The sequence below is a fragment of the Sinohyriopsis cumingii genome, chromosome 15 (assembly GCF_028554795.1).
Source record: "Sinohyriopsis cumingii isolate HCF-2022 chromosome 15, ASM2855479v2, whole genome shotgun sequence".
In the NCBI taxonomy this organism is placed as follows: domain Eukaryota; kingdom Metazoa; phylum Mollusca; class Bivalvia; order Unionida; family Unionidae; genus Sinohyriopsis; species Sinohyriopsis cumingii.
Genome location: NC_142975.1, coordinates 70119141 through 70253477, shown reverse-complemented (window position 1 = coordinate 70253477; position 134337 = coordinate 70119141). Strand labels below are relative to the sequence as shown.

At 35.6% G+C, this 134337-nt stretch overlaps 1 protein-coding gene and 1 long non-coding RNA gene across 2 annotated transcripts; one reads left to right on the top strand and one right to left on the bottom strand.

The window, feature by feature from the left end:
* The first annotated feature begins 72193 nt into the window (after window positions 1-72193).
* LOC149782034 (E3 ubiquitin-protein ligase MIB2-like) lies at window positions 72194-123078 on the top strand. The gene is made up of 19 exons (XM_089933443.1): window positions 72194-72350; window positions 75088-75310; window positions 76666-76837; window positions 78769-78875; window positions 80302-80505; window positions 83342-83469; window positions 91787-91897; window positions 93679-93783; window positions 94636-94852; window positions 95391-95536; window positions 97007-97155; window positions 97454-97610; window positions 98579-98739; window positions 99271-99397; window positions 100163-100265; window positions 100800-100882; window positions 119556-119713; window positions 120140-120382; window positions 121977-123078. Exons 1-19 carry the CDS (start codon window positions 72342-72344, stop codon window positions 122395-122397), a joined length of 3024 nt encoding a protein of 1007 aa, XP_089789569.1. The 5' UTR covers window positions 72194-72341; the 3' UTR covers window positions 122398-123078.
* Window positions 104682-106599, bottom strand: LOC149782035 (uncharacterized). Its single transcript, XR_016414204.1, has 3 exons — window positions 106388-106599; window positions 105419-105530; window positions 104682-104901 (listed from the first exon to the last, which is right to left on the bottom strand). It is a non-coding gene; the product is annotated as an uncharacterized LOC149782035 (long non-coding RNA).
* Window positions 123079-134337: the final 11259 nt, after the last annotated feature.

Sequence of the window (134337 nt, the reverse complement as noted above, 5' to 3'; positions counted from 1 at the left end):
TAACATAATTTATGAAATGAAATAAAAAAGTCAATTGTCTTATATTCATTACCCACCAATAAGAATCATTTTGATTGTTCATTCAGTGTCTAATATAACTACTTTTAATTTCCATGGTAGCAGCTTTCTGTATCTCTGATTACTCCTCACTCAGAAAATTACATCTGGAAAAATTTATACCTTGCCATGGTTTCACTGAATTTCTTAAAATTTCACCTCAAATCCATATTTTGCCTTACCTTTCTTATGTCACTTGTGAAAATAGTTAAGGTTTTGGCAGATGTAAAGATAGCAGAAACCGTTGAAACTAATATCTGAAGTTTATAACTTGTATCCCCAGCAAATATTTTATTTTTATTTAAAAGAAGGATTTTGGGGGCTCTATGTAATATTGACCCCAGGTGGCAGAGTGGTCTAAGACGATTGTCTTTACAGATCATTTGATATTTCTCTGCTTGAGTTGAAGTCTCTGTCTCAGCAGCAGATGAGGCGAACAGACCACTTTTGTAGAAGCTTCCAAATGCCGAAATAAGCCTTCCTAGAAAAAAAACAGACTGCTTTTTTTAATTATAATTCGCCTAAATTATTATATTTCAAAATTGAACCAACTTGAGGTCGCGCCTCTTCTGCTGCTATTGTTAAATCATTATGTTATAATAAAATAATGGTATATCCGGAATCATACACTGCAAGAATAGCTCGAGAACGATTAAAAGCAATCGAAAATTTTCTTCCTGTTAGAGATTCATTCAGAAAAAACCTACAAGCACAACAACAAGCACAAATTGAATACGAAGAAGACACTAAAAATTTATTTAAACCCGTTACAACAGCTATGGAAAAAGTTGCAACTGTCATCAAAGACGATCTTCCGGTATCAAAACAAACTGCGGAACAAACTAAAAAAATAGCAAGAAGAACTAAACAAACAAAAAAGAATTTACGAGATCTTCCAACTGAAATAGTTGCCGCACAGCTCCAACCCCGACAACAAGATGTTGTCGTTGACCCTGTCACGGATAAGGATGAGGGTGAAGAAATACCCGAGGGTGTTGTTGGTGAAAAACAAAACGAAAAATGTAAGAAAGTTGTTTTACGGAAAAATTTACTGATGATGGTATAAAGGCAATAAAAAAGTATATATTAACAACTAATAATGATGTAGTGGAGTTTGGTTTCTTTGCTGCTTCAAGTTTTCCATACAGACATAATTATTTGAAATCCGAATATGTTAAAGGTATTAGTAGTAAAACATGGGTTGATTGGGTATATAAAATAAACCGGGGTATTAATTGAACACTCGAATGAGACCGTATTTATGATGTTTGTTTGAGGGGAGTAATGTTGTATGATGAGATGCAATGAAAACAGCAAGGACAGAGACAAAAAGAACAAGAAGAGCAAACACAACAGAGGCAAAAAGAACAAGAAGAGAAAAAGCAACAGATGCAAAAAATTAAACAAAAAAGGGAAAAAATGGCACAGGAAGAGGAGGAAATGATACAAGGAATAAGTAGATCAATACAAGAAAGTAAGGAGGGACTGAAAAGCAAGCAAGATCCTTCCTATCAACTTCCTCCACCTCTGCAAAGAACAGAAGAAGAAATGTATTATCCTCCAGATGAGGAAGAATTTTATGATGATGCACCAGGTGCTACTGGTAGTGGTTTGGGAAATAATCATGTTTGTCCTGATAGTATTCTTAATGACGTGTCATGGTTAGAAGTTCTTATAGGAGGAAAACGTGCCAGAAATAACTCACCAGAAATAATTAATGAAGCAGCTGATATTTGTCGGCGATTATTCCAAGGGTGGTATTATGAATATCGGTGTTTACCGAGAACTTATTGATGAACTTGTTGATAGTGACTCCAGTAAATAAAATAAGATGGTCATACACAATAATCATTATAGACCCGTACAGCTCAGAGCAGTAGACTCACGATTACCAATCTACAGAGCAACTTACGGAGATGGACTTGGTGATGTTGTTCAGGGATTATTTAGAAGGTTAGCTCCAAGGGTAGCTCCTGTTGCAAAATAATTATCGATGAAGGCCATTGATGTTGTTCGTGAAAAAGCTCCTGGTGCAATTGTCAATGTTGCTGGTAAGACGTTCTTGGCAATCGAAGATAGAATAGCACGATTAATGTGACAAAAATCACAATAACCATTAAAACTACCGAGTACTGAAATTATGTCAGTAAAATAATAAATCAAGCTGCAAATCAAAAATTGGCGGCGTTAGCAGATGAAGGACTCGGTGAATCGGGAAATAATATTTCAAGTTTAATATCAGGAAGTGGATTTCCCGAACGTGGTAATCCTAGTGTTAGACGAACATTTATAATAAAATGTTCCGGACACAGCATTTGACATGGAAGCACCTGTCCTTAAAGATGAGTCTGTACGTGATATCAGTTTTATTCTTATGATGCACGATTACCAGATCAGCGTGGAAGAATTGAACTACAAGTTCATGATACAAGTAGATACTTTCTGAGGCTTTTATCGAGGTAGAAGGTGAAATTATAAAGACGGATAATACAGAATACGCAGATGAAGTACGAGTTGGTTTTGTCAACAACGGCATAATGGCACTGTTTGATAGCGCCACCTATATGATCGATGGAAAAAATATCGAGACAATTCAGAAAGATGTCGACGTTGCTACAACAATAATAGGGTTGGCAAGATACTCTGATGATTACACAAGATCATCAAGTCCCACAATGATGTTTGTTAAAGATAATTCTGAATACCCTGATGACAATCAGTATGAAAAAAGACGACCAAGAAACAATGCCAATAACGCTGACGCTGATGTGTGGCCAGTGGTTCATGGCGCTAACCCAAATTTCAGCTTGGGATTTGCAACACGCCGATCAATGTTGAATACAGGAAGAAGAAATTTTTCGTGTGCTATTCCACTATCACACATCTTCGGATTTTGTAGAAATGTTAGAAAAGTTATCTTTGGACCTGGACAAATGGTTGCTCTTATGAGAAAGGTTACCGACGACGACACTCTCTGGAGACCTCTTGGTGATGCTGGTAAAGTAGTACTAAAAAAACTATCGTTGTGGATGCCAGTAATGACTCAAATGATCGCAGAAGAACAAAAATTGCTTTCTTTTACGGATACTGGTGGTAAGTCTCTGTTGTCGTGGTTAACAACAAGCACGGATAGTATACAAACTGATACTAACGGTCAGTTTACATGGCATATAGCATCACAGCAAAGTGTTTCTGCACTGCGACATATTTTTATTGCGCTGCAAAATTATAATCGATTAAACTCATAAACTCGCTCTCATATGATATTTGACCAACTAAATGTCACCGAGGTTTCTTTACGGACAAAGAGACAACAAGATCTCCAACAGCAAATATACTACTAAATTATGAACAAAATAGTATAGCACGTGTATATCATTGTTTGATGACATTCATGGGGCGTGATCAAAATGTGGATACTGGGTTGCAAATATCACAACTTGATTTTAGAACTCGGTATCCGATCTATTACTTTTCACTGGAGCATCTTGATTTATCAAAACAATCTGTCGTTGATATACACTTTAAAGCCAATGTGATTACAGGTGATGGTGTTAATTACAGAGTAATCGCAGTTATACTCAGTGACAAAGCGATGTTACTTGAAGGTGGTAGCGGTCGAATGAGAGTCGTTGATGCACCAGTGGAAAATCTTTAATCACCATTTGGAGCGTGGCAAGTATTAATCATAAAAATGTCATACAGCCATGTTAACTTAACTCTGACTCCCGGTCAGTTCAAGAAACTTCAATCAAAATTAAAAAAATACTGTGGAACAAAAATAACATTAAAACAAGATCAGATTTCTAGTGGTGGTCCAAATAAACTGTCACTAACCAAGAATCAAGTAAAACATTTTAATAAAGCACTGAAATCAAAAACTGGAGTTAAGCTTGTTCTTTCTCCGAGCGCCATTAAAGATATGATAAAAACGGGTGGTATTTTTCCACTTCTCTCGACTATACCAGCGTTAATAGCTGCTGCTGCTGGAACAGCTGCTGGAATGGCATTAAAGAAAGCAACAGGAAAAGGATATAAAAAAGGGAAAGGGTCTAAGATTACCAGGAACCTATCTAGGAAGAGGTCTGGTGCTCCCAGGAACTTATCACAACAGGGTTTTACACCAGCATCAAATTTTGATTTACTTGATGCTGCTAAACAACTAAAAATAAAAAAAAATTTAGAGGTGTTTTCATGCGAGATCAATTACCGAAACAACCAAACGAACTCGAAACGGGTATTATTAATCTCGACTCAAATTCAGGACCCAGTACTCATTGGGTATCTTACGCAATTGATCCACGTGGAATCGTTTATTTCGATTCGTATGGGTTAGCTCCACCGCGTGAGTTTATCAGGATTGTTGCGCCACTTGCGCGAGTTTGGTTTTCAACGCTACACACACACACAATGACAGATCCACCGATATGTGACTGTGAAGTAATTAATGTACTTAACGCTATATCGAAGTCTTCCGCGGCACCTCATAAAGTCATGCATGATTAAACGCGTAACCGCTTCGTTGCGCGCAAAGCGTTTTAAACATATCTTAGATCAAGGATCTTATATAATGGTTTACATTTACGGAAGAAGATCTTCTACCGGTGTTAAAAAATGAAAGATGATATTGATGTGTTGAAGTACGCGACTTACACACAGTGGCAACATCATATTCCAAGTTATCTTTGCTGTTATCAGCAAGCCTCAGTGATGGAATAATTTCTGATTTTTATTTTCAGAAATGAATAAAATATACAACTGCACTGGTATTAAAGGTTCAAGTATTAATAATGACATCGCGAGAGCTACTCCAGCAGATTGTGATAAACACAACTCCACCAAAAACAACGATGATCTCAGTAAGTTCGACTAATCCTGAATTTAACATCAATTTTTCAACTGCAATTCCAGTAAAAGAAATCGCACTGGCACAATTACGTGTATATCATAGTTCGCCAAATATCAGATCGAAATCATTTGGTGGATTACTAGCAAATAATTCACTAGTATTTGCTAATAAGAACAAACCCGATGGAACTCCTGCTTGGTAGGTTGTTGGAATACCAACTGGTAGTTATCAGATTGAACAAATCAACCATGAATTTCAGCGCAGAATAAAATCAAAAATGGGAAAAGAATAAAAAATATCAATTAACATTCATGAACCAACATTATCTGCTACGGTTGAAATACACTCGCCTGATTACGTCGTTGATATTTATCAATCTTCGATCAGAAATGTTTTAGGTTGGCCTGAAATCCCGCCCGAGTATCATGGACCACCAGAACCAAAATTAATTGAATTTACTATGGATGAAGGAAAGTTTATAACAACTCCTAAATATCGAAGTGAATATTCATGGGTGCGGTTAAATCCTTATGTTTCTCCTGATGGAAGACTTTTCCTACCATTTGACCTAATTGTTTCTGATGAAAAAACTTCAATTATGACTGTTAATGTAGAAGGTTCCAGAAGAATAACTAATCAAATTAAAACTGAATACACGACTACATTAACGACATTAGCACAGTTGTTTAAAAATTATATCCTGGAGTATCCCAATATCGATCTGAAACATCAGATCATTGCAACGATACAACATCTAAATCAGATTATTTCAGACCTTAAATATGCCAATCAGAGTACTATTGAGACAATAAATGCCGGTACTTATACAGTTAAAGATAAAAAAATAAGTATCAAACAAATTTATATTGATCATTATAAAATAACTGAAGCTGAAATATTAAATTTTACTCTACCAGGATTTGAAACCGACGGACTAAAAAAAAATCAATGAGAGATCTTATCGACGAAAATTTTCCTTAAATCGTCTCTGAATGGAGAAAAATAGCTCCACCGCCGGTTATTCTCAAACACAATAACGATCCATACGGAGGCGGTAGACAGACCTCACCAAGAATCGTTAATATAACTTCAACAATCGCGGTTAATCTTGTTTTGTGACGTAGTCGATGGCAGCTATGAAATAGATCTTGGAAAATCGAATCAGGCTCAACAAGGATATATTTTATACACATTCACTCCACAAGTCCCCCTGGAAGTTTAATCATGCAAGAACCAAATAATCCTGTTTATCTACGGTGTCATAATAATATGTTAACACGAATCAATTTTAAACTCACAGACGACCTCGGACACTTAATTGACCTACAGGGAGAGGAATTGATTATAAATTTATATGTGAAATCCTAAGGATTTTTGTCATACATCTTTGATCTTCGATCTAAAATCGTAGATTTTTATTGCAATGATCTTTTATCAGAAATATTTTGTCAGAAATATTTTATTTTTTATGAAATTGATGGAGATGGTGGTACTCAGAATCGTGTAAATCGATCAGTTTGTTAATTCTGATGGAGGTGGTGGTACTCAAAATGGTGTAAATCGATCAGCTTTGCAAAAAATATTGTATTATTATTCTGAAATATTTTATTTTTTATGAAATTGATGGGTAGTTAGGTACTCAAAAAATTGTACAAATCAATCAATTTTGCAAAAAATACAACCCCAAAAAATTGTTGTGATAAAATATTTCAGAATAAATAAAATATTTCAAAATAATAAAAATATTTCAGAATAAATAAATTATTACACGTGCTCGGTAGTTTCATGATCTGACATAATTTTTCTTAATTGCCTTATAAGAACATTAATTGTTTTCTTTGCCTCGTATTTACGAGATAACTCTGATCTAGTTTTTTCTACTGCGGCAGAGAGAGGGACGAATTCCTTGACCTGATCATCTTTTACTGCAGATAGTGACTGGAACATCGCTGTCTGAATTCGTTTTATGAACTTGTATTCAGACGGCAGTGTGTATCCGTTTCATTTTTACGTTCTTCTAAAATTTGAAAATCAGAAATAATTTTTTTCAGGATTCAGTTCATCGGATATTTTAATTCCTTTTTTTCTAATTTTTTAATAGCAGAAATAATATCATTGATATTTTCATAGTTCACTATATAGTATACATATGCATTTAAAACAAAAAAATAATCCCCTTACAAATTCCTAGCCTACGCTATATGAACGTATTTCTGCTTGACAAGTCGGATTTAAAAAGTTAGTTATTTTCGGGATGATATATATATACCCGAAAATAATTCGAAAAACGTTCCGGCTACTTGCTGTTTGTTTTTATAATTAATATCGCAGAAAAAAAAGATGAAACGGGAAACCGAACAAATTTAATGAAATAAAAATATTGTTTCTTGAGGATATATTGTTTGTGCTTAATAAAAGCGATTACATACCATAATGACCGTCATCTATATAAAATAAAGGAAAATATGGGGGAGATAACTGGTACTCTCCCTGTAAGCCAACGGAAAGTATAAGGAAGATAACTGATAGAAAGAATTTAGTAAAGATGGTGAATATCATGTATGGTCAACGTTCAGGATTATACGCAACACCGAAGATGTCGACGCTACGATGAATGACGAACGAGCGGCAACTATCATTAACTACCTTGACATTCGAAAATGTCTGTTCAGAATAAAAATTTTCTTGCTAACAGAAACGGATAATTGGATTATCCGTGACAAATATGATCCTGTCCACCATAATGAAAAAATGCCTTACTGAGTAAAAATTCCAAACCAGGAATGTTAACTGGCATAGACAAACCGTATTATGAGCGAACGTATCCTGCGACCGCAGTTATTTATGGAATCTATCCAATAAATGAAAAACCCAGCGTTGATAATCTAAAGCCGATGAAAATTTCAAAAATAAATTGTGTAGCCGAACGAGTAACAGGGCATTTTACCATTTCGACTCGTGGCAACGGTCTGACGGACAAAAGACGTAAAATAATAAACGAGTGGGGAGAAATAGTTAAAGATAATGGGGCGTCTATCAAAGATGTCGCTGAGTTAGGAAAAAAAAACTAAAATTCCCAATAACCGTAAAAACGATAACTGGAGAGATTTTGTATGAATCAAAATATAAATCAAAAGGAGCTTCGATTGAAATTATTGATCATAATGCACACGCGTGGACTAGCGCAGTAACAGCGTTTCCCCGAAATCGAACTGTTAACTTTTACCGCGGAGACATGTTTGATTTTATTAACGAAATAAGTACAAACGATCCTGTGTCAGTATGGTTATTTCCTAGTTCTGAGAATGACGAATCAGATGGAAGTATTTGTATGGAAGAAAAAAGTAAATTTGATCAGTTTGTACGACCTAATGGCGTTATTTGTCGAACAGATCTTCTTCACACAAAAATGAAAAATCTTGCGATATACCGATGATACTGACGAATTACTGAGCAACTGTTTTACTGTTCCGTCAGTTGCGGCTCATTTTGCTAGAAAGAAAAATTCGTGGTAACCAACTAGATTTGATTTTCTTGATGAAATAATATCGAGTTGTGTCGAATACGGACACGGTGGATTGTGGAATACTAAATACGATCATAAAGATGTTATTTCAGTTGATATGGTTGCATGTTATCCGGGGAGTTTTCTCGGACGCGAAGATTGTTCTGTATATTTTAAAGATTTGGTCATCCGACACATGAAATGACGCGAGTATCGATAAATGGACCATTACCGGATTTTGACCTGACTGGATTTGCTTGTGTCATTCGAGTTTGCCAAAGATCTACATACGATTTGTTATGTTTGGTTAGGTAGGCATTTTTCAGAAAAACGCTGGGTACCAATAGTACTATTACGATATATGCTTGATTGTGCGATGTTAATATCGCTGACGATCAGTGAAGCAATTATATCATATCGGAAACGAACCGAAGTTTGGTTACCACAACAAAAGGAATATTCCGATGATGAAAATCCCGATAAAACAGATTACGAGAATAAAATTGCTAAAGATCTTTGTAGAAAAATAATCGGTAAATTAACCCAAGGAGGATCATATGATCATAAACGACATTGTACAAGACTGATTATGGACGATGCTGAGTTAGATTTTATAATCGCTGATACAACAAAAAGACATACGTTTATGAGTCGGGAAATAACTTTCTTGCCAAATGGAACTAAATTAGGTACAATTGTGAGCTATATGGACGGTGAGTCACCGCAGTTTACTCATTTAAGATCTTCAATGCTCGCATACGTTTCGATAAATCTATTATCCATGATAAATAAGGTTTCTGGTTTTGCTGTCAGAGACGCTACGGATTCGTTTTATATCAGTAAAAGATATTCAGGATTGTTAGAAAAATTAAATATCGACACTTGTACATCGTGGGGTTCGTGGAGAATAAAAAAAGAAAATATACTCGATTATTCCGAATCTGCTGATGTTGAAGTTAAAGATATTTATTGTAAAAATAATCAGATATCAAAATTATCATTTGCACCATCGGTGTACGATCCAATAACCAGACACAAGACAATTTATCTAAACTTATCGGAAGGTTCTGGTAAAACCACTCGAGCGATCGAACTATTTCAGAATTCAGATATGATCGTGCTAACACCTACACACAGACTCTCGCGAGAGATGAAACAACGAGGAGTGCAGTCGTGTACTTATCCCAGCTTTTTTAGGTACAAAGGTGATGCATGGACTCCAGATCGAATGGGAGAGAAATATATTCCAAGGATTATAATCTGGGATGAAATATGTACAGTATGATTGAAACATTAAAAACATTTCTTGATTGGTTACTAACAAGAAATACTGCCGTGATAATGTGCGGCGATCACGGTCAACCACCACACATAGCTGGACCATCTCCACATAATTGGTTGTAAGATTTTTTTGATCATCACGAAGAAGTAACTGATGGTCATAGAGCACTTAATGAAAAATTAAAACAATTTAAAAAATTAATCAGATTTCAACCGAATACAATTCAGTGTGAAGTAATGCGTAAAATAATTTCAGAACCTTCGATGAACGACTTTCTGCAAACGTGGAGACCAAACAATTTGATAGTTGCAAGTAGAAAGATAGCTTGTGATACACTTCAACAGCGGTTGTTTCAGTTACATAAAGAAAGTTTTCAACGTTGTCAGTTCCGTTATATTATCGACCAGCAGATACACGACGACAAAATATTGACGTTGATTTACCAGGATCCTCTGAGTAACAGAATCTAGTATTAAATGAGATTGTCACAGTTGACATCAACGCTGTTGAAGATGTTCTAAAAATGAACAAATCTCCATGGACGTTAGGATACGCTATGACGATTCACTCATCTCAAGGACTGACTATTGCTGATACAGTTGTTTGGATCGTTGATGATCGTATCGAATGGTCAAATTTAGTTTATCTCGCAGTGTTTCGAGTCAGAAGAATATCTCAGCTGCGAATAATTGTCATGGAAGCGTCAGTGATCAATGATGACCTTGACAACGATATAATAAGAAAAAATTAGCTAGTTATAAACAAAGTGACAAAAAAAAAATAAACGTGATTTTGATCTTGATGTTGAATTTATCAACGCGCTGAAACAAGAGCAGAATAATCATTGTGCGAGTTGTAATTGTATAATGTTATGTAGATATTCAAATAATAATCCAAGACAATTCACCGTAGACAGAGAAGATAGTAGTCGCGGTCATATACGTGAAAATATGATGTTGACTTGTCTTGAGTGTAATCGACGTCGGGGTGCTGAAACCCTTGGTGCTAATTAAGTGATCGGGGTGGTAATTGCGTATCCTCTGGAATTACTTGTAGTTCACGTGTAAACCCACGCTGAGGAGCAGTTGAATCTAATCCGTATATTGCGGGTCTACCAGTAGATCTTGTTATAATAGATATATTGTGCGTCGTAATACTCCAAATAGGATCAGTCGCTCTTATTTTTACCACCTTCAAGTTCACCGGGCTCATATAAATATCTTACAGTCACATTGCCCAGTATTGGCTGTGCTGAAAAATCACGTCGTTGTGTGGATATATTTTTTTGTGTGTGATTGCATTAACAGGTTTCATGTTGGTTGTTCGGGTAATCTCATTATTTAACGCAGTTATCATACTCGGTAATCTTGCAACCCATTCGCGACATCTTTTATCTTGAATGAATTCCTTCGCGTATTGATATCCAAATAACCGCTCAGCAAGTGTTCGATTAAATTGTTCAACAATTGCCTGATCACGATGAATTGCAGCGTGTCCTCGTCGTATTTTGAAATTATGTCGTTTCATCAACGATGATATTGGACCAAGAAATTCTTCACCAGGATCAACCTGTAATAGTTGTGACCATCGTAGACCACCTTCTGGTCCAGATCCTCGTTGATAAATTCGTTCAAACGCAGAAGCTACTTCAGATGCTGTTTTAGTTGATAATGGTTCTGCCTCTTTATATCCACTTGCAATATCAACGACAGAAGTAGACACACATACGTTGCGAAATATTCATCAAACTTGGTGTGGCGGTGACATGGATATAAATAAGTTTAAAAACTTCTTTTCACGAGCGTAAGCTACTCCACACGGATTTATAACAATAAATCTACATGATCTCAGAACAAGATATCGTGTAGGTCTCGATAAAATATTTGGATAAATTAATAGCAGCAGAAGAGGCGCTACCTCAAGTTTTTTAAATTTTTGAAATATAATAATTTAGGCAGATTATAATTCAAACAAGTAGTCTTTTTTTTTTCTTTCTAGGAAGGCTTATTTCGGCATTTGGATGCTTCTACAAACGTGGTCTGTTCGCCTCCTCTGCTGCTGTCTCAGCCAAGATGGTATTGTGAGAGAGCTTGCCAGTAGCTTCCTGTCAGTTGTTGATTCATCTGTGGGTTTTCCTGGGTTTGTGACCTCCACCAGATAACTGATTGTCATGTATCATGTGCTGCAGAAGATGTTAAGCCCATAACAACAACACTAGCTTTCCTCTAATCCAACTTATACAGTTAAACGTTCCTCAAATTGGATCCATTCCAAGTTTAAACTTGTTTAACCAAATCCAACTAAGTTATTGACAAACAATACGAACTTGATGTTTGAAGATCAAAATGTACGTGTATGAAAACTGGTGGCCAATAAATTACACCATTTTGGATCTTGAACTGCTTTCTCTTCTTCATATTTCTGTATCTGAGTGTCATTTAATTTTCTACTTGTATGTATTATATTTATAATTTGTCAGTGTTGAATATACACAATTTGAATACATACATCTCTGTCCTTTGTTTATATTTTATAGATTGTTTAATACACACAATCTCTGATATTTAATTTGACTAAAATATGGCCAATGCATCTTCATGTAAATGAATTTGTTTATTGCTATGGTGATTCACTCAACAGTTTTATGGATTATTCTATTGATTTTTTTATTAGCTAATATAGACAAGCCTGGATGTTTATTCATATGAGTAATCATCTGCCTCCTTTTCATTAAAAGTTTGTTTTTTTTATAAAAAAAATTTGCAAGTCACATTATGGCAAGAACCATAGCATGTTTCTCATTGTGTATTATTGAACTCGTGTTTCTAAAGATGGAAAATTTTTCACTTTCACACAGTTATTGATGAAGATAGATGCACATCAGTCTATGTAAGTCATCATTAGTTAAGACATGAATATCACAGTAAATATGGAGGGTATAATAATATATTCAGTTCTATATTTATCATCTCGTTTCATGACCTATATCAAGAGATGAATGTGAATATATATTAAAAATATGTTTATTGTATCTCTGTCCAATTTATGAATAAACTTCGGAGTGACCTGATTTTTGTATATCTCCAATGAAATCAAAAATGTGTAAGATCCATACACAATGTGAACTTGCATCTGATTGGATGAGTTTTTTACTATCTTGGAGAATTATTTCCAGTCCTGTTTGGATCTGGGAACAGTGAGAACTCAGATGGTAGTACTCTAGGCGTATAATCCAAATTTAACAATGAGCATGATCCACTAATTATAATATTACTGGTGTCAGCTACCAGCATAGAGAACAAATTTTTGATAAAACTTAATAAATGGGTTTACATTACAAAGACCTCGGATAATATAATTTTGAGGGAGATCCATTCATGTTAACAAAGTGACTTTACACCTGATTGGATGAACTTGTCCACTCTAATAATTACATCGTGTTTCAAAAGATGGAAAGTATGAACGTTTATACAATTATTGATGAAGATAGATACACATCAATCTATGTAATATAAGTCACCATTATTTAAGAAATGAATTATGAGAATATCATAGTAAATATGGAGGCTACAAGAATATATTCAATTCTATATTTATAATCTTGTTTCATGACCTATATAAAGAGATGAATGTGAATATTTATTCCAACATATTTTTATCGTATCTCTGTCCAGTTTATGAATATAATTCGGAGTGAGCTGATTTTTTGTATATCTCCAATGAAATCAAAAATGTGTAAGACCCATACACAATGTGAACTTGGATCAGATTGGATGAGCTTGTTACTATCTTGGAGCCATATTTCCAGTCCTGTTTTGATCTGGGAACAGTGAGAACTCCGATGGTAGTATGTTAGGCGTATAATACAATACCCAGATGAACTCCGGTCAGCTGTTTATGTGTGTCCTTAATAAAGGCATTTATCTCCAATTTCATTTGTTATAATGATATAGCAAATAATATTCTGAAAGTGCTATTGAAACCAACCAATCAAAACTGTTCATAATTAAAGTTGTCACAAGATCTAAGAGGAGTGTGATAATATGTTAGATAAATCAATATTAATGAGGTGATCGTGTGTCTGATTGAACTTGTGAGAACACAAACGAACACATTTTTGATCTGTTTATTAAGATCTTGGTTAATACTGAATGACCTTCACATATTAATGATGTAATTTTGCATCTGACTGTCTGATCTGGGTACCAGTCTAGGGACTATACTCCTGGTCATGCAATGATCCTGCTTGGAAGGTATTTATGTTATCAAGATTATGATTGAGATCCCTGTGACCTTGCATTTGATTGGCTAATCATGGTACCACTCAGAAGGCCTTATTTCTGATCCAGTTTTGATCCAACTTTGAATTTAAGCTTATATCAGCAGGATCTGGGAAACTTTAACAATGAGCATGATCAGCTAAAAATAATATTACTGGTGTCAGCTACCAATATAGAGAACGTATTTTTGATACAACTTAGAAAATGGGTTCACATACAAAGACCTCAGATAGTATAATTGTACTGAGGTCCATTCATGTTAACAAGGTGACTTTACACATGATTGGATAAACTTGTCTCCACTCTAGTAATTACATTTTTCATCAAAGTAAGAAACCCATAACAACATTAATCTGGATGCTGGTACAAGTGGTTAGATTTGTCTCTGTTAGTCTTGGTGATCTTTTCCATGCATCTTTCACACAGCCCACCTGTGCGTGATGGGAAATCTATTCCGGTATGCTCAAAACAATGGGCTGGAAGGTTAATAAGGGATTACTGTAAAGTTCCTTCTCCTGGGATCCACTTCTGACTGATATCAGAATAATAAACACAACATTGGTAATGTGGAGGCTGTTATTTCTTCAATATATCTCCATGGGCCTCTGAATGAAAACGGCTGATGTTTTTCAAGAAATTGATGATTCTGATTTTAAATGAACTAGGACGCAGACTGAATATGATGAAAAACCAAAGATGAAAATTATACTAAGTCAAAATTACAAAGATTATTACTATATTAACCCTACAAAAGCTTGTCGTATGCATTCCTGTCTAAATTGCAGACTGTGAGAAGAGAGAGGTTCACACTGCAATCAGAAACAAATCCAATTCTGAAAATGTCAACAGAATAATATGGGTACAGGGTGATCAATATGAAGATTTCAATTTCAATACAACACTTAAAACACTGCAGTGGAAAATATGAACAGTATGTGTTCAATTGGTAAAATAAAATTTATAATTCCATACCATATTCGTTACGCTTCCCTTTTTAGGAATCAAATGGGAAACTCTTCCCGTCCAGCCAATTCCTGGCATCACCAATTGCCAAGCAATAAATTTTCAGTTGTGTGAACGAAATGGGGTGTGTAAAATAAGATCTTTCAAATCTTAAAATTTTGGATAGGTTTTGCCATTTCTATTTGACCTCAGAAACAATACTTGTCCTTGGATATATTATTCAGTTATAAGTCATAATTAAAATGCTTAGCCTAGTATGTATGACCCGTGACATTCAATCACTAAGGTAATATTCGCAAGCTTTGCTTTTCTTGATTCAGCTAGGATTTGAAATCAGAAACTGAGTCAGAAAGATTATTTCTTTCTTCTGCAGATAACAAGGTTCATGTTCGAATCATGGAGGGCAAAATCAAATGTTTAAGTAAATCACGATATTCCGAGAATACTTACTCAATCACATTCACGTTAGGGGATATAAACCATCCAACAAATTCCGTTCTAAAAACACGAAAATTCGTCCTTCCTCTGTATCTTATAAACAATAGACAATGACTCTTGCTCATTACCTCCTCTTGCAACCAACAGGTGTCGCTAGATTTTAAGCTGAGCAATATACCAACGAGGATGCTTGATTGACGGTGTGTTTGGGAGGGTTTCTAATACTGTGATTGGGTAAATATTCTCGGGTAAACATAATTTAATTTAAAAGATTGCTTTATCCATCAAATACGTTCCCCGATCACATTAAGATTGGGAGAATAGGTAACGGGATGAGGGAATATTGATCATCCTGTCAATACCTCTGGTATCCTTCTAGGAAAAAGGGGTGTTTCCTTATGTTAACGATAACCCGCTCTCCTACTTAAATCAACACCGCTTATGGTCACGTGAACCACTCTCTCGGGTTAAGAAGTTGATTATTGAAATCTTCGTACCATCAAAATGTCCTGGCTTATACATCGAAGTTAATAGGCTGTGTTGGTTTAACTTGGTCTGATGGTCATCTAGGCTCTAGCCACGGGACCCACCATATTCAGATTTTGTCTGCCGAAGCTAAATATATCGGGAAACAGCTTAGGAATGAAAACAGCTTCAGCGAGATCCGATGAGATCCAAGACAGATTCCAGTTTGGAAACAAATGGAGGGATTTTAGCATATTCAAATCAAAATTTGCAAGTAGGTATGATACGACTTTATCATGACAGATATATCTTGCCATGATGCCTGAATGTATTAGATGCCATGGAGCGCTAGCCTTGATGGTAAATGATGCCCACTTTTTTCCCTCATATATCCAGAGAAAAAAGTCGGTTAGATTTAGACACTCAAAAGGATAATTATCCGTAAAGCCGGGGTGGGAAATGAATTGCATTTTTTTAATACTAAAGTGTTGATGATCTAAAACATGTCACGACGTATCAAATTAAGACTGGCAGAGGCAATTAACACATTCACCATTGAATAGTAGGGTAAAGGTTCAGATTGGTTTGAATTCGGACAAATTTAACCCAGAAAGATTCCACTTGGGAAACAGTGTCAGTGATTAAAACTTTTGAAAATCAGATTGATCAACAAGTCCTAGAGGTCTTTGTTAAGACCAAGATCCTCTCGGCTATAATGACTGAATTAATTTGATGTCATAGAACGATAGCCCTTAATAGTATTCGAAAAAACTTGTTCTACTCGATAGCCCAAAGAAAAAACCAACTTAATTCGTATAGAGGCAGTCAAAAGTGCTATCTTTTAGACTTTGCATCCGTCCATGAAGATGCGCCACTTCGCTTCGTAACGTGTAATGTGGAAGGCCTGGAACCTCGTGCAATTTTCTTGCACGATTGAAGGGTCGAATTGTTTATGTTGCAAAGCCCTCTGAACAAAAGCCAGGCACGATAGAGACAATGATCATGGCATGGATGGACCTCGTGAGCCTGCGGCTACTTGAGAAGTTTCGGCTTGGCCAAGATCTTAATGTTTAGATCTAACTCTGGATGGAGTAGATCGTTGATCCAGGATTTCTCCCGGCCGAGATGGTCAATCAAAATCATTGCACTTTTGGCCCCTCAAGTTACTTATATTCGTTTGGAACTAAGATCGTGGGTGGGGGGGAGAGGGGCGGACAAAGGTCCACAGACCAGGTTATAAAAAGAGTTTCGACGGACCAAGCCTCAGAATATAGTACCTGTGTAGCGAAGGTATGCAGTTTGCGATGCCACCGGGTTGCAAAATAATTGATACTGATTACATGTAATAAGTCAACGCATGCATAATACAAGGGTGTATGGGTGTGCGATTGTTCCCGCTTGACTTCTAATATCGGGGCGGGGTTGATTCAGGTAAATGATACGGTACAAAAACACATTTTGTATCCTTGTATGCACCAATTGTTCGGTTACAATTGAATTCTTCGTAATCATATTCTTGACGGAATGAATTTTATTCATGTAATCAAGATTTTCAGGATATATGATTATCATCCTTGACATAAATAATGTTATTCATGTAATCATGATATGCAGGCTATACATTTATCATTTTCGTTTAATTATTACCTAAGCAATTGTCTGTCAGTAGATGATGGTAATGTCATAAAGACATCAAAATAAAGTTTAAAAAATACAACAAAACAAAACAACATTGAGAGCTTTGATGTGACCATAATATATCTGAATTCATGTTAAAACAATGCTTGTTATATTTTGGTTTTCCACTACCTGACCGAATAATCTGCAACTTAATACACGCTTCACCTTTGGGTTCAAAACACTAGCATCCTTTGTGAGACAGGTGGTGTCATGCCCTGACCTGATTAATTATGCGTGTGATTCTGACCAAATCAGCTACAGCAGTCTGACCTAAAGGAGGCCAATATCACTTAATAAATTATTTATGGAAATTAAGTTCCTTTCAGTACAGTTTATAAAATTTTAGTACATAAACAGTTTTTAACAGTGTTTGAGTCTTCAATGCTGCAATTCAAACATTCCATTCCTGTTTTGGGTCAGTACCTCAATCATTTTATTGCCAGGAAATTAAAAGTAATGTTTCGAAATACTGTAGATATTTTCACCATTTTCACATGTTTGGAAACCCCAATCAGAAAATACGTGAAGCTCATCCGCAATCTATTCCTGCATTTGACGAACCATTCAGCAGAATCATGATAGGCTGTGGCAGTCCTTTACCAAAGACCCACTCAGGCACTACAAATAAGTGTTGACCACAATTTGTGTGTCGACAAAATTTACAGAGGCTTTTCCTTAAATGAATGTTAAGAATGAAACAATGGTAAAACATTGATAAGGGCTTCTTTTTACACTTCTTGGCTTTTCCAAATCTGTCGAATCCAATGAAAGGTCCGGTTTTATTTCTAAAACGTTTTTTTAACAAGTTATGTATGCGTTAGGCATCCGGCAATTTAAATATACTGCCTATCACCCTCATATAGGATGAGGGTGCTCTTTTGTTGATGTTTGCATTTAGGGAACCAGTTCCAGAATCAATAGTCCCTTTGAACTAGTTTTGGACAGGCTGTCCTTGGACCACTGAAGCTATTAAAAGATAAACTTATTTCAACCAAAAATGAAGAGATCAATCGTCTTGAGAATGTCTTTGATTTCAAGTAGAAGTTGACAAATGCCTCTCAAGTAACAACAAATAATTTTCACTCTACTCCATCAAAACGGAAATTAAAATGTCACAGAAATACAAAAGAAAGGAATTTTAAATTTATAAATAAATTTCTGTAACTCAAAATATTATTCAGGCTAGTATTATGGTTCTTATACAGTTAAAAAGACATTAGTGATTTAAATTATATCATTCATAGTCATGGGAAGAGAAAACAAACATTGTCATATAAAGATGTTAAAGGAGTATGTTGATAGAGATAGCCTTGTTAATCAAACAATTTAGTTGTGCCTGTCCGCCGTTGTGATGATTCAAACTACAGTAACTTTGCAGTCAGATTGCAGTAACTTTGGTTTAACTAATCTACTGATTTCATAAATATTGAACTATCTGGACCAGAAAAGTTTAACATCTGTAGCCAAAACTAAAAAGTGAATTAAAGCACCTATCATGTGAATATGAGCAATTGTTTCCAGACATTCCAACACGAACAAATAAAATCTACCATGATGCTGAAATTGTAGACTCGACACCTATGAAACAACATCCTTACAGGATGAATCTTCTCCATCAAGAATGTTTGAAAAATGAAATTCAGTATTTGTTGGAGAATAATATTGTTTAAGCGAGTAAAATAACCTAAGTTTGCCGTTTATTCTTGTGCCGAAACCAGATAATACTTTCCGTATGTGTACTAACTACAGAAAAGTGAAGTGTCACCAAAATAGATTTATTTCCAATTCTAAGAATCAATGACTTCATTGAGAAAGTTTGAAATGAAAAAAAAATCATCATGATCACCACCGCACCACCCCCTTTGAAAGGAGTTTGGCACATTCCACTCCCGGAAAAAGACAAAGGAACTTTCAGCATTTGCAACTCCAGATGGACTTTACCAATGTAAAGTGATGTCATTTAGTATGAAAAATTCTTCCACAAAGTTTCAGCGTTTAATGAACATGATAACATCTGGTATAGATGGCTATGATGCGTACATCGATAACGTCATTATATAAACTAAGGAACACACTTTGGCAATGGTGCAGACTTTGTTTTCGAAGGATCGATCCCTCCGTGCTCCATGAACAATTCTCGAAAATTTCCATAGCATCGCCGTAAAATGTCCACGTCGGAACGACAATACTTTAAAATTTCTTCCTCGAAGTCAAAGGGGTCCGAGGCGTGAGATTGTTACCAGGCGAAGAAAGCTTCTCGTTGTTCGGTGCGCATATTGTCGGGGTCGTAGTAATGAGCATCAGGCAATTGGGATAGAACGACGTGTTGATTGGCTTTGGTATTGAAAAAGTGCAGAAAATAACCTTAGACCATTTCTGTAATTCCAAATGTTTTGGACATTCGACTCAAAGTCATGGCCAAGTAACTAATCGAATCTTTAAACTGCACGTGCCCCACTTGCATGGAAATGAGTTTGGCTCCATCCAAGGTGACTGTAGTACGTTCGGTGCCTTGTTCGGTATAGTATTTCAGAAGAAATGGTCCATCGTATCCGGAGATATTGTGAGCCATTACCGTGGCATAGCGAAGGCAATCTCCGTAATGTTTTATGTCCTCTTGACTCCCCGTTTTGTCGATAGGGTTTAAGATCTATTGGGCAAAATCAGTCAACGTGTTCGGTCCCCGAAATATTTTTTTTACGTACTCCAGGAATCTGGCTGCAGTGAGGGCAATGACTAAAGATAGGTTCTTGGATGCACTTCTCGCACCTCGATGAGCCACGCAGAAATTAGGAATTCGAATGCCGGTCTCATGCATGCATTCGAAATCGTAAAAGATGAAACTTCGTTTCTTCTTGTGGTTATCATCTTCTTTCTCCTGTTGGGGTTGGTATTTTTGAATGTAGCATTCGTGTTCTGTTTCGTTTCTTTGTTTGGCTCGGTTCGATTTTGGAATAGTTTGCCATGTTTTTTTTCCATTTTACTGCATCGTTCTTGTCGGCATACGTTTGTCCCACCACGATGACACGTGCTAGAAAGATCTGGTCTTGAGGGTTGTTAATTCGGACAAGACTCATTTTGGCGCTACGAAGGTCATCCACCAAAAAAACCTTTGGAAAGAGAAACGTGGGCCATGTACAGTGTCGCTTTTCCATCGGTGATGTGAAACTTGTCTTTGGATTGCTGAACATGTTGAAACTTATCAATGACTTTGGAAGGTGTCAGCAGCAGGGAAGGCGAACAACCTTTAATTGGTTCACCCGTGGATCGTCAAAATAAGGCTTTAAAAAAATCTTTGGGAAATGCCATATCTCCGAAAATAATGCTTCCTTAATGATTTATTTGTGTTAGTCATGATAAGACCATCTCTTGTCTCGAGTTTGAAAGCGCGCCTTCCCTGCTGCTCTACATTTCATCAGAATATTTTATCTAGTCCGATTCTGTATCTTGTTCGAAGGTCATGTAAATTTATTTATGAATCCATACTGGTTTGATTGTGCTCGTGAAAAGAAACTTCTGAATTTAATTATATCCATATTACCACTGTACCAAGTTTGATGGATATTTCTCAGAGTGTGCGTATCAATTCCATTAAAAACAACTAAAATATTACAATTATCCCTGATTACCTTCGGAATCTGCGTGTATCGTTGAGTTACATAAATAACATCAGTATTTTTGTCTTCCTCGAGAAAATATTCTAGCAGGATTTGACTGTTTATCTAGTATTACATCATCGTACACAACTAAATTATTAATAAGTACATCAACAGAATCAAATGATGGCGCTTCATTAATATCGGTAATAAAATCGGTAACATCATCACCGTGATCACTCAACAAGTTTGCGTTTTCATTAAAATCTTTTAATACTTCATAACATTGTTGATCATCAACCGATGGTGCTACTAAATACAATTTATCCCATTTTAACCATCTCATTATCAAATTGAGTAGCAACTGCATCTTTCCACTACCAGATGGACCTATGATGATCATTCTAATAGAATTCGGTAGCGCGGCATGATGTTTAACTGGTTATCGTTCTTTTTGTCGCGGAAAGATCAATTACATTCATGATATAATTATACTCATGGATTTATATTGTGTAAAATGTAAGACTCGTACTCCAACAATTGATTTAACTACGGTTACAACGCGTAATAACAGATCAGCCGCTACTGGTAAATGTACGCAATGTGGTATAAAAAATTTAGATTTATTTCTGCAGGTCAAAAACTAAAGTCAGAAACAAAAAAAAAAGAAAAAAAAGGAGGTTGTATTACGGCACAATTAACAAAATTACCGGGAATAACCTGGGCTAAATATTCAGGAGAAAAACATCTTCCAGGATATACTTATTGTGGTTTCGGAACCCGACTTGATATTAGACTTGACAATTATGATCAACCAAAATCAAATGAAGAACCAATAAATGCTACTGATCAGGCATGTTATGTTCATGATATTGCCTATCGAAGTAATGATCTGCAACAAAGGCATCTTGCAGATGTAAATTTAATTCATGCATTATATTGTATTCCTGATAAATCCTTCAAGGAAAAATTAACTAGTTGGTTAATAAAATCCGCAATGAAAGGTAAATTAGCGCTAGGTGCTAGTTATATATAATAATGGAATCTATTTATTATTCCCAGTTGGATTCTGGAAAGGTAAAACAGCAATTAATAAACTTGCTAAGGCTGCGAAAGTTAAATATTCTACTGCTAAATTATGGTTATCTAAGCACGCAATATGGCAAATTTATCTACCACCACCTAAACGAATTCAATGCTTTGAAGTTAGTGTTCCTAATGATGTTCATCAAGCTGATATTATGTTTTTACCGCATGATATTATTAATCAAAAACATACAAATATGTATTAACGGTAGTTGATGTTGCAAGTAGATATAAAGAAGCAGAACCATTATCAACAAAAACTGCCGTTGACGATGCAGATGCCTTTAAGAAAATTTATCAACGAGGACCCTTACGATGGCCAAATTTACTGCAGGTTGATCCTGGTAGAGAATTTCTGGGTGCGGTATCATTTTTAATGAAACAAAATAGTGTTAAAATACGACGAGGACACACTGGAATTCATAATGATCAGGCAATTGTTGAACGATTTAATAGAACACTCGCTGAGCGGTTATTTGCATATCAATATGCGAGGGAATTTTATTCAGGATATGAGATCATACGAATGGGTTAAAAGATTACCAAATGTTATAGCCGCATTAAATAATGAAACAACCCGAGCAATAAATATGAGGCCGGCCATCGCGATTACAAAAGCGAATATACCAATACGACGACGTGATTTTTCAACAAAACCGGTATTAGGTAATATCATTGTGAGATATTTATATAAATTTGGTGAACTCGAAGGCGGCAGAAAAAGAGCAACTGATCCTATTTGGAGCATCACAAAACATAAAATATCTACTGTGACAAGATCAACTGGTAGACCAGCGATTTATATACTTGATTCAATTGCTCCTCAACGTGGATTCACACGCGAAGAACTACAGGTGATTCCCGAGGACACTCAGTTATCGCCCAAATCACTTAACTAGCACCTCTGCGTCGGTTACACTCAAGACAGGTCAACATAACATTTTCTCGTGTATGAACAAAATTGTTATTTTTTCTGTCCACGGTAAATTGTGTTGAATCATTTTTTTATATCTCCATAACATTATACAATTGCAACTTGCGCAGTGATTACTCTGTTGTTGTTTCAACGATATAATAAACTGAACATCAAGATCAAAATCGCGTTTATTTTTTTTATCATTTCGTTTATAACCAGCGAATTTGTTTCTTATTACATCATCGTTGAGATCATCATTGATCACTGATTTATCTAAAACGATTCTTTGCAGCTGATATATTTTTCTAACTCGGGATACTGCAAGATAAACTAAGTTCGACCATTCGATACGATCATCAACGATCCAAACAACTGTATCAGTAATAGTTAATCTCTGAGATGAATGAATTGTCATCGCGTATCCAAGCGTCCACGGAGATTTTTCTGCATTTTACGCGTCTTCAACGAAATCGATATCAACTGCAACAATATAATTCAACACAAGATTTTGTTTTCCTTGTCCTGGTACATCAACGTCAATGTTTTGCCGTCGCGTATCAGCTGGCCGATAACACAACGGCACCGGCAACATTGGAAACGTTCCTCGCTGCAACTGAAATAATTCTCGTTGAAGTGCGTCTCTAATTATCTTTCTACTTGCAACTATCAAATCATTTGGTTTCCATGATTTTAGAAAGTCTTTCACTGATGTTTCTGAAATTATTTTACGCATTACTTCACACTGAATCTTATTCGGTTGTAGTCTGAATATTTTTTAAAATTCACTTAATTCTGCATCAAGTGATCTGTGATCATCAGTTATTTCTTCATAATGATCAAGAAATTTTTTTAACCAGTCGTGTGGAGACGCTCCATCAACAGGTGATGGTTGACCGTGATCACTGCACATTATTACAGCAGTATTTTTTGTTAATAACCAATCGAGAAATGTTTTTAATACCTCCAGCAAAACAGTACAAATTTCATCCCAGATAATAACCTTAGGAATATATTTTTCTCCCATTCGATCAGTAGTCCATAAATCACCTTCCCATCGAAAAAAACTGTGGTAGGTACACGAATTAACCCCTCATTGCTTCATCTCTCGTGCTAGTCTATGAGTAGGTGTTAACACGATCATATCAGAATTCTGAAATAAATTTATTACTCGTGTTGTTTTACCTGAACTACCTAATCCATTTAAGTAAACTGTTTTATATCTTGATACTGGATCGTACACTGATGGTTCTAACGAAGGATCTAATATTTCATCTCGATAATAATTATACCTGACCGCAACATCAGCTGATTCACAATAATCAAGTATATTTTTGATTTTGATTCTCCATGAACCCCATGATTCATCGGTATTCACAAAACTATTTAAAAACGCTGAATGTTTTTTATCAATATAAAACGAATAAGTAGTAACTGTAACTACGTCATGAGGAAATTTATGTATTATCGATAGTAAATTTATAGAAACATAAGATAACATTGAAGATCTTAAATGAGTATATTGAGGAGATTCTCCATCATTGTACCTAACAACTATTCCTAATTTTTTCCGTCTGATATGTAAATATTTTCTCGATTACAGAATATATTTCTTGCTGCGGTATCAGCGATTATAAAATCTAGTTCAGCATCATCCATAATTAATCGTGAATGATGCCGTCGGTGATCATATGCTCCACCTTGAGTAAATTTACCGATTATTTTTCTACCGAGATCTTTTGCTGTTTTTTCGCTGTTGTTAAGTTTAATTTTGAGGATATTATGAGCATCATTCACAATTACATCAGCGGGAATATCAGGACGGTCTCGTGAATACTCCTCGATGACCTCATCAATGTTTAGATTTTCCTTCGTTGGTAACCAATCATCAGTTTGTTGTCGATACGATATAATCGCTTCACTAACCGTCAGCGATGTTAACATTAAACAATCGAGCATATACCTCAATGGCACTATTGGAACCCAACGTTTCTCAGAAAAATGACTACCAAACCAAACATAGCAGATCTTATGAAGATCTTTAGCAAATTCAAATGATACCACACGAGCGATTCCAGTCAGATCTAAATCTGGTAACGGACCATTAATTGATACTCGTGTGGTTTCATTTGTTGGATGTCCAAATTTTTTTGTATTTAGCACATTCGCCCATTCCCAAAAGTCTCCCTGGATAACACACGACCATATCAAAGGATATCATATTTTTATAATTATATTTAGTATTCCATAAACCACCGTGTCCGTATTCAATACAAGTCATTTGGATATCTTTGAGAAATTCATTTCTTGTCGGTTTCCAGAGGGTTTTTTCTCCAGCGGCGTGAGCAGCAACCGATGGAATAGTAAAACAATTAACTAACAACTGCTCAGAATTCATGAAATATTTTTCCGCGAGTTTTTTTCATCTCATTATGTAATGATTCTCTACGATATAAATCACCATTAGGTTTTAAGAATTGATCATACTCTTCTTCAGAGCTCTTAAATAACCACACTGATACAGGATCGTTTTTACCTTTTTCAAAAATAAAATCAAATAATTCTGACGAATAAAATTTTACATTTCGATTTCGCGGGAATATTATTACCGCAGATGTCCACGCGTGAGCATTATGATCGATAATTTCGATCGGCGTTCCTTTTCCTTTATTCGTTGATTCATATAAAATTTCTCCCGATAGAGTTTTTACTACCATCGGAAATTTTAATTTACTTGATAATTCAGCAATATCATTTATTGACGCTCCCTTGTCCGCGACCGATTCAGCCCACGCGGTTATTTTTTCGCGTCTTAAATTTGTTAAACCCGATCCACGTTTTATATTTGTAAAATGTTCTATTACTCGCTCTGCTACACAATTCAACGAAGAAAATTTCATCGGAGCAAGATCTCTAATATTAGGTTTATGATTAAGTTGATAAATCCCATAAACATCTGCTGTTACAGGGTAGGATCGTTCATAATATGGTTTATCAATACCAATCAACAGACCAGGTTTAGAATCACCACTTAGAACAACAGTTTCTTTTCCGCTAACCACAGGAACACGCTTATCACGAATGATCCATACATCATTATCAGTCGTTTGCGCAATAAATTTTATTCTAAAAATAAATTTCTTATAACAATGATGAACCCCAATATAATCAATGATTATTTTTGCTCGTGTATCATTCATTGTATTATCAACAACTTATTCGGGTGTTATGGGCAATTTTCCACGTGGACCATACGTGAGATGCTCCATCATCATCAAATTCATTTTTTCTTTATTAATTTCAATCAGATCGTTTTCAATATCATTCAAATTAAATATATTCATATTATATTTTAGACAAATATTTAATACATAATGAATCAGTGCAAATGGTTATTGACTGGTTCATCGAATAATTGCGGAAAACCCTGTAAAAGAGAATTCTGTGGACAGCATTCACAAGGTATTCGTAGAGGTGGTTTAGGACCGATCCCGTGTCTACGGTGTGGTGTCGGAATTCGAGGAAAAACGCAGTTATGCGCAAAACGCCCTGGAAAGCGATACAGAGAACTCAAAAGATACTATGACAAAAAATATATCCGATAGCAGCACTATTAAAACAGAGATGGATTATATAAATAAGTTCTCATACAAATTATAATTTAAACAAAAGTATTCTTATAATGAACGAGGTCTTTATGAGGTATCCAGTCATTGAAAACTACGAAGCATCTGACGATGGTACAGTTAGACATTGTAGATTGAAAAATCCGATCTCTCATATCAATAATACTGGTTATCTTAAATTTAACGCTGGAAAAAATTATTATTATTTCATCGTTTCGTATTTGAGTGTTTCTTTGGAACAATTAAGGACTGTCTTGTGATTGATCACATTGACGGAAATAAACTCAATAATAAATTATCTAATCTTCATGCAATTACACAAAAGGAAATTCCTTACGAGGAAACACTGATCTTAATAACAAAGATGCTAGAGCCGTTACATCTGTAAACGTGGACACCGGTGAAAAAAAAATATTTCAATCAATATATTCGGCTGGTAAATATTTTGATATTCAACGGGCTTCTGTACGAAGAGTCGCAGAAAACGTGTATAGATCGGCGTATTCAAAGAAATACAAACAAAAAGTCATTTTTAAATATTGTTAAAAAATCCAACTGAGTATTTATTTACTTCAATGATTTTTACTGAAGAAATATAATTATTAGTAATATAAATATTTAGTATAATGAACAAAGAAAATATCAATGAAATGATTAATGCTATTGAAAAATTGGAAAATGACGGAATAAAAATATCTGATGAATTAAATCCTGAAAAAATTCTTTCTGATTTTGAAACATTACAGGAAAATAAACATGAAGGACGGTATGTTTTACCATCCGAATACAGATTCATTAAAAAGATTTAGTCTGCGATGTATCATTTATTAGCTGTCGTAGACGAAACGCAGATAAAAGATTTTGTTGATTTATCTCGTGCAATCGAAAAAATTATATCAGAATTGTCTCACGAATACGAAGCAAAGAAGATAATTAATACTCGTGTGAGACAATTAAGAAAAATATTAGATATGGAATCAATATTTCACCGAAATTATTTATTTTTTCATTGAAATTATTTATTTTTTCACCGAAATTATTTATTGTTTACTTAAATTATTTATTTTTTCACCGAAATTATTTATTTTTTCACTGAAAAATCAGGTAAATACCCTATCAGAATTAATTTTGTTGACTGATTTTCATGATTTTGACTAGTAAATACCCTGATTTTTCAGTCAAAAAATAAATATTTCAGTAAAAAATAAATAATTTCAGTAAAAAATAAATAATTTCAGTGAAAAAAATAAATATTTCAGTAAAATTTAAGATTTCACGAGTAAGTTAATACTTAATGTTTGGATCTTAGATCTAATATATTTCCAGACTGATCTGTTAATTTGAAATTCATCCTTGATAACAAACGATTATGACATCGTAGATAAACTGGATTGATCGGCTCTTGTACAATCAGAAATCCAAATAGTGTTTCTGTCGGGGTGAATGAATAAAGAATAAATCCTTGCTGCGCCTGATTTGATATTGTCGTATCAATGCCGTAACTACCGTCGACGATATCGCACATAAGATTAACTGCGACCACGGTTGTTATATTTACGATTTCAGGAGATATATATCTGCCGCCTCCGAATGGATCATTATTATGTTTAAGAACAGTTGCCGATGGTAGTGATTTTCTCCATGCCGTTAGTATTTGAGAAAAGAATTAATCGATGACATCATTGACTGATTTTCTTAATTCGTCCGCGTTATATCCGGGAAATTTAAAATTTGGTAGCGATTCATTCGTCAGCGAATACGCGTCTAAAAATTTGTTTTTCGCATAAATTTTTAACATCAATTATTACCTGAATTACTTGCTGGTTAATGTATTCCATGTCGGATGCGAGTTGATTTAGTATTTCTATGTGCTTAAAGATTTCGTTACATGAAGTCGACATGTCAAAAACACATTCCTGAAAATACTGCCGTAGAAGTTGTAGCTGTCGTTTATACTCTTGATTAAGTTCTTTAAAATATTCATTAATTCTATTTAGTTCAATATATATACCTCTTCTTGTAGATGTTGATCCATATTGGCGAGTTATCTCACCAAAAAAATTCCATATTATATCGTTTTTACTACCGAAAATAAAATTACTATTCAAAGCTATATTTTTTATCTTAAATAAATGTTCTTTGTAATTTAGACGTACATCATGATATGATTGCCTATCCGTGGTATAATCAGATTTTTTTGGTTCTGGCGAATGCGGTTGTGTCGGCGGTTGAATTTCAGGCCATCCTAAGACAGTTATGATTGGACTCTGATAAATATCTACGGCATAATCAGGAGAATTTATTTTGATGACCGAAGATAATGTTGGTTCATGAACGGATATTTTTATTTTTGATTCTTCTCCGGTAATATCTTTTATTGTGCGTGATAATTAGTCATTAATTTCTTCGATTTGATAACTACCAGTTCGAATACCAATCAATCCGGGGTGCCATCTGGTTTATTTTTATTAGTAAACACAAGCGAGTTATTTATAGTAATCCACTAAATGATTTTGATCTAATATTTGGCCAACTGTAATACACTGGCAATTGTGACAACGCAATCTCATTTGCTAAAATCGCAGTTGGAAAATTAATACTAAATTCTGCTTTAGTCGAACTTACCGAGATCATCGTGGTTTTGTGCGGAATTGTGTTTGCTGCGATCTGCTGGAGTAATTCAGTCATTATTAATATCTGTATCTTTAATACCAGCGCTGTTGTATATGTTAATCATTAAGGAAAATTCAGAATCAGATATTATTCCATCGCTGAGACTTGCCGATAGCAGCGAAGATAATTTTGAATACGCGACCGTAGCAGTATGTAATTTTATTAAATAATCGGATAATTTTTCATTTGTACAGGAACATATTTTTTTTGCAAAGATATTAAGAACACCTGCAATCGTCATTGTCGCTGAAATACAAATTGTGACGACTACTGGTGCCATCATTGTCATCGCGGATAATATTACTCCGGTTCCGGGATCATCAGTTGATACTGAATAAACAATTATATCAGTGATAACTAATTGTCGTCGATATTGTTTTTATTTTTCCCGTGTATACGTCGATGATATTTTTTAATGATGCTTGCCATTCACGCGCCTGATTATATCTATATTGAGATGCATCGTCGATTGAGGTATTCATTATTTATTTTATATACTTAACCAATTGAGGTGTTTCAAATAAACATTTTATGCACCACAAGTATCCTATACCGGCTGGTATTGCCTTGTCATCAATATGTCTCAAAGTAAAGTCTTCTTCGGCTCCTTTATTTATTATAATAGACACAAGCCCGATAGCTCTATCTATGGCGTTTCGCCAGGTATAATTTTTCATAATTCTAAATTTTATAGAACTAAAAACAGATAACCTGTATGCACCAGTGACTGGTGCGGTAAATGTGATAGTATTGCTATCTTGTGACCATGTTGCAGATCCGTTTGATATCACAGGTACAATATTATTGATCTGTGATGAAATTCCATGTGGAATTTTAATAAGACCAGTTTTTTCAATAAGTCCAGGAATTAATACTCGAATTCCTTCAAATTTTTAGATATTATTTTTTATATCAGCGAGTTTTATACTAACATTATTTGGAGTACCGAAGACCTCATTATTGATTTCATTAATTTTTTTCATGTTTGCTTCGGATTCTCTGAAATCTGAAATATGAACATAGAATCGATCCCGGAGAACTATATCATGTATGCTGATATTACTCGTTTTTAATTTTCCGTGTTGATCCTGAAAAACAACAACCTCATCCGGATCTATTTCAGATAGCGCTAAAAGGTTATTAATTTCACTTTTGTTGAATATTTTGATAAATCTACGTCAGTAAGTTTTATTTTCAACATTCGTGATAAGAGAGATCTTCCGCAAATATCAACCATTATTTATTACTGACTGATTTAATTTATCTGCAGTGTATTCATGAACGACTTTATGGTATGGTTTAGTTGATTTTGATAATGCATTAAGAACATTAATTGCTTCCTAACCGCATATTGGCGGATCAGTTAATGTTTGTTATGGTAACGTTGAATACCAAATTGGAGCGTTTAATTGTTGTGCATAATTTAGGAATTCCCGTGGTGGCGCTAATCCGTATGAGTCAAAAAATAATATTTCCACGTGGATCAATCGCGTAAGCAACCCAGTGAGTTCCAGGACCATCACTATTATCGAGATTTATGATACTGGTTCCATTATGATTTGGTTGATCGATCTGGTAACTGATCCCGCATAAAAACAGCTCTGAAAATTTTTAGTTTTAATTTTTTTAGCAGCGTTTATTAAATCAAAATTTGACAAGGGTACGAAACGCATTGCGTCTGTCAACGGTGCTATGGATACCATGATGCTGGGGTTCCTGGTAGTCTTACACCCTTTCCGCACCATGCTGGAGGGGTTCCTGGTAGTCTTAATCCGGATCCCTTTTTTAAATTATATTTCCCTCCTGTTATTTTTCTGCTATTTTACTACCGACGTATCCAGCAGCGATAATGCAGCTGCCTTTCCTACGAGCGGAGCAGCAGCTGATATTTTTGCAACCAACGCTCTTAATAAACCGATAAGTGAAAAAAAAACACCTATTTTAATCATATCTTTGATGGCGCCCGGAGAAAGATCAATTTGAATTCCGGTCTTTGCTGATTTCGCTTTATTAAAATTTTTTATTTGAGTTTTAGTTAGCGATAATTTATTTGGACCACCGTTGGAAATTTGATTATATTTTAATTTTGTTTTTGCTCCACAGGTTTTTGTTGTTTTGGATTGAAGTTTTTTCACCTGACCTGGAGTCAGAGTCACACTAACATGATCGTGTGGCATTTTATAATAAAAACGATTGATTTAAATTAATCTCACATGTTTTCCACTGGAGCATCAATGACTCTCATTCGTCCACCAATACCCTCAAGTAACATTGTTCTATCGATAAGTATAACAGCAATTGCTTTATAGTCAACAGGATCCCGATTATGTAATTTAGCTTGGAAATGTATATCAACAACAGTTGTTTAACTAAGTAAATATGTTCTAGTGAAAAATAATAAATCGGATAATGTGACATGAAATCTAATTGTCATATTTGTGAACCGGTATCAACATTTTGATCTCGTCTCATAAAACCCATTAAACGATAATAGGCACGCGATACATAATTAATGGTTCTTGATGTCCATTTATTTTCAATGATACCTCGGTAACACCAAGTTTGCCAAATATCATTTGACTACGCGTCTGATTATTTGATCGATTGGAATTTTGAAGAGCGATAAAGATATGTATTGGTGCAGAAACCCCCTGGTGTGATAATATATGCCAAGTAAAAATATTATTTGCTTTAGAAGCAGTACTATCAACAACAGTTGTTAGCCACGACATTACTGATTTACCACCTTGATCCATGAAAGAAAGTATTTTTTGTTCTTCAATAAGCGATGGAGTCATTACTGGCATCCATAATGTGAGTTTAGACAATACTACGTTACCATTTTTACCATCATCAGCAGCACCCTCTCTTCAGATGGCATCATTACTATCGTTTTTTCGCTGAAGAACAACCATGTGTTTAGCTCCAAAAATAAGTTTTCTGACATTTCTGCAAAATCTAAATATGTGAGTTAATGGAATCGCACATTAAAATTTTCTGCGTCCGTCTTTTAACATCATCTTACGCGTAGCAAATCCTAAATTGTAATCATCATTAGCACTAATAACTACTTCTTCGACATCTGCGTCAGCGTTATTGTCGGAATGTTTTTTTTTTTTTGGTCTTCTTTCAACATACTGTCTGTGATCATGATTGTCAGAATTATCCTTGGCAAACATCATAGTTGGACCAGCTGAACTAGTAAAATCATCCGAGTATCTCGCAAAGCCTATAACTGTTGTAGCAATATCAACATCATTATGAATCGACTCAATTTCTTTTCCATCAATCATGTATATTGCACTTTTAAATAATGTCATGATACCATTATTAACAAAACCAATTTTGTAATTAAGTGCATATTCCGAATTATCTACTTTTAGAATTTCGCCCGTGGCTTCAATAAATGCTTCACAGGGCAGAAAATATCTGCTTGTATCCTGAACTCGTAGTTCTATTCGTCCAGGTTGATCTGGCAGCACAGCATCATATGAATAATATTGATAATCGTGTATTGATTCATCAATACGCACCTGTTCTGCCATATCAAAAGGTGGGTCGGACGTTCGTTTAAACATTTTATTATAAATTCGTTATCTTTTAAAACGAAGACCGCTTCCTGATATTACACTCGTATTTATTTGTTCGGTTCCCTGGTTTGTTGCCTCTTGATTTATTAGCTCCGTTAATTTTTGATTTGCTGCATCGTTTATTACCTTATTTACTAGGCATAACCTCAGTCCTAGGCAATTTGACCGGCTGCTTTTTTCTGTGTATTAATTTTTCTATTCTATCTTTGACCGCAAAAATTGCTTTACTAGCGGCATCAGCAATAGCAGCAGGGGCTTTATCACGAACAAAATCCATTGCTTTCATTGATATTTTTTTTTTGCAATAGGTGCTGCTTTAGGACCTATTCTCGTAATAAAACCTTTAATATCATCACCGATTCCGCTTCCGTAAATAATTTTGTATATTGGTAACAGCGAGTTTATTACTCGAACAGGTATAGATTTACGATGGGTTTTGTGTACAATCATTTTATTTAATTATTTATTTATCTAACAATTAATCGCTGTAGTCATCAACGATTTCATCAATGAGATTTCGATAAATATTAATACTCATGATACCACCTTGAAATAATCGCTGACAAATATCAGCTGCTTCATTAATTATTTCTGGTGAATTATTTCCGGCTCGCTTTCCTCCAGTAAGAACTTCTAACCGTGATACATCATTGAAGGTATTATCAGGACAAACAGAATTATTTCCTAAACCACTACCAGTAGCACTAGGCGCATCATGAAACTCTTCTTCTTCAATATGAGGTAAATCAAATCCTTTTGGTGATGAAATATCCTTTTTTAATGGAGGATGTTCTTTAACTTGTTTAACTTTTTCTACAAAGTGGCCGTAATCTTTCTTGTGTTTTTCAGTGATTGTTTGTATATTTTTTAATGTTCGATATACAAAAGGAACCCATTTATCCTCTGAAATATCTGCGTTATTTGAATCCAATAAACTATAATGTCCTTCATATCCATAAACAGCAGCTATGGTAGGTTTTTCACGTATTCGTTTTAGACCCTCCATGGTAAACTGAGTTGGTGGTTTTGAGGGTTTTGGTTTTGGTGTAACAAGTTTTTTTTACATCACCAACCTCCTTGCTGATTCTACCAATACTTTCAAGTATTTTTTCATCGACAGGTGGAGGTTGAGGTTGAGCTGCTTTAGCTTTAGCTTCAACTATATCAGCTGGAAGCGTTTGTAAAATCCCCTTTATTTCTTTAGTAGGTGCGGTCACAGGTTTGATAAATAAATCAGATGATTCCGTGAAACCTCGTTCTGCTTCTTCTTTCGCTCGTATTTTTCGTCTGACAGAATCTCTCACATGAATATATTTTTTTAATTGCTTTTAGTCGCTCTCGTGCTAATCTAACAGAACGTGCTTTTCCAATTCCATTATCATTAACACAATAATAATTGTAATTCATCAGATCGGACTAGATTGAAATGTAGAGCAGCAGGGAAGGCTCGCTTTCAGACTTGACACAAGAAATGGTCTTATCATGACTAACACAAATAAATCATTAAGGAAGCCTTATTTTCAGAGATACGTTATTTTCTCCAACGATTTTTTTTAAAGCCTTATTTTGACGATCCACGGGTGAACTAATTAAAGGTTGTTCGCCTTCCCTGCTGCTGGTGTCAATTCTGATGGCCTACTAAACTCGATCCAAACGGGGGACTTCAGACTGTCATGATAAATGGAAAGTGCCATGCGATCGACTTCGTTAGCTCGACATTGCCGTTTCAGTGTGGTTAACACAGAGTCCCACAGATAGGTGATGAACCCCTCTGCTTTCTCCAGCCGTTTGACTTGAAATCTTTAAATTTCACCGTGTAGGTGTAGGCTGTGGTTCTAAATTTTCTAGAGGAACGTTTATCCGTCTCTCGAATGTTGTAGTAGTTTTCAGTGGTTACTGGTGGTGGACTTTGGTTTTACATAGACTCTCTGGGTCTGGATTCTACTTCACACATGTCATCTCCAAAACTGCTGGCATGGATTTGAGCCAAGACTTAAACTACTGTCTGAAGCGATAGGTCACGTTTCTGCCTTTTACTTTCTTCTCCTTTTTTCACAAAATAATTTGAAAGGGTCAGTGTCTTCCCTCGAAGTATTAATTTCACTCTCCTACCACCAAGACGGAAGAGCCAGCACAGATCGAACTTCTGATCAGAGCTTTCCGAGGTGTCATAAGAAGAGTTTCATCAGAGAATCCTACGGACTAATTCCCCCTTCTTTATGAGATAAAAGTCAAGATACTTGCTATATCTGTCAGAAGAAATGGCATTGGTGTTTAGAATGTCCAAAACGTCAAAGCAAGACAAGCGTAAAAAGAGGTAAAGATCAAGATACCTGTTATCATTGTCAAGAGAAAGGACATTGGTATTCAGACTGTCCGAAGAAACAACAGGAGCAGGAGGGGGAGAGGGGTTCCTAACAGGAAGAAGAGGTACTCTCTGTAAAAAAAGGAAGACCCCAGACACGTACAGAAAGAGAAGAAAAGACGAGAAGAAAGTGGAGAAGAAGAGGAGAAACATGTGACAGTGAAGAAATTCAAAACAGGAGAGAATGAAAAGACAAAGAAAAGAAGTCTATGAACATCTTGAAGTGACGTGTTGTGAAATTGGATTGTAAAATTTTAAAGAGAGTATACCAGAAAGAAAAACGTGTCTCTTGGTTTTGAATTTTATAAGAACCCACACTCACGCACTCTCACGCGTACATAAGGTATTTTGAGTTTTATTTGATTCTGGCGCAAACAGTGAGTAGCCTCTTTTCGAGACAAATGAGTGGCCATGACAAGGGCCGTTGGGTGTTTGTTGTTGTTCTTGTTGTTCTTGTTAATAATTAACTTTAATTACAAAAAAAAAACAACTCAGGAACTGAAAGTAATGAGCTTTAACTGCATAATCATTTGCCATGGCTAAGGCCTACTTCTGGACATGTTGCTGTCGACGATTTTGTTAGAAATAACTAGGGTTGGTATCTCAGGCATAATAGGAGTGTTAACGGGGTTGGGGCAATAGGGAGGGTGAACAGTCCTCATTTTAGAGAAGTCCTCTTTTGAAAATAAAGCTTTCTACGAAAAGGAAAATAAAAAGTCAATAACGCTAAACTGAGGCCTCTAACCGACTGAAATGTCTCTCTAATTGGGTTAGCGCCATTTGTTATTTTATCTGAGGCGCTTGTGGTTTCAAATTTGTATACGTTCTCATTTACCTACCAGTTTTGTCGTCACCCTCCCTGCTGCTGTGTGTGTACGGTGAGCGAAACGAAACGGTCCCTTACCTGTATACATGGCATAAATATTTTCCCACGCTAAGTGGCTGATACCGTGGGAATCAGGCCAATTGCGGGCGCGTGTTTTTGTTATGTGTGTCAAGAGTGGAGACAACTCCTGCGGCCTTAACGAGCATATGTGATGTGTTGACGGCGAGTGAGCGCAACGGGATAAAAAAAAAGTGAGAGAGAGAGTCTCAACCAAAACTTTTATCGAAACTAGTGCGATATCGCGACCGAGGATCATGTAGCTTTATCGCGATAAATCCAAGTGGGGTATCTTTTGCGTGCGAGAAGAATTTTTGAGCTTAATCATATCCATGTCCCCTGAACATCAAGTCTGGTTGCCATTGGTGTTTTTGTGCCTGCCTCGTGAAAATATCCGAGGTGGATTTGATTGTTCGTCTAGCATTACATCATCGTAAATTACGAGATTATTAATACATCCATCATGATCATCCGCAGATGGAGCATCATCAATATCGGTAATAAAATCAATAATATCGTTGCCGTCCTCTCCAATAATTTTGCATTTTCGTTAAAATCTTTAAGCACGTTGTAGCATTTCTGATCATCTACAGATGGTGCCACTAAGTACAACTTATCCCACTTGAGCCGTCTCATTATTAGGTTAAGTAACAAATGCGTCTTACCAGACCCAGATGGACGTATGATAATTGCTTTGATAGAATATGGTAGCGCCGGATAATGCTTGACTGGCTTTTGCTTTCGTGTAGCTGAGAAATCAATGATATCCATGTTGTAGAAATATTCTAAATAAAATAATTTATATTATGTTCGATGCAAAGCACCCACCTCCACCAGTGGATTAACAACAAAAATAACAAAGAATAAAAAGCGTTCACTTACCGGCAAGTGTGTAAAATGTGTTACAAGCAAATATATTTTTATCTCTAACCTGACGAATATCAATGGCGGTGATATCGCTGCTTTACTGGAAAAATTACCAGGAGCTCCATGGGCTAAGTATCCTGGCGAAAAACATCTTCCTGGATATAATTATTGTGGTCCTGGAACCCGACCTGACATTCAGCTTGACGAACGAGACCAACCAAGACCTTGAGAGTATCCAATAAATGCGATTGACCAAGTGCCACGTTCATGACGTTGCGGATAAAAATCCACATTTACAACAACGACATATGGCAGATGTGAAGTTGATGCACACGTTAAAGTCTATAAAAATAAATGTCTCAGAAAATCACCAGCTATTTGGCTAGTAAGATATGCGATGAAAGGTAATCTAGTGCTAAGGGCTGGTAGTTATTTGGCCGAGTATTATTATAATAATGGACTCCCCAAGAAGATATTGGAGGGTTAGAGCAGCGATTAATAATCTTGTTGATGCAGCAAATGTCACACGTTCTGTAGCTGAAAATTGGTTAGTACGAGAGGCAATATGGCAAATTTAACTACCACCACCTAAAAAAATCCGGTAAGCACATTTTGATGTCAGTACGCCCAATGAAGTTCACCAGGCAGATAGTTTGTTTTTACCGCATGATACTACTAAAACCGGTAGACGTCAACCGCGTACATACAAATACGCGTTGACTGTCGTTTACATTGCAAATATATATTAAGAAGCAGAACCACTATCATCAAAGACAGCAACTGAAGTCACGTCTGAGTTTTATCGAATTTATCAACAAGGACTTTTGCGATGGCCACAGCTACTACAGGTTGATCCTGGCAAGGAATTTCTTGGTGCAGTAACATCTCAAAATCAGACGAGGACACCCCACAATTCATCGCGATCAGGCAATCGTTGAGCGATTTAATCGAACTCTTGCTGAGCGATTGTTTGGATATCAATATGCGCTGGAAATATCCCTAAATAAAGTTCAGAAAGACGAGTCATCTCGTGAATGGATTGCAAGACTATCGTGTGTAATAGCTACGTTAAATAATGAAATTACTCGTGGAACATCCATGAAACCCATCAATGCGATCACAAAAAACATAACAGTATAATGACGTGACTCTTTCTCAAAACAACCCGTACAAGGTAATGTGACTGTAAAATATTTATATGAACCTGGTGAACTTGAAGGTGGTAAAAAAGACCAAATGACCTTATTTGGAGTGTGACGACACATACAATGTCCAGCTTGGAAAGATCCACGGGTAGACCTGCAATTTACAGACTAGATGCAATTGCTCCTCAACGTGGATTTGTACGTGAACAATTACTATTAATTCCTGAAGATACACAATTACCATCGTCTTCACTTCTGTGAAAGCAGAAGACCAGCGCCTCTACGTCGATTACACTCAAGTCAGTTCAGTATCAAATTTTAGCGTGAATGGCAGAGACTACAATTAATTATATCCACGGTTAATTGTCGTGGGTCATCAGACGAATACTGCCACAAGCACAGTGACCATTTTGTTGTTGTTTCAGGGGCATGATAAATTTAACATCAAGGTCAAAGTCACCCTTATTTTTTTGTCAGATCGTTGATAACCAGCTTTTTTTCCTTACTATATCATCGCAATTGCTAGTAGTGGTTTCCTGAGTCATTGTGTAGTCTATGATAACCTTCCGTAGCTGAGACATTGTTGTAACTCTGGACACCGCTAAATAAACTAAATGTGACTATTCTATCCGATCATGGACAATCCAGATATTTGTATCAGAAATAGTTAATCCATGTGGCGAATGAATGATTTTAGCATATCCTAGAGTCCACGGAGATTTATCCATCGTTAACGCGCACTCAACAGGACTCAAAGGAACCCAAACAATATCATTAAGAACGAGTTTTTTGTTTCTCATTAATTCAAGGAATCTCAACTTTAATATTTTGTTTACGTGTATCTGCTGGTCGATAACATAATGGCACAGGTAAATCAGACATTTTTCTTTATGTAACAGACATATTTGGTGTTGAAGTGTATCACGAACTATCTTTCTACTGGAAACTGTCAAATCATTTGGTCTCCATAAATTCCAAAACCATGCATAGCAGTCTCTGGAATTACTTCACGCATTATCTCACATTGAATTTTATCTAACTTTTTAAACTCTTTCAGTGGTTTCTCAATAGCTCTATGACCATCAATTATCTCATTATCTTAATCTGATACGTAATGATGCATGTTTTTGCTCATTGTCACTGAAACTGAACCAACCACCAGCTTTAAGGAGAAGACTTCGTTTTGATTGTCATTGCTATTTGGAGGCGAAATTGAAGAAGTTTGAAGGAAAGCAGCTCAAGAACACATTTTCCAAATCTGTCCCACCTGCGTCTTCATTTTACAAATAGCTGTCCCTGCCACAGTGGAATTACGATATGTAAGCCAAGGAAAAAAGATCTTATAACTTCTAAGTGCCAGTCAGATTTCAGCCGTATGCTATTGGTTAAGAGGCAACTGCCAAACCAGACTAGGATGCACCCTCACAGGAGAGGTAAGAAGTCTATTTTCTCCACCCCAAGCCTCCTGACTTATACCACTAGCTTGTCACCCCCACACCTGCAGAGTTTACTGGGGATGGGTGGGGGATGATCAACCTATTTTTGGGCTTTGGATTTTGTTTATCTACCCACCCACCCTCTTCTATCTACCTTTCCCATTCCAAGACATGTGCCATCAGATTGGAAGAAAAGCGGTATTCTTTATCAGGAGTTATGGTTGCTTAGCTTCAAACAGGACGTGAAAATTATGGAAAAAAAACATGATCCCTGGAGTTCAGTTCATGGCTGTTCATAATAAAAAAGGCCAGGGCAAGTCGAGTCTTACCATAGACATGAGCCGCCCCAGCCAGTTCATTCTGCTGCCAAGGTTCAAAATGGACAAGTGAGATTTCTACAGCTCCATCTGAAGAGTCGAGTATGCCACAAACCTCAATCTCACCGTTGCATACTTTCATCCCCCTATTCACTATTCCAAAAATGTATTCGCTTAACATGCCATGACAAAGTTTTCAAGTTCTCCCATTTGGTCAAAACATCAGCCTATGGGTTTTCACCAAACTTATGGATTGCTTTATCACCCTGTTCCAGGTGAATTTGTCTACAACAGCGATGAGTGTACCTGGACGAATGCCTCCAAAACACTTGATTAGTTCTATTCTTCTCAAGGGCAGAAATCATCGCCTATCCCATATGAATCATATCAATTTTATTGTGAATTGGGAAAAATACGACCTTGACCCATCCCAATATGTTGTCCACCTGGGTATAGAGTTAATAACCAATTTCAATCTTGCACATCTCACTCGTATGTGTATCAACTTGATCAAAGAACCAGTAGAGTCATTTAGTTATTCATTTCATCATTGGATTTAATCCCACGGGGCTGTCTTTATGAGTGTCCATTATAAATAACTTTGCAGGCTCAATGGCGCCTCTTTTCTAGTCCACTCAATCAGCAGTTTGCCCATCATGAACAAGGTATCATAAGTGTCAAGTCAGCTATGCAGACACTGTTATCTCTTCTCAGGAATTACTCTGGAGAGGCCCCAATGGGAAGTGACGTTATTTACAGATGCCAGTACATATAGTATGGTATCCACTTGGTATTGGACAGTGGCAAGTAGGAGCTAAGAGAACCGCCTCTTCACATCATCATCCTTAAAATTAAGGTTATCTGAATGCCTTTAAGTTGCGGAAGGACCAACTCTGCAGAAAATGTCTTGATTATAAATTGATAGACCTGAGCGTGGTGGATTGGCAGTTTCTACATTGGTGCTGACAACTTCAGATCAACGTACAAATCAAACATATTCCTGTCAGACTCAATGCTCCATCCAACTTCCCTGCAAAGGTCAGGTTATTTACACATAATGGCCACTTCATCCATCAGTTTGTCATTGGATTGGTGCATTTTGGGAGAAACCTTTTTGTGACAAAGTTGAAACACAAATTACCCATATGGGGTCATATAAATTTTGTGTACTTTTGTCTACCCTATCCCCAGGCATAAAACGGAAAATAATACAGATGATAAGGTGTTAGAATTGCAAGATAATTGTGATAGCCCCATGTTCAGGTGGGACACGTCCTGAATCAACAATCGACAGAATTTAGCAATAGACTTACGCAGGAAATTTCTACTAAACTAAATATTCTCAAACAAGTGTGGTCGCAGTTGCTCCATTCCTGCCCGGACTATCTTCCACTTCACGTCTGGCTCTTGTCAGGGCAGCCTAGTGAAATAAATAATTTAGACCTTTTATCATGGAGAGATTCTCATAAGCAAAAGATCTCCCACTCTGAAGGATTATGAGGGAAAGTGATGTATTATCATTGGTGCCAAATCAATGACATCCCTCTATTTGATCATATTTTCTTCATATGGCTTTATAATGAGAAAAGGTTTGCCTAAATTACTATCAAAGCTCATTGGAATATGCCAAAATCTCTCACCATATCTCCAAAATGGAATCAGACCTTATTGTTAAGCATGCATCAGTTCAAATTAATTCAAACCATTAGCCTGAACCACAGTGAAGCTGCTGTCATATAAAAGCTGTTTACAGATAGCTTTAATTTTGGCATACAGGGTCAGTGAATTACATGCCATTTCGGTCGATATGAAGTGTACTGTGTACTGTTCGGGACAGATGGGTCAGTTATATTCATGACATAACCTGGGTTTGTAGCCAAGAACTAGTTACCATTAGTAGACAATCAGAAAGTCATGATACACACCCTTTTGTCTATTTAAAAAAAAATCATAAGCATGTGAACTGTCTGCATCATCAAGCAGTACTTGAAGCACACAGAGACAAGTCACGGCAAACACAAATGGCTCTTTCTCCACATGAGGGTGGGACAGTCCTGACTTCTTGGTTTAAGTGGGTTATAATTGAGTCAAAAAGATCAGAGTCACCACAAAAGGATTTCCACTTGTAAAATTAAAGCGATCTCTGATCCTTACATTTCTAATGCAATAATTTGATCCAAGAGGTCATCGAAACTGTTGGCTGGCATGCAAAGTCAACCTTCTTGAGCTTTTATCTCAGGACTTAGCTTCACAAAGGCAAAATATGAATCTGGTGGGTCACCTGGCTGTGACCCAGATTACCACAAGACTCGACTAAAACCAACACGGCCTCATAGCTTTGCTGGATTTGTAGTAAATATTTGGCGGTAAATAATCATTTTATTAAGCAGTTTTAGCAGTCATTTATCATCAGGCCATAGACCGTGTTACTTGAAGTAGGAATCAGTTATCATTCACATGGGGAATCCAATCGTTCTTTACTAGAAGTATATAAAAGGTATAGGTAGCATGCTCAGCATTCCATCCTTCTGCTATCTATTCTCCTAATTTCATTTTGATCGGGGAAAGTATTCGAGGGAGAATGCAATTGTTTTGTAAATTATGTTTTTTTCTGATAATAATTACCAGCTCACATTATTTACAAGCCTTCCCATCCATCCCAATATATGAGCTTCCTCACTGGAAATTCACCTTAAACTCTAATGGCAACGAGAGGTAATGGGAAAAGTTACTGCCATTTATCTATATGATATAGAAAGAAATGATGAACATTTTTCTTTTTATAGTGCTGGTTGTAAAGCAACAGGCTTACATGTGTAATATTTTTGTGGTTATGTAATAATTCTCATTTTGCACATTTATAGTAATATTTTTTAACTTGTAGAATGTAATAATATGTATTAACCGTAGATGTTCAAATTGAACATTACCGTTCTTAACAAAGACTAAAAAATCACACATTCTTATAACACACACCCATATAATAATAATAATTTATTTCCCTGGAAAAATTCTGTAAAAATGACAAAATATGAACTTACGGGTTTTAAGAATCAAATCAAAAAAATAATCCAAGAATAATCCAGGAATAAAATTTTAGTAGTACTAATAATAAAATGTTCTAATAATTTCAAGTTCGAGTCCTAACGAAGAATCCAAGATGGAAGACGATGACGTATGCTATGATCTGAAGTGTTGAAGTCTACAGTTCCTTGTAGAAACAAGAAATATCACTCCGGTTTTGGAAATCGGAATAAAGTTTTATAAAATCCTGTCTTTGTTCAACAATTTCCTATGAGCACGAGAATTTTCCATGAACAAAATAATTAATTCATTTGAATCCAAGTAATTTGAAATAACTCCAAACAAAACAACATACAACTTCCAGTGTAAAAGCCCAACTGAGATCATCTCTCCAAACAAAGGTTAGATCGTATTCTATAACGCAAAAAGGGGGTCACGTGATCATGTTCCAGAACCTCGTCGAAATTATTTACTTGTTAAAATACACGTACACCCAGTGTGGCCCTGACGAAAACCAATCATTTTACTCTAAGAAATAAATTAAAAAAATTGTTTACATCTTAAACATGTAGTCCCATTATGACCTGGACAACAACCAATCATTTTAAAATAAAAATTGAAATTATTTACATGGTTACTACTAATTGTGAATCAAGATTACGATCTAGGTCAACACCTGGTGTTTACAAAACGAACAGTCAAGGTCAAACAATTTTCTGGAAAAATTATCATCTCCAGTGAATATATTTACATTACAATAGCATGTAATGAAAAATAAATACTATTTAAAACTGTCAAACAAACAATTAAATCGAAATAAATATATATGAAATCAGATATAATTAAATCAAATATACATGACAATATATATGAAATTAGATTACAAATATTTTCGGGTGATGAAAGCGTATTACATAAATCTTTCTGTCATTACAGTGTGACCCCTCTATAGCACGCTCCGTTATAATACGAATAGGATATAACAAGGTCGTGGTGAGGCTCCCGAAATTTCATATACATGTATATTTTCCGTACACGAAAAATAAAATTCTTTCTTAAAAGTACGAAGAAAAAAAACGTAAACGGTTTATCATCCTTTTGGGCAAGAGATCGCATATGAATAATACGAGATCATGGCGGCGTGGCTCATGAACTTTTAAATGTTCTTTCCCGTGCACGAAAAAGTAGTTTTCTCATCTTAAAAGTACAAAAAATAACGTGTACAAGTTTATTAGTTGATCGCGCAGGGCTTCGCCATTTTGTTTTCCTTACTGGCGGCAAAATATAGTATCTGGCGACTTTTTTTTTGCGACACTGTTGGCTGTTTAAACATGTATATACGTCCATTGGTCTGGAGTGGAGAAATTTCGAGGCTCCGTGAAAGGAAGCATACAAACTTGATATAAAAAGCACTGAAATTTATCTATTGTTACATAAACAAATTCTTTGTCCACATTGACAAACCATCTTAACAGTGCATTATTATATCACAATCCGCTTATCTTGACATCTAGCATGACTATTTTATGTTGTGAGATATCCGCTTTTTTGTTGTTGACATTTTTGGAAGCGGAGATCAACCGGACGTAGCATTATCTCATAATCTATCTTTCGTCGGATTTTCGGCCACTCGCTAGTAATTAATATATAATTAATATATTTACATAGACTGACATTTGTATGTGGATGTTGAGTAAAATTCCTCTTCTTTTCACTCAAAAACAAATCCTTAGAACACTCACATTTTCTGTAGTAATCCCTGTCAAAAAACCAGAGCACATACGTCTCTATCATTCGTTGGCCATTTTTTTAAATTTCTGACGCATGCGTGGATATCAGCATTACTCCGCTACCACAAATTTAATTTAAAAAATCCAAGATCGTACAGGGAGAAACAGTGACTACAATCGACCAAACGACGGCAAATTTCTTTTTTACAAATATACTCAGATAAAATAATTTGCTGAAATTTCAAAGAAAACAGATCACCTTTGCAACACTGATTGTTACTCAAACCTACTTAGCAAATCGAAATAAAATCAGTCTCAATCATGCAATACAATTACTTGATGTTGCCGCCACAATAAGAAATGGGCATTTGTTTGGTTCTCCAAATCTGTCCTTTAGCGGTGACTTCAATAGCGCATGGACCTTTCATCAAAGAAATCCGACTACAGTCTTCCAAAAAACCAACTAATAACCTTTCTTCAAAGGAAGTCAGTACCAAACTTAAATAAAAGCAATGGAATTTGATGGATTGTGTCATTTTCCAACGTGACTGGAACACGTTTAATGTGCCGTGAAAGTTTCCTTTTAGCAGGAAAAAAGTGTATGCTTACGAACGGCATAAAACACAAACTAACTTTTCCCGACTTGGGACTTCCTGAAAGGTAAATGTGCTTCATCATTTGGTAAGTGATTGTGCTATTTTTTCCCCGCATCCAAGACGGGCGCTCTAACCACTAGGCCACCGGATCGGTTTTTCAAAGAGAGAAAATGAGCTCCAAGACTATCGCTCAACGATAGCTGACACCCTTTTTTTCATGGGCGCGAATATATCGGACAAAACAAGGACGTATCTGATCTCCTTATAACTTTGAGAATTACACGGCCTAAATGCTAACCCTCTGCCTCAAGGGGAACCTGCCTTGGGTATTAATCAGGCTGAACAAGACTCCCTTTGAACCAATTGCACGGTCATATCTGGTGCACATTTCCTACAAGATCTGCTTCCTCATGGCCTCAGCAACAGCAGGCAGAATTAGTGAAATGCATGATCTGTCCTCATACTCCAATTACCGTCAATTCCAACAAGATTGGTCAGTCTTTCTTATGACGGCATCCTTATTGATCACCAAGAACTGTCTCCCTTCCACGGGTAACCAGTCTTTTCTCATGAAACCTCTGTCTCATTTGGACATTGCAACTGACAGCCACTTACAAAACCGTGTCAGATCGTTGAAGTGGTACCTTATCGAATGGAGCCTTTGTGTAGATGTAGATCACGCCTTTTCCTCTCTTGAATTAGGTCAAGACGATATATCAACTCAGAATACCTCATCCTGGATCAAGTGGATTATTCACACAGCATACAGGGAAATAACCCCAGCTCAATGAATTTGTTATGTATTTCGGCTCATGAAATTAGGGCAGTTGCCACAGCTTTGTATTTGACCGAAACTGTTCTCTAACCGTCATCATTCAGGCTGTGGAATGGAGATCCGAGTCCACATTTTTTAGCTTTTATCTTCTAGGGATGTGATCCCAGAGAGCCCAGTTCGATCTGGTAAGATCTATATATGCAGCTCAACAGGACACATTTCAAAGTCGATAGACAGCTTCTTAGGTCTCACTGGATAGTTTCGTATTTTGACACCCCCCTAATTTTTAAGGTAGAAGGCATAAACCTAATTATCACAAGCCTAGCATTTATAAATTCACACATAAGCTAAATCAATAATGTGGTTCAGATTTACTTTGAGTTAGGCTTGGAAATAGGTTGGCTTGTTGGTGACTGCCTGTCACAGTTAGATTTGCATTGGAGATCAAATGCGTAACTTGGGCTGCAAATGAGCTGTCGACTTGGCTTACGTATTTATGTGTGTCTGCTACAGAGGTAAATATATAAAAATCTAGATGGTTGAGGGGTGATGAAAAGTATGCTAATTTGTTATAGTACTAGTGAACTTTATTCATGCATAAGGCACATACTGATTCTTTTAGCTGCCTTGTCACAGAAAAATATTCAAAATAGCTATTTCTTGTCAAAAATGAATGTAAAATTTAGGGGGTGGTGGCAGTGTTGGTTCAGTATAAAAACCGCCAGTTGCATCAGGAATTAACCTGATTACTGCAGTCAAAATCTCACATGTATGCTTTCTACAAAAATCATTAGTTTGTTTTTATTTGTATCTTCAGTGTAAAATTATTCTCGTTTTTCTGTAATTGGTCATCGTCGGATGAAAATTCACCAGATAAACTGTCCAGTGAGACCTTAAGACGCGGCTTCACATCTTCCGCTGGATATGCGGGGGAAATTTTTTCCTTTTTGAAGCCGCGCCCCGACAGATGGAGTCTCCTCCAGTCGGGCTGCTTAGAAGCCGTCTCTCATGAATTAGGTGGATCGGAGATTTTATCTCCCGGTAAGAGGATCTACCTCCCTCAGCTTCTTACCTAATCTCCTAATATATTATGATTGGGTAATGTATTCCAAGAAGAAACCAATTTTTCTAGTAAAATATGTATCTTAGAAAATACTTACCCAATCATAATACGTTTAACACCCTCCCAGCAGTTACATCCATAGCGAATGTGCCTACCGCGCCAGTAAAAACTAACATATCCTTATGAGCGGCCGCCAAAACTTACATATAAGGAGAGATTACATTACACAACCACCAGTAGGTTGACAAACATCTTTTAACGTCCTTGAGCTAAAATTAGTATCTGGGAGGGCTGGATTTGCGAGGTAGTGGTAGTTATCCTAACATATTATGATTGGGTAACGTATTTTCGAAGAAACGTATTTTACTATATAAAAAAAATTGCTTTTCTGTTATATTCTTTCTGTACCTGACTCAAGTATTATACTTTTGGGGATATCCTGCGTGTAGGATACTATGCAGTGTTAGGAAAATCTGTACACTGTTTTAGCCTTCATAAGCCTGTATGTAATTACAGACAGTTTGTCTTCCTAACTAATGCTATTTTTATGTTGGTTCTTTTTATCTGTATAAAGTCTTGTTTAGATTTGGTTATATAAATTTTGAGATTTTAATGAAGTCATTAAGCTGTGTAACTATATACATAGCCATCTGATTGCGACACAGGCAATTTTAGTGCAAGTATTTCTTTCATGTCAGTTTTGTCATTCATTACTGATGTATCAAAAATTCATTCCTTATGAATGTTAAGGACTGTTTTACTGGACATTTTTCACTTATCCTAAATTTGTTTTTTCATGCTTTGAATGTGACCCCATAAAGCCATGTCATGTATATTTTTAATAATATTGAACTAGCCAAACTGAAATGTTTAAGTTGTAAAGAATAAAATAAATCTTTTGAGATCAAAATATTCATATTGCTTTTGCATCTGATTTTACAAGAAGCCACTGAACATTCCTCAGTAGTAAAGAGTGAAGGTCACGGGGTCAATGGGCAGTTAAAGTGGTGTCATTAAAGAAACATCAATTGGATTTGCATCCAGTGTTACAATGGTTCAATGAATATACCCTAACAGTAATGGATGAAAGGTTAAAGGTCACTTGATCCATGTAATTTTGATGTTGGATTTGCAGTGTAGTGTTATCCCCTATTATTAGTGAAGAATTGTTATTAAGTTTATAAAACTAGCTTGTCAAAAGACATGAAAATTTCAAGATTTAAAGGCAACAAAGTTAAAATGTTTATGTTACTTGAGGTACACAAAAGAAATGCATGTGTATCAGGGATTTCGTTTAGATGGCTGATGCAAATTCCACTGGGAAGAAAATTTCAATTCAAAGAAATCAATATTGCATTTGGACAGAGTTTAAATGCAATTGAATGGAAGATGTAACTTCAATACCACGTGCCTTTATAATAAACTCTGACTTGTCACGTAAGATTGTCAGAATTTTTATTTATAATTAAGGAAAAAGTTTGTTTTTCTGTTGCAGCTGACAGAATATTATCTAAAGATAAAATCTTTCCTTGCAAACAAATCTGACATAGATGACACGAATATCTCAGAAAACATACAGGAAATATGAGAAAGCTGTTTTCAGTCTGCAATCTGTACAGCAGGAAATGGATAAAGAGGTGACTTTTTGGTCGGAGAAGTTAAAGAATAAAAAGTAAACTTACACTGATTCTCATAATAGACTAGTACTGGCCTTTTGTCTGACATTCATTTTCTGGCGTACTTTATCACTACTCAGACCTCCTATTCAATTAGGAGTATGTCCAAGAAATTAAAAGGATTTATCCCACGTTCACTTGGTCCTAAATGAAAAGTATACCCAAAAGGACTGAACTACAGCCAACACAGTAGCAATTTTGACAATCTTGCTATCTCTACTATTTCTAAACAGATGTTTGTATCTACATGGGGTTTCACTAATAGGACTTGTTACGATGTCTAGTTGGTCCTAAATGAAAATGGGGCTGATCTGATATCGAGACCTGCCGACCCTTACGATTTTGCTGTAAATCTTACAAAATTGACCTCGTAATATACGGGCTTACGGAACACAAGCAAAAGCTACGGAAATATCTTTTTATCTTGGTTGTGGTTAAATCGATAATTGGCTCATCTGTGTTAGATTTGGATCCTGATCTTGTATTAGATTTAGTCAAGTTAGTCGAGGAATCAGACTTAGTTTACAATATTACCCCAGAAACTCGAAACTTTGCATTTTTGCATGCGAAAAATCTGCATGTATTACGACACTGTAGCCTTAAAATAAGTAATAGAAAACAGCGAGAACAAACTAGTTTTTATAAAATTCAACAAATACTTTTTGTTCCTAGGATACAAAGTGAAAACGTAAAGCAAGTTACAGTATGCGAATTAAATCCCAAATAACACTAGAATTACACAAGTCCTAATGCTTAATGTTCTGTATAAACATTAGTGGCATTCCAAAATAAATCCAATGCTGGAAGTGTTGATGTGTCTGGTGGCCTGATGTACCAATCGTCTTTTATTGAATCACAATAATATACTCCAAAAATACGTCTTTATTTGAATTGTACTATAAAACTCAAGTTTCTCTTTCCAAAACTGTTAATTTTGAGCATTTTGTACATCCAGTGATGCATCAATCATTAGCATCATTACGATATTCATATCAGAACATGTGGTAATGTAGGTCCACAGCTTTACAATATAAATGTAAGTACATGTGGTAATATAAGCTCACAGCTTTACAATATAAATGTAAGAACATGTGTCAATGTAAGTCCACAGCTTTACAGTATTAATATAAGAACATGTGTCAATTTAGGCTCACAGCTTTACAGTATTAATGTAAGAACATGTGTCAATGTAGGCCCACAGCTTACAGCATTAATGTAAAATCAAGTGGCAAAGTAGGTCCAAAGCTTTACAGTATTAATGTAAGAACATATGTCAATGTAGGCCCACAGCTTTACAATATTAATGTAAGATCCAGTGACAATGTAGGCCCACAGCTTTACAGTATTAACGTAAGAACATGTGTCAATGTAGGCTCACAGCTTTACAGTATTAATGTAAGAACATGTGTCAATGAAGGCCCATAGCTTTTCAGTTTTAATATAAGAACATGTGTCAATGTAGGCCTACAGCTTTACAGTATTAATGTAAGAACATGTGGTAATGTAGGTCCACAGCTTTACAATATTAATGTAAGATCAAGTGGCAATGTAGACCCACAGCTTTACAGTATTAATGTAAGATCAAGTGGCAATGTCGGCCCACAGCTTTACAGTATTAATCTTAAAATGCCTCACAGCTTTATAACATTAACATACAAATGTGTTAATTTAGGTCCACAGTTTTTCACGGGGAGATGTGGTAGAGATACCTGATGAATACAACTCAGTAAAGATTCTACAGGAAAGTTAAGGTGGCTGGAATGATGACATGAAGGATGTAAGTAACCTCCATCCACCTGTGAATATTTATCCAGATTTATTTTACAACTATTATCTCTATGCATTATCTTGTATATTCGAACATTTACCACTGTAATTCCTCAGGACTAGACCTGTACATCCATGGACTGTTAACATTTACCACTGTAATTCCTCAGGACTAGACCTGTACATCCATGGACTGTTAACATTAACCACTGTAATTTCTCAGGACTAGACCTGTACATCCATGGACTGTTAACATTAACCACTGTAATTCCTCAGGACTAGACCTGTACATCCATGGACTGTTAACATTAACCACTGTAATTCCTCAGGACTAGACCTGTACATCCATGGACTGTTAACATTAACCACTGTAATTCCTCAGGACTAGACCTGTACATCCATGGACTGTTAACATTAACCACTGTAATTCCTCAAGACTAGACCTGTACATCCATGGACTGTTAACATTAACCACTGTAATTCCTCAGGACTAGACCTGTACATCCATGGACTGTTAACATTAACCACTGTAATTCCTCAGGACTAGACCTGTACATCCATTACTGTTAACATTAACCACTGTAATTCCTCAGGACTAGACCTGTACATCCATGGACTGTTAACATTAACCACTGTAATTCCTTAGGACTAGACCTGTACATCCATGGACTGTTAACATTTACCACTGTAATTCCTCAGGACTAGACCTGTACATCCATGGACTGTTAACATTAACCACTGTAATTCCTCAGGACTAGACCTGTACATCCATGGACTGTTAACATTAACCACTGTAATTCCTCAGGACTAGACCTGTACATCCATGGACTGTTAACATTTACCACTGTAATTCCTCAGGACTAGACCTGTACATCCATGGACTGTTAACATTAACCACTGTAATTTCTCAGGACTAGACCTGTACATCCATGGACTGTTAACATTAACCACTGTAATTCCTCAGGACTAGACCTGTACATCCATGGACTGTTAACATTAACCACTGTAATTCCTCAGGACTAGACCTGTACATCCATGGACTGTTAACATTAACCACTGTAATTCCTCAGGACTAGACCTGTACATCCATGGACTGTTAACATTAACCACTGTAATTCCTCAGGACTAGACCTGTACATCCATGGACTGTTAACATTAACCACTGTAATTCCTCAGGACTAGACCTGAACATCCATTACTGTTAACATTAACCACTGTAATTCCTCAGGACTAGACCTGTACATCCATGGACTGTTAACATTAACCACTGTAATTCCTCAAGACTAGACCTGTACATCCATGGACTGTTAACATTAACCACTGTAATTCCTCAGGACTAGACCTGTACATCCATGGACTGTTAACATTAACCACTGTAATTCTTCAGGACTAGACCTGAACATCCATTACTGTTAACATTAACCACTGTAATTCCTCAGGACTAGACCTGTACATCCATGGACTGTTAACATTAACCACTGTAATTCCTCAGGACTAGACCTGTACATCCATGGACTGTTAACATTTACCACTGTAATTCCTCAGGACTAGACCTGTACATCCATGGACTGTTAACATTAACCACTGTAATTTCTCAGGACTAGACCTGTACATCCATGGACTGTTAACATTAACCACTGTAATTCCTCAGGACTAGACCTGTACATCCATGGACTGTTAACATTAACCACTGTAATTCCTCAGGACTAGACCTGTACATCCATGGACTGTTAACATTAACCACTGTAATTCCTCAGGACTAGACCTGTACATCCATGGACTGTTAACATTAACCACTGTAATTCCTCAGGACTAGACCTGAACATCCATTACTGTTAACATTAACCACTGTAATTCCTCAGGACTAGACCTGTACATCCATGGACTGTTAACATTAACCACTGTAATTCCTCAAGACTAGACCTGTACATCCATGTACTGTTAACATTAACCACTGTAATTCCTCAGGACTAGACCTGTACATCCATGGACTGTTAACATTAACCACTGTAATTCCTCAGGACTAGACCTGAACATCCATTACTGTTAACATTAACCACTGTAATTCCTCAGGACTAGACCTGTACATCCATGGACTGTTAACATTAACCACTGTAATTCCTCAAGACTAGACCTGTACATCCATGGACTGTTAACATTAACCACTGTAATTCCTCAAGACTAGACCTGTACATCCATTACTGTTACCGAACGCGATTACTATACAGCTCTCATTAAAAAATGCTCCTGATTACACCAATAAGCTCTCATATGACGTATGTGTGTATTGTATCAAGCTTGAACATATCATTATCAAGAAAATTCTAAAGAATTGTATATTCTGTAAAACTTGTAAGTTATTGTCAGCAGGTGGTGTCCAGTCTGGATTCAAAAAGTATATACTACTTATTATTTATATATTACAGCCAATATGTAGGTCCTACCCCAAAACGTTGATTTTAAAACAAGTGATCGATTTGTCACTTGATATAACTTCTCTTAAGTTTGAAGATTTGTGAAAAGCTCCAACGATATGATAGTAAAAGTATCGAATGCTTAACATACACCGGGAAGTACGAGTGTTAAAATAATTGTCTTCAAAGTTTATGTTGATGCATGCTTCATCCTGAGTGCAATAAAGTTTTACACGGTATTTCATTCTTGTATGTTTCCTCGGTGTGTTTTAGTAGTAGTAGTAGTAGTAGTAAATTTATTTATATCAGGCTGCGATTGAAAACGTTATACGTATATTCCCAAGACGCTAAATGGTAAATAAGCTCAAGGCTGGAGACTCCTTAAACATTATATTAATATAGGCCTTCAGCAGAAATAATCCAAACGCTGATGACGGTGTGTTATGCACGTCTATATTGTGGGTTTAATTTTTGTCCATGATTGTAGTTTATAAAGGTCATTTCGTAAACAACACATTACATAGCTAAATTTTGTCGTTCAGTGTAGACTAAACCTTAAATGAATAGTTGTAAACATGTTTTATTTAGATCTGAGTTCAGGACATTGGTTTTCCCTTCAGACATTTTTAGTCTTCCCGATGTTTATCATGGGGATATTTTTGCTGAAATTTTAACAAAAAGACTTGACCTTATTTGCAAAGTAGAATGTTCTGGAAATGAAATTTGTTTTGGGGATTATTGTGAATTCATTTAATGGCATTCAGGAGTATATCATTGTGATACATTTTATCACATCGACACATCCCAGGCTATTGGTACATTGGCACATTCATGGCTTTAATTAATTTGGAACACACTTTACAGTTAGATTTATGATATAACGTTTGGGACTTATTTTGGATTTAATTCACAATATTGTAAGTTCTTTTTAAATTTTTACTTTTGTATACCTTGAAAATAAATCAGTTGTTGAATTTTACTAAACTTGTTGATTTTCACTCTTTTCTATCACATACTTTAAGACCATAGAGTCGTAACAGACGAATAAATATTTTTTAAACTTTTAGGCTCTTGGAAAAGTGGGGCGCATTGTCCTAATTTTCAAAGACGGAGATCTGAAAGTGAAAGCTTCCAGTAGACACATTTGGATTCTGAATCCTGCATGCTGCATGCCGTGTAAAGATATCAAGCGGGAAAAAGACGCTCCAGTTGTCAGCCCTGAAGAGATGAAAGAGTCAGAAGAAAAAGATTCATCGGTGGAGGAACTAGCAAGAAACATGGACAGTAAGGTCGACTTATTGTTTATTTACTACGGATTGCCCGATTTAAAAAATTAAAAATATAAAAGAAAGTTAAAGGTATGATGGTTCGTTTCTTCCGTCTTATATTGTTGTTTTAAAAATCCAGGAATTTTTATTACTTCAAAATGAAAGCTTATCGACGATCAATCTCACATTAGCTGGTAGCTACCATATATTGGACCAGATCGTTTCGAGCATAAAAAAATCTAAGAGAGAGAGAGAGAGAGAGAGAGAGAGAGAGAGAGAGAGATCTGATTGAGATGTTGCGGTACTTATATAGCAAACAAAAATAATCTTCCGGCTTGTGCTAGTAACTTCACAGTCATTCTGAACGCAGTCATTTGCAAATATACCAGGTGACTTCCTGATGATCCTAAAAATATCAGCTCAGAAATATTTTCTGAATCCTAATTTCGAGCGTTTCGGAAAAAGGATGTGAAAAGATAACTTAAGTACTAGTTGAGAGAGAGAGAGAGAGAGAGAGAGAGAGAGAGAGAGAGAATTGATATGTTATATTTGCTATGTAGTACATGCTAAACTATATATTTTGTCACTGCAACAGCATATAACAATACGAACTGGTCTTATGCAAGTAACCAAGTTATTTTTTTGAGTATAGTGGTTTACAAATGCATCACTTGCATTCAACAACATTGTCCAGGAGACAGTGTTTTTTAATCAAGCACTTTAGCTCTCAGACGATAAAGGAATGTGGATGCTAATATGTCACATTATCTCGCAAACATGATATTATCTTATTTTTGTTTAAAAAAAATTAAACAAATGCTAGCGAATGCTCTTGCACAGCTTTTTATTGGATTGTTGCGCGGTGAACCTGGAGCCAATCAGCAGGAGATAACTCTTGCACAAGCAGATGCCAGATGTGATTTGGAAGCTGTGAAGGTCATTTTGGGGAATTCTCTGGATAAGGTAGTTGTGTTTTATTATTATTAGAATAGTTGTCACCTGTAAAGAAAATAGCGAAGGACCTAGATGGTAACAGACGTAACAAATCTCAAAGACATACAAACATTTAAAGATTAAAGCAAACATGAAGTGAAGTGATACAGGACTATAATTATTAACTGAATGGAAAATATATAGAAAAGAATGAGATCAATAGAAAATAGAATCACTGTAAATGCCTATACATTTAATGTAACTAGGTATCGTGCAGGGAAATTTTTTTCAAATGGATTCGTGTTCACGAGGTACACGTGGTCACAAATTATGAAAATTGAACCTCTCGGAATGAAGTAGAATAATTTGGCAAAATGTAAAATCGCGAAATTCAACCACATTTTTCGAACTCATAAATTTTCTAAAATTGAAGAAGGCAAAATAACGCTGTTAAAGGCATACGTATGAATTCTAACATGCTCCAGGTGAAGGTTTGCATCACGATTGTCATTTTGTGTTGATTATCGTAAGGTGAATATGCAGCGAGAAGGTAAAACGGGTCTTCATCTGGCCAGTTATGAGGGTCACAAGGAGGTCGTCTCTTGCCTTTGCAAAAAGGAGCAAATATGGAAATGGAGGACAATGACGGAAACACCGCCCTACACGATGCAGCATTTTGGGTGAGATAAGTACAAGTATCCTTAAATTTTTCGCTTCCACAGCAACTTTAGATTATAATTTTAAAATTACTCAGGCCCCAGAAGAAAAAAAAAACGCAATTTCATGTGCAGGTATACCTGCTAAACGTTTTTCTTTCAAACAGACTTTTAGGGATGTCATAAACTTGTTTAGAATTGTATGTAATAATAAAAACTATTCAAGCTATCTAATGATGTAGACATAGTGTCAACATTGAGGTTTCGAAAGCAATCTACAATGTACTGCAACATTCCGTGTTTATAAGGCATCATTCCACTAATAGGGACACTAAGCTTGTATTGCATACGATTGTAGGCTGTTAGAAAAAACAAATTATCTGAGCTTTCCAGAGGATTATCTAACCAGTCATGTAGAAAGCGGCATTAAAACCTAAACAGAAAATATGTTTGTTGACTTTAGCCTCTATGCTTTTGCGAAGGATGACAAAGCAAATAGACACGATTCGGCAACTATTCCCAACATGCATCATAACCTGCAACATAACCTATGCTGATTTGTAACTATTCTGCGTCCAGGTCAGTTCCTATTATAAGTAAGCTAATCTTGGTGCATTTGCATTAAAGCACTAATGCACTGATTTTCATCTAAAATGCAGAAAAATGAAAAAAGGACGTATGTTTCTTAATTAGTGTAGTAATGTATTGTGGAAAGAAGTTGTCGATTTGACCTCCCACCTTGAAGTTTTAGCCTCTTGGGTAGATCACTGCGGGGCAAATGTCAGTTCGGTATGTCCTTTTATCTGTCATGCCCAGAAAGTACGTAAACGTTTATCTCAATAGATTTAAATCTATGACTAAGGGATGATGTCCCGTTTTGGAAGACGGGAGGAGAGGTTTGAGGATGAACCCTGGTGCTAATGACAGCTGCATGTATAACGTTTGAAGTGTATATATGGTTATAAGACGTGTATCTTAATAGTTTCGAAGTTATGACCCGAGCTATAGGTCTTTGAACATAGTACAGCATGCAATAAGCAATCGAATTCAGTGTTTATGTTATAAAGGCGTTTTCCCCCATTTTAAATTAACTTTTACCATAGAGCATGAGTACCGTCACAATATTTGCGAGAAAGAATTTTGTAACAAAAAGATTTTATGTTTTAAAAATACCGACATACTCCTATATTCGTAAAAATTTTGTCCTTCAACAATTTAGTACTGCGGTAGCAATGATACAATGCATTCAAGATAATTCATCCAATTTTACACTTTATTGTGTGTGTTCAGATTAGTTCATCGGATAGGGTAAATGGACAACTCCGAGTTAGAAGTCTACCGCCAATCTTTGTTTCTAAACCTCTCGCAGTAAACATTTTATTCTTAGAAACTAATCAGTGGTATTTGGCTATTTTACTTTTGTTACGTGAACAAGATTTATGCAGATAAGACTGCAAGTGACAGTGGATATTTTGTATTTTTGTCTGACATACTTTCATGCGATTTCTAACAAGTGTAGACGGGGCTATATAATATATATAATGTACTGGGTTGGCTCATGTCACCAGACATGCAAAGACCTGTAACAAGGACGACTCCTCACACTGTTATGAGGTCACATTTCGATATTGTTAAGCTGATGAATAGATGGAACTATTTTCGCTCTGGTGATCTATTAGTTCCAAATGTTAAAAAAGTTGGTTTGTTGATGCAAAGAAGAATAAAGGATGTCATAACGATTTTGTCTGTGACTGGGATGGAGTATTAGCTTTTTTATGCAAAGCTAGTCATGTGACTGGTTTGAATTCTTTATTTGGATTCTTCATATTATTTGTTACCATAGATTGCACAATATTTATTTCCTGAAAATTGATATAATTTGTGATCTGATGTCCTTAGGTTGTTAGCTCCTTTACTTTTGTTACTATTTTGGTTGTAAGCATGAGCATTTTCACACCTAGAATGACTTTAACATCCACTTTTTATTTGTAATAAGAATAGAGTTCCTGGATAGAACATGTTATGTGATAATTTTCTTTAAATGTTATAATATGTTATAAAACATTCAATGTATGTGTCGATTTAACCATTCCACTGCTAAGGACTCAACGTAAGTATACATTTATTTGTAATAGTGTGACAGTCAACAAGCTGATGGGCATGTACTACGATCTGGTTGTATGCTGTTATTCCTTTTTAATATTTGATTTAGAAATATATTGTGCTAAATTCATACAACTTATTTACAATATGCACCACCACAGAAAGAAAAACAAAAGTCACTTCAGAATCTCTAGTCAGTATATATATATATATATATATATATATATATATATATATATATATATATATATATATATATATATACACAATTAGCTATTTTAAAATTATAAGAATGGGGAAGAGGACAGCTGTGATTTCACTAGCTGATTTTATTCATCGGCTGAGAAAGGTGTATAAGTTATGCTTGCCAGCATTTTGTGAGACACCACTTGTTCATAGACAAATCTTGCTGTGTCACATTATAAAGTATGCTTCCAGTGATTTTATATTGCTTATTTTGAATGTAAACGTCGCTGAATAATGACAAAGGTAAATTGCAATGATGTTGTTGAAAGAAGTTTTTGATTCATTACAAAGCAAGGCATACAGTAAACTATGATATATTGTTATAATAAACTACGTATTGCTTATGCTTCCATTGTTTTATGTCATGGCCTTGTGACAGAGCACATCATCAGAGAGAGAGAGAGAGAGAGAGAGAGAGAGATCTGTTCCTTCTGTAAATGTTCCCGACCTACCCCGACCCAAAATAAAATTACTCTAGGTACTTGATAACGATCCAAAAACATTTTCTAAAGAAGGAAACAGACTAAAATAACATATTAACCCCGTAGAAAATCTGACCAGGAGGAATCCTGTTTAACAAATCTAGTATAAAAACAAATATATAGAGAATGGAACCTGTAAATAAAGATGATTTTGAAGTTGAGTACACTTATAATTAGCATTTACCGTATCAACTCTAGTAAAATTCGGATCCAACTGTAAACAACATAGCCCCAGATCTGCCACTGTACCAACAAAAATGTTAGGAGTAATCAGTAGAATACACAACTTAGAACCTGATTTCATCGCACATTACGAGATTGTCTGTGCTGCTTGCAATTCAATACAACTTTTACGTGGGCATATGCGGTATATCAAATGAGATGGTCTATGATGCTTGAAATTGGATACAACATATACGTGGGTATATGCGGTACATCAAATGAGATGGTCAAATGATAATTGAAGATGGATACAACATATACGCGGGCATATGTGGTACATCAAATGAGATTGTCTATGATGCTTGAAATTGGATACAGCATATACGTGGGTATATGCGGTACATCAAATGAGATGGTCTAATGATAATTGAAGATGGATACAACATATACGCGGGCATATGTGGTACATCAAATGAGATTGTCTATGATGCTTGAAATTGGATACAACATATACGTGGGTATATGCGGTACATCAAATGAGATGGTCTAATGATAATTGAAGATGGATAGAACATATTCGCGGGCATATGTGGTACATCAAATGAGATTGTCTATGATGCTTGAAGTTGGATACAACATATACGTGGGTATATGCGGTACATCAAATGAGATGGTCTAATGATAATTGAAGATGGATACAACATATACGCGGGCATATGTGGTACATCAAATGAGATGTCTATGATGCTTGAAGTTGGATACAACATATACGTGGGTATATGCGGTACATCAAATGAGATGGTCTAATGATAATTGAAGATGGATACAACATATTCGCGGGTATATGTGGTACATCAAATGAGATTGTCTATGATGCTTGATGTTGGATACAACATATACGTGGGTATATGCGGTACATCAAAACTGAGTTGAAGCTTCATGTGAAGAATACTAGTTTCTGATGAACTATTGACACATAAATTCCATTCCATATAAATATTGATGTTTTTCATGCTGAGTAAATGTATATATTGTTTAAGATCACATAAAGTTTCAAGAATGCTGCCATGGAGCGACTCCCCTACCCTCATGGTAGTTTAAAGTGAGCCAAGTAAACCGGTTTACATGTTGTACAGCTATCCTCGCTGATTATAAATGTTCGTGGCCTCTGTGCACGAACCTCTAATTTATAATAGTTCATATATATATATATATATATATATATATATATATATATATATATATATATATATATATATATATATATATATATATATATATATATACAAAGTGTGACCCTACCCGCGGGATAGTCCTCAAGGGTAGATAAGATAAGATAGGAAAAAAATTCGTTATATCAGAATTATTTCAGGCTACATAGCACATACATCTAAATTAAAATATAAAATTATCTCACACATAAAAGATCACAGGTATCTTGTGTACGCAGAGATACATTTACAACTACAGAATTGTCCGTCATTGCTAAGAACAAAACATTTAAAGAGTAACTAGATCTGTCTATAAACCGAGTATTTAAAACGAATGCCATACTTCCATCTTCCACAGAAATTTCAAGATACAACTCTTAGAATTAGAAATTCTTGTCATAATTGGAAACACACTTGATCGTTAATTCTTCAAAACTGAATATAGTATAGTCTACAACATGTGAGAAGTACTGTTCCATTTTAGAAGGTTTTGAAAGAAAACAATAACTATTATTATACACTATTACTAGTTTTCTTTTCAAACATTTACTAAAGTTTGTCCACAGAGGAGCGCATAACATTGTGCAGCAATAAGATTTGAATAATCCAATTCTGATATATAAAAAACAGTATCTAAATTTACGTACAAGCAGGTTTGTTCGAGTAGAATAAAAGTTCTTAAACCCTTTTCAATAACCATAAGATAAACCCCAATCATATCCCTTGGTTTTAAGTCTTTACCCTTCGCGGTGTAGGCAAATTTGCTGGACAAACTAAACTCCCTAAAGGACTACACATTTGGTATATTATTTTATCTATGCACACGTGGTCCCATCCTCCCCCCGTTGCTCGAAGGATAATTCAAACTTCAAAACCAGTTATGCACGTATACAAATATCCTCAGGCATGAACTGGAACATGAATGCAAATATATTAAAAATAAACTATAAGTGACAGAAAAGATTATTACAAAATCGTTTATTTCAATTAAAAATTTGTGTTTAAGATATTTATTCCAATAATAACGTACTTATTTTAGGCATAAATGGGAAACGAAAATCAGATTAAAAAAGATTAAAAGCTGCATGCATAGTCATTCTAATTTGCAAACGTGGAACACAGTGCAGATTTCTAATTTAAACGAGTTATCATTTTTTTAAATAAATTTTTTGTCAGTTAACCAGTGAATTAAAAGATTTTGTAGCTTTGTATTAAACGATCTACCGAAAAATTGTGATTACCGTTAGGACAACGGATCTCTACCGTCTGGCAGAAGTTAATATTCCATTAGTAGCATCTAAGGTACATTTATTTCCCTAATACTTAAAGTTAGTTGTTGTTGTTGTTGTTTTTGTTGTATGGTTTAACGCCATTGTTCAGCACTATATAGGCTATACATGGTGGCCAGTATCATTGTGAGATGAAGAATACTTGAAAACCCCGGCAAGAACCACTGACCCACGAGAAGCTACTGGCAGGCTTTCTCACGTACCGTTAGACGAGCCTGAGACTCGAAGTCACGCAGACAAAGGTGAGATGGCAGTGATCCGTAACGGTGAACGCTTTAGACCACTCGGCCACTCGGGGCCCTCCTTAACGTTAGTTAAACTTTACCGTAACGACAACAGGTCTCTACAAATTGGGCAGAAGTTAATATATTAGTAGCCCTTTTATTGGCAACATAAAATCAGATATACATGAAATATTTGGAAGCTATGATTCAGAAAGCTTCATCTATAAAGACCGTGTCTGCTATGGTTCAGAAAACTTGATCTATAAACATTTTGTGCCTACCATGAGACTATAGTTTCAGTTTTATGAAAAAACGGGATTCTACTATTAAAACATTTTGAAAGCAGTATGTATTTGACGTAAAATCGTTTTCGAGAGACTGAGTGCATAATAATGACAAACATTCCTAAGTACCTCCTTCCTCTGATAATTGACACTTTAAACCATTCCATTGTTATATTTTAGACCTTGCCTGACATTAAAGAACAGGTAGTGTCTTGAGCGGAATCTCTTCCGGAAGATCACACATCAACTCTGTACTTAACTAAATCCTCTGTCCGTTTCAAGCAGGAAGCACATCTCTTTCTACTTTTTTTTCCAGTGCTAGACCAGACATGTTCATTATACGGTGAAATTCCACAAACAGAGACTAAGCAAAGGACAGTTATGTTACTATTGTTGAAGCTTTAACTCATCCATTCAATAATTATCTGTATAAAGTATAAGCCACAATAAAGTACATTGTTCCAGAACGAAGGGATAAGTCAAAGACATACATCGTTTTGTTACATATAACACGGAATAAAAATAACCAAGAAATATGGATGGAAATTTCAATCATCTGAAGAGTTATGTTTACTGCTTTAAGCCATACTGCACAGATGTGTCGATTAACAAACTTTGATCGATATCCATGTAGTTTTTGTTTGAACTTTCACCTATCATATGTTCATGAACAGCTATTTACTTCAAATAAAAAGAGATGAACAGGTACTCAGGTAATTAGTTTCATTTCAAATGCTCTATAGCCAAAAGTTTGATTTTTATATTTTCTTCTAGAATTATTTCATCTTTGGGTCGAAAAAAAACCATGAAAATCTTTTGGCACATCAAAATGTACTCTGTCCAGCTCCTTTATGTTCCTTGCATCAAGTATCAGTAGAAAAGCTTGGTGGCCATCTTCGAATTCTGTGTCATTCACGGCAGATGGTATCACACCTACAAATTATAATTTCAAGCAGTGACATGTATGCAATCAACTGTAAACGTTATTAGATCTGTCTATCTATCTATCTATCTATCTATCTATCTACCTACCTACCTACCTACCTACCTACCTACCTACCTATATATCTATCTATCTATCTATCTACACAACAAAAGACTATCAGTAAAAGTGTGTCAACAAAAAACAAACATATTCCTTACATAATCAGCTAATACATAAACATGTAATTATGAGCATATTTCATTCATTACTTCCCACGTGTCTTTAAAGTCCCTATTCATGAAATTACCGCAAAAATGTTTTGAATCACGAACACGACGCTATTCGTGATATTGTCACAATATTGACAGTGGACTTAGTCATATTGGTGAATGTATTCACAATAGTGCATTGTATTCAAGGACCCAATTCATATTTAAGTTGGGTTTATTTTATATAGTTCTGCATATTGCATTAGAAAGTTGTGTTTAATTATTTGTACCTGTTGTGTTTATATAATTGATGATGATCATCGTCAGCAGCAGCAGCATGATTTCCAGTGCTTAAGAAATGTGACTCTCATTACTTTCTCACACAAATTGTTGTAAACTACCTCCTGGGCATTGTACGTGTCCTTGGTTAGGCAACAATGTACGCTCATAACAATATGTAGCACTAATACAGTCTTACAAGCAATGATATAAACTATTAGGTGAGCTATGGAGTAAAATTCGACATAAAAAGATTCTGATTATATTATTGTCATTACATCTAGTCCATCTCAAATGCCAAGGACACAAATATGTTTCGAAACTGCAACTGACTCTTACACCAGGATGCAAAAGTACAGTAACCAGAATCCTCTGACAACCTAAATTTACCTGTGGTCATCAAAGCTTCACAAAGCTGGTGCCCAAATGGACAACCTGACTCGGACTGAGAGCAATTTATTGGTATTGTGTTTACTTTGATACAAGGCTAATACTAGATGGCTTCAGGTTGTTTTTCCATCCACTAACGCTAAAGTAATACTAGATGTCACATGTGTCTGATACTTACACATGTAGTGATCTTCACTTAGTGTCCTTTGAAGATTAAACATGTAATTTGAGACCAGGCTTCATTGCCGCAAGGAGATGTGCCATAATCTTAATTGCTAGATCTTATTTGTATATGCACATGCTTGCTTAAATCTGAAAAGCAAAACATTGTCAAATGCACAAATGATGAGCTCAATTCCAATAATAACCACCATCTTGCCATTGAATGATTGACACTCTGCTCTAATGACACTTGCATCCTTTAATAAACCCCTCACTGAACTGTTCACAGCAGTAAAGACTGCATCTGATGAAGATGAGATTCCACTGTTAAGTAATTTTGATATCAAGATCTTGGTGCCTTAGTTCAATTTTATTTCATGTCTGTGATTGCAATTATTTGACTTTTTACATATGTATGTACAGTGATATTTGACAATGTTAAGGAACCGATCATTGTGGGGGAGGGGGCGAGTGGTCCTTGTTTGAAGAAAGATATTCTGTCCTCCACATATTCTTCTTCCAATAACTAATTCAATCCATTATTAGTTTAATAAAGTACATTGTCTTGAGGGAAAAGAAAAAAATCTTGATTGAAAAGTTATTTGGTTTAATGCCATTTCTCTGCGCAATATACTCTATGCATGGTGGCCAGTATAACTGGTGAAGGAAGAAGCCGAGAAAACCGTGGTAAAAAAAACCACCGACCTTCAGGAAGCTATTGAGAGCTTTCTCACATTCACACATTGGCCGAGCCCGAGACTGCATCCCACACATACAAGATGAGATGGGAGTGATCAGTAAAGGTGAGTGCTGTAGACCACTTGGCCCCCTGAGAATTAAATGGTTGGTCCCTAAATCTACCAATTACGGTTTGAAAGTGTATTAATGCTTCCAAGAAAACATTGTATTTCTTTTATTCTAATTTGACTTTTGGCTAATTTTTTATAGGCTTGTATGTATGTGTAGATAAACTTGTTATAAATTATTTGACATTACCTTTTTGGGTTGCGTGACCTGAAACTTCCAAACACTTTCTGAGTCTCAGAACCTCAAAACTCTGTTTGAAAAGTTGGCATATATGCTTAGGTGGGATATAATAATGACAATTGATAAAATCAAATTTCCATGTCTAATTTACCTTGAACCAGTGATGTGACTGAAATGAAGAAACAAATCCTGCTTGTACATGTTTTCTGTTTTCAAGATTGCGTAACTTGGGTGAAGCTGAAGCTACTGTTATAGTGTGCTTGTATAATTTGACTGACACATCATATTATTTTAGCTCTAATTTCTACGATATAAAACATTGTATAAATAAATTTATATTGAGTCAAAGATTATGTCCTAATAAACTGATATGAGCAATATGTTATTTATGTTACAGATACTCAGTGATATATTGTTTCTTGATTAATTTACATCACGTGATATTTGATGTTTGATTTGAATGAGATTCACTACACTCTTAAATAATCATTTACTTTTAGCTAAGGGCGGTTCCATTTAAACATACCTGGTACCCATGGAAGTCATTTACTTTTAGCTAAGGGCGGTTCCATTTAAACATACATGGTACCCATGGAAGTCATTTACTTTTAGCTAAGGGTGGTTCCATTTAAACATACATGGTATCCATGGAAGTCATTTACTTTTAGCTAAGGGTGGTTCCATTTAAACATACATGGTACCCATGGAAGTCATTTTTGTTTACAAACTTATAACTGGCTCCTCTGATTTTTCAAAATAATTCTTATGAAAATTATGCAAAATTATAAATTGCATACCTTAGGTCACATTTTTTACTGGAAATTGAACTGTATAAACATATATCAAAACAAATTCATGTAAATTATTTGTTTTACTTTCAAAGTTATTGGGAAAAGCTGTGAATCAAGATATTTTAACTTTTTTATAAAATGCTGCATGGTTAAATAATTCTTTGTTTTTATACAAACAAAATGTAAATAAAATTATTTTTATTATTATTTCATACTAGAAAGAAATATTTTTCGTTGTATTCTAAACCATGTTGCAGTTCTTTAATGATTATTTTAATGTTTGTGTAACGCAGGTGATGTACAAAATTACCCGTGGAAATTTGGGACAACCATATAGCTTTGTTAGTTAGCAGTCTTCATAGAGTGATTGCATCGTAGATAATCAATCGTTTCAAAATATTTCCTCTTGAGCTTACTTCATCAAAAGTATGGAAAACAGGGTCAGAAAAGTGCCAGATTCAAGTTCATCATGAAATATCTTTCAGTAATTTGAGATGTACAAATCATAATCAGGAGAACAATGGTGAAACTTTGAGGGAAATCTTGCAATGTATATACGGATAAGAATTGTTCCGTGAGTAAATTATTAATGGGATGGAATAATGTTTCTTAAAAATTCAATACACTTTTATGTCCGGGAGTGTTATTATTCATGACTGAAGGACAATTTACTTAATAGCCAAACTGCTGGTGACGTGTAGATCTTAAGGCAGTCCGTACCACTTGAAGCACATAGAGTTTATTTAATATTATCAACATGTACGCATTTTAATTATACGGAAATGGGCAATGTTTTACAATTCACATATATAAACATTGGGAGAGGGGATAATAATCGAATGACTGTAGCTGCAATTAATGTGTGGAGGAAAATGCCTGTCTTAAATCTTGGACTTCTTTGATATCCAATGCCTGATATATGTATGAACACTTTTAAGTTAAGCCATTTCACTTTTGTATAACTCTGTAATTTGCTACAGAATTTTTATATTCAAAGTTTGAATAGTATGATTTAATTTACACATATATAATGTAATCAGAATATTTTGTTGATTTGCATTGTATTGTTGTGTGTGTGTGTGTGTGTGTGTGTGTGTGTGTGTGTGTGTGTGTGTGTTTGAAGTGATGATACAAGGCAAAATGGGTTGACAATTTGCCACGCAGAATAGAAGAATATTAGGTTTGCACAGTCTTGAAAAGTGTCTGAATTTTGGTGGCTTCTTTGAAAGGCTCTTGAATTTGAGGTCAACTTCTGAAACCAAATAAAAGTGCTTGTAATTGCCGAGCAGCCCTTGAAAAGAGTTGTATTTTTTTGTTTGTTGGCGAAATGCATTTAATCGGAAAACATTCATTTGCTGATGAAAATACCGAGAACAAAAAAGACTATTAAAAAAGAATCTCAGATCTTTCTTGAATTATAATTCCATGTTGGGTGACTTATTTAGTAATACTTATGACTGAGTCACTTATTAGTTCATTATTACTGGGGCTCATTTGGGATTTTACCCTCTTGGGATGTTTATATTAATGGATACTGTCTTGACTCGAACATTGGGGCTGGTACAAATGTTGGTCATGTACTCTGCAATGTAAAGTATATATTCATCATTATTTCTGTAAGTGCTATATATTGGTATGGGACCAGTTGGTAATTAGCAATATTTTTTTTTGTCAAAAGGACATTGACAATACCCAGTGTGAAAACAATATCTGAAGTCCCATGGCAAGCGTGAAGAGCACAAAAAAACCCACAACAGATGAAGATAAAGCGTAGAGAAGGAGACAAAAGCTCCAGTATATAAGACTGCTGACAACAGGAACTGTTTGTTGTCACTAAATGAAATTGCTTTTGACACTCGCCAACAACTGTTTAACACAAGGCGCGCGCGCGCGCGTGTGTGTGTGTGTTTGTGTGTGTGTGTGTGTGTGACTTGAAATATTACCCTCACATGTTCAGTGCTCTAGTGAGGCACATGTAAAGGACAAACTTCTTTGTAATCAGAAACCACAAATGTTTCAAAAGAGTGACATTACTACGTAAGCAGTACTTTAAATCACACACACACACACACAAATCCTTAACTACCACCCCAACATGCATACAGTTGAAGATGTATATCACCAATATCTGTAGTACTTTACCTGCCATTATTATATTGCTATCTCTTGTGCCATTCCCTCATCAGAGGTAAATTTCCTTCATCAAGTTTGCAATTGCCATATGGAACAAAAGCAATGTAGTCCCAGAAATGGAATGACCAACTGTCAATTATACTGTAATGAGTTCGAGTAGACCTCGATTGTGTCAGTGCCATCTTCCTAATTAATGTCCCATTTCTGTCGCACAATGCTGGTGTGTGTGTGTGTGTGTGTGTGTGTGTGATTTAGATTATTAACATGGCTTTACCAATTTGAGTTCGTATATTTTAAAACGTATTTCTGATATTCGCAATCGTACTGCAAACATTCTCCATTTTTTTGAGAATATTAGTCAAAGGTTTCAGAATTTTCACAAATGTGAATATTGTACACTTTAGCGAATTGTTTCTTCTTATTAAGACAGTGTGACAATAATGAGTTTCCAGAGTAACCTTAAGTTTATATTTAGTTTCACTTTTTCCTTCGCTCATCTATCATTATAAATTGATATATCATGTTGTTTTTTGTGGGGTGGTAGTCATAAAGTTCGTGGTGTATTGCAGATCCGTCAGAGCATTTGCAGTTGATATTAAGAATATACACATTTGCATAATAATTCAAAAGAACACATGCAACAAAATAATACAAATATAACAAAATCTATAGTACAAAATGAGTATCACGAATCCTTCGCATAAGCGCACACCCCCACACCCCCAAGGGTATATGTTGATTTCACCCACTCCATAGCTGAATTTGTACTACTAAATCAACAGGGCCTCTTTGTCCAAACTGTTACAGGCCATATCGATCCCTAAATGTACATCCATTTGTTTGGTTTTAACATACACCATTATCGTTTTGGTTTTTTTTTAAATCTTCACAAGTGGTTCTATTTAACACTGGTTGAAGCATTTTTATTTCTATATATATTTCCTGTTCACATACAAGTTATCTCTATTTGCTTTGAAATAGTGCCTACAGACACACACACACACATGCATGCACGCACGCGCGCACGAAGTACACGGATGTATGTGTGTTAGAGATAATTATCTGATAAAATTTATCTCCCAGAAGAAGTCAATGGCGACGTTCGCATTTAACAAACTGCCACTCGCCGAACGCAATATTTAGATTCTTTATGAGGCGCCTTAGCGGACAAAAGCTGGTCCAATCAGAATGCTGCCGTTGAAATTTTACTGTCATATGTCCAGAATTCCAATTTCACTTGTTGTATCAAAAATGTTTGTCCTTCAAGTTCCATTTTCTAGGTCGAGATTTTAGATTGTATCTGTTGAATTAAGTTTCGTGGTTGAAAGTTATATTTTCTATGTCGAGGTTTTAGATTGTGTAGTTTGAATTACACGGCGGTGGTTGAATTTTCATTGTCATACGTCGAGAATTCCTAATTTAAGTATTGGTTCAACGAGTTTATGTTGAAAGTTCCATTTCATATGTCGAGTATTTAGACTTCATCTGTTGAATTACACAGCGTTGGTTGAAAATTGGATGTCCAATGTTGAGTTTTTGGATTGTATCTTCTGAATTACACTGCGGTTTTTGAAATTTTAATTTCAGAAGTCGAGAGTTTCAATTTAACATGTTGACTCACATTGACTGTGCTGAAAGTTCCGTTTCGTATGTTGAGTTTTTATATTGTATCTGTTGAATTACACAACGGTGATTGGACATTTTATTGTGGTTGTCAGAATTGTTATTTTTATATGGTGAGATGATGTGTTAGTGTTAAAAGTAACATTACACAATGTCCACTTTTACAATTCAAAATAACATCGAGTATTAAGATACATCATTCGTGTATTCACTTATGAGGCGCCATTACATAGCATGCATTTACAGTTTGAAAGTTACCATTTTCATGTCGAGAATTAATATGAATTTCTTCGCCAGACGTCGCTCTCGTGAACGAACGGCATTATTTTTAAACAAGGAGGCTGCTTATCGTTGCTGTGAGATTCAACAGATGAAATCTAAATACTCGCCATATGAAATGGAACTTACATCACAAACAGTTACATACAGCGTGTGAAATAGGGATTCTCGACATATGATAACGGAATTTTCAACTATCGCTGTGTAATTCAAAACATACACTGTAAAACATCGACATAGGAAATAGAACTTTAAACCACCACTGTATAATTCAACATAAAAAATCTAAAATTTCGATCTTGAAAATGGAGTTTTACGGACATGCAATTTGATCCAACACGTGATATTGGATTTCTCTACTTACGACATCGAAATTTCAATTGCAACTTTCTCACTGGACTAGCTTTTTTCCGAAAAGGCGGCTCATACTTCTAAACTACTGTTTGCTTGTAGATCTTTACAATTTTAGTCGGAATAAAGTCTGAAGCGAGGCAGGAAACAAGACCGGTATCCGCGATAATTTCCTTCCTGGTTGGTAACAAATGTCAGCAGTTACGATTTGCTTGTTATTTTAGATTAATAATCAAATTATAAGACAGAGAGGAAAAAATTGATTTGGAGAGTTCAAATGGTCGATTTTGCTGAAGCGGATAGAATTTAGCAAGATATACCATGTATTCCGTAAGAAATCAATTTGTGATAATGGGGCAGGTCTTAATCGATTTAAACAAAAGAGGTTGCCCCTCACCCCTTCCCCCATAGAAACTATTTATATCATTATACAGTACGTTTCGTGGCTGTCACCTCTTACAAAATAAAAACTAGTGCTAAACTTTATATGACAAAACACAGAATACTCTGTGAAATCTTGCACCATATTATTCATGTACAATGGTGCAAGTAGATATTGGTACATACCTGTACGATACATCCACCACCCCCACCACCCCCTCACCCCACCCCCCAACACGTGTCTGTCCGGTACGGCCGTACCGGCAATAAACGTCGATGTACCTGACGTACTTGCACCACTGCTTATGAGAATCACAATCCCTTTGAATAAGCTGTGTATGTCGATTAACCATACCCCATAACTAAGTCCATATTACTTAAATATCTCACCGCTCCGGTGGCCTAGTGGTTAGAGCGTCCGCCTCGGATGCGGGAGATCGTGGGTTCGATCCCCGGCCGAGTCATACCAAAGACTTACAAAAATGGTACTAACAGCTGCCTCGCTTGGCGCTCAGCATTAAGAGGTTAGTGTTAGGACTGGTCGGCCCGGTGTCAGGATAATGTGACTGGGTGGGACATCATGTTACATGTCTGCGGCATGATGCCCCAGTGCTAGACATCACTATAAACTGCCACAATGCAGACATCGTAGCGATATGACTGAAAATTTTTTAAAGCTACGTTAAAAATCCAAATCACACGCACACACACACACACACTTAAATATCCAGAGGCGTAGCTATGACATATGTACCCCCTGCCCCCCCCCCCCCCAGCTACGCCTCTGTAAATATCTCTATATCTATCGCTTCTGCTGTAAAGGTTCATTGGCTTCTTGGAGTTTAATATACACCATTATCGGCTTTGTTCTTCAAGCGGTTCTATATGTAACATTCCAGTTCACATTCAACTAAAGATAATATAAACTCTTACTACTTAACCGTTGATCTGTGTAACTGGATGTATGTCAATCATTATAACCAAATTCAATCAATTAATAGTATGCGATCATTTGCAAAAGTATTACGAAATAATAAGAAAATGTGATGCATTTTAGCGTATATCAAATGTATTGCAAATATTCTTAAAAAAATGAAAGAATATTAGTCAAATGTTTCGGAATTTTCCAAGTGTGAATTTTGAACACTATTGCGAATTCTCGCAAATTTATTGCTGGTATTTGTATAATGTTTTTTTTCTTCTCAGTAACCAAGTTTGATACTTATCAACACCAGGAGCATTCTTAAGGTTATATTTAGCTTAGTTTTTTGCTGACCGAGAAGTAAAGTCAGTGTTAATCGACCATTAATAATTTCAGTGTCAAGTTGTTGTTTGTTTTGTTTGGGGGCGGGGTTTGGGGGGGTAAGGGGAGGGTTCTGTGTGTATCTAAAATTCGTTGTGCGTAATAGATGTGCCATAATTTGTGGTGTTGATATTAAAAATTTAAAAAATTAGTAGAACAATTATAAAGAAAAACATTTTAAAACAATTCATTATAAAAAAGTTTATATACATTATTTGTTTTGAAATAGTGCAAATACACACTGACACACATGCACGCTAATGTGTCTGTGTGTATGTGTGTGTGTGTGTGAGAGAGAGAGAGAGAGAGAGAGAGAGAAGACCCCCGCCATTTACATAACGTAACTGTTAGCGTTTCAATTGTTTTGCTTGCATAGCTTTGCAGCTTTATGTTGAATAAAGTTACGGTTAAGCTGGCAGCGAGACAAGTAACAACACGAACTGTAACTGAGATAATTTCCTTCCTGGTTGGTTGCAAAGTGTCAACAGTTTCGATTTGAATGTTGTAAAAGACAAAGAATCCAAGAATGATGTAGAGAGAAACATTGACTTTTGGAGTTCAAATTAATTATCGATTTTCCGAAGTGGAAAGCCTTTAGCAGGACATAGCATGGATTCCGTAAGTTATCTTTTTGATGTAATGGGGCAGGTCTTACTCAGTCTGAACAAAACTATTACCCCTTACCCTTCAATTTCTCAGAAAATATTTATATCGTTCCACTGTACGCTTCGTGAATTACGCCTCTTACTTGATACAACTAGTGTTGTATTTTATATTACGAAACAAAATACTCTCTGAAATCCTATATCTTATTATTCATGAGTATTACAAACCCTTTGCGTAAGCTGTATATGTCGATTACCCCCACCCCTTAACTTAACAAATGCAAACTTTGCAAATGATTTTTGATGTTGTCCTCCCTGGGCACAGGGTAAAATTAACCGACCGCTTGACTGTGCACGTACATTGTTGAAATCGGTACATTCGCTAATGGAATAGGACGATTGGGGTCGAGTGGCGAAATCGAGTGGAAACAAGTATGTGTATATCAGCAACATGATATTGTGAATAGGTCACAGCACCTTGTCCCAAATGCATGTGGTTTCGGTATATAAAGATCATGCGAGATAACAAGCAAGTCGTGTGATAGAATTAAATGTTTTTGTTTGCATAAATCAGAATAGTTTCAACAAAAGAAAAATAAACAAACAAACAGATAAAGTATACTTATGGTCTATTTTCTCTATTTAGAATTCTAAGGAGAGCGTCGGCTTGTTCATGCTAGCCAATATTTGTCTCGCGTCTCTGGTTGCATGCTTCGGTAGCCTTCAACAGAAGGCCATCGTTCTATTAAAACGGTGTCATCCCAAAGCCAATTCTTAACTAGAATGACGAAAATATTCGTTGTAATTCGCCTTGTGGCCATGCCGTGCTGATGAGCCATAAAAACCTAAAAACATCCCCATCGTTACCATAAATGTGCAAAATGATTGGCTAAACACCAAACTTCAGTGCAAAATGATTGACTAAACACCAAACTCCACCCAGATCGACCAGATCAGCATCTTTAATTTTGGGGAATTCCAATGCTGCGGAATAAAAATAACTTGTATTACACAAAGTGATGTGGACGTTCTGAAAATGATGCTGGCAACACGGGTTGTAAACGAGCAGCACTAGATGATTGTCTTTTTTTTCTCTCGATACCATGTAATAATAAACTATTTGAGATAGAACAAGTTTTAGGCCGACAAAAAAAAAATTGTCTGGTAGTGACGCTGGGTCAGTATAGGCATGTGTTCCACATTTGATTCTGCCAACCCGTACGTTCATTATGGGCCAAATATGTATAGTGTACGTGCCACTTTGACCTTTTTGCCACCTTGTTTACGCCTTTGTAACGAACAACGTACTGGAAATTACTCTAGTTTATAGTCGTATTATCTCGTCTGCCCGACAGGTATGGAGAACTATGAAATTCTATTTCTTTTCTTGACTCTGCTTGTACTTTTGGCAAATTATCTTTTATTTTCGTTGCAAGAAAATGGACGTATACATGTCTGCACAGCTCTTATCGGCACCTCAGCACAATACTGGCTATGTGGTACCGATTAAAATGTAAGTTCTACAAATGTAAATATAAAGAATGAGGAAAACACTCATTTGAAGAGACAATGAAACAGGTCACGACTTCATCACCTTTTTACGATTTCTCAAGGGAACGTAACTTTAGGCAAATCCACTGGGAGAAAACTATATATAGGTTTGACTGGACATAACACACCTTTAGTAGCAAATCTTAAACTGTAGCGGTTCGTTCCCCTTTCACATCTGTGTTGTCGTGTTTAAATCGTGATTATTAGATTTACATGTGCTATCTTGTATGAGGATAGCCAAGCTTCAATATTGCAACTTAAATTATGGCCATTGCATTTTGATGGTGGATGGGTAAACATTTCTCAAAATTCCTTTGTCTTCGTCTAAAATCATTTTATTACGTTCCAATCGCTAGAGTTCTATATTTTAGTAAATGCGAATCTATAAACAATGCAACTGTGTTTTAAGTTTTCACCTTCTTTTAGTTTAAAATCTGGTACAACGATAGTTTTATTTGATTTTGATTATAGCACCAAGTACCAGGTTTTCCATTATAAAGATAATAGATTCGGTTTTTGCTCGTCTTATACGTGCTTGGTGGCCTAATTACCTTTATACAGCTCGTCTAATACGTGCTTGGTGGCCTAATTACCTTTATACAGCTCGTCTTATACGTGCTTGGTGGCCTAATTACCTTTATACAGCTCGTCTAATACGTGCTTGGTGGCCTAATTACCTTTATACAGCTCGTCTTATACGTGTTTGGTGGCCTAATTACCTTCATACAGCTCGTCTAATACGTGCTTGGTGGCCTAATTACCTTTATACAGCTGGTTTCATGGTTTTAAAAACACGATTCTGTTCTCTATTTCTTGCCACGAATACAATTGGGTTATATAGTTATTCTTGTCCATCGGTCCGTCCAGTTACGTTTTACGTTTATGTAAAGACTCGGTCACTGTTTCCTTTATTAAGCTATGGTTGCATCTTGGTATGTACACTATTAAGCCGGTGTGACCTATATTTCACCAAAAATAGGTCTCTGTGGCGGGACAGCTTATATGTTAGAACCATTATAGAATATGCCGATTTAATGGTTTTGTTAAATTTAAATAAATATTTAATTTGTCCATACTGAGTCTTTACCATTGCGCCTCCAGGGAAGGTCAATTACCAGTAACGTGATCATGTTATGTATTGAATGTAGGAATGAATATTACACTACTCCCAATATATCGTTATTATTTAAACGTTTAAGATGCACATGCAACCTGGTATGCGAGTGGTTCGTGGACCAGACTGGTCATACCAAGGAAAACAAGATGGTGGAGAGGGTTACGTGGGCACTCTCGTTTATGTCCCAAAACAGGACGCCTCGGATGGTATGGTTACAGTAGTATGGGACACAGGGAGAGAAGTTAGATACAGGGCAGGACAAAACGGGAAATATGACCTCAGGGTACTTGATAATGCTACTGCAGGTAAGGCTTTTTTTTATATCTTTCTTTATCTATTGACGGATTTGAAAACCCTTCTGTATCAGACACACACAAACACACATACACACACACACACACACTATCCTAGATATAGTCGTATCCATATCTCGAAATTATTCTGGAAAGTCCAGCTGATGTTAAATGCTGTATTAATAATAATAATAATAATAATAGTAATAATAATAATAATAATAATAATAATAATTAAAAATAAATAATAATAAAAATCATACATCAAGAAGAAATATGCTGAATCATTCATGAATATTGAAAACATTAATAAATCAGCAATTTAGTACATGTTTTCATATTATTGTTATTTTTGTACATTTATTTCAAAGCCTTTATTAGCTTCAAGTTTTCTAGAATAGTTTGTGTGAGAGCGCGTGCCGTATAAGTAACAGTTAAATGATATCATAGATTTTCTGAGTAGACCAGGTAGGGGAAAATACAGTTTCACGTACTTCTGGGTATATTAAACGTTTACTTCGATATTTGAAGATATGCTTCCATTTTAACATTATTGTTCTGTCAAGTATTCATCATAGAGGTACGACTATATATTTGGAAATAAAGTCTCGCAACTTAATAGCCCATGTCTACTAATTCAGTCACAACGATTTATCAATATTATGTTGAAGAAAAAAAAACGATACAAAATCTCTCTCTCTCTCTCTCTCTCTCTCTCTCTCACACACACACACACACACACACACACACACAAGCGCACACGCACGGAGATATAGGGACGATTATTTTGTATTGTTCCTGTCTACTAACTCAATCAATCCCTTGTATAGGGAATATAATTCAAATTTGTCAAGAGACGAGAGAAAGTAAAATATGATTACTTTGTATTGTGTTTTATTTATATATTTACTTATTCGTTTTGTTTTATTTCTTCACACAGTTAAATGTTTGAATCAACAATTATGAAAATGAGTCTTTAATCGATTTACCGAATTCGGTGTTGTCTCCTAGCATGAACAAATCAATTCCAAATGGCTTGGCATGTTCGGTTTTTGGGACTTCGGCTGGTATTCAAATATCGTGTCCTTCAAACACCGAAAAAGTATGTTCTGTTTTAGAATGACTCTTATTTTGTTTAGAAATAAAATTATAATGTTTGATAATTCGTTAGGAATAAACATATGAGAAACAAGTTAATTATAATGTGTTTAGTTAAACGGGGAAATAAAATAAACCTTCGGGATTCTTTTTGATATCGAGTTCTTTCTTCATGGTCCGGCAAACATTTGCTTTGAACAAACTATGTAGAAATGACCTTTATAATAAGATACCTCCGGAGAAGACAGTCACCATTTTCCATTTTTCAGGTGTAATACAAGAATTTATAACCTGCGATGAATGCAACCAGAAACCAATTCAAGGTACACGCTGGAAATGTACTACCTGTGTCGACTTTGACCTGTGTACAGCCTGTTACATGAGAGGAAAACACAACATCGCTCACCCATTTGTCCGAATGGATACTAGCATATCTGTTGCGTATGTTTCATTATATATATATATATATATATATATATATATATATATATATATATATATATATATATATATATATATATATATATATATATATATATATATATATATATATATATATTTATTTATTTATTTATTTATTTATGTATTTGTTATGTACACTGTATCAATCATGAACCACGAGATGTATAAATTTGTCATTCAAAGGAAACGAGGCTTTCCGAGTTTCCTTTTGATGAAAAATTTATACGACGAGTGGTATATCATTGATACAGAGTGCATACAGTGCATATATTTATTTATATCACATACAAATACATATATTTCCCCTTTGAACGGAGTTCAGATTTACCACAGGCAGCTGTGTATTGACCGACTGAATCAACTCCTCACATCATTTCATACAGTTTAGCCCGTATCTTGCTACGGTGGTCCAGAGAGAGAGAGAGAGAGAGAGAGAGAGAGAGAGAGAGAGAGAGAGAGAGAGAGAGAGAAAGAAGCCTTTGGACATTTTCTTATTTAATTAATATTAATTGATTTGTAGGACATTATAGTACACTTAACAAACAAAAACAACAACAAAACATAACACAAGTCACATTATGTGTACCATGTAACCGAGAAATTTACCGTATAATGTCGACATGATTTGCAACTTTGTATCATTGATAAACACTGTAGATAAATCCCAAGGAAAGTGCACACGTATCGTTACAACGAACCATATTATTGTGGGTTACTTGGCGTAATTTCTATTTCAAGATTTTAATCCAGCCCAAATTCCTGTTCTCTCTCACTCCACATTTCTGCGTAGTTTGTCCGTTATGCATGAGAGGGAAGGGGGAACAGAAAGTAGAAAGGATTGTGATGAAAATGTGTACCATATTAAATTCATTTAGAAAACGGTCACTATTGATTAATGTGTGGAAATTGATCGTTGATCTAGAATCAACTGCAGACGGTTGCGAGAATGTTTATATATGCGTATTATTGCACCATGGGCGGATCAAAATTTGATATACCAGTACTATTGGTGTATCACATTGCTTTATGCCAATACTTTAAATGCCATGTTATTTTTAATGTATATGTGCAATTGTTCTCTTACCTATCGATACAAAGTCAAATGGATAGGTGTTTACCGACAATCTGAAATACAATTTCGCAAGAAGGACCAAATTATTTCACCATGGTCATTGTTCATTTTGGCGATATCAGACTCAAAGCAAATACACAAAGACTCGTTTTCCGGTGATAATATCCAAAACAAAATGCCTCTGATAAGGGTAACCTAGAAGGAAATTGGTGCAATTGTTTTAAATTAACAAAACAAACTAAAAAAGCCCCTTCTCTTATTTTGCCTTACCACATTAGATGTTATAAATGTTATTATTAACCACTACATTGGTTAAAATGAAAAAAAAAAATGAAAGTGCGGATAACTAAGTTAAACTTTGAACAAAATGAGTTCGATAAGAATTAAATAACAGTTGCTCGAGAACAATAAAGGAACCGGGGGTGGGGGTGATGGGTCGGTTGTGAATAGTCAGTTCGTTCAATCGTATACGGGGGAGTTGGTTCTTAAAATTCTTTATTAAAATTCGAAGAAACAAGTAACTCATAGATTTGTATCAAGAATACTTGATACGAAAATTACTTTTAAACTGTGGTTTTTTTTCTTTCTTTCTTTTGAATCATGGGATGTCAACACTTTTTGATAGAAGACTTTAAAAAATTGCGTACAAAGGACGTAGAATAAAAGAAACTGCTTTTAAGGAACGGATTTGTCCTTCCTCAATGTTCGAAAACTGACCTAGACGCCTATCATAAACAGACAAATGGACGGACCTAAATGAGTAACAATATGAAAGCACTAAAGAAACTTAATCTATAAACGCATGTACAGCTTTGAACACGTGTATATTTTCTTTAAGTGTGGCCCTACCGGCAAGAATGCACACGAAGCCCATACAGTCGCAAGGTATTTTTCCTGGGGCAGAGGTGATGCGAGGACCACACTGGAGATGGAAGAACGATGATGGTAAACCAAAGATTAATTTTACATAATGAATCCTAAATACGTGTAAATTAATTATAAAATAAATGAAAATAAATTATACTCTCAGTTAAGTAACAATGCATACTTATAAATGCTTACAATGAAAGACATGCTGTATTATCTGAAGAGTTCTATCATCTCTAATAAATATAAACTTAAGAATGTGTTCCGTACGTTATTACATCATTGTACAGACTATGCCGTAATCCATATCGAAGTCAGATTAGGTCGATAAATCAGTCCGTGATGATATTGATTGGGGTTTAGGGGCTGATATTACCTATTCATTAAAGTTGTAGAAATCTACAAAAACGTTTGGTTGCAAACATCGGTATACGTTTTATACATTTACCGGTATTTCTCGCGGCTGTTGAGCTACCGTCGGCTGATGGGTTCATTTGGTGACATGTACATACTATTTCCAGAGCAAAACCTATGTTGTTTGGTGACTTGTAAAGACATGTGGAATAGCACAACCATCTGTCATGTGGCCATTTTGAATTTCGCGCTAGATAGGGTTGTTACCAAATACCAGTAAGTGTTTAAAGCATACACAGGTTTGTTTCAGAATGACTTGCATGCTGAAATATTGCACATTGTAATGAACAGGTAACATCATACCCACATATCGTCCATCAGTATCAACACAGATTCACAGATTTATTGGACTAAAGTTAGATCACACACACACACACACGTGTGTGTGCGTGCGTGTGTGTTTTCATGGATATTACATTCCAAACTGTTCACCGATTCAAAAATATCAACGAAGATTTTGACTATCACATCTTCGACGATAGATACACAATTCATATTTATGTTATCTGGCATCTCTTTCTAGTACTTTAAAAATTCTTTAGGTAAAAATTAACACTTCCGTCTTCCTACCCTTCATTTACAAGACAATTTCACAAAATTCCTTAAGTTTCAAATGTTTCATTTGGTATAGTAGTTGTCTACTCTTGTTTATAAAATGCAATTTCTTTGCAAACATTTTATGCGCCATTCCTGTGTTACAAAATACATCCATTCGATGTTGATTCAACTCTGCTTCGCCCTCATGAAAAAATACTTGTCTCGAGTATAAAAATCTTCACATCTCCCCCAAACGAGAGCAACAAACTGTTTAATATATCGAATCAAAGAAGACAAGGAAATACGACTGCGGAAGTGATAAAAGATCACACGAGGCGCAGTCGTGTTATAGAGACACATTTGCGCAAGGAAGACGCACATTTATTGTGTCCCCTAACACATGACATTCTATGAGAAAATCATTGACTGTTGCTTTTATGAGGTATAATAAATTTGTCATATTCAGGTCTTTTAGGCAGCAGATTTAGTTTATATGTTCAATGTGTCAACAAGCCTATTACTTGGTAAACGTTGTCCATTTTAATTAATTCAGGAGGCGAGGGACTGGTTGGAACCGTTTCCAAGGTCACAGATTGGAACGGGAAGGTGAATTACTACCATGGGGGAGTGGAGGTATTCTGGCAGGTGACGAAGAAAACAGGGACATACAGACTTGGGGGAGAAGGAAGCGTAGACCTGGTTTTAACAAAACCTGGGAAAGGGGATGTCTACTATCCATCACACCTGGCTGTTGTTGGTCAGTAATTTCTCATTTTTGTTGTTGGATTAGTTAAGATCAGAATTCATTTTCTCTTTGTGTTATACGCCTATATCTACCAGAATATGCAGTGTGAAAGAAATTCTATTACAACTTCTGTTTGACAATCTTTCTTCACAGAAAAGACAGAAATGTCTTATAGAAAGGTAAAAAGTAAGTATTAAAGTTGAAATATGCTGCCCCTGATATGTTAGCGTCCCTGATACAATTTTAACTAGACATCCAAACCCAGGTTTGAATACTTACATAATGTATTATTTTCAGGACAGTGGAACTCTACATTTTGCAAATGTTTCAGTGGAAGGCAACTCAGCTGCTCATCCCGTCGCAGTCTTACCGCGGACTATCCATAGGCTCTTTACGGTTTGACTTTTCACAACGTAGCGATTAGTGGAATATAGGCTACTTGAAAATTAACATTTTACAACAGTGTTTAAAAAATAACTGTAATTACGTTCTTTTATGTCTAATGTCTTGGATGAGCAAAACTAAAAACACTCAAAATGTAAACACTAAATAAGAATTTGTTGCAGTAAACACTAAATAAGAATTTGTTGCAGCTAGCACTGATGAATTCTGCCATCTAAATGCAATGTCATAAGAAAAGCATCAATCATCTGACAGTTGCCCCTTTAGTTGAATTCCCTTGCTTTATCTGTTTTGCCTTTACCAAAACAATGCTAGAGATGATGCATATATGTCGTCTATCATCGTCAGAGGCGGCAACGTCAACTGAACGATATAGTTTCTTAAAAAATCTTATAACGAAAAGCGAAACACAACGTTATTTGTTGTGAAATTGAAAACAAATTAAAGTAAGCTAATGTAAGCCTGAATATGGCGCAAACATGTACTAGGGTTGATCAAACAGTTCTATATCAAATTCGGCAAGAAGAAGTTATTTAACTGTTGACAACAAATTGAGTAATCCTTCTCAAAATAACCTCTTTTTGACATAATGCGCTACTCGGAATTCTAAAGGTGCGCTACTCCCATCTTTCAATCTGTGTCCAGGACACGCGCAGCAAACCATCACATGATAGCATTCACAGCAACCCGGTGACTGAAATCCGATGATTACATCGCTATTTTCTTCCGTTTCCACTTAATGTTTCAGATTTGGACAAAGTGAGCAAAAGAGTAAATGTGGTCCGTGTTGTGGGTGATTTAGGTTTTCAAGGCCAAATATATTTGTATTCTGCATTACAGGCTTGCATGGGTGTGCGGGAACGTATTCCTGCTGCAATATAGATACTTTTGGGCATAGTCTTTTGTAATTTACATCTCACGCAGTATTGTTGATTCACTGTGGTGTTCTTTGTTACCCGGTTGTTCAAAATTATTCCTTGTGTGTTGCAGAACATAATGCACATAACCTTTCCAGCAGATTTGGAAAGACAGGCTTTTATAGGCCATGGTGAACCTGTGAGCTTCAATACACTGCTTTGTCTTTTACCATTTAGTTCAAAGTATAAGTTCCTTCACATGTAATGATCTTATTTAAGAAGTCATAACCTTATTCTGTGCACCTGGTTAATAATTCCCTGCATATCTTTACTCTTAAACCCATTTTTTATTTATCACGCCATCCGAGCACCCAGCGGGCATAGACCTTGTGCATTCCTAATTCTTTGGTAAGAATATTGTCTGCACTTCCGTATGAAATATCAAAATTTTCTGATAGCTTTTTACAGTAACACGTCTTTCTTCCTTCACTTATAGTTTACTCTTTCCTTTAAAAGAAATGTCTTTGGCCTTTTCTCATATCATCTTCAATAGTCTTGCCATCTCTAAAACGTTACGTCCATCTACTCACTCCAGATTTAGCAAGAGCTTTAGGTCCATAAACAGCGCCAAAATCAACCTTTATCTGTGTGGAGGATTTTTCTTATTTTCGCATAAAATTTTACAATCAGTCTGTGTCCAAAAATGGACTCCGCTGTCATTTTGCCAGAGATCTGATTACATGTATTAGGTAGAACATGATGATTTCAATCAGCCAGTGAAGTTATCAGTTTAAAAAATGACGTCACATCCTAAATTGGGATGTTTTAATTATATACAGGCAAACTTTTATGACATTGGATTACTTTGTTTAGCAGATATTCCATTTGTTCTAGATTTTTTTGATCAACTTTCTTACTTTCAAATTTACTACAGACTGTAACAGACTTAAATAGAAACAAAATTAAATATAGCAAGTTCGTTGGCTCTACATGGCTAATTCTCACGCCTCTTACCGCATATCCTGATCCATCCATCTAATGTTTATCAGACACCCACCCCACTCCAGCAGGGATCTCACTCCCAACTCCTGACAGAAACCCAAAGAGGTCATAACATAAAATCCGTCTTATACATAATGCGCCAATAAAAGATGTGCTGATGCATATACAGATGGAAGAATCAACATACGGACAGAAGGATGGAAATAAATTGTTTTCACATTCTATGCTAATGCACGGGTATAAAAGCCCTCCATTGTTACATAGCAAATTCGTCACAATTGCTTACCTCGTCGAAATATACTTATATGTGTGTTGCACTCCAAGATTGATATTGATGCCACATGTACACTTAACGGTACGCATGAGAGAAGTACAATATTTTAGTCTGGTTGGGCTAACAGAAATTATTTTGCATAAAAGAAACAGAAATGATTGCACGTTATTCTAATTTCTCTTCTTGATCGTTTTGAAAGACTTTACCTTGTGAAAATAGCTAGGTTTGGATATACTTTTAAATATACCGTCACGCTTTCATGGATCATTAATTGGATTTCGTTTAATTTATTTATTTGCAATTTATTTGAAAGATGTAATATCGCCGGGGGAGATCATCCTGAAGCGCAGTGATAAAGTCAGAGTAAACTTGGACCTTAAAAGTTTTGAGCAGATGCAGGATAATAAACTCTACGGAAGTTGGAATCCAGGAATGGCACAGGTAAGGACTACTTTCACACAAATTAGGTACTTATATAATCAAGTCACCTTTAAAATCCTGACATGTCGGCTCTTAAACTAATAAATTCCGTTATTGACAGTGATTTTATCCATATTTTATAAATTTATACAAAGGACAGACATTAGTTTTGGTACCCTACTAGTAAAATAATTGCTTAACTTTTTCATATGAAGTTCTTCGTTGTTTAAAGTGTTTGATTTTTAGCTAGATTAATGTTATTTTTGCACATTAGTATTCAAAGCTAAGAGTGCTGAAGATGGTCATGTGAAGGCCTTTCTCAACCGTATAATGGAAAGCAATGTATAGGCCTTTCTGAAAACATGCTTAACGTCCCCTAATTCCTATAGGTGGTGCATGGGTATACTGTTTCCATGTAGTGACCGTCCAGCATGGCAGATAGTTAAAAAGAAAACAATTGTTTCCTAATTGGCTGCCCAGTGAAATTCAATGTGATGGTTCTGCAATTCCATGATGGTATGCACGCTTGTGTTGTGGACAGTGGCGAGTCATCTTAACATTTCCCAGTCACCAATGGAGTCAAGCACGGCTGTATTTTGGCCCCAATCTTCTTCATTAGGATGTTTTCTGGTTGCTTCCTGATGCCTCATGTGACTATGACACTAGGATTGATATGAGATACAGGACTGGCGGCAAGTTCTTCAATCTGAGGATACTGCAGGCGAAGACTAACTTACGGGAAGTGATCGTTCGTGATCTCGTATTTGCTGACAACTGTTCCCTAAATGCTAAATCAGACATGCGACACCTTATGGACTATTTCTTTTCAGCTTGTGACAATTGCGGCCTCATAATCAGTATTAAGAAGACAGAGGTAATGCACCAACCTGCACGAGGAAATCCTTATGAAGAGCCTGTCATTACAGTAAATAGCCAAACTTTGTGGCAGTGAACAAGTTCACCTGCCATGGCAGCACACTGTCGCGTGCAGACCATATTGATGAAACCAATGCCAGAATCGCTAAATCAAGTGTAGCTTTTGAGAGACTACGTGTGTGGGATCATAGAGGCATCAAGTTTACAAACATATCTTAGGGTCAACAAAGCTGTTGTGTTGCCGACCCTGCGTTTTGCTTGCAAAACCTATACGTTGTACCTACGATATCCCATTTTCATATGGGCCGCCTAAGGAAACTGATAAGATGGCATGACACGTTCCCAGTCACTGTGGTTCTCACATGGGTGGGCATTCCAAGCATCCATACCCTGCTGATGAAACCACATTTGAGATTGGCAGATCATCTCACAATGATGATAGAAGAACGACTACCAAACAAGGTCTTCCATAGAGAAGCTGGAGAAGGGAATGTGACCTCAGAGTTGTCAGAAAAACGTTTCAAGTATACCCTCAAATCATCCTTGAAATACTGTAGCTCCAGTATAGATGAGACTCCATCTTGCAGAGTCTCATCTATACTGGAGCTACAGACTTTGAATGGAGGACAATTTCGGAGGCAGTGCAAAAATGCGATCAGCGTAAATCTCAGTACTGCTGCGTGTCCTCTATTGATCAAGCAAAACTAAAGTGGCATATCCGATCAAGTGCATATATGCATAAGTGCGTGTCTCTGCCAAAAATTGTCGGGCACAAAATAAAAACCAATATCTTGATAAATTTAATAACAAACATAGGTGATATGCATATGAAACAGTATTTTCCATAGCAAATAATATGTGTCTATTAGTTAATCTGCAACATCTGGTGTTGTATTCATGCTGCCATATCGGGTGTTTATGTTATATATGTGCTTCTTTACTCATATTGCATTACGAAATAGCGAAACGACACCAGGATTATGGAAATGATCTAAATTAAATAATTTTATTGGTTGTCCTAAACTGACAAGAATAAACAACCTTGATAGTATTAAGGCAAGCTGCTTACTGATACTACTACTACTACTACTACTACTACTACCACCACCCTCTAAGATATATAGATTTGTCCGAAAATCACTTAGAACAGCCATAGGTTTGTTGCACAAACGTTTCATATTAACCGAATGAGCAAATTACAGATCGATTATTTATACCTTGTGTTTAAAAAAACAGATTATATGAAATACAATAAATGAAGCATTCTCTTGACTTTCTGACCATCCAACGAATTGATATTTCTTGTTTTCATCATAAATAAAAATCTTTTATATTCCGATGAAAACATTTTCCCTGACTAGATTCACAATTGTGACGAACTTAGCTCCTATCTATATTTACTGAACTTTAAACATATAATGTCTTTGAAATAATCTTCGAGACCGAACTCAGTTTTGATATGTTTATGTGTTGACTATGTATTAGGATTTGGTAATTTTACCGTTCCACTCTGATAAAACAAAACATTTCTTACCCTTTATTACTGATTTGACTCAAGGCAAATAACATGAAGCTGAACAGGCATAAATTAATATATTATGAGTTTTTCGTGCAACAATCAGCATTCTCCGGAGGCTGGGCCTGTTGTTCAATGCAAGCATCTTGATTTTGAAGAACTCCCAATAAGGGGGAGATACTGTACCTTTTGGAAAGGCCTGTCCATAAACAGTGATGCTATATAACCCTCGAACTATCTTTAGTCATGTGTTTATAAACATATATACATTTCGGGACCCACCAATCTCGGAATAAAGAGGAGTAGGGTGTCTCTTTTATTTTGTGTATTTTTCAAATGAATATTTTTGTTGGTCACAACAGTGTAGTGGCAGAAGATTCTTTGCAACGAGCTTGGCCCTATCTACCTGCTTATGTATGTATAAACAGTTTAGTTATGTAAAGTTCCATTCATCGTAGACAGCTATCCTGGTGTGTCCTTTGGCAAGGCAATTTACTCCAATTGTCTGGGCACTGAATAACCTACTTGTGTTGATGTGACGTAAAACACTAAACCAAACAAACCTATTCATCTCAGACAGACTTTTTCTGGTAGGTAAAACTCTGTTGTCTTATGTTCACATTACAACACGTGACTTGTCCTTACAGCTATAATATTTGTTCTGTTCATCTACCAATGTTTGTTTAATTTCTGAAACATGCGGCAGTGAATCATGAAATAAAGTTGGAGATCTCACAATGGCATCTACTCATCCTTCATTTTTTGATCCCCATGGACCAACATATGTATGCAAAGATGTCATATGCAAGACAAAAATACAAATTTGTTGAAACTTGCATTAAATCATGAAAACCATAACACTGCTAACTTAGCGATTTAGGTTATTAGTGCAAGGAAAGCTGCGTTAGCAGAGGTCCATGTTACTCGCTTTGCATCATTTAAATATAGCTACACCACTCCCTCGATAACTCGCGCACATCGGTGTCCAGAAACATCGACCGCACTATAAGTGAGGCGCGAGTTATCGAGGGACCTATAAAATAAGCCCAAAACTAATAAAGTGATTGACGACATAACGGAGAAATAAGGGGGGGGGGGGTTTAGGCAGATTATACTGGTGAATACTCACTTTATAATCGTTCTGAGATTAACTGTGAATAAATATCTCTTCATAACGGTGTACTTTATTATTTCCTCATAGGACAACGTTAATTTCAGGATAAATTACAGTATATTGAGGCGATCATCAAAAACATTATTCCACGTGGTTTCCGTTTGCTTAACATGTGTACCACTTCACACTGTGTACTACGTTACTAATTTTTATGTTGAATTGGATACATCTAGTTTTATTGTTTCATCCAAATTAGACGTTTTTTTATATGCAAAAGATCGACTCTTTCCGAGAAACAGTGTCAATCGAACGATAGATAGATAGATTTGAATGAGATAGAAGTAAAATGGAAAACAAACAAAAAACCAAAAAAAAAAACCAAGGGTTAATCGGTACTAACATTTAATTGGTCTACAAATTAAAACAATGTAAATTAGAACAAGTTTATACTTGCCGTTTGTGCCACGCTTGACAAATATCAATTCACTTTTTGAAAAACTCAGTTAATTTTTTTGTGTGTGTTACTCCTTGGTTTCTCTGCCGCCGAGCAAAATCCCTCAGATTTCTCAACTGCATGAGCTTTACGTAGTCCACATTTTGGGTCTCCAGCCACCTTATGGCAATATCAAAATATTTGATTGCTTCCTGTGCAGAGGGGTGGGGGTGCAACATCTGCGTCTGCATCACTTTCAACACTTGTATTACTCCTGTTAGAATCGTCTTCTGCTGCAAATTTGTTCATTGTAGAATTAATTATAGTTTCATCTGACATGTATTCGGCTGTGGGGCAATCATTGTCAGCACAAATCCACTCCCCCATATCAAGAGAAACGCCCATCTCATGACCATGAGTCTGTACAAATTTCTCCCAAACAGCCTCGGCATTAATGACATCAGTTTCACTGAAACATTCGAAGTCACTATCATCATCGTTGTCTCTGTTACTGTTTTGCCTTTACGTCAAAGGCAGCTCCAAGACCCTTAATCCAGCATCCCAGGTCTCTTGTAATCGATTTTTTTTAATGCAACAAACACTTCCCCAAGGTGTTGATCAAAACAAAGCTGGCATGTACATGTAATTAGGTTCTTACAGAAGTACTCACGGGTTTCGATGTGACGGTTGATTGACTTTTCATGTTTTCAATGATTAGAATATGTTGTGATTATAATGTTTACACTGTAACGGAATTAAAGGATTAGAACATGACATTTCACACAGGAAGACGTTTTAATTGGTGTTTATTTCATTCTCTGTCGCCACCTGTTAGCATTTACCAGAAGTTTTCATTGATAGCTATTTCACCAGACTGTTTACAGTATACTGACAACTATTTATCATAAAAACTTACATAATATATGATATCTTTAAACAGGTCTCGTCAGGATTTTAAAACAGGACTTTCTGCCTCTGAATTCAATCACTAAATATCAGTACATTTTCTCACTCGGCCACCAGTCAAAGCCTTTGAACTAGCCGCCTAGCTGTTGCATCATGTTCTTTTTTTAATGTACTCTTATAAAATGGCAACAGTACATCAAAGAGTCTTTCAGTCACTGAATTCTGTCATTGGAAATATCAGCACAGTTAACTGATACAAAGCAGGTGGCTGAAACAGGACCAGCAAATCTTTTGAATTTTCCCGCGCACCTATTACATGCGTACGGAAGATATCCGCCTCAGTGATTTTCTGCGTCCCAGATCAAAAATTGGCGTCCAAATACACGTAATTAAGCATTTTCGAGATCTCTGAAATTAATTCTTCTTTAGAACTTGCAAATTTCAAAATATGGATTATATTTTTACGGGCATTAATCACCATTTTCGATGATAAAACGAGCATTGTATCAATGTTTAATTTATCAATTCTTATCGTAATTTTTTCATGTTCAGCATATTTTATCGAGGGAATGGTGTATTTCGGTAATGGGAATAATGAGGTGGTCACAAAAGTTATCGTCTTCTAGCCTGGGTTCATCTTCGCTAGCCAATGTTATGATAACCTTATCTACACTGTCACAGGATAAAGCCGGGTTGGGACTGGATTAGGGAAGACACCAAAAGCAACTGCGTTTACAAGATGTTTATTTATAAACGCAATTTAAATGTAACAAATCTGACACCATTATAATCAAAAGATAAGGAAAATTATAAAGTTCCTAACATGGAACTATCAACAATTAACTCAACGAAGAAAACAAAACTCCAAATTAATTTAACGAATGGAATTTCAAAACAAACGTGAATCCTATCACCGACCAACAAAATAAAAGTGACCTACACCTCAATATAAAAAGTCTTGAAGGTATCGTTCAAATAACGCTTTAGAAAAGAATTGTAAATTACTAACCTATCGTTCATAAAACGATATTGAAAAGCAGTGCAAATTACGAACCTATAGATCGTAACCAGATATTGAAATAAGAATGAATGAAATGATGAACCTATCAATCGTTCACATAATGGCATTGCAATAGGAATGAATAACATTATAAACCTATCGATCGTTCACACAACGGCATTGCAATAGGAATGAACATCATAAATCTATCGATCGTTCACATAACGATATAGCAATACGTGTAATTATTCGCCCATCGATCGTTCATATAACGATATAGCAATACGTATAATTACTCGCCTATCGATCGTTCATATATCGATATAACAGTGTAATTATGAACGTATCGATCCTTCATAACAATTTAATAGGGATGAAGGACATGAATATATCGATCATTCATATAACGATGGTAATGAATGGAATGATGAACCTATCGATCGTTCATATAACGATAGTAATGAATGGATTGATGAACCTATCGATCGTTCAGATAACGACATAGCAATAGGGATGAATGACATTATGAAATGATGAACCTATCGATCGTTCATATAACGACATAGCAATAGGAATGAATGACATAAATGCAATTGTGGAAATAACATGGAACACTACAACTATAGTGGCGCCCATTTGACGACCAAGATGTTAACTCCGGTTCCACGCGCTCTAGTAAATGGCCAGTGAAGCACCCACGCATGGTCCACTCTTCTCAGTCTGCTGAAAGATCCTTTACATCACAGACTCGTTGGTCGCGAAGCCCTGGTCCCTCGCACTGAGAAAACCAGTTCCCTCTTCCGATCCAATGTCACCAAAACACAGCGTATACGTCACAGGAACCCCAACAGAGTTCTGTGACTCCACATCAAAAGATGTACAAGGCATAGCAGGCATGTATAAAGCAGCTCTACAGCTGGTGACTCCACATCAAACGATGTACACGGCATGGCATTTAGGCAGCTAAAATGATAATTAAACCGTGTAGTACATATGACACGGTTAAGTACTTCTTCAGTCATATATGTAGCGCATGCGCGGACATGAATTCATTACCCAATACATTAATTGTTTAATGCAAACATTGTATAATTAAATACAAGTTGTCTGTTCGGTTGCAACAAATAGCTAACTCGAACCACACCATAGTAGTTATAATATAGCGTTGTATACCCTAGGTATTGACTCTCCGTAGAATTTAGAATAAATATATGTTTCCTGCTCGTTAGCTATTGCATTCAATGAATATGTTTGCAGATAGAAGTCTTTTTGAAACATTAAGGTTCTAAAACATCTAAAGTATAAAAACAATTCTGTCATATAGACGAATAATAATAAAAAATTTCGTTACCTCTACAGCTGGAGATTTGCTCCTGTAAAGGGGTGAGCGTCCTGACAAGACTTGGCGTAATGTGATTTGTTTATAGAGAATTTTATCTATAAGTACACTAGCTGTGACAGATGCGCAGCTAGGTCCTTAGTTTCCCCGCTGCAAGCCATTTCTTCGTGCAGCAAGGTCTGAGTTTCGCTCAGGATTTCGAAATAACTAAGCCGAAAAAATATACCACCCTCTGGTAATGCTGTACGCGGCAACGAAACCAGAGTACGTTTTTGACAACATATACATATTGATATAACTCCTACCCAATTCCATGACATACACCTTGGCATATTGAGCAGATATTTCAGTGCTTCGGGTTTGTGGATTTCACTGGATCCGGCGGTAAGCCCACCGCATCTAACCAAAATTAAGTTGTTCAAATTTGAACACTGTACCTACGTGATCGATACAATGGGAGCACACAACCTGAATGGACTGATAAATAAGCGCTTTTTCAGAACCGGTCCTTGTTTGCACAATTTTTTTTAAAAAAAATATTCAAATAGACTTGTAATGGATTCCCTCTGACACATAGTCATCCTTTCGATGTTAAACGTATAAAGTATCCTTTTTAGGTCAATTGCTAAAACCGTTTTTGGCCGATGTACAATGCACCACGCTATTGGTTAGTTGGCATTATATACTAAGGGAGGCCACACATGAAATCCAATAGTTGTCGCTAGGACAAAGCATCGATATAGCTGTTCGATCAGCCAAGGTGCAGATAGGGATATCAGAACCTTGGCTAGCGAAGATGGTCTGGGTTTGGATGGTAGACAATACTATAGCTAAATCTAAAAATGGCTTCAATCCAAGGCTCATCAAGGATTTATTTTTAACAAATTCGAACAAACGCACGAAAATAGTGTTATCATTATGACTAATAAATCTAAGTAACGTTGATAAAATTCATTTCCAAACTTCCCTAAATTATAAATGCATTTGCTTGGTGTAAAGATTGTGAAGAATGAGAACACCATGCACAAAGTCTATGTTAACTGCTTTGTTTACTGACACTTTTTACCTAACAGAAATGTGTATTTTCCCAAGATCACATATATGAATATTATTTTCTTTAAATGTAAGTTAGAAAATTTTATTTTCTCCTTCAGTGTACAAAAGAAATTGGAACAGTAATTGATCTCCATTATGGGGACAAGACAGTCAGGGTCCAATATGTGGACTCCAAAATCTGGGCAGTTAACAGGCAGGCGCTTGTACGGGTAGGTTTGAATATGTATGTATGTATGTATGTATGTATGTATGTATGTATGTATGCATGGATGCATGTTATATATGTTTGTATGTATGTTACGGCTCTCATCACCTAGTATACACTCAACTCTCCAACTCTCATCCCTTTCGTCTATGCATACAGCCCTCAAATGGATGGAACCTAGTTGTGCATGTGGTCATTAGCACGTAGTGGACATACTCGCATGGCGACCCAGTAATTAAGTCTTCTCTATATACACAGTCACTCCGTATAAGAGGATGCATGATAAAATGAAATGAAATCATATGGATAAAGAATATTATCATATAGGTTATATAATTTATTATTCGATCCCTATAGTCACACTGTATTTAGGAGATCATTCTGTAAAGCAATTATTTTAAGAGAATACTTCGATTTTAACTGACCTGTCTCTTTTCATCTTCAAACTAAAAGTTTTATAAAGTCCGTACCTGAGCTAGTTTTCATTATGTCTCTTGGGTGATGTATTTTCTAAGCCCTCTCAGAATATTTATGGCCAATTTTGCTTCCATTTGCAAGTACCACAAAATCTTGAACCGTGTTTGTGAAATGTTTTTGTAAATGCTGGGAGGCAAACTACTATTTGTCCCAGGGCCCCGAGTGGCCGAGTGGTCTAAAGCGCTCACCGTTACGGATCACTGCCATCTCACTTCTGTCTGCGTCGGTTCGAGTCTCGGATTCGGTGAGAAAGCTTGCCAGTAACTTCTCGTGGGTCGGTGGTTCTTCCCAGTGTTTTTCCGGGTACTTCCTCCACCATTAATACCGGCCGCCATGTATAGCCTATATTGTGCTGAAAAATGGCGTTAAACCCTACAACAACAACAACAACTATTTGTCCATTAGTCATGACATTCCTCGGTCTTTCGCATTTTGTAATGACTGAATCTGTTTGATATTTGTATGTATATGCTCTCAAATGATTATTGTCAGTGTGTTGAAACTTCATGGCTCTCACAACTGCGGACTTTGATAAAATCTGAAATAAAAATGCTGTCGAAAATTATCTCAACACACTTGTGGCAGTGTGCAAAACGCGCGAAAGTTCTTCATGCACCGGTCATTAGCATGATTTAAATCAGATTGTCAGCTTTACATTATTAACATAAGAAGATATGTTCAAGGAACTCCACAGCTTTACATTTATTATTACTGTAAAAATATGTTTTAATGTAGGTCCACAGCTTTACATTATTAACGTAAGAAGATATGTTCAAGGAACTCCACTTCTTTACATTATTACTGTAAAATATATTTTAATGTAGGTCCACAGCTTTACATTATTACTGTAAAAATATGTTTTAATGTAGGTCCACAGCTTTACATTATTACTGTAAAAATATGTTTTAATGTAGGTCCACAGCTTTACGCTATTACTGTAAAAATATGTTTTAATGTAGGTCCACAGCTTTAAGAAGATATGTTTTAATGTAGGTCCACAGCTTTACATTATTACTGTAAAAGCATGTTTTAATGTAGGTCCACAGCTTTACATTATTACTGTAAAAATATGTTTTAATGTAGGTCCACAGCTTTACATTATTAACGTAAAAATATGTTTTAATGTAGGTCCACAGCTTTACATTATTACTGTAAAAATATTTTTTAATGTAGGTCCACAGCTTTACATTATTAACGTAAGAAGATATGTTCAAGGAACTCCACAGCTTTACATTATTACTGTAAAAATATGTTTTAATGTAGGTCCACAGCTTTACATTATTAACGTAAAAATATGTTTTAATGTAGGTCCACAGCTTTTCGCGGGGTGATGTGGTAGAGATACTTGGTGAATACAATGCAGTAAAGATTCTACAGGAAGGTCACGGTGGTTGGAATGATGACATGAAAGATGTAAGTGTCCTCCATCCACCTGCTCATATTTATCCATGTATTATTTACTAATATTATCTGTAAGCAGGGCCTTGTATATATTCGAACAATTATCAATGCAGTTCCTCTAGATTGGACCTCTGCGTCCAGATACTTTTACAGAACCTGAATACACATATTTAAGCAGTTATCATGAGAATCGTTCCAGATCAAACATGTAAGCTCCCATAGCATGTAGAATGTATTGTATCAAGCTTGACAATACTTATCCAGAAAATCCTGTTATATTCTATAATACTTTTAAGTTATTGTCACCATATGGTGGTCATTGTAGTTTCAAAAGTTGACAGGTCAAAACCTCTTCATTCTTTCATGATGTTTTAAACACTACAACCAAAATGTATTTCCTCCCCTGAACCGCTGATATTAAAACAAGTAATGGATTTAACGCCTAAGATAATTTCCATCAAGTTTTCAGATTGGTGTAAAGTTCCAACGATATGATAATACAATTATCTAATGCGTAACACGCATCGGAAAGTACGAGTAATATAAAGTTGTAAATAAACCTCTTTTGTTGATGCATGCTTCAGACTGTGTTCACTTGACTTTTACACTCTATATTTCACACTGGCATTTTCCATCTGTGTTTATTATTATTATTATTATTATTATTATTATTAATTTGTTTATTTATTTAGTTATTTATATCAGAATGCGATTGAAAATTTTCATACCATGTTTCCTGGACGCTGCTTAATGGCAGATGTGTTCACGATTAGTGGTTTCTAATTATTGTATTAATAGAAGGTTTCAACAGAAAAATATATATCAAAGCTGATGATGACGAACATAAAATTTTCAAACTTTTAGGCTCTCGGAAAAGTGGGGCGAATTGTCCGAATCGTGAAAGATGGAGATCTGAAAGTGAAAGTTCCCAGTGGAGATATTTGGATTCTGAATCCTACATGCTGCATGCCGTGTGAAAATAGCACGCTGGCCAAAGACGCTCCAGTTGTCAGCTCTGAAGAGATGGAAGAGTCGGAAGAAGAAGATGCATCCGTGGAGGAACTGGCAAGAAACATGGACAGTAAGGTCGACTTATTGTTTATTTACTTTGAATCGTCCGATTTAAAAACTTAAACATATAAAAGGAAGTTAAAAGACTGATGGTTTGATTCTTCCCTCTAATATTATTGGTTTAAAAACACAGGGACGTTTTTTTGCTCTGTGAATTTATATGAACTCCAAAGTGAAATCACATGGGTAGTCAGTCATTCATTAGACGGAAGCATGCTCAAATCTTGAGAGAGAGAGAGAGAGAGAGAGAGAGAGAGTCATCTGATTTAAATGCCATGTAGCACATGATAAAATAGTAAAAAAAATTTTTTACTATCATATAACAATAAGACATGATCTTATTCAAGTAACAATTTATTCTGACTATATATAGTCTTTTGCAAATGGATCAAATGCTTTCAGTTAAATTCTCCATTCTCCAGGATGCGGTGTTTTTATTCATCACCTTAGCTCTGAAACAATGAAATGACGAATATAAGGTAGCGTATCACATTAGATTGAAGAAAAAGGTATTAACCTGATTTTGTTAATTTTATTTTTTAAACAAGTTTTAGCGAATGCCGTTGCACAGCTATTTGTTGGATTTTTGCGCGGTGAACCTGGAGCCACTCAGGGGGAGATAACTCTTGTACAAGCAGCTGCTGGAGGGGATTTGGAAGCTGTAAAGGCCATTTTGGGGAAGTCTCCGGACAAGGTACTTCTACCCTATCAGAATAGCTGTCAGCCGTAAAGAAAATAGCGAAGAATTTGTCAGACTCAAATTTCAAAGAAATACAAATATCTAACAATTAAAGTAAACATGAAATAGAAGTGAAACAGGACTAAAAATATCAACTGAATCAAAATAGGCAGTAAAGAATGAGACCAATTTATGCCTTTCCCATACAATATAATATGCTGGGAATTAAGTGAACACAATACAATAATTTCATAAGCATATCAAGTATTAAAAGAATCATTTGAATTTGAAGAGATACATTAATAAAAGATTTACGATCTGTTGAACTCATTTGTTTTAGTAACGTAGCAATATATATATGCATGTCTGTGTGTGAGTACATCTATACACCATAATTTTTTCTTTGATCAACTCAATCACTTGTACTTTAAGTTGAGAAAATAAACGGTAGAATCATAGTGTATGGCAATACAGCTAACCTAGCAAAGTACCTTGTCCTATCAATACAGCGCCTTATCAGAGTCAGTTACCCAGCCAAGCACCATGTTCTACCAGTATTAGAAACCTAGCCAAGTACCGTGCCGTATCAGTATCAGTAACCTAGCCAAATACCGTGCCCTGTCAGAATCAGTTACCCAACCAAGCACCGTGCCCTATCAGTATCACTAACCTAGCCAAGTACCGTGTCGTATTAGAATCATTAACCTAAGCAAATACTGCGTCCTATCAATACCATGCCCTATCAGGATCAGTAACCTAGCAAAGTACCATGTCCCATTAGTGTCAGTAACCTAGCCAAGTACTGTGCCCAATAAATATCAGTAACCTAGCCAAGTACCATGCCCAATCATTACAGTGCCCTATCAGTATCGGGAACATAAAGAAGTATATCAGTAACCTTGCCAATTACATGTTCTATCAGTACATTGCCCTATTAGTATCAATAACCTAGTCAAGTACCGTACCCTATCAATATCAGTAATCTAGCCAAGTATCGTGCTCTATCGGTATGAGCAACTTAGCTAAGTACCGCGCCTGTTAGAATCATTAACCTAAACAAGTACCGTGCCTCATCAATAATATGCCCAATTAGTATCCGAAACCTAGCCAAGTACCATGCCCTATCAGTATAAGCAACCTAGCCATATACCATGTCCTGTCATTATCAGCAACCTAGCCAAGTATCATGTTATAAGAGTACCATGCCCTGTCAGTTTCAGTAACTTAGTCAAGCACCGTGCAAGGAGAAAAGTTTTACATTGTTTTATATTCGCAATGTATGCCTGGCCACAACTTATGAAAATTAACCTCTCAGTATGAAGCAGAATAATTTGGTAAAATGTAAAATTGCGAAATTTGATCATCTGTTTCAAACTCATCAATTTTAAAAAATTCAGCAAGGCAGAATCTTGCCATTTAAAGCATATCTTTGAAGTCTGACATGCTCTTGGATTACGATTATACTTTTCTATTAATTATCTTAAGGTGAATATGCAGCGGGAAGGTAAAACGGGTCTTCAACTTGCTTGCTATGAGGGTCACAAGGAGGTCGTCTCATGGCTTCTGCAAAAGGGAGCGAATATGGAAATGGAGGACAATGATGGAAACACGGCCCTACACTATGCAACATTTGGGTGAGATTAGTACTAGCATCATGTATGTTTTCAAATTCTTTGCAGCACCAACTTAAAATTATAATTTAGACTAAGTCAAGTACGTGAAAAATATCACAATTTATTGGGCATTTAAAGGTGCCAAAACTGTTTCTTTTAAACAGACTTTTGTAGACGTCATAAACTTGTGAACAAGTGTATCTAATAATAAAAACTTTGCAGACTATCTAATGCTGTAGAGCAACTGTTTTACGGTATCAGTATCGCTGAGTGTATGAAGGTAGTTATTTTTTTAATATAAGAAACTGCATCATTTCAGCAAAGAGAATGCGACACTAACAATTCTGCTTGACAAAGGCGCTAAGACTGAAAAGCAGAATAAAAAGGGTCACACAGCACTTCACGTTGCCATTGCAAGAGCCAGCATTCCGTGCATCAAAACCTTGATTACCAGAGGTGCCAATGTCACTATAAAGGTAAGAAAAGAAGAAAATCGCAATGATTCTTAAGAAAATGAATGAGTAGCTTCAGATTAGAAAAGTATATACTAACATGTCCAAGATAATATGAAGCATACCCAAATAACATATACTGACTGAAAGTTTAAAAGAGAAAGTTTTGTGATTAATACTTTTCACAGGTATTCAATAGTTATAAATACAAAACAAAATTATTGTATAGAATATATGGCATTTTTGAAACATGAAATATTATTCATCTGAATAACAAAGAATAACTTTTCAACAAGCATACCAATCCATCTTGGTCAGTTATCGTAGACTTTAATAGTTAAAGTCACATGGGTCACGTAAGCATTCAACACCGACTATTTCAGTAATGGGTGTCATTTTTTTAAAATTTGATTCTTCATTCTTTTAAGTGGCAAGTATTCACTTCATTTGGATTCGCATACATCCACATTCCTGTGGAAGGTCATTATTTAGATTCCCCGAGAGGTGTATACGGCAAAATCAATGTTAAAGTACGTAAACATTTTTGGCCGAAATGAACCTAAAGGTGTGATCCAGTACAATCCGGATCGAAAATGAAAGTTAGGCATAAACAAATTCGTACTATCCTCCATTGTAATGATTCCACTTGAAGCGCTTTTATTCTGATCCAAGTTTACTATATAGCCACCATTATAAAAGTCCATAGCGATAGACAATTTTTGACTGGAAGTTTCTTGGTGACAGTTAAGGTACACAGCATTATATAATCAGGATTTAATAGACTTTGGTTAAATCAAATTAGTGTTAAATTTTAAAAGAACAGTTTATATTTAATTTAAAATGAGTAAATGCGCAAACATGCCCCATGTGACTTGTACTATAGGACAAAGTTGGTTGCAGAAATTTTATTTTAAAAACAATGACCTATTCATGTGAGTAATGACTAATCTGACTAATGACTAATTAAAATGTGAACTGTTTTATATTTTCAGGACAACCAGGAAGACACTCCAATGCATGTCGCGATAATTCAAAATATCGAACAGCCGGCTATTGTGGAACTGGTGCTGGGAAGCAAAACTGCAGACTTCACAATAACAAACAAAAGGGGATTCAACGTGCTACATTTCGCTGCACTAAAAAATTTTAGGCGGTATGTTTTCTAACCAAAATGACACTATTTATGTCATTTCGATAGATTTTTTTTACAAGTCTCAGACATTTGTGAGGAATTCTCGAGAAATAATACACATTCATGTGATCAAGCGAATTCAGTTATGAAAATATATCCATATAATTTTCTTTGTTGGTGCTAGTGATAGCCAAAATTATCATTGACGACCGCACCTTTGAAATGATGGTTTATTTTAATAAAAACAGTAAATTTCTTGATTTTATGTTTCGGGTGCACTACAAAGTTTAACAAAAAGGACAGTATGCAAGTAGTCAATCAAAATTCATAAAATAATCTCTCATATTTTGTCACTTTACAAAATACTTAATTCTATGCCAGAATATGTGATAATTGATGAGAAATAATGAAAAGCTCAAAATAGATGAAATACAGTATAAAATTTGCACAGAAAATACATATCAGGCAAGTATGTTATTCAGATAGAATGGAAATATTTAGCAAAATCAGTCGTGGGATCAAATATTTATAAGGGATGTTACCATTTTTAAGGGCGGTGGAAGTCATAATCCCTAAAGGAAAGAACATGATTAATGCTGCTATGAAGGAAGGATACACAGCTCTACATATCGCAGCATACAACGACCACGTGGAGATTGCTAGTATTCTTATAAGGGAAGTAAGTGCTCAGACGGGTTAGCAATCATTTCTAAGACAATTTAGCACAACCGTTCTGTGTGTGTGTGTGTGTGATTTGAATTTTTAATGTACCTTAAAAAATTTCAGTCATCTTGCTACAGTGTCTGCAGTGTGGCAGTTTATAGTGATTTCTATCACCGGGGCATCATGCTGCAGACATGTAGCATCACGTCCCACCCAGTTACATTATCCTGTCACCAGGCCTACCAGTCCTAACAATAACCTCTTAATGCTGAGAGCCAGCGAGGCAGCTGTTGATATCCCTTGTTATAAGTCTTTGGTATGACTCAGTCGGAGTTCGAACCTGCAATCTCCTGCATTCGAGGCGAGGGCTTTAATCACAAGGCCAATGGAGCGGTACACAACCGTTCTCTTTCTGGTTTTGATAGATAAGACCTTTGTCACTGGATATGCTTCAGCTTGTGTTCATAGCTGGTATCTAAAACCTCATTTTTCAGCATGATTTCCATTTAATGCACTATTTATAACAGTTTAGGAAGTAATTAGACAAAAGAGCACGCATCCCATTTCATAGAATAGACCCTTGACTTACAAAAAATGCAAATTTGGTAATGATAGAGGCATAACCAACTGGTATGTCAAGATTCTTGTGTAAATATTTTATTTTGATAATATTATCTTATCCACATGCTATAGTACGTATGTTTGAGTTCACATTTTACAAGAACCCGATTTATTTTTCAGACGAGCAGAATTAAGATGATTTGTTTTCACCTCTCTTTAGGCAAAGGCTGAGATAAATGTCCGCGACAAGAATCAAAAGACTCCACTTCATCTTGCAGTCGTCCAAGGACATATGAGAGTTGTCGAGTTGCTGCTGACAGTCGGTATGATAAAACCTTATTATTTCTCTACCAATCATCAGCAATATATAAACATTTCTTCTTCTTCCTCGTAACAAAATATTTCACAAAGAAGGCCATCAACTGTTAGAGCTACCAGACACTGAGGTCCTTGAAATACTTAAAATCTGTATGTATCTAAAAGATCATTTAAAGACCTAAACAATTGTAAGTATTTATTTATCGTCATTGATCATAATCTCTAAAATAATGTTTAATAATTTGAATTAAAGACAAGCAGCAAGCTATCTGATTTATTTAAACAACGTCTATACATAAAGCAAAAAGTGTCTTGAAGTTTTGCTCGTAAGGATCAAGATTCCTTTAAGACTGAAACAGTTTTGAGTATTCAGGTCATGATAAATTTATTATATCTGTTTACAGGGCTTATTTTTACACACACACACACACACACAGCAAAAATTATAGATATGACTAAATTAATGTATGGTTTTAATGGAAATATGGCCATGCTCACATGTATTTCTGTAGATGAAAGTCGTACCCATAACATTTTAGGTTGCGACCTATTTGCCGAGGACGATCAAGGAAACACTGCTTTACATTTGGTTCAGATGCGAACAGCAGGATTGCCAGACTTGGTTAGTACACGTTTGACCTATTTTCCTAACTACAATACAGCTATTTAAACAACACATTAATTCTTTCTTAAATAAATCAGCCATCCACTGTCCATCAGAATTAAAGAAAAAACCAAACTATTTTGTTTCTAGAGGGATTCTGCTGCTACCTATATTGAATAACATAAGTCGTGCATGATGGTATAGAGTCTCACTGAGTATTTCTGTTATACAGTAACTAAAGGTTGCATGGAAATCATGCTTCGTAACCTAGGCAACCGCTTTTGTTAAAGAGGACAGTTTTATGACTCTTACTCCATGCTTCGCGTGCGCAAAGACTCCAGATTAGGACTGGCTTTGTAAGTCTAGACTGCATCATCTAACAATTTAGGACCAAAGGCCGTCTAAAGTGAAGACAATTATGCAAAGTATGCATACCTAACATCAAAATTATCGATTGATTTTGAAAATAATGGTACATTATTTCTGGAACTTCTTTTGAGGTTTCAGTAGTGACAAACATTTGAAAAGTCCTATGAAATACGCGATAGAAAGGAACAAACCATTACACACTGCAAACCGTATAAAACAATAGGATGCAACTAGTGACATGAAAAACTATTATTCTAGACGTCTTGTTTTTTTAAAAACAAATCATACAGAAGTGCTCCTGGAATAAAATATGTTTGTTATCAAACCCAGATATCGATATGTAGATAACGCAAATATCATTGATCTGGAATCAGGCCTGGGAGAAGCTGGGAAAAATAGAAGAATATTTGTAAATTTGTTTCATTTAAGGCATAATAATTTTACTTTGTTTTGGCTTTATAAGCTCAGACAAAGTTTGCTAACGATTTGGGGTTCAAATCTACCACTGCACATAACTGCTTTATAGCTCCAAATTGAAAAATGCCTGCAAGAACCGAGAAGAAACTTACACTCCATTTAAAATGAGTATAACATTAGCTTGACATTAAAACTAATATAAAAGACATGCATGATTACAATATATACCGTTTACAATGCAACTCCATTATCATTGATTGATTACTATTTATTAAATATGAATTATCTTAGTTAATAAAAGTAAGTAACATGTTACAAGCCTCATGCTATAAAGGAGTGGTATCAATATACTGGTTGTGCCCCTCTTTGCCCTTCTATACACGTCACAGCCTCTATCCCCCATGATTTGGCACGAGAGCTGCATACTATGTGCAACCTATAGAAGATCAGAATTAATAATCCACGGAAGTCAACCAGTCATGGTGGATAGTTGTTTATGTTGTTGTGGGGTTTTACGCCGTTTTTCAGCACATGATAGGCTATACATGGCAGCTAGTATTAATGGTGGAGGAAGAATCCAGGAAAACCCCGGAAAGAACCACCGACCCAAAATAAGCTATTGGCAAGCTTTCTTAAATACCCACATTGGCCGAATCTGAGACTCGAACCCACGCAGACAGAAGTGAGATGGCAGTGATCTGTAACGGAGAGCGCTTCATGGGGGATAGAAGTTATGACATATACCAGAGCTCAAAAAAGGCAAAAGGGGGCAAAGCGCGGTCAGATTAACACTATTCGTACTATGTACAACCCATGGATGATGAAAACACATTCACATTCTTGAGGGTATATACGGCTACTAGCAGCCAGCACTGGATTAACACTCTATTACCCGTTTTATTGCCAGCTGTGTGGATAATCCTGAAACTTTTGAAACTCCAGTTCGGCTTTGATATTATCTATCATTTCTTCTACTATATATTTGCTTTCTTCTTCTCCATGTCATTCGTTTTAGAGAACATTCAACGATTTTTAGTAAAAAGTGTGAGGATACTTCTGCAATATCAGCGTAACTGAGGAACTCTGATAATCTGTTTTCCATATAGTTTCTTTTCTTTTCCATTTCCTTGGATACCGTTATTAATAAAGATATATCACAGGTAATATTTGGTAGAATTTCTCGTTCAGTGATCTTAATACTATTAATTATAAGCTGTAGATCGTTTGGATTGTTATCAGATGTTGTTAGCTCACGACAATATTTGAGAGCATTCCATATTGGATATGATCTGGTTAAGCTTATTCCATAGTATTCTTGGAGTTCTTTAGCTTGAATAGAACCACACAGTCATTGCATTTCCTTAATACTTTGTGGTGCGTGTGTGTGTGTGTGTGTGTGTGTGTGTGTTGGTGTCTTGGTGATTCGGGTTTTTAAGGTAGCTTTAAATATTTTCAGTCATATCGCTACAATGTCTGCTGTGTGTCAATTTGTAGTGATGTTTATTAACACGGGGCATCATAGCGAAGACATGTAGCATCATATCCCACTAAGTCACATGATCCTGGCACCAGGCCAACCAGTCCTGACACTTAAACTTAATGCCGAGCTCCAAGCAATGTCATTTGTAAAAGTCTTTGATATGACTCGGCTGGGATTCGACGTGGACACTCTTATCACTTAGGATACGGGATAGATCCAAAAGACAGCAGCTATACATTATATATCGATGATAGACGACGAGATATATAAAGCTTTCAATAAAAAGCCTCATCTCCTTTTAATAAAAAATTTATACGACGAGTGGTATATCGTTGATACAGGGTAGATACTATACATACATACATACATATACACCATACATCCTTGTCGATTGTGTTCGCTACAAAATGTAGTTGTGAGCCTTTTGTGGCTATTTTTTTATATCTTAATGTATACATGTAACAATAATCCCCGTTTTGTAGATGAATCTGTCATTGGCCTTCTCTGTCAAGCATTTTACTTTCGGTTCAATAAGTGATGTAGTGTATGAGTTATAGCACAGATAAAATATATATATATAAGCACTGAGATTCAAAAAGATGAAATGTCCACGAACAAAGTGTCAGTACTTTCAAAATGGAAGAAGAAAAACGATGGGCTAACTGCAGATAGAGGAATGTCACTCTCCAATTAGACATCATGTAAATTACAGAGAAATTTCAAAAGAAAAAAATCAAGCAAATAGAAAAATAATCATTAAATAATACACAACTGTTTGACTTCATTATCAGTTTAGTAAATGTAGAAAAACTATATAGTATAGCACGACTCCAGATAAAGTTTCCACTTAAATATCTTAATAGAAGTATAGGTTATTGCAATTGCATAAGGAATGCATTCATATTCAACACTTTTCTCGGTGGAAGTGAAAGAAGGTTTGATGTACCGAGAGAGCTGTGTCATCCATGTGTCAAGAAAGTACTGTACTTTTCTCATGGCTACTCGCTTGGACATGTATTCATATTTCTCCATAACTAACAGAAAGGTGGATAGGAGATAGATTAAGAATATGGGATTAGAGAAAACCCCACCCCCACCGATCTATTTTCCTTCTTTCTTTACAATAGAATGCTATTGAAAGTATAAACAATACTAAGGCATATCAGCAGTACCTTCAAGTTCTATACTGTGCATTGTTTACATGGTTTAGAGAAGAAACAGGATGATAAGGATTGTATATAGAAGACAGGATTATAAGAATTATAGTGGGGAAACATGATTATAATAACTTGGAGGTTTCAGTGTAACAAATGAACACATATACAAGTAAGCTGAAGAACAATACACATTTTTTCATGCATTTCAACTAAGGAAAGACGGCAACAAAAACCGTGATCACTTTGTATCTCTGTGAAAAATCTCCAGTTTTTACACGTACAAGGGTAAGAGATAGTCATTCCAAGATTGTTGGTTTATCTTGGGTTCTCAGGCTTCCTCCACCTTAAGTCACTTCATGCCCACATCTGAGCCACTGAGATTGTGTTATTTGAGTTGTCTGAAGTTACTGTTCAATGCATGTAACAATAAGTGAACATGAAAAAAAACAAAAAAACAGCATTACCGTGATCATCTTCACCTTCGCAGTTTGTTCTAATTCTAGGGATTTCACAAAGCGGTTGGCGGCTTCCTTAGCCTTGACCTTAAGTGCCTGTTTTAAGACCTCCTTGGATCCCGTGTGGGACTCAAGGCAGATTAAAGCGTCCTTATACATCTGTAAAAAAAAAATAAAGAACGAAAATTGCTTTAAAAGCATAACGAGTCTCCATAATGTCTGTTAATCTAATGAGTTAATGCAACTGACGACCAATATATTATAAATATAAGAAAATAATTTTCTGCCGACTTGTAGAATTATGAGATTACATCTCATCGTCGTCGTTGTAGTCATCATCAGTATTATTATTATTATTATTATTATTCTCGACATTATTGATGGTGTTTGTCACAAAAGAAAGTTCCGATCATTCAAATTAGGTAAGAATGAATATATTTGATGAAAAATACTTCTACAGGAGAAATATTCCTTTGCATACAAAGATGTACATAGTTACATGATACTGAAATTACAGAAGTTTGCCTAATCCGACTGAGGAATTACTCTGCAGTAAAGACTTTGTTGAAACGAACAAAGAAACAATATTATTAAAGACTTCTGTTCAATTCTCTAAGAAATGGCACAGTCTTTTTATCCAGATGAATATAGGTACATACTATTCTCCTGTTCTCACCCGCTGCCTATCCTCAGTCTGTCCGTATGCCTGTACGTATGTTTTTCTGGTCTTCTTAAGGGCTTTTCTCAGAATGTTCAAGATCATCTTCTCCTCAGAACATAAAGAGAATCTGAAATGGAACATTTGTAAAGTATTTACCAAAATGAGGATAATTTTGAGAACATTTAAAATAACTTGTAAGCCACTAAAAAACTATACCTCTAAACTGCATGAAAAAAAAAAGAGAAAGAAGTTCGAAATGTCAATAAAATTTGGGAGACATTTTAGGTTTTGCTTACAGGGGAGAAAACTTCGGTCGTGTGGAGGTCATTTATGATTACAACTCTTTTATTATCAATTAAGTTCCAATTATAATTGATATAAAACTCAGCTTGAATCTTTAAAGTCACAGAGAAGTGTCCTGAATTAAATTCTATTAAAAAGAAAATGAATTTACCCAAGCAGCCGATGAGCTTTAACATAATTTGGACACACGAATTCATTCACATTTCAAACAAACACATCAAATATATAGTTTTATATTAATCAAACAGAACATTGATCAATATGTGCACCAAACAGAAGATGAATCCTTTGACTTTAAAAATAAATACAACTTAGTAGATTTCAAGACGTATAGTGCACTAGAACAAATTAACTTCCTAAGCTAACTTCCTTAAGACTCTGGATGCGTCCAGGCATATAAAGATGTCCTTTTCGACATCCAAATGTTGCATAGCAGCATCATGAAAGAAGGAAGAGAAAGCTCTCGAGATGACAGGATAATCTGAGGTAACAAAAAGCAAGCGTTACAAATTGTGAATTTTTAAGATTGAAAATAATAAATTAAATAAGTACAATTTAACTGTCCGTCACAAAAGGTGCTGAAGGAGAAGATATGTCAGATATATGTCAATTACTTGCAATATGTTACTAGAATATTGAGAGAGAGAGAGAGAGAGAGAGAGAATGCAGGGAGATGAGTACCTCTGGCCATGTCCAGATGTGTTTGAAGTTTCTCGTCCCAGGCCAGAGCCTTCGTCTCACACCAATCTTGGTTGATAGCTCTCTCCTTCAGAACATCCACCCAGAAGTCAAAGTCACTTAAGCAGAAATAGGAAGTATAAGTTTCATAAAACTACAGTCAATCGGATTAAAATTATTCATTATTTGGGATGAGGTTAGATTTACAGTAAATAAGTCTGCTTAATTACGTTATCTTCATGTGTAAACTATCAGAACATTTTCTTCAAGTCAAGTGAGTGGTGCCTTTTTTTAATTTGCTGATTGGGCCCTTAAAACGAAAAGAGCTGTCCTTCGACTCTGCAGTTCCCGGTTAGTTTGCTTCACTGGATGCAATGGTGTGTGTTTGATGATTGAAAGCTGTCTTGTGCTTTTTAATTGTTTTAGTTTTCCAATTTCCATTATCTAAACTTTCACATTAATCTGTTATTATATATATTTATTTAGCTCTAGATAAATAAGGAATTAAACCGAACCTTTAAACTTGAACGATGGAACAAAAATATGGTTCTACTATAGGAAAAGGAAAAAAAAGGCACTTATTTTCCAGTATTTCTTTGATTCATTTGTTGTTTTTATAGGGTTTAACGCCACTTTTCAGCACACGATAGGCTATACATGGCGGCCGGTATTAATGGTGGAGGAAGAACCCAGGAAAACCCCGGAAAGAACTACCGACCCACGAGAAGCTACTGGTGGCAAGCTTTCTCACATACCCACACTGGCTGAATCTGAGACTCGAAACAAACGCAGACAGAGGTGAGATGGCAGTGATCCGTAACGGAGAGTGCTTTAGACCACTCGTCCACTTAGGTCCCCCTGATTCATTGGGTCATGCTGAAATAATCAAGCACCATTCGTGTAATATAATGAAACCAATGTGTTCTCTTACAGAGCTCTATTTTGATGACTATGTAATGGAAAGAATGGCAACAATTTCTCTTTGATCTTGCGATTCATAATCAATTTAAATAATGATAATGCAAATGCACATGCCGAATCTCTTTTCCGACCTACTTACCATAAACAAAAGGTTAACTATTGATAGTAGCGTTTGGTTAGCTCAAATGCCATGTAAATGGCGGGGGTAGGGGTCAATTTGTGAGGAAAGAGTCATCCAACCATTCATTTGCTTTCAAAATTATATAGTATCATTTATAAATTACTCACGTTAATGCTGAATATGACTCCGGGAGATCACTCATTACTTGAAAATCCACCATTTCATCAAATTTGAAAAGAACAGACTTGGAAAATCAGAGATTTCTTTCTGTCACTGTGAATACGTTTAGCAAGCTTTGTGCACAACGTAAGGATACAAAACGTCCCTCTTGGAAATGCTGCATCATAGATTACGTCACTAATGAGTGACGCAGTTTTTCGTCATTCTCAGTTAAACGTTTCGACACAGGCCTCTCGCTGATGATGATTTTGATTTCGATATGATAATAATTGGTAGCTTGAATGAAGAACAGAAAATTAATTAAATATTAACTGTTCGTTTTTATTTCTCTTTTTGAGTCCGATGAAAGCAATGGCTACAACTATTATTTGCAAGCTGTATATTCATTACTTGTTGCAGTTTTCCATAAACGTAGACATACCCTCGCCTTCTCTACTCAGTTCCTGTAACTTCGTCTCACAGTACACACATTTTTAAGCCACGCAGTGCCTTGCTTAAGGAACCTCTCAACAGCTTCAGCCTGCCTACAAATATTAGCTTCGTACTTTTTTTTCGGGGGGGGGGTGTTGAGAGGTAATTTTTAACTACATTTTATCTTTTGTTTTTTGAAGTTTATTTAATTTTTGTTGGATGTATTTTTTTGGAGGGTGCTCTCCTCTCGTTGATTTGTTCAGACCATTTAGGGAGGCCCTCCTGCCCTACTTGTGGTTGTATATGTGCTATATCGTTTGACTGATATCTTGATTTTATTTATTTCTATCTTTCATCTTTGTATGAATTTCATATTTTATGCTTATGTGTGTGTGTGTGTATATATATATATATATATATATATATATATATATATATATATATATATATATATTATATATATATATATATATATATATATATATATATATATATATATATATATATATATATATATATTATCTTTTGCACATATAGTATTTTGTGTACGTTTGCTTTTCTTGAGAATTGAAAATAAGATGAAAATCTCTTAATGGCATTCATCAACGTCCAGAAGGTATGTTTCACTCATTTTTGTCTCTTGTTCTCTTTTTTGTCTCGTTATTGCCCTTCTTCTACGTCTTTCTCTGTTTATTTCTTCTTCTGTGGAGGTTGTTTGCTTTGATTCTATTATTACTCTCTTTTGGTGTTATCATTGTATTTGGCTGATTTTCCATCGTGTATTCTAGACATTCATCATAATTTACCAGGTATATTTCGATATGTTCATCTGTCTAGGCATTCATCATAGTCTACCAGGTATATTTCTATCTGTTCATCTGTGTAGGCATTCATCATAGTCTACCAGGTATATTTCTATCTGTTCATCTGTGTAGGCATTCATCATAGTCTTCCAGGTATATTTCGATATGTTCATCTGTCTAGGCATTCATCATAGTCTACCAGGTATATTTCTATCTGTTCATCTGTGTAGGCATTCATCATAGTCTACCAGGTATATTTCTATCTGTCCATCTGTGTAGGCATTCATCATAGTCTTCCAGGTACATTTCGATATGTTCATCTGTCTAGGCATTCATCATAGTCTACCAGGTATATTTCTATTTGTTCATCTGTGTAGGCATTCATCATAGTCTACCAGGTATATTTCTATCTGTTCATCTATGTAGGCATTCATCATAGTCTACCAGGTATATTTCTATCTGTTCATCTGTGTAGGCATTCATCATAGTCTTCCAGGTACATTTCGATATGTTCATCTGTGTAGGCATTCATCATAGTCTTCCAGGTACATTTCTATCTGTTCATCTGTCTAGGCATTCATCATAGTCTTCCAGGTACATTTCTATCTGTTCATCTGTGTAGGCATTCATCATAGTCTTCCAGGTATATTTCGATATGTTCATCTGTCTAGGCATTCATCATAGTCTACCAGGTATATTTCTATCTGTTCATCTGTGTAGGCATTCATCATAGTCTTCCAGGTACATTTCAATATGTTCATCTGTCTAGGCATTCATCATAGTCTACCAGGTATATTTCTATCTGTTCATCTGTGTAGGCATTCATCATAGTCTACCAGGTATATTTCTACCTGTCCATCTGTGTAGGCATTCATCATAGTCTTCCAGGTACATTTCGATATGTTCATCTGTCTAGGCATTCATCATAGTCTACCAGGTATATTTCTATTTGTTCATCTGTGTAGGCATTCATCATAGTCTACCAGGTATATTTCTACCTGTTCATCTGTGTAGGCATTCATCATAGTCTTCCAGGTACATTTCGATATGTTCATCTGTCTAGGCATTCATCATAGTCTACCAGGTATATTTCTATTTGTTCATCTGTGTAGGCATTCATCATAGTCTTCCAGGTATATTTCTACCTGTTCATCTGTGTAGGCATTCATCATAGTCTTCCAGGTACATTTCGATATGTTCATCTGTCTAGGCATTCATCATAGTCTGCCAGGTATATTTCTATTTGTTCATCTGTCTAGGCATTCATCATAGTCTACCAGGTATATTTCTATCTGTTCATCTGTGTAGGCATTCATCATAGTCTACCAGGTATATTTCTATCTGTTCATCTGTGTAGGCATTCATCATAGTCTACCAGGTATATTTCTATCTGTTCATCTGTGTAGGCATTCATCATAGTCTACCAGGTATATTTCTATCTGTCCATCTGTGTAGGCATTCATCATAGTCTACCAGGTATATTTCTATCTGTTCATCTGTGTAGGCATTCAGCATAGTCTTCCAGGTACATTTCGATATGTTCATCTGTCTAGGCATTCATCATAGTCTACCAGGTATATTTCTATCTGTTCATCTGTGTAGGCATTCATCATAGTCTACCAGGTATATTTCTATCTGTTCATCTGTGTAGGCATTCAGCATAGTCTTCCAGGTACATTTCGATATGTTCATCTGTCTAGGCATTCATCATAGTCTACCAGGTATATTTCTATCTGTTCATCTGTGTAGGCATTCATCATAGTCTACCAGGTATATTTCTATCTGTCCATCTGTGTAGGCATTCATCATAGTCTTCCAGGTACATTTCGATATGTTCATCTGTCTAGGCATTCATCATAGTCTACCAGGTATATTTCTATCTGTTCATCTGTGTAGGCATTCATCATAGTCTTCCAGGTACATTTCGATATGTTCATCTGTCTAGGCATTCATCATAGTCTACCAGGTATATTTCTATTTGTTCATCTGTGTAGGCATTCATCATAGTCTACCAGGTATATTTCTATCTGTCCATCTGTGTAGGCATTCATCATAGTCTTCCAGGTACATTTCGATATGTTCATCTGTCTAGGCATTCATCATAGTCTTCCAGGTACATTTCTATCTGTTCATCTGTGTAGGCATTCATCATAGTCTTCCAGGTATATTTCGATATGTTCATCTGTCTAGGCATTCATCATAGTCTACCAGGTATATTTCTATCTGTTCATCTGTGTAGGCATTCATCATAGTCTTCCAGGTACATTTCAATATGTTCATCTGTCTAGGCATTCATCATAGTCTACCAGGTATATTTCTATCTGTTCATCTGTGTAGGCATTCATCATAGTCTACCAGGTATATTTCTACCTGTCCATCTGTGTAGGCATTCATCATAGTCTTCCAGGTACATTTCGATATGTTCATCTGTCTAGGCATTCATCATAGTCTACCAGGTATATTTCTATTTGTTCATCTGTGTAGGCATTCATCATAGTCTACCAGGTATATTTCTACCTGTTCATCTGTGTAGGCATTCATCATAGTCTTCCAGGTACATTTCGATATGTTCATCTGTCTAGGCATTCATCATAGTCTACCAGGTATATTTCTATTTGTTCATCTGTGTAGGCATTCATCATAGTCTTCCAGGTATATTTCTACCTGTTCATCTGTGTAGGCATTCATCATAGTCTTCCAGGTACATTTCGATATGTTCATCTGTCTAGGCATTCATCATAGTCTGCCAGGTATATTTCTATTTGTTCATCTGTCTAGGCATTCATCATAGTCTACCAGGTATATTTCTATCTGTTCATCTGTGTAGGCATTCATCATAGTCTACCAGGTATATTTCTATCTGTTCATCTGTGTAGGCATTCATCATAGTCTACCAGGTATATTTCTATCTGTTCATCTGTGTAGGCATTCAGCATAGTCTACCAGGTATATTTCTATCTGTTCATCTGTGTAGGCATTCATCATAGTCTACCAGGTATATTTCTATCTGTCCATCTGTGTAGGCATTCATCATAGTCTACCAGGTATATTTCTATCTGTTCATCTGTGTAGGCATTCAGCATAGTCTTCCAGGTACATTTCGATATGTTCATCTGTCTAGGCATTCATCATAGTCTACCAGGTATATTTCTATCTGTTCATCTGTGTAGGCATTCATCATAGTCTACCAGGTATATTTCTATCTGTTCATCTGTGTAGGCATTCAGCATAGTCTTCCAGGTACATTTCGATATGTTCATCTGTCTAGGCATTCATCATAGTCTACCAGGTATATTTCTATCTGTTCATCTGTGTAGGCATTCATCATAGTCTACCAGGTATATTTCTATCTGTCCATCTGTGTAGGCATTCATCATAGTCTTCCAGGTACATTTCGATATGTTCATCTGTCTAGGCATTCATCATAGTCTACCAGGTATATTTCTATCTGTTCATCTGTGTAGGCATTCATCATAGTCTTCCAGGTACATTTCGATATGTTCATCTGTCTAGGCATTCATCATAGTCTACCAGGTATATTTCTATTTGTTCATCTGTGTAGGCATTCATCATAGTCTACCAGGTATATTTCTATCTGTCCATCTGTGTAGGCATTCATCATAGTCTTCCAGGTACATTTCGATATGTTCATCTGTCTAGGCATTCATCATAGTCTACCAGGTATATTTCTCCTTTTTCATCTGTGTAGGCATTCATCATAGTCTACCAGGTACATTTCGATATGTTCATCTGTCTAAGCATTCATCATAGTCTTCCAGGTACATTCATCATAGTCTTCCAGGTACATTTCTATCTGTTCATCTGTCAGACCTGATTGTGCTGATTGTACTGTTCCACTTGTTTTTGTTTGTTTTTTTTTTTTGTTGCGGTTGTAGTTGTCGCTTTTCTGCTGTTTTTCTCCTTGGTCCTTCTTTTGGCCTAGTTTTTGTTCCATCTGTTTCCTTTGTTGTGTATTTTCCTTCATAATAATCTGCTGGGTTTGTTTCTTTGTTTTTTTCTCCCATCCTTTGTTTCACCTGTATTTCGTCTCTTTTTGATTTCTGTATTCCTGTTATTTGTTTCTGTAATTTCTTGTGTTGTTGTTGCTAGACTTGCTTTTGTTCTAGTTGGTGTTGTTGTTCTCCTTGTTGGTGTTTTGAGCTTTGATTTTCTTGTTTTTGTGTTGTTTTTGTTGCTTCTTCTCTTGTTTCTGATTTTCTTGCTGTTGTTGGAGTTGTTTTTGTCCATTTTGCTGCCTATGCTATTGCCTTAGTTCTAAATATTGATTTTCCTCATGGTGTTGCTGTTTATGTTTTACTGCCTCTTGTTTATGATTTTCTTGTTGACGTTGTTGTTGTTTTTGTCCTGGTGGTTCTTGTTGTTGTTCCTGTTGCCTAACAGTTGGGAAGATTTCCAGCATTGCAGTGTAAATTTGTTCATTTTCCCTTCTCCCTATATGGGTCTCAGCTGGTTTTTTTGGGGCATTTATGTGGAGTGTGCCTCATCTCTCCACTTCTGTTACACTTTCTGTGGTGTATGCATCCATTATACCAAACTTTTGTCAAAATTTCATGTAAGTAGAAAGCCCTTTTAATTCCCCTAAGTTTTGTCTTTTCAATTTCTAGTATTTTAATCCTGTTGTATATTGAAAATCATGGGACAGTGACCAATCTTGATTTTTCCACCTTTACGCCAAATTTATTTTCGAACCAGTCGACCATGTCTTTTAGTGGTATTACATAGGATTGTCGGATAAGTGGAGTTCTCCTGTCTGCCTCTTGATTTTTTTAGGATTGGTACCGGTTTTGTTTTACTACTACTGTCTCTCCCGAAATGTTTAATTCTCCATACGGTAGGACCCGCAGGCAAGTTCCCTCTGAGTCTTATAACGTATCCTTCATATCCCTTCCTGTTTATAGAGTAAATTTGTTGTAGGATGTCCAGATTTCTGGTTTTCAGAGCTATTATTACAGTTGATGCAGCAGGTACTCTTTCTCTCTGTATATTCTTCATGTCCAATTCTTGGGTACCCTCCTGATAGTAACATTCAAAGAACGACCCTTCTTCTTTCTCAGTTCTTTTTGTTTTGAAGTACTTTTCTTTTCCAAGTTCCAATCCGCCATGTTTTCTTGCTTTTCTTGCTCATGAGTAGGATCAACTTTCTGTGTTTCCTTTTTCTTTAAATTTATTAATCTTCTTTGTACATATTTATACTTTCGTATAATATTCCATTGATTGCTTGCTTCTCCTTTGAAATAAAGTTATTGTGCCCTCGTACGAACAGCCTTAGTTGCCAATTGCTTTCTTGGAGCCTTGGTTGCCAATTGCTTTCTTGGAGCCTTTCCTCCTGTGGACTTTCGTGCTGTTTGCTTTGTACATGCCATTGCTGATTATAAAGAAACACTTTACTTGGATGTTTGAGCAATACATCAGTTGGATGATTATCGTAGGTAAAATTCAGACGTAGATAATATATTTGCGACTATTGCAATCATTATGTACCTGTGTTATGTATAATTAACTTGTAATTGTTAGTTTTTAAACCAAGATTGTAACTTTTAATTGTATTTTGTACTTGACCTTGTCCAAAATCAAGTTCATATTGTACCTGACCAAGTGAATTCAAACAAGGATATATTGGGTTATACTTTTGTGATTCATCGAAAGACTGTTGGCACATCATAACACTACAGGCACTTGTTACGTTACATTTTGAGACAACAGGCACATCAATGGTTTAATATATTTAGGAGTTGTTTCTGTGATAAATGAATTTGTATTATTTTGATCAAAGCGGTTGTATATCTTGACTCATCCGTATTTTTTTAGAAAATTGAATGGAGCATGTAATGCACAAATTTAATTAAGAAATATAAGACAGCGATGTGCCTGTGTGTGCATGCGTGTGTCTGTGTGTGTGTATAGCAGAAAAATTACTAGACATTTATTATTTGTAAATTCTCAACCAAACAATTTCTTATCTGTACTTGAGTTTTTGGTGATTTTCCATTTCCACCAGCACAATCTCAAACTTGGTCATGCTAATTATTTTCTACTCGATAGCTACTGAATACAGTTTACTAATCGTGCATTGACTGCTTTGTGCCACTGCAAGCAGTTCTGAATAGACGCGTTCTCATGAATGTAATTGTATCGCAATTCATTTTCTAACACCACCAAAGACACCAGTTACTATCGATATAGCCCTGACAATAATTTCCATTGGTTCACCTATGATAGTTGTCATTGCTGTGATTCCAGCCACACCGCTACCAACAGTTGCTGCTGCGGCAAGACCAAAAATAGCATCTACCAGCTAACATGTATTTGTTTGTATTTCACGCACTACGCGGTCCTCTTGGTGATTTCATCTCGCAGCTGTTGTTCCGGTTAATTACTTTTTCACATCAGTAACAACTATTATGAAAGCAATTGCATAGTACAGATGCACAACAGGCTGACCTTGTACGGACTCATCACCTCCAGGTGCAATACGCAAATGCACTTCTGACTAATTGCACTCTTCTACCTGTACATCTTTCATACAATCACAGAAAACCCTCTGCCTTGGGTATATTTAAATTTTCAGCAATTGTACCTTCTGATGGTTTTGCATCCTTTTCATTTAATAAACACCAACTACACCTTTACATTGTGCTTCCAAAGATCGCTTTTGCCCAGTAACTGCTACCCTAACAAGTGCATCCTTGTTGAATAACAGATCTTTTGTCTCAATTGAGTTTCTTTTGATGTAGAATATTGTTGCTGAATGCAACCGGGGGCATACATCGGTGAATAAGACTTCGCTGTTATAGTAACAATCCTAGAGTGTTTAAGCATCTGGTGCTGCAGAAGGGCGATTTCTGCTTCTCCCTAACAAAACTATATGACAGTGATATGAGGGTTTGGTAACACCACTTTTACGCAGTTTTTCATCGAGAAGTGGAGCAGAATTGTTATCAATGTAAGCATTGGCTGCCAGCTGATCTAACACCACATCGGTAGATTCAGCAACCTCATTATCACGATAAGAAGCCATTACTTATATATAATAACTAAACTAATCTTAAACACAAACAACAAATACGGTTAACCGTCCGTCCAGACAAATGTTGAGTTCTTCGAACTGAATTTGATCTCCGGAATTTAACAGCATAACTAGATGCAAATTAAGGACAATATCTGCTTTAACTCCAGAGGGGCCAAAGTTTTGTAACAACAATGTAATTCCAGAAAGCATATTTGTTAACAGTTTTTGAGCGTCGTTGCCTGGTTGTATGTGGCTGTGATCATTGCAAATGATTTTCTAACTCACCACAACGTGTATGAAATTTAAATTCAGATACTGTTGATTGCTGTGCTCGCATCCGAACATACTCATCATCTTCAGTAGCAAGACGCTTTTGTTTATCCTTAATACGGCGTCTGCATTTTTCACCCTCATTATGACTACTGTTTTCTTCAAACACATCTATTTATCTGAAGTATGTCAGCTTTTCTTGCACCTCTTGGTATCTGTATATTACGCTCATGTGCAAATTGTTTTAGCTGTTGCACCATTATCTTTGCTATTGCAGCAACTGGTGGTAGACTAGTGACCGGTGGCAGAGCAGGTTGATTTAATGAAAGCATGGGTCTCAATAATTCAATTATGTCGGTTTTTCTTATACTGCTTTGTATTTTTATTCTCTGCTATAGTGCGATTTGCTTAAGCTGAAGTATGGCATACATGCTTATATAAGGGGGAACTTTCTGATAAATCCGTCAATAACTTGTTAAGTTTTTGTACAACTCGGATCCGAAACTGCAATTGCTTTGATCCTAGCTTTGGTGTCATTTATTTCTGTATCTGTCTGTGCAACAACAGGTGTTTGAGTGATCACAGGTATTTGCGCAGTCACAGGTGCCCGTGTGTTACGCTACTGATATTATTTACTAACAGATCCACGTGTCTGGCAGAGTTGATTACTTAATTTGAACCCGATCCCACATTTAAGACCTGACCAAGCATCTGGATCAGTACGTAACACTATTATATGTATTTTACAGTATTCATAGTGGCATGTTCTGCCGCAGATTAATATTTTCCAAGGCATACACCTTTGCTGTGTCCCAATGCCATCGAGCTTTATATATACAGGGAAGTTTATCTAATTAAGATTTACATTCTCCAGGAATTTAGCCGCTCTTTTATCACCTCGTCTGTATCAAATAGTACAGTGATTCCATTACTAGGTGGGCAGAGAACTTAAGAGAGTCCATTATGCGACTTTACGGTAACTCAAAAATCAAAATCAGGCTTTTTCAAATAAAATGGCTTGCGTTGGTGTTTTTGGTTGTCGACAACAAAGGCTGCCAACACAGATATAAATTCATCTGTGAATTTATATAAGTTAAATTCCAAGCTACTCTCAGCCCAAATGAGCCATCACTGAGTATAATGCCAACTCGAGTAGGACCAGTTTTTATGTGTTTTGTATGCAATAACATCAAAGTTTTGGAGCACTAGTAAATATCCTCAATAGGTTTTGCTCCATTGCTTTTTGTAGTAACTTCTGAAAATTATTTTCGGTACTGGCGTCGCTCCTCTTCTGAATGTTTGTAATCAGATTCGTTTATCCACTGAAGATTGATGAGTTCGGATTTCAGTGTGTGCGATTTAGTGAGAGTTTACTTTTTTGCACCATATTAAAGAAAGTTTTATTTTTCTTTTCCTGATATGCTTAACCTAGTTTATTCCGTTCCATTTCTAAAGTCACGCGAAGTTAAATCATTATATCAATGTGTTTCTGTTATGTCTCTGAAATCGCATTTAACACTTGTTGGGCTTCTTTAATAAATCGGTTGCATGCATTCAAACGATACAACGATTGAAGTTTCTCTGCTACAGACTTTATGCTCCTAGTCATTTAGTAGTTTAATCCCATTTCTAGAGACCTAAATAAACTTCCTCAGAATATTATAAGCGTCGATCTGATTTTTTTGTCATTATTATATATCAGTCAATCTTTAATATAAAAAAAAATTATCTGTCAAAGCTATGCTTTTAAGTTATTTTTTTGAAATTCTATATGTGACTGATTGTAAGCATGTGAGGTTTTACAGCCAACTAATGCGTGCAGTCCAAATCAGTCTCAGATGCGATTAAATATAATGTGTGCCAATTATCCATTACTAAAGACGACCATCCAGTCATCAAATTTGATTTTCACTTGCTCACATGTTTTCAGCTTTACTCAGTTGTTCCCGTACATAATAAGAAAAATGTTGTCTGAAACTGGGATTCGAACCAGTGCTCTTATTTCTGACGGTAGGGTGCATTAGTTGTCTCGGCTATGGCTTGTATCGAGAGGGTAGATGAAAACGACATATTTTGCGTTGTGAAAAAACGTGATGGATTCCTCTCTTTATGTGCTAATATTGAAAAATACGCTATTACTGTTTATACCTCGTGTAAGCATATATATTAATTGTAGGCCAACTGGATATTTCCAGCTCCATCACTACATATTAGCAGAGTTGTTCAAACTCTATGCAAATGCAATTAAAATAGCGATTTTATCTGAAATTAAGCACATGCAAGATCGGCCATTTTGATAAAATCTGCAACCGCTGTCGATGATGAAATCTCACAGTTTGCTTATATAGCCTGGATAGTATTGATCGATCCAGTACTGCCTGCCTGCCTGCCAATATTGCATAATGATACCGTATACAACCTCAAGAATGTTCGCATTATCCATGGGTTGTACATAGTATGAGTAGTGCTAATCTGCCCGATGTTTGCCACATTTTTTCTTTTTTTTTCAAACTAATATACGTGATACTATTACTGTACTATTATTCATGACAGGTTGCTTTTCAAGGATTATTAATGCTAATCATCCATATGTTGAACCAAGGGCGTTCACACATAGGTACTATGGGGAACATACCCCACCCCCTCCATGCAATTCATCTCTAAACATGTTTTGGCCTACATCCGTAAATCGTAATAGTTGACCAATACATGTATGCCCAAAGTAAATAATTCTTCTGGCGCCCCAGGGTTGTACATAGTATACAGTTCTCTTGCTAAGCCACGGGGGATAGAGGCTGTGTACACTAAACATTTAGCAGTTACCATCAAATCACTCATAAATGAGTTTGTAACACGAGTCTATATATTGATATATAAGAATTTGTTTATGAGAAGTGGTTCTCTATTCCACCATATACAATTTCACCTCATTCACATACAATAAAATGAAAGATCATATAAGTGTTATTACACCCACACCCACACACCCATATATATATATATATATATATATATATATATATATATATATATATATATATATATATATATATATATATATATATATATATAAAAACTGACAGCAAATTGGGAACGTTTTGTAATACAGTCTCTGCACTGACTAATGTTCATTTCAAATTTGCTTATCGTTTTATTTTATTAAGACTCACATTGTTTTTTCACATCTTAATTGTGTTTTAATACTCATAATAATATACATGTAATTATTAGACTTTTCATTAAACTGATATCACCAGGCTAATTGATATCTAAGTGTTGTCTGTTACTCTTACAGAGCAATGTTATCAGCAAATAAATCTTGCAAGAAGACAAAAATGAAAAGCTATCTCAGATTTCCCTGTCATGTAAATAAAAAGCGTTGTTATTTTGTTATGTCGTCTCAGATAATTTTAAAAGTTCTTCTCTTCTGCACAGCTCAGTAGACTTCTTGGAGTGAAAATACAAGATGAGGCAACGTTACAAATATCATCTTTACTGATCGAGGCGGGTAGCGACATCAGCAAGAAAAACAAAGCTGGAAAGACGCCTCTGGATCTGTGCACTGATGAAAGCACAAAAAATTACTTGAGAAAGTCAGTGGACAATATTGAAATTTTGAATTCTTTTCAGTGAAACCTGGCACAATGCAGTTATTAATGTCTTTACATATATGGGTGTGTGTGTGTGTGTGTGTGTGTGTGTGTGTGTGTGTGTTGCCTACATTTCTGTATGTCTGTATGCTTTTCTATCTATCCATTTCCACTTTATTACCATCCATTCACATATTAAAATGTTTGACATTGAAAGGTGACATATCATTAATTTTTGTTATTTCATGATTTATTCGAAAATCCTTTAATTCAAAACAAAATTAATTATAAATATATTCACAGTAAAATGTTTCCTTTTCATATTTCTTTATTGAATGATTATTAGTATTTTCTCATTGTTTATTTTCAATCCAATGGTGCCGCAAATACCTCTTGAAAGATTTTAACAGCTGTCTTTATTCTCTGTAGGATTGCAGAACAAGCAAAAACCAAATCGTTTGTGACAACACAGAGAGGGATAATTATACCACCTTACTGGGAGAAAATGGATAAGAAGGAGTCTTTGAAGCGAGTACTGCTGAACAGCAGTGACATGTTGCACAAAAGAGAAATGGAGAGTGTCCAGAATATATTCCACCACACTCTTCCACAATCGCAAATTGTTCGCATTGAGCGCATCCAGAATCCGTTCCTATGGGAGCACTACTTTCTGTAAGTGAGAGGAATGCAATGCAACGTACTTGCGTGCAAAATTACATACACTTTCCTGAAGCTGGAATGGCAATTTTCGATGAGAGTTGGGAAACTGTTACCTTAAGGGAGCCTTTTGTTGATAAATATTGTGCTGTTTTACTGATCTATACTGCATTTATGCTAACCCCACCACCGTACGTTTCTTTTAAATATAATAAACTGCGTGTATGTGTATTCTGCATTATCAAAAAATCAAAGTTTTGTTCAAATTATTGTTGAAAATGGTAATTTGTTTCCTTTTTCTCGAAACAGACAAATAATATACATTGTTTATTAGTTACAAATGAAATGATCCATTTCTCTGAACGTCTGATTTGAGACAAAAGGAGATTCTTTGATTAATTTGCATAAAGGTTAGTTCAAGTTCATATTATAAACCAACAAAATAAAAAACACGTGTTGTTTCAATATTGCAAAGATTCAAACACGCGTGAAACAGAATGTGTCTAGTTTTACAGCGCCATTAAATCTTCAAGATGTGAAAAGTATTACCTTAAAACAGGATTAGAGAGCATTATATGTCATTGAGGCCTTCCATGTACGCTGTTGAAGTAGAGTGGGTATTAAGTTCAGCATCAAACAGCTTTAGATGTTATGACCCATCTTCGGTCTATCTATATCATCAACCACAAAGTTGGTCTTCGTTCTAAATTCCTGAATTACACTGATGCTCACTCAAAATGTATTGAACTTTCTTCATAAAAATGACTCCTTATTTGTCTGACACAATTTGAATACATTAATTGACAGCTCTACCACCAGTGGCAATCTTGCTCCTTATGCTTTGGAGAGTTTCAAAGTTCAGAGGTCAGTTTTGACCAAAGGCTATGTTTAGACTTGATTTCGCCAATTACGCGCTTAACAAATCATAATTTAGATATAGCCTGTAAATGTTTATATCTCGAACTTAGTATTGCTTAGAAATGAAACCGAATTCTCATATATGCTTTGCATATTTTTAATATTTGTTCTATATTCCAATTAACACCCGTTGACAGTAATGGACTTACACCACATAACCTCTGACATATTGTTAACTTAAGTGATTTTCTCTGATAGTCGGATATGTAAAGTGGTATATGAGTTAATTTTTATTAGATTCCAGGTGGGTCATACGTTTAACAAATTACAAAGACATGTACTTTCACAATTTTGGTTCTGGTGGAATCAGAACACGATTCATCGAATTAAGTTTTCTCCTAGTGTAAGGTTAGAAATAAGCTGAAATGTAGTTGACATTGCCCTGAATGTTCTGTTTTTAGGAAAATAGGATATATTTTTATTATGTCGACCAGACACAAGACAATTGATTATGACTTGAAATTTGTCATAATGCAATATTAGCTCCACCTGTTTTTATTTGTGTGTGTTCTACATTTTTGAAAATATTTTTATACCTTCATAGCTGCACAAATATTTACTGTAGATATAGTATATAATATAGTATATATCAGATATTTGCATGATGTTTGTGAGACATACTAATATATGTTTAAATGGAATAGACATAAATTTACCGCACATTTTTTAAAATAATAATCTGCTATTACAGAACAAGGAGAAAGTTTGAGGCACAAAACGGTCCTGGGTGTGCCAATGAATTGGATCTGTTCCATGGCACAATGCCAAAGGTCATTGAGGCAATTTGCAACCAGAACTTTGATTTCCGACTCGCCGGAGATAGAGTTGGAACTCGCTTTGGTAAAGGCGCGTATTTTGCTCGACATGCAAAATACTCTGATGGATATTCAGCAACAGATGAAAAAGGTCTCAAATACATGTTTCGTGTCAAAGTTTTGGCCGGAAATATGACCGTTGGAAACAGCAGCTATACTCGACCGCCGCCGATAAATCCTGCAGATTCCACTTCTAGGCTTTACGACTCCTGTGTGGACAACGTAATCTCTCCCAACATCTTCTGTATTTTTGATCAGAATCAATATTATCCTGAGTATCTCATTGTCTACAAATAATTTTTATGAATGTCATACTACAATTTTCTGACTTATTTTAATCCATGTCACTTGTAGTTCAAATGATGATAATATTTTACTTCTAAATTCTAGTGAAATGAATATTTCTTGCTTTCGCTGGCAGTGGTGTGATTGTCTCTGAATACGATTCCAATTTTTAGCTATCACTTTCATTTGTCTGTATTGTTCTAAATATTAAATTATTTTCACAACAAATAATAAAATCTTCTAATTTAAACAAAAGATGTAGTAATCTATTTAAAATTTTGGATATATTTGTTTTTTAAAAAAATCACTGTGATTGGAGTATAAACATTTTCCAAAGCTAGGTACATGAACGGTTTCAATTCATCTTTTATGTTCTTCAGATCCTTTGTTGCCATAGATTCCAAAATATTTATTTTCTGTGAATTTATGTGACTTGTAATTTCTTGATACATGATATTTTCCTGATGCCGCAATGTTGTTTAATTTTTATGTTTTTGTTTTTCTTGCATTGTTGTTTATAAGCACGAGCATTTTCACACAATGAGTGTTTCTTTTTTTAATAACATTATTTATTTCTTTAAATGAATATAGTTTGTAGATGCAAAGTGTTATGTGATAAATATTTTTACTATTATAATGTATTAAACATTTGATGTACGTGTTGATTAAACCACTCGACTGCTGAGGACAATACTCATAAGTTTACATTTATTGGTAATAGCATGACTGTCAAGAAGCTGCAAGTGTTATTAGTATCTGATATGATCTGGTTGAATGCTGCTATTCTTTTTAATACTTTTTACACAAATATTTGTACTAAATGCACACAAATTTTAAATATGCACCACCACAGAAAGCAAATTAAATGTCACTTCAATAACCCTTGTCATAAGCAGCAGAGGGGGTGAACAGACCACTTAAGGGAATGGTCACCTTGTGTTTGAACCAAAAAAATAATGACACTTCATAGAGGTCAAATACCACGTCTACGATTATTGTTTGTTCCCAAAATAATTGTAGACGAGCCCCCTCTGCTGCTCAATAATCCTGGGAATCTTCATCTGAATCTTGGGAATCTTCATCTGAATCCTGGAAATTTGTTCTATGTTTCAAGTAATATTCAAGTTCTGATGGTGGTTTTTCTATTTTTGGATTTATGTTCTTTCTTTTCCTGTAATATATCATTAAACTTCTGTATCGATCTCCACCGCAATTTTTGCAAATCTGATATAATCCTCTAACACCGTTGTTACATCCAACACATCTTCGTGGACCAGCATGAGGGTTTTTCTTTATAAGATAATTATGTTTTTTGCAATATTCTCCACGACATTTTTTATCACATTTATTAGTGGTTCCTTGACGCAGCCACGCACAATTGTTCATTATATTAATGATATCTTTTTAATTCAGTTTAATTTTATCATCACCCCTGTTATCCAAATATTTTATCAAGTCCAATACGATATCTTGTTCTAGGATCGTGTAAATTTATTGTTATAAACCCATGCGGAGTAGCTTGCGCTCGTAAAAAGAAATTTCTGAATTTAATTATATCCATGTCACCGCTGCACCAGGTTTGATGAATATTTCGCAACGTATGTGTGTCTACGCCATTAAACACAACTAAAATATTACAGTTATCTCTGATCACTTTTGGTATTTGTGTGTATCGTTGAGTAACATAAATAACGTCGGTATTTTTATGTCTACCTCGAGAAAAAATCCTGGCTGGGTTTGATTGTTTGTCCAGCATCACATCGTCGTATACAACTAAATTATTAATAAGTCCGTCTATGGAATCAACTGATGGTGCTTCATCAATATCGGTTATAAACTCGATAACGTCGTTAGCGTTTTCATTAAAATCCTTAAGTACATTATAACATCGCTGATCATCAACTGACGGGGCTACCAAATATAATTTATCCCATTTTAACCATCTCATTATAAGATTAAGTAACAACTGTGTCTTTCCACTTCCAGATGGTCCTATTATTATCATTCTGATGGAATTTGGTAACGCAGGATGGTGCTTGACAGGTTCTTGTTTTCTTGTCGCTGAGAAATCAATTATATCCATGTTGTATAAAATATCTATGAATTTATATTGCTTACGCTGTAAAGTTAAAACTCCAACTGTTGATTTAGCTACGGTTATAACAAAAAATAAAAAAATAGCATATGGTGGAAAATGTTCTATATGCGGTAGAAAGACATTTTCGTTTTTACCTAATAGGCGCGGTGGTGATATTGCTAATTTGATGTCAAGGTTTCCAGGTACTCCATGGGCTAAATACAGCGGAGAAAAACATCTACCGGGATATAATTATTGCGGTCCTGGTACTCGACTCGATATCAGGCTTGATAATCAGGTTCAACCAAAACCAGGCGAAGAACCAATAAACGCTATTGATCGAGCTTGTCATGTTCATGATGTAGCTTATAAGAGTAAAAATCTACAAAATAGGCATATTGCAGATGTGAAATTAATTCATGCGTTAAATGCTATAAAAAATAATAATATCAAAGAAAAATTAGCTAATTGGTTAGTAAAATCCGCGATGAAAGGTAAATTAGCGCTAGGGGCTGGTAATATATAAATGGAATCGATTTATTATTCACCAATTGGATACTGGAAGGGTAAAGCAGCAATTAGTAAACTCGCTGATGCAGCAGCGGTTAAACATTCTACTGCTAAAGCGTGGTTGTCCAGGCAGGCAATATGGCAAATTTATCTACCACGTCCTAAGCAAATTCGATTTGCTCATTTTAGTGTTAGTGTTCCTAATGAGGTTCATCAAGCTGATATTCTGTTTTTACCACATGATACTGTACGTAGAAAAACGTACAAATACGCGCTAACTGTTGTTGATGTTGCAAGTAGACATAAAGATGCAGAACCGTTAACGACTAAAACAGCAACTGAGGTAGCCGACGCGTTTAAACGAATTTATCAACGAGGTGGTGGATCACAAGGTGGTCTACGATGGCCACAGCTACTACAGGTTGATCCTGGCAAGGAATTTCTTGGTCCAGTATCATCGTTGATGAAACAACATAATACCAAAATACGACGAGGACATACTGCAATTCATCGTGATCAGGCAATTGTTGAGCGATTTAATCGAACACTTGCTGAGCGGTTATTTGGATATCAGTACGCGAAGGAATTTATTCAGGATACGAGATCTCGTGAATGGGTGGCAAGATTACCAAGCGTGATAGCTGCATTAAATAATGAGATTACACGAACGACCAACATGAAACCTATTGATGCAATTACAAGCGCGCACATACCTACACAACAACGTGATTTTTCAGCACAACCATTATTAGGTAATATCACCGTTAGGTATTTATACGAGCCCGGTGAACTTGAAGGCGGTAAAAAAAGAGCAACTGATCCTATTTGGAGCGTTACCACACATAAGATATCCACCGTGACAAGATCCTCAGGTAGACCCGCAATCTACAGACTGGATTCGGCTGCTCCTCAACGTGGATTTGTGCGTGAACAATTACAGATAATTCCCGATAACACACAATTACCACCAAAATCACTTCGGTGATTTCGATCACTTAACTAGCACCCAAGGCGCTGGCGCCTCTACGTCGATTACATTCAAGACAGGTCAACATTATATTTTCTCGTGTATGACCAAGATTGTTATTTTTTCTATCTACGGTAAATTGTCTTGGATCATTTTTCAGATACTGCCATAGCATTATACAATTACAACTTGCGCAATGATTATTCTGTTGTTGTTTCAGCGCATTAATAAAATCAACATCAAGATCAAAATTGCGTTTATTCTTTTTATCACACTGTTCATAACCAGATAATTTTTTTCTTATTATATCATCGTCAACAACATCATCACTAATCACTGACGAGTCCATGACGATTCGTCTCAATTGAGATATTTTTCTAACTCGAGACACTGCGAGATAAACCAAGTTCGACCATTCGATGTGATCATCAACGATCCAAACAACTGTATCAGTAATAGTTAATCCCTGAGATGAATGAATCGTCATCGCGTATCCAAGCGTCCACGGGGATTTATCAGCACGTAGAGCATCTTCAACAACATCAACATCAACTGCAACAATATCATTCAATACAAGATTCTGTTTCCTCTTTGACTCTCCTGGTATATCAACGTCGATATTTTGCCGTCGCGTATCCGCTGGTCGATAACATAACGGAACTGACAACGTTGGAAACTTTTCTCGTTGTAACTGAAACAATTCCCGTTGAAGTTTATCACGAACTATATTTCTGCTTGCAACTATCAAATCGTTTGGTCGCCACGTTTGCAGAAAGTTTTTCATGGGTGTTTCTGAAATTATTTCACGCATTATTTCACATTGAATTTTATTCGGTTGTAGTCTGATTAACTTTTTAAATTCCTTCAACGCTGCATCAAGTGCTCTATGATCATCAGATACTTCTTCAGCGTGGTCAACGAAATTTTTCAGCCAATCATGTGGAGATGGTCCAGCTACGGGTGGTGGTTGACCATGATCGCCGCACATTATCACGGCAGTATTTCTTGTTAACAACCAATCAAGAAATGTTTTTAATGTTTCTAGCGGTACAGTGCATATCTCATCCCATATTATGATCCTTGGAATGTATTTCTCTCCCATCCTTAAAGATGTCCATGCATCACCCTTCCATCGGAAAAAGCTGTGATAAGTACAGGAATTAACACCGCGTTGTTTCATCTCTCTCGCTAGTCTATGTGTAGGTGTTAGAACAATCATATCTGAATTCTGAAATAGTTCGATAGCTCGAGTGGTTTTACCAGAACCGCCAGGTCCATTTAGGTAAACCGTTTTGTGTCTGGTTATTGGATCGTATACCGATGGCAACAACGAAGTTGTCAACGTTTGACATTTTTTACAGTAAATATCTTTAACCGCAACATCAGCGGATTCGGAATAATCGAGCATATATTCATTTTTTTATTCTCCACGAACCCCACGATATATGAGTGCCTATGTTTAATCCTTCTAACAGTATTGAATGTTTTTTATTTATATAAAACGAATCAGTAGCAACTCTGACGGCATGCGCAGAAACCTTATTGATCATCGATAATAGATTTATTGAAACATACGCGAGCATCGATGATCTTAAATGAGTATATTGAGGTGACTCACCGTCCATATAGCTCACAATTGTACCTAGTTTATTTCCATTTGACAAGAAAACTGTTTCTCGACTTATAAACGTGTTCTTGTTCGTTGTATCAACGATTATAAAATCTAACTCAGCATCGTCCATGATCAATCTTGCACAATGTCGTCTGTGATCATATGCTGCTCCTTGTGTAAACTTGCCAATTATTTTTCTACCAAGATCCTTCGAATCGGTTTCGTCCGAATATGGTAACCAAACCTCGGTTTGTTTTCGATATGATATAATTGCTTCACTTACAATCAACCGTGTTAATATCGTATAATCAAGCATATACCGTAATAGTACTATTGGTGTCCACATTTTTTCTGAAAAATGTTTTCCAAACCAAACATAACAAATTGGATGAAGTCCTTTAGACATTTCGAATGACCCGATACGAGCAAATCCAGTTAGGTCAAAATCCGGTAATGGTCCATTTATCGATAATCGCGTCATTTCGTGCGTCGGATGACCGAATCGCTCAAAATACACAGAACAATCTCCGTATCCAAGAAAACTTCCGGGATAACACGCAACCATATCAACTGAAATAACATCTCTGTGATCGTATTTAGTATTCCACAATCCGCCGTGTCCATATTCGACGCAACTGGATACTATGTCATTGAGAAAATCAAACCGAGTTGGTTTCCACGAATTTTTCTTTCTAGCAAAATGAGCCGCAACTGACGGAACAGTAAAACAGCTGCTCAATAATTCGTCAGCGTCATCAGTATATTGCAGTGCAAGATTTTTCATTTTTTCGTGAAGAGGATTTGTTCGATAAATAACGCCATTTGGTCTCACAAACTGATCAAATTTCATATCTGATTCGTCGTTAGAACTCTGAAATAACCATACTGACACAGGATCGTTTTTACTTATTTCGTTAATAAAATCAAACATACCTCCATCAGAATTATCTATGGGATAACATTTAACAGTTCGATTTCGTGGAAACACTGTTACTGCGTTAGTCCACGCGTGTGCGTTATGATCAATAATTGTAATTGAGGCTCCTTTTGATTTATATTTTGATTCATACAAAATCTCCCCTGTTATCGTCGCTACGGTTATTGGAAATTTTAATATTTTTCCTAACCCAGCTACATCTTTGATAGACGCACCGGTATCTTTAACCATATCTCCCCACGTGTTTATTATTTTACGTCTTTTATCCGTTAGACCGTTTCCACGGGCCGCGTTTGTAAAATGTTCTGTTACTCGTTCAGCCACACAATTTATTTTTGAAAGTTTCATCGGTGATAGTTTATCAACGCTGGGTTTTTTATTTATCACCTAGATTCCATAAATAACCGCGGTCACAGGATATGTTCGTTCATAATACGGTTTGTCAATGCCAGTCAATAGACCTGGTTTGGAATTTCTACTTAGTACGACAGTTTTTTTATTACCGTGGACAGGATCATATTTGTCACGGATAATCCAATCATCTGTTTCTGTCAACACGACGAATTTTATTCTGAAAAGATACTTGCGATTACCTTGATGAATATCAAAGAGGTAGTTAATGATAATTGCTGCTCGTTTGTCGTCCATCATAGCGTTAATGATATTTTTGTTGCGTATAATCTTAAACGTTGACCAGGCATGAGATGCACCATCTGCGTGAAATTCTTTCTTGGCGTCGTGAAGTTTATTAATCAAACCTCTGTTTTTCGGATCAACCAAATCTCGTATCGGTAGGCCAGAAGATATTCTGTCAAGATTAAATCTATTTCCACTTAAGGGTTTTATTCGGGATAATCTATCGAATTCGTTCATATATTTCAAACAAATATTTAAATAAAGAATATTATGTATACAATGTCTCAATGCAAATGGCTCATGGTGGGTTCACTAACTCGTTGTAATAAATCTTGCAAAAAGGAATTTTGCGGACAATACATGCAGTGCGTTAACCGTGGAAGCTTAGGACCAATACCATGTCTGCGATGTGGTGCTGGAGTGCGAGGAAAAACAGATTTATGTGGAAAGTGCGGTGGTAAACGATACAGAGAGCTTAAAAGATATTATGACAAAAAAAATAATAATAGTGAAAATGCTATAAAATCCGTGGAGGATTATATATCAAGATTTCAGACAAACAATGATTTAAACAAATAATATTATTATAATGGAGCAAAATAAATTTGTCCCACATCCCATAACAAACTATGAATCAGATATTAATGGTGTCATCAGACACTGCAGGTTGAAGAGACCAGTTGGTACTGTTGATAATGGCTATCTTAGATTTACTGTTAGGAAGAAAAGATATCATTGTCATCGTTTCATCTACGAATGTTTCTTTGGAGTGATCAATGACCGTCTTGTTATTGATCATATTGATGGGAATCCTCAAAATAATAGTTTATCCAACCTTCGAGTTGTCACACAAAGCGTGAACTCTGCATGTGGTAATACTGGAAGATGTAAGACAATCGGAAAGAGGGCGGTACATTCTACAAACAGAGAAACTGGCGAAATAATTATATTTCGTTCAATATGTTCTGCTGCGAAATATTTTGATATTCACCCGCATTCAGTACAAAAAGTAGCAGAAAATATATATAAAACATCTTTCTCGAAAAAATATAAACAGAAAATCACCTTTCAGTATTGTTAACTATCATCACCACCTCGAATTAATTTTTTAAATTTATGTCATAGTATTTCCCCCATACACTACTTATTTTTTGACTCATGAAAGGGAGGTAATTTTATGATCCTCGGTATATGGTCATAATTATCTACGGTTTCTAACTTACAAAAATATACAGTTCGTGTATTTTTCTGTTCTATTCGTGAAACATTTAGAACAACACAACACATAGACAGCAACATTACATCTAAACTACAGAAAACCGTCATGTATATTCCAGCTTATTGAGTGCAGAATCCAGCGTCTAGTCTGTATCGATCGTGGCGGGTTAATTTTAGATCTACAGCACAGCACAGGAATCCTGCGTGCATTTACTCGATTACAGAAATACATGCATATAGTATTTGGAATTAAAAATCAGTTGCATTTTCCTTGTTCAGTGCAGAAATATAAGGCGAGATTGTGTACGTGTGTATTTATGCGTATGTGTGGTTCGAGTAATATTAGCAACTAAATACTCCCCTGACTATGACACAGATTTACGAGTGGGAAATCTCGTAAATATATTTCTCCGTAGAACAGTTATAGAGAGGATGGAAAAATCTAGCAGTTATGTTATAGGAAGGATGGAAAAATCTAGCAGTTATGTTATAGGAAGGATGAAAAAATCTAGCAGTTATGTTATAGGAAGGATGGAAAAATCTAGCAATTGTCATAGGGAGGATGAAAAAATCTAGCAGTTAGATGATGTGGGGGGGGAAATTCCTTAATTCAGCCTTGTTTGGTGAAAATATATTATATAAACATATTTCTTGAATTCAGAATTGTATTATTCGAAATTAGTTCCTTTTCAGCTATATATTAACTTCCGAAACATATAGTGTTAGAAAAATTCGATAGCTCAATCCGTATCGTATTGGACTGTGACGCTCGCGGTCCAGGATCGAATCCCATGACTGACAATTGGTCGGGCGGTTACGCATATTATCGATTTTTATAATTAATTGGGGCACCGCCAGCCTCTCTCCGCGAGAAACACCACCCATATATCAACTGGTGGTTGATACATGTTTTGTACCACCCACGGGTTGATTATTTGGTGGGTTCTCAGCGGAGAAAATGGCCTCTTCATTCATTCATTTCATTATATATATTTCATTTCATTCATTGCATACTTAATGAACCTGCTAAAAGACTCGAATAGAGGTTCATTCATAATATATCTTTGTGCTGTCCTTAATTCATTCATTGCATACTTAATGAACCTGCTAAAAGACTCGAATAGAGGTTCACATATATGTTTGTGCCGTCCTTGAAACATCCCGACGAACTCGCTAAACACTCGCTAGGGGTTTTAAAGGGATAATTTTTTTTTTATTTTAAAGATTTATATACTAAATAATGAACCATGAAAATATCAATGATGTAATTGTTGCTATTAAAAAATTGAAAAATGATGGAGTTAATATATCTAATGAACTAAATCCTGAAAAAATAGTTTCTGATTTTGAGATTTTACAAGAACGTAAAAACCAAGGAATACACACACTATCATCTGAATACAAGCTCATGAAACGGATTCAGGCGGCAATGTTTCAGTCGCTAGCTACCGTAGAAGATAATCAGGTGAATGAATTCATTCCTCTCTCTCTGCCGCCGTAGAAAGAATTAGATCGTTGTTATCCCACGAGTACGAGGAAAAGAAAACAATTAGTACTCGCATAAGACTATTGAGAAAACTTATCTTAGCGAGCAACCCCGTCCAAAGTAATAATTCTGGTGAAAATAATTCGCTCTGACCACGTGCAGATTATATTTATTTCTGAAATTATATTTATTTCTGAGATTATATTTATTTCTGAGATTATATTTATTTCTGAAATTATATTTATTTCTGAAATTATATTTATTTTGTAATTTTGATGGGTTAGTTGGTACTTAGATTTATGCAAATCAATCAAATTTGTAATTCTGATGGGTTAGTTGGTACTTAGATTTATGTGAAATGATCAAATTTGTAATTTTGATGGGTTAGTTGGTACTTAGATTTATGCAAATCAATCAAATTTGTAATTCTGATGGGTTAGTTGGTACTTAGATTTATTATTTATTCTGAATTATTATTTATTCTGAATTATTATTTATTTATTCTGAATTATTATTTTTTCTGAATTATTATTTATTTCTGAATTATTATTTATTTATTCTGAATTATTATTTATTTCTGAATTATTATTTATTTCTGAATTATTATTTATTTATTCTGAATTATTATTTATTTCTGAATTATTATTTATTTATTCTGAATTATTATTTATTTATTCTGAATTATTATTTATTTATTCTGAATTATTATTTATTTCTGAATTATTATTTATTTCATAATTTTGATGGGTTAGTTGGTACTTAGAATTGAAGATTCTTATTTATGTGAAATGATCAAATTTATAATTCTGATGGGTTAGTTGGTACTTAGAATCGAAGATTCTTATTTATGCAAACCAATAAATTTCATAATTTTGATGGGTTAGTTGGTACTTAGAATCGAAGATTCTTATTTATCATTTTTTCTGAATTATTATATTTATTTCTGAATTATTATTATTTATTCTGAATTTGATGTGTTAGTTGATACTTAGAATCGAAGATTCTTATTTATGTGAAATGATCAAATTTTCAGAAAAAAAAAATAAAATATTCAAAAAAGATGAATTTTTCAACACAATTACCTCATCAGATATATTTTGCACCAATATTTTTATTTATTTATTATTTTTTTAAGTTGATCGACTTTAATACAGGAGTGTGCATAATTTAGAATCTGATCTCTGTCACAAATGATCTCGATAATATGTTCTCGACGGAGTTCATCTAACTGTTCTTGTGTTAATAAGAAATCCTCGCTTCCGTATTCATCAATAACTAAATTAACGTTAAATTGTTCTGTGTTTTGTGAAAACGCTGTTCTGATGGCGTTTTCAAGTGCTTCTTTGTCATGTATAAAAACCCTCACGTGCTGGTACATTATATAATATTTATTGGATTAATTTATAATCGAAGATTCTTGATCAAAGATCTACGATTTTACATATAAATTTATTACAAGCTCTTCTCCACGTAGGTCAATTAAGCGATTAAGGTGGTCTGTGAGTTTGAAATTTATTCGTGACAAATTCTGATTATGCGTGCGTAAATAAACACGATTGGTTGGTACTTGCACGATTAAACTTCCAGGGGGAACTTGTGGTGTAAATGTATATAAAATATATCCTTGTTGAGCTTGATTTGATTTTCCAAGATCTATTTGATAACTGCCTTCTATTACGTCACAAACTAGATTAACCGCGATTGTCGATGTTATATTAACGATTCCCGGAGATACGTGTCTTCCACCGCCGAGTGGATCATTATTATATCTAAGAACAGTTGCTGGTGGGGCTATTTTTCTCCATGCATTAAGTATTTCAGAAAAACTTTCCGTGATAAGATCCCTGAGCGTTTTTCTTAATTCGTCGGTTTCAAATCCTGGTAGTGTAAAATCTAATAAGTCAGCTTCAGTTATTTTATAATGATCAATGTATGTTTGTTTGAAAATATCTTTTCCTCTTGTACCTATATAATCATAAGAATTTATTGCCTCAATAATGATCCGATTAAAATATTTAAGATCTAATACAATTTGATTTAAATGTTGTATCGTTGCAATGATCTGATGTCTTAGATCGTCATTAGGATACTCCAGGATATAGTTTTTAAACAACTGTGCTAATGTCGTTAATGTAGTTGTGTATTCAGTTCTAATTCTGTTAGCACGAGATCTGAAATCTTCTTCAAAAACGATATGAGTTAAAGTTTTTTCATCAAAATTAATGATAGGAAACGGTAGTAAAAGATATCTTTTACCATCTACCAAAGTGTAAGTCCTATCAGTCCATGGATACGAACCTCGGTATTTTGGAGTTGTTATAAACCTGGCTTCGTCAGTAAGAAATTCAATTAATTTTGGTTCTGGTGGTCCTTCATATACCGGGGGAACATCAGGCCAACCTAGTACGGATCTGATTGAAGATTGATAAATATCAACGGCATAATCAGGAGAATGTATCTCTACCGTCGAGGACAGCGTCGGCTCATGAATATTAATCGATATTTTTGC

Excerpts from the sequence above, each read along its gene's own strand:
- LOC149782034 (XM_089933443.1), top strand. Across the intron at positions 97,611-98,578 it reads GTGCCAATGTCACTATAAAG|GACAACCAGGAAGACACTCC; the intron begins GTAAGAAAAGAA and ends TTATATTTTCAG. Across the intron at positions 100,883-119,555 it reads CAGCAGGATTGCCAGACTTG|CTCAGTAGACTTCTTGGAGT; the intron begins GTTAGTACACGT and ends TCTTCTGCACAG.